Source organism: Etheostoma spectabile, chromosome 8 (genome assembly GCF_008692095.1).
Source record: "Etheostoma spectabile isolate EspeVRDwgs_2016 chromosome 8, UIUC_Espe_1.0, whole genome shotgun sequence".
Taxonomy (NCBI): domain Eukaryota; kingdom Metazoa; phylum Chordata; class Actinopteri; order Perciformes; family Percidae; genus Etheostoma; species Etheostoma spectabile.
In genome coordinates this window covers 9,343,437-9,487,615 of record NC_045740.1, presented here as the reverse complement: position 1 = coordinate 9,487,615, position 144,179 = coordinate 9,343,437, and the positions used below count along the sequence as shown (strand labels likewise).

The following is a 144,179-nucleotide window of genomic DNA, read 5'->3' as shown; positions in this document are numbered from 1 at the left end:
CTTTATATGCGCATACGGAAACATGTTGGCAGTGTTATTGTGTTTTACAACTGCCACTTTTTCCATTAGTGTCACAAGAAAATTAAGATTTCTAAAATAAAAATAAAAAGAAGGGACTGTCAACCGGTTTTAACTTGTAAGTCAGTGTGTCTGCCTTTCAGGATCTGATCAGTTTTGGATGACTTCAGTGCCTTCAGAGGTCAGCATTCCCAACAGTTAACACAGTGGCAGATGGCATCTCCATAAGATTTAGTAACACATGTCAACTGAGGCTCCCTTAAGGGAGTTACCCGGCCCATTTATAGCATCAACTTCATGAGCAATCTCATCTGTAACAACAGAGAGGTGACTACATCTTGCGCTCCTCATGTAAATGCAAGGTTCCATTTTTCTCTTAACTCTAATGGCAACTGTTATTTCTAGACTTTTTATATTTTACAGTATACATTAAGCGATGAATCGTTTGGACCATATGTATGAAAATATACACCATGCAACCATATTCGGCTGTGTACTCCAGGAACAGAGGATGTCTTGTTCTGTTTTACCACCAATACAAGTTTTGGCTTCTGTCCTTTACAAATGAGGACAAGTTAGCACAGAAGGGTAAAAGGAGATGAAGAAATATTTGTTTCATATTTCTTTTATACATATACAGTATGTAAAAACAATGAGTCAGTGGCAGGTAGTAGGACTATTCATGATTACAAGTTTGGTTTGCTTTAAGAAATTTCTTAAGCTTATGTTTATAGGTTGGGTAGATGATGCTCTCTGTTAATTTAATAGGAAGACTTTTCCAGTTGTGGGTGGCTCTGACTAAGGAGATTGTTTGCCCAAATTTGCTAGTCTGTATTGAACAACCCAGTCCCATTTGGTAGTTGCCCTTGTTGCCCTGCCTCTCCTGTCCTTCTGCATTCTGAACTGACTCAGTGTGGGAGGTACAACCCATGTGAAACCTTAAAGATGAGGCAAGCATCTGCAAAATGTTTAACTATTGAAATTAAATAAATTTGCACTATGTGGCAATGGTGCTAGCAATTGGTCTTTCGGTCAAGTCTTTCTGGTGTCTGTTTTTTTTTTAAACTTGAAACTTGAAACATTGCTTTCAGAGTTCTCAGGCTTGCTTCTGACAATCTTGTAAAACAGTATGCTATGCGGGAGAAGGTCATAGGATGCGCAAAGAGGCTGGTTTCCTCTGTTGTTATGGTCTTGTATGCCTACGATTAGCAAGGTTGAATTTGATGGTACTGGTCACCGTTTAAACATGCTTTTGCAAACAACCGATTAAAATCTTGAATAATTGAATTAAGAATTATGTTGGTGTACAGAGGGCATGTACAGCCTTAAATTACAGTCCTTTACATAATGATCTTCAGTAGATCATCCATGAATTGTTAACAATAACCACAGCAGTTTATTTACATTTGTGGTTGTTATCTGAACAACTATAATTAGTGTATAGTATAAGACTAATTCTAAACTAAACTAATTCAATGCCACTTTTACATTTAAAATTTCAACCAATCCCTGACTACAGTACAAATGTGGTTTGTTTTTGTTGGTTAATAATTAGTTGTTTAGGGTGCCCAGATAACTCAGTTGGTATGGCGGGAGCCCATATATAGAGGTTTACTCCTCAATGCAACGGGCTCGGTTTTGACTCCGACCTGCGGCCCTTTGTTGCATGTCATTCGCCCCTCTCTCACCCCTTTCATTTCTTCAGCTGTCCTGTCGATAAAGGCCTAAAAATGCCCCAAAAAAATATTTAAAAAAATAATAACAATAATAATTAGTCATTTATTACATTGAGGTGCATTGATTGGAAGCAAGTGACTCTGCACATGAGCCCAATCCACACACTTCAAGATGTAGTGTAGAGTCATAGGGGACTGTTTATTGACGGGGCTTTAAATGTTGAAGTTGATTTAATTGATCAGCCCCCAAGCTTGCGGGCAGAGGGTGCAGGGGAGCTGTAGGGCAGGGGAACTTAAGAGCCATTAGGCACAAGTGAGTGCACAATCGTTGATGTGAACAGATTATTGTGGCTGGTCAGGCCTTAAAGAACACTGATCGCAGTGATTATCTTTTCACCGGGAGCACTCAAAGTGCACTGACACTAGCAAAACATTTAAGCGATGTCCAGGATGAAGTGCAACTGGAGAGGGTTTCTCTCACCAGTACAGATCAATGTGCCACGGCCCTCAAGGGTAAGTGGCTTGCTGTTGACAGAAGGTCATCTTCATTTTCCTAAACTTATTAACCCGTGGGTTGTGATGCCTACTGCTGGAATGACAATACATGTGCCTGCTCAGTGTCACATCAATTATCTGCTTTTGTTTCTGCTACCAGGTAAGCTCCAAATGTTAAAATAATCTGTCATGTAACAGAAGTCTCATCGGTTAATATTGCATGTCCAATCAGTCATCAGCCTCCTGACTTTATTAAGATGGCCAACTCTTATCTACTCACTCTCTGTAAGGCAGTAGATAAGAATGTTACCTAAAGGCAAAAAATTAAGTGAGGACTTCTACAGTTGGCCATCCTTAAAGTAAGATAACTTTCACCACGGTCAAACACACACTATTGCAAGGTAAATCGAAACTACTATATGCTGATGCATGTAACGCATTGCGTTTTACTGCACCTATCTTTTTAAGTCCAGATGCTCTGATGGAAGGCACTGTGAGTTATTTCTGTAATGAAAAGCAGCTCTTTGTTTGCTGTGCTGTCAGACTTTTTGTTTATCGATACCCATAGCAAATTCTGTTTGAGTGACAGAACATTGCAAAATGCCAAAGTTACAGAGAGCTTTCAAGTGGAGGGAAATTGAGTATGCAAGACTGACACTGACTGATTTAGCAAATGTCAAGCAGTTATCTTGAGCAACAAGAGCCACAATCATAATCGGAGAGGCTCACTTTCAAGTAGCTGTTGAAAGAGGAGATGTTTCATCTACTCGCCTGTTCCGCTCAAGTCCATAATTCTGAAGATTTCTGCACTACTGTTTTCATAATGATAGATATAACCTTGATATTCCAGATTCCTTGAATCACATGACTGGGAAAAATATCTCCACAAACTTTGGATGCCGCTGAGAAAAATGAGCATGAAACCATTTTCTGTGTATTTGAGCTGTCACTGAGTTGTCAGAGTACAGTGATTCTGACAATTGATTCATGTGCAAATGTCTCCGCTCCCCGGATGGCAGTCAGAGTATATAAAACTCACTTTTCCCTCTGTGAGAATGACAGGATGCAGTGAGTCAAGACAACAAAGCTGTCACAAACAGCTGTCTGCACTGACAATTATCAGATTTATTTATTGACAACGATCGGGCAGAACCACTTCATGAAAAGCGTTGTCTGAAGACAGGGACATCCTCTCCTGTTAGACAGGATGGACAACTATGATAATACACTGCACACTTACACTGATAGGATGTTGTCAATCACCTCCTCTTTGAAAGGCTGCAGACTGATGGCTGAAAAATTCTTTGAGGCACTCGTTCATTACCTTTCACCATCCTTGAAGAGGAAAGAGCTCCCAGTCAAGTCAGCGTGAAGTACCAGATATTGAACTGGGTCACAGGAAAAATAATGAAAAATAGCCTCGATAATGAAGATCTACTGTGTTAAGCACATAATGATCAAAAGGCTAACACTATTACAGACCCAGGCTCACCTCAATGTCATACTGGCTCTCTGAGGACAGCTATATGTGCATCTCAAGAAACACAGGGTGTAGGCCACGGCCCTCGAGTAGCTTATGTACTTCTGGTCACAAATGCAGTGCCCTGCGGTTAATTTAATGATCTCTTTATCCAAAACCCCTCTGAAAGGCAAGAGTAATAATACTTGTAACCCTACTTGTTTGGCGGAGAGCAGGAACACATGTGACTTGGCTGTGGGGGACATGTTTTAATCCTTGGGGCCCTTATAGCACCAGAGGCAATGGCCCTTCATGTCTCATCATTTCTTTGCTGTGCCCCACCACTACCCATTAATTACATAAAGAGGTTGCACTGTTTGTTCACTGCCGTAAGTGTCAGACCTATCTGAAGAAGTTCATTTGTATTAGCGGATGCACACAGCATGCTCTGGCACACATCCTTATGGGATGGATGTATACTGAGGGGCCACCAGCTGATTTGGGTAACAAGGTTTTCCAAAGAGCAAATATTTGGATTTGAGGCGGCTTCCAAGTGGTGCTGATATCTAAAAAGAAAAGTATCTAATGAGTAGCATAGTACTAGGTGTTTGGGTTTGTGTGATGATGGCAAATTCTACTTTTCCAGATGTCAAACATTGTAATATATCCAATGCTTAATATTTGAAGCGAAAGATAGAACATGTACTGAATCCAAATGGCTGTTAACCATTGCTCCTTATTCCCTTTTGAAATTAATAATTTTTGAAGGGTTTAATCATGTTTTTGCTCATCAAAGTATCACTCCTACCTACCACTTGATAAATCATGTGTAGTACAAACACTTTCTAAAATTAGAGGTCAAATTATTAAAATTTTTGTCATCATACTCTGTTCCAGACTAAATACTGGTCAAACAAATGGGGAACAAAGACAGAGATGTGGGATTTATTTTCGTTATTCAAATCAGGGTATTGTCGACATGGCTGTTCTTCCCCTGAAAATTTTTTCCTACCGTAAGGAGTAATCATTACTGAAAATACAAGGAACATCCGCACATGGAGTCTAAACACAAAACAACTTCTGTTAAAAAATATCTATTCAAAAGCAGAAGAAAAAAATACATTGTTAGATAGCCCAACGTGTATTACACTACTGTCTTTACAGAGAGAAGACTGACTTGCATGAGCAAATGTCAGCCACAGGTATAATATCTGCCCCTCTGGATGTCATTTTGTCCATACACTATCTATCTTTAACTATTAAATGTTATGCTATCTCCTGCTCAGCTTAAGCGCACAGTTTTGTCTAAATGAGGAGGATACAGCTAATGCTTTGAAGCCCACATACAATCTGAACAGAAATTGTGCCTGTGGTCTGTATGTGGACCATTTTGTATCTGAATAATCTTGGGTGCTCTGAATGCTAATTTACAGTGTTGGAAGTCTAACTTACATTTTTAATGCATATTACTTGATCACAGGCAGCTGATCCATCCTTATTGTCAACCACATATTCATCTCCACTGTTCGGAATCTCTCTGTCCCAACATTCACAGCCTAATATGGAAAGACCTGCTGTCAAGGCAGAACTTGGACTTATCATTTTTAATTACATGAAAGTTCAGTGCAACTTTGTCCTGCAATTACCACTGCGACATAATAATCAAAGCACAGATTATACTAATAACAAAAAATCATATAAATTCTACCCGACCTAAAAACAGCAAAAGCATTTTTCTAACAGTCGCTTGACCAGAGAAGTTACAAACCCCAGGTAGATATTGACGATGTGTTTAACAGATGGAGACAGCTTGGAGCCCAAAATGCAGAGTTGGCTAATATCTTCCTTTAGGATCCTGACACAGTTACACGACGGCTGACCGTTGGCAGAAAAGGCATTCGGACTGACTGCCTCCCCGAGTTGGCCAAAAAAAATGCTGTAGCAAGTAGGCCATGCACTTGCTGAGTCTATCTTCATTTCAGATCGACAAAGGTCAGTTTAAAAAATTTTTGTCCGATTTTGAGAGACTCTAGTCACATTCATCCCAGATTGGTCATTTGAGTCCCACTGCCGGCAGCGCCCACCTTCCAACCTAGCATGTCAGGTCGGCCATAATGAAGGCCATTGACCCCTCCTATGGACAACGGCACGGAACACACCAAACAGACTCGAGTCACCTACCTCGCCAGACTGTCCAATGGCCGATAATCAGGTTAGTGTAGGGTGACCATATTTTGATTTCCAAAAAGAGGACAATCGGCTCGGCCTCGAAACACAAATTTAGACAGGGTTCTAAGAGGTTAAACATGCTTTAATGAGCCTCAGTGGTACAAAAATAACTTATGTAATAAATTAAAATATGTAACAACCTGTTACAAAATGATAGCTCTTTTCAAATAGATAAATATGAAATAATGTTCTAAAGATGAAAATTCTTATTCCTATTCTGTGTCAGCTTCAAAATCCAGCTTCAACCAAATATCACTTAAAACCTTTTCAATGTAATAAGATGAGGTTTTTCAGTGTCCATGTGAGCAAGATCTCCAGCACCTTTATTAGACACAAATGTGCTTGCTTTGCAGACGGTGAACACCGCCTCCCACTTGTCCCGACCGGGACGGTACGTAGAAAGTTTTTTTTGCTGTTCAACTGTACTTACGCTTTGAAATTTTGTGTGCAATGCTGCTCCGCTGTCTGATGATCTGCTCCCTGTATGTGAACGTCGCAGAGCCGCCTCTCGGGAATTACATCACGCAACAAAGTACCGTAGTAGTGTGTGCAAAGCACAAGTCAGTTAAAGTACATGCTTATGGTCCCATAAACCCACCAGACAGTATGTAAAAAGTGGACATATCCGGGCAAAAGAGGACGTTTGGTCCCCCTACGTTAGTGTGTCAGGGCCTTGGCAGGTAAGCATTAACTTCAGGCTAATTAATCACAGCTACAAAGGACAAGCCTTTCATGTCATTTCCACATTTGTGTATTCATGTTGAATTATATAGCTAGAGTATGAACAATTGTAGTATTAGCCGCCAAGCTAACCCTGCTAACGTTACCAGAGGACCAGGCAAGCGGGCCACCATGAGTACCATGGGGACCATGAGTTTGCAGTGTGTTTAGTAGTTGTTGCCGTAATTCTAAGCCAATAAAGTGTGTTCAGTCGGGTGAAGAGGGGGGCGAGGTAGTGTTGTTTTTAGCGGTTCCTACTGTAATTCTAGACCAAGGAAGTGTGTGTGAGCTCTGCTCAGGCAGAGCTCTGTAACCAACCTACACACCGACCTAAGAGAACTTGTATGACTGTCAATATAGCCTGCATCTAACGTTAGCTACTCTGCTATGCTGTGAAGAAATGTCTGGCTATGTGGGACTAGCAACATTGTTGTGAATGCTCTTTCAGCGTGCTTTGGAGAAGGGTCTGGCAAAGCGAGAGTATGGATGCTGCGGTCTCAGCCTGGCAACCTCCGTGAACTTCGAGTCTGAGGAGGAGGGGGCAGGAGACAACTTTCTCCAGTATTTTAAACTTGTACTGCAGTAACTATTTTTAAACACTAGCTGTCACTATTACATATTGCACCTTTAATGATGGTTCTGTCTCATTAAGCCAAGGCAGTGTGACATTGAGCCAGCATGCACAGTACTAGGATGCTGAAACTGAAGCTGCTAAACAGAATACAGCCATCTTTGACTTTTTGATTTACCTGTGCTTTTTATACTGTGACCTGTCCAAATGGCTTCCTTGAAAAAAGGCATATTGTTAAGAGTAGCATATCTGTTGTTTCTTTTCCTTTTGACATCATAGCAGGATGTTTTCAAGTATTCTCTGGACGGTTTGCATTTGAGGGTTACTTAGTCAGGATAAAGGATGTATTGCCAAGTCTGAGGACAAGATTCTCTCCCATGGGTGATTTTTTTTACTTATATGTAGATGAAAAGTACTACCAATATACACCTCCAGGACATTCAATAAGTGTACCTGTAGTCCACCTTTTTCATTCCAGACATTGTTTTTATTACTATGAATGTCAAACAGCACTGTAGTCCATACACTGAAGAAAGTTTGAAGTGGCAAAGAAAGGACTTAGTATATTTAATACATTGCACTTCAGTGACTTTCGTCTACAGCTATATGGATTAGTAAACAAATCATTCTCAAATTATGCCGGGATGGCTCATTTTCTTATTGAGTCCCAGGTGCCGCTATTTTAATCATTACCTAATTGTCTGGCTGCTCAATCGACAGCATAGAGACCTCCCACTCTGATTCTGCTGACTCTGGCAGGGCCTCCAAGATCTGGGTTAACCTTTCGATGTCCATTGACGCTCCACAGGCTGATGATGATTGATCGAGGTGGCCCTTGCTGTTAGATAATACCTAATCAGCGTTCAGAGTAATTTGTGTAAATGAGACCTCATTATTGATGGTAGGCAACTTTAAGAGCTTTCATGCACGCAGAATCTAAACAGGGATTGGATCAGCAATAAAACTTTGCTTTGTGCCTCCTGCATCTCCTGCTTGAGATTGAGGGCAGGCAGGCTGGTTGAACTGTTGAATGGCAAATAAGTGGGAGGAGATGAGTTGACAGAGTGCACATGGAGAATGAGAAATTAACTGCATACTATGATGTGGACCTACTAAAAGGCTATGATATGTTGAATAGGTTGACTATTGTTGGTATTTAATTTTGTCAATAACATTGCCATGCAAAACAATAATAAAAATATCCTCATCAGGCAAATATTTCTCCTACGTGCTGCCTGGAGTTTTCTTTTACATTTACATATTCCTCATCGTGAGACTTAGATTTGTTCCTTCTTATCTTAATTGAGCTATCTGTGATGAACCAAGGGAAAATTATTTTCTTCTCCATAAGACGGCTTACTCTCAGAAACTATTCCGTCAGCACCCTAGTGGAATAAGTCCAGGCAGGGTATTACAATGATAATAGAGTGTGTAGGTGCTTGACAAACCGCCCATGGTGGCGATTGTGAAAACTAACTATTATATTCAGCTCTTTACATATTTAAACTCTGGTGGAAATGACAGACAAAAGTTAGCTTCTGGACAGCGGTGCCCATGGATATTAAGCCTTCATTGGATGTACAGCATTATAATCATATACAGTACCAGCAATTAGTTTTTGATTTTAAAAAAGCATCTGTCCCATTATCTGGTTGATGTTGCTCTAAGTGTATCATTAGGTGCTGGTCATAGAAATATTTTAAAATCAAAGTGAGTGCTTCAGGTGCTGCTGTTTCTGAGATGTTGATGTTGGCGGATGAATGGTTGCCCCAAGGACATGGCCCAGTCCTGGCCCCTGTAGATGGAGCTCTGCCCCACCAGTCACAGCACAAGGCCTAGTCTCTAACATGACGACACCGGGCCTTGATGATGATTGATCATGTTGTTTTCTTCATTACTTTAAACCAAATCAGTGCTTGCTGTAATTTGAGTGATGATGGCTCATTATTGGCAATTGCAGAGTTTAAGGGCTTCTTTATTTTACCCCCACCAGTGGACCCTTTGGGATAGCATTAAAGGATCAATGATTTTCCTCTTTCAGCATACACATTGCTGGCTTTGAAATCCCCATTTCAACTGTGAAGTTCAAAAGAATGGCCTGTAGGATGGCTTTGTCATTTCAAGAACACGTAAAGGCACTGGTGGAACTGAAAATAGTATGAATCATGAAAATTAAACATAATTTGTTGCAGTTAAATGAAAGCGCAGAGGGCAATCTTCTCCTTGATGTCATCAATACATTATGAATGAGATATAATAGTGCAAACATACCAGAAGATAAAGATGCATTTCAATATATTTAAGGTAAAAGGGCACTAACCTAATATAAAAATACAGAATAACTGGTACAGGGCACTTTATTTCAGAGCCCTTAATGAGCAACTCATTAACCATACAACACTTCAATTATACTGATTACTGCAGCAGATGTACTTACTTCTAATAATTAAATTAACTATAGACTTGTTTACGATAATACAAAACATGGTTGAAACCTAATGTCATCATTTATGAAAATATAAGTACATTTTTAAAATCACTCTGAGCATATATGACATATATGTAGGGCCAGACAGATTATAGACTATATGCAATTATTACATTACTACTGAACATGCAGTACAGTACATTGTTGTATGTGTTTCTTATTGAAGCCAATAGTCACAATCATGCTCTGTTCTGGTTCATTATGTTTGCCTAAAGATATGACTGTAGGAATGAAAACTTGTTCACATCTCTGTGTATTTTAAGCTCCAGTTGGATGCTTATTAGCTTTGACACACATTTTACGTTGCTGGTAATCAGCTATTGATCCTGACCATACAGATGTGGCTGTGGAAGGCAAATAATCAAACAGCGCAGTTATTAAAAAGGATATGCGAAATATGAAATATGACAGTTTAATTAAAATAAATGTGCTAATTACAAAGCAACATGACATTGAGACAGACATTTAAATATCACCACTGTTGAGCTGCAGAAAAGACAAAAGATACATTACCATTTCTAAAGCTGAATTCTGCAGTTGAACACTCTGTCTATAGAAGCAGTGAAGTATAAAGGTATGTCTAAATGAAACATATATTCTTAGATGAGGGAACCAATGCAATCTGACCTTTGTAATAAATACAGTGCAAGTGTTTAACAAAACAATCACAACAAAGAGCATTTCCAATTTCACTCGATGCCAACAATCAATCATAGGTCCAAAGATGGGACATGGCAATAAAAGCACCTGCAAAACCATTAATGAGCCTTTCTAGTGCTAAGAGACACAGATGCTGAGAGAGAGCCAAGCAAGGGAATTGTAAAGAAAGGTCATGCCACAACTTTACACAGTCTGATCAGAATCAATACAAAATTTGGAGATAGAATATCAGCAGTCCTCCAGGTTTCAGTGGCAGATGGGGTGATTAATCATACTAACACTTTATTATTACTCCTATTACTCTTAAGGTCACAGCATATGTGCGCAGGACACTTTCAGGCCTTTGATAAACAAATATTAAAATAAAGTGTTGTGTGCACTAAACTATTTTCATGTCTTCTTTCTTTAAAGTGTGGCACTTCACTTTGATGCCACCGTAATGACCCTACTATCACACACTGTTATGAAATCTACTGAATAAAAGAATGCTGTGAGATACATGAAAGAATCCACAGCAGTGAAGTCTATAACAATTCTTGTTTGTAGCCTTGACAATGTTGATCCTGTGAGGCACTAATGCCCTGAATTAGAGCAGATGAATGGGCCACTCTGCTGGTCATGACAGGGTTTCACTAGCCATCTAGTCTTTCCCTTTTCATCTTATTCCCTTTGGTGAATCCCTGGTCCAAATGTTGTCCCCTTTCTTCTGGTCTCAATTTTTGTTCATCAAAAGAAAGGTGAACATATGTCCAAATCCTGTGGCCTCAACCACAACATACTGTGTCATTAGAGCTGAAATAGGAGGGTTTTGCTGCAAAAACACACACACACACGCTCAATCATATCATAATGGCGGGTAAAAACACAAAAATGTACAGCCGTGTTGAGAAGGTTCGCACACAGACCTACATGCACAAAAACACACACCCAGGGGACAAACACACACACAGACACACATGCACACGCACACGCACAAGAGGTATTTGATGTTCTCCCTGTTTGAAGCCAAATTCTTGTTATCACTCCTAGCTATATCCCGTGCTCCATTCCAAGGTTTTTGAGGAGAGTCCAGAGCTTTCATCTGAGAGCCATCGTCTATACAGAAGCCAACAGTATTAGAACTAGTGACATACTGTACTGACTGATGGTTAACATTCTCAAACCCTTCCTTTATATTACATACATGACAGGTACAACTAAAATACCAGGTAAGTGGAAACCACACACAGGCACTCAGGTACAAGACACACACTCACTCTCACAGGCACTTAAAGACCTATGCAAATCTGACTACCCCTGTCTTCAATTGTTAGCTATATTTAGCTTTTAGATGTCATATATCATCACTTTATTAAGTCTTTCTGCCCCCTACAGCGCACCTTAGCCAACAGCAGCCCTCTCCTCCACGCAATAACACCCACTCCTTGCATTTCTGTAGAGAACCACTTACAGAAAGAGTAGGTAGACATTAGCCATTAAGCCTGGTTGCAGCCATTTCCTGTCTCATATTAGCAAAAGCTTGGACTTTGAGCAGCAGGGACTTGAAGAGGGCGACGGTTGCAGTGGTATAAATAATCTGGGGTGTGGGAGTGGGCTTCCAGAATCTGAATGTTTTTCATTTTCACTTCAGTGAGGGGCCCTTTTGAAAGTTCTGTATTCAGACAACGTAGGAAAAGGAACTGCAAAATGACTAACCATACTTAGGGTAATGAGCTAGTCAGTGAGAGAATCAATAAAAGCAAGAATAAGATGACGTAATCAACAAATGATGTAAATTGGCCATTCTGTTTCTTCTGGAAGAAATAAAGAAACATCATTATTATTGGTATGGGTGTTGAGTCAACTCTGAGCACTATTTAAAGAGGAAAAAACTGTTTCAAAGACAGCTGATATATTTGGTAAGAAAGTGAAATATATTTAGCTTATAACCAGTTTTGGACAGAAACTAAATTTAAGCATTAATATTTATCTAACGTTTGAATTCAATCAGTAAACCTCACTGAATTAAACAGTATTAACACATAAAAAATACGGTGAATAGGGAATACAAATGGAATTTGGAATGGAAGTTTGCTAACACTGTTAATTCATGGGGAACGCATTTGTGCCATACAACTGCAAACAATGCCAAGTCTCTTTATGTCTCGCAGAGAAGGTTAATGTAAAACCAAACTCGAAAGTGAGACACAACTAAAATAATAGATTTCTCCATTTTGGACTCTCTGGCTCTCCATTCCCTCAAATAAGCGCTGTCAAGACACTGTGTGATTAGTAAACAGTGTTAATTTGTATTCAAGGTTAATGCTATGCAAATTGACTTCATCTTGGCAAGCAGATGTACTGATTGCAACGATTCTATTCAATTTTATTAATTTTGGTGTGAATTTTTTGCCGGGCCCTAAACTAAAGGCAGCAGTTTGCACCTCTCACTATGACAAGTTAGTTTTAGCTATTATCAAGCTCACAAGATGACAGAACATTTTTTTACAGTTTGAATTTGGAGAGGCCTGTATCCTCCCTTGAAGGCAAACCTTCCTAAACATGAAACATGTAGATTCCAATGCAAACAGTGGGATAAGGGTCAGATTCATGCCACCATTACTGTTTATGGATGAAAGTCAGGTTGAAAATCAGCAAATTGGTGCTTTAAAGCCTTCTGCTGACCTTTTTATATTACGTTAAGAAGAGCATACAGGAAGAGGTAGGAAGACCCAGAACTGTTTCCACACTATTCCTTTAAACACCAGCCAACATTGTGCAATAAGATCTATTAATATGGTAAATTTGCATCTCGTACAACACATAAATGACTCCTTTCTTACCTTTTGTATGCAGCCTATTAATGTGTGAATGATAAAATGGTTGAGATAGAAAAATAGAGTGTTAAAGGCAAAGAGAGAGAGATGACCGGGTGGGGGTTGAGGGTGCACTTAACTCTATTGTTTTAAAAATGTTCACTTCCTTTTTGAACACATATTTGATTTACTATTTGGCAGGATTTCAACGCACTTTTACCCTCCATTTTCAGCAGAGGAGGAGTTTAGTTGACACTCTTGATTCAGAACTCCACCAAAAGCTGAGGGGATCCCTGGGGAATCACTCATTCATTCAGCATTCCCATCAGCCCATTAGACTGGCCATCAGCCAACAGAACTGCTTCCTGTTTCTCTAAGACACCTTTTTCATCCTCAGTATAATTCAGTTGTTTGAGAAAATTCCAAAGGGGAGAGGTAGTAGATTACTTTAGCCTGAGGATTCTCATACATTTAACAAACTGAACAAAATATCAGGAGAATGGTGGTGCATTCATTCCTGCAATTCATCGCCTACTCAAAAGCAAGTGGATTGGATTGAGATTTGAATCTATGGCTGCAATGGAGTTGTTGTAAAAGTGCCTCAATATATGGTGTAGGTGAAAAAGTAAAGGGTCAACACGTGTAATTGGATTTCACAGATGCAACAATTTCCACTAACTGTTTCTTTGAAAACCTGAATACCGTGTGAGTGGATCACAAAGGAGACACTTTCTTTATGATATACAGAAATAATAGTAATGCTCATTATTGAAGATTTCTAGTAAATCACACACACATATAAATATTACCAGGTTTTACTAACAGGAAAAATTCTGACTCATTCTGCATGTATTCACATTTTACACTAGAAATAAATAGTGCATGGAACATTTACAAAACTAATTTTAGAAAGTTCTGCCAGAATGTATTTCACATGAAATTGATTTTGCAGTAGTAGTGTTATTCTGTCATGATACTAAATCGCGTACTTTATATCCTACATATGGAAACCCATGATTGTCATAACATGTATACACGCTGCACATTAGCCAAATTAAAGTATAGAGGGTGAAACCAGAGAAATAGAGTAGTGTTTTTTATACATGTAGGGCATAAATTATGTCCGATCGTGAGAGCTTGATGCCACCGTCGAACAGCTAGTCAATGGAGAGGGCAGGGAGAAGCAATGGAGCGAAGTAATGTGTAATCTTACTACTCAATGGGCTGTGCCCAGCAACGGGCCTCTGAATGCTGGAAGTGTCAGAGAGATAAATAGCAGAGTGTCCCCCTCGAAAAACATGATTAATACCCCGCCTGGTGACGCTGCTGAAGATGAAGTGGGAGCAGCTGGCTCAGGCAGCGTAGGCACGCAGGGAGAGGTGGGAGGGGGGACGGGAGCGAGCGCAGCGGAGCAGAGAGGGCAAAGAGTAGGACACACTGGCAGCTAGGGGAAAGGAAGGCAAGGCAAGGGCAATCTGGGCCACCATAGGCCCAGGGAAACCTACCTCCTTTCATCTCCCTGTGTATGCAGTTTTATTCCTTTTTCCCCTCTTTTTATCGTCATGGTTTAGCACTTCAGTAATCTTCAGCTACTCACTTACTGTATGTGCTGTTTGTACACATAAACACATGCAGAACTTCAATGACATCACATTGTTTCTGCATTGCCCCATGAAAGGTAAAGCCTTTGTCCTTTACTTATCTTACAGGAAATCAAGGCTACCAGGAAATTCATCTCAATTCAATTAAGTAGCCCAACAGTTCATAACCTTGCCATTTAAGGCAACTGGAATATAGACGGAAATGTCCCACTAATATATGGCGCTCAACCATTTCATAGGTGCTATTAACATGAGTGTTCACAGAGGTGGGAGCTGTATGTGGTGATGTACTGCAGAGCCGGCTGCACTTTATCAAAGCCCCCCTAAGTGCATTTTGCATTGTCAGAATTTTTTATAGATTTGTGACTACTCAAATATTAGCCTACACCTCTTAACTGTTACAGAACAGACAAAGTTTTGTCAGTCCCTTGCTGAGTATCAGTGGAAACAGTTGAAACTGTCAAAAGACAGTACAGAACACATGGACTTATTGGGTCTGTTCTGTTGTGTAAGTAAACATGTCGAGGGGTGGGCTACTTTTTCATGGTTCAGGGGCCCCAACCCTCCCCTCACACAATTAACTTTTCCAGTGTAATGAGATGATTGATATGCTGGAAGTGTGTGCTTTAAGGAGATATTAATCATTCCCTCTGGTAATTTTAATCATGCGTTCCATCATCCCCAGCTGCTGAGGATCACCTTCCTAGCAAACAAAGGGCGGCCACGCCACTTGCATAGTCATTCTGTTCTAGTTTAACTTTATTTTATGCTGGTTCCTCCCATCTGTTCGCACAAGCCTCCACAGCCCACGTTGCACGTTGACAAGCTGGGGAAGCAGTGTGTGGGTGGGTGATTGTATTGTGTGTGTTGTGTGTGTGTGTGTGTGTGTGTGTGTGTGTGTGTGTGTGTGTGTGTGTGTGTGTGTGTGTGTGTGCATGTTGTGTGTAACTTTAGAAACACAGGCATCTTTGAAATGGTAAATCTAATCCTCCAGGTCTGTGACCAGTTGGTACACCGCCACCAGTCACCTCCACTAACACGTACAGTATGCATACAAACAGCGCGCGCACACACACACACACACACCACACACACACACACACACACACACACACACAAACACAAACACACACACACATACAGAATTATTGTGACACGCATACTCTGGCGCGCACACACACACACATGCAGACATATACAACTACCATACACCCATGGTGTGGCAATTTGTCAGAGCAAAGCATAATTTGGCATTTGAACCAGTCACTATTATTGGAAGTATGAAAAAATGCTGGAGGGAAGATTTGTTTAGATGACACACAACTTGGAAACTCTTTCTCTCCCTTGACTGCCTTGAAAGTCAAAGAGACTTATATATTCCCAAAACACTGATTAGTTCATGTTGAGCGCCTCCATTGTGCTGTACTGTACCTCTGCGTTGTTGTTCCATGTTTTTACCCAAGGCTATGTAAGGTTTGGAAGGGTATTCCACAATCAAAGGCATTTCTCCTATGACTTTTATTCTTTTATGACTTTTATTTAGCTGCTACGTTGTCACAGTCAAGACCACATGGAAGCTTGTGGTGATCCAGTGGTGCTTTTTAAACACAAAACAGAACACCTCTGACAAAACAAAAGTAAAAGGTGCTCCTCTCTCAGTAGGACATATCTAAGCCAGGCATTAAAATATAAACCAGAGAATAGACTGATGCAGTAGCAGTTATAGTGATGTTAAACATGTTGTGGATGTCTTATTTCTGACTTTATAATTTCACCGACATGAGGTGGTAAACAAAACATAAAGGCACTCAGAAGGTTGTGCAAAAAAGTCTCAAACCAGCAACAGCTCAAAAGTTCCACTTGACAAGTGTCCTAACTGCACGCTTAATCATGTACAAAATTAATGACAACCAGCTGACAGATATTCCATCATCAATGCAGAAGTTTTTGAAAGTTATTGAAGGGGGCTTGTCTGGTTGTGCACAGATTAGCATTGCTTGCATGCGCTCAGAGGCCAATGCAAAGTAGATAGGTTAATCCCCAGGACGAGTTGATAGGACACATCCCTAAATGCTCTGAGCTCCGCTGCTTCTAAAACCCATTAATTGTGCCCAATATGAAAAAAGTAATTTAATTTTACATAAACTCCAGCCTCATCTGTTCTCTGAGGCACACTTCTGCAGAGTACACAAAGGTAATAGAGGTTTTCAGGGGCTATTCCCCACTTATTATCTAATAATGATGAATGAATACGCCAGAAAGTGACAGGTGTTTAGATGTTTTGTCGGTGGAAAGGCATCTATTTGCAACTTTCCTGGAAATCAGCTTTTGTTCACTTTGAGGATGTGTAGCAAACTTAAGTGCAGTCTGTTTGATAAAAAAAACAACAACAAAGGAAATACTTCAGATTTCTACCTCAAGACTAAACCACCCCAAGATATCTAAAGACTCTTGAGATATAGAGTTAGGCACGAAAAATATGAATCAGGTGATGGTGCCTGTTCAAAATGTTATGTGTGTTTTAAAACTCTGGACAAAACTGTGACCGCAGTGGTTGCTCAACATTTTTTACCAAAGTCTTACTCTGTATTCCCACTTTGTCAGGCCTTTTTTTCTGTCTAAACCTGGCACAAACGTAAGCCCATTTTATTCATGTGGGAATATAAAGTTTGACATGCTTTTAAGGAAACTCCGTAACAACGGGCTTAAAGGGGGGAGTCACCATGTGTGAAGATCAATACTAAAGATTTATGACGCCAAAATGTACAAGACGCTAATTATGTAAGACACCTCTAACCTAGCAGGTGTGCTTTCACAGGCCACAAAGCACCAGTATTATTACCAATGCAGTGTTTAGTTTTAAACAAGTGTGGTTTGTCAGTGCATTCCATAAACAATCCTCCATTCAAAAGCATTCCACATTATTATGACTTCTTGTGTATGACCAAATAGTGATAATAGAGTGAAGCACCTCATAGCAACGGTTTTGTGAAGGGAGCTTATAAAGAAAACATGACGACTGCTGGCTGGCCCTCATCATTTCCACCTTGCTTTACCCTGCTCCACTGCACGACTAAAAGACAATTAATCCTAATAATCAGGGCCTTCGCCGTCATTGCTCATTCTGGCAGGTCTCTTTTTCCATAGGGGCACAGAGGGAGTGCCCAAGCCATGGATCTCTGCTGCACAGATGAACCTCTTACAGATGTTGAGTGAGCAGCGCAGTTAATCGCTTAGCCATCTTGTGGCCTTCACACACGTACAAAAATGGAAAACTAAAGGTGGCATTTCATCACGTCATGTCTACCACTAAATGTGATACTGGTTGGACATGGTATGTATTTGGTTTGGTAATCTAAGAAATGTCAAACATACTGCAAAATAAGAAACGTAATAATAGAAAGCTAGCAATGTGGGCGTCTGTTAAAGCTTGCCGTAAGGCATCGGTCCAACGTGTTGGCACTGGTTATTTTAGCCTCAGTTAACAGGACATGTATATATATATATATATATATATATATATATATATTATATATATATATAACCTTTCTGCTGAGGCAACAAGTCATAAAATAAGCAGGATTGCATGCTGGCACTCTTGTTGCAAATGTGCACTCTTGTTGTCAGTGGTGTCAAAGCATAGAGACACTCTTTCATATCACAGCAGAAAGGCTGTGATGCAATGTTTGACTTATCAGCATGGGGACCTAATCTTCTCAAATTAGAGCCCAAATGTTTGGTGAGTGCTACAGGCCCAGTGTGTGGAAGCACAGGGAGTGCTATGACTGCCGCAGACAGGAGGCCCAGGCAAACAAGCAGATGCTAAGGGGCTGCTTTAGATGCGGAAGAAGAAAATCACCATCACAATGCAGCAATTACGGCAGTCTCAAATTCACTAAGCTGAAGCACAGTGTGTTCTCACAGCGTCTCAGCAGCACTCACAGTATCCCACACAACAAGCTCATTAGGCCAGCACATCCTCCCTCTGATTTAGGGTGGAGGAATTAATGCAACAGCACCTGGTCTCTTAGAGCCATCCATCCTGCCATATTCAGCCGGCCACGCTCAGGTTATGCATTATCTTCTTTAAAAGCGTGAAATGTTACCACCCCTGTTCAGTTTTAAGCTACACCTCTCTTTTTCCACAGTGCTATGTGAGGGGCAGGCATATTAATCACACTCACAGCCACTAATGCTAACAATCAGTCAACACAGTTGGCCAGGCTCTCCATCTCTGGTGACAGGGAGGTTTGTCCTGAGGCCTGCTGATTCGTCCTGCTATGGTTGCCTCTAGGACAAAATGTACAATACAGGCAGCCATTTCATCCAGCAATACCCCTACTTCACATAATTTTCTAAATTAGGGAAATGCTGAAAATGTACGATAATACGGCTTTCTAGAGTCTTGCTAACTGGAAACACAATATTAATTACATACAATAATAAATGTACAACTGAAACACAGAACATTCCAAGGACAGATACTGTACAGTTTGGGAAAACTAATTTGTGATTGGAGTGATTGTCTACAACATGGATACAACATATGTCACACAGTCAAGTTTTGATAAACTAACAGCTGGCTAGTTCAACTGAGAGGAAACTTCCTACTGAGCAAGACTGATCTCTCCCTGAGTGTCATTCGCCAGCAGCATGAGGCAGAACCAGCATGTTTGGATTCCTACTGTACAACAAGAATGTATCTCCTCTTGTCAACTTCAAGCTGACAAGTGTAACATTGACACAAATTAATACAAAACCGGCACAATTAATTTCATCCTGAGCTACATCTTACAAAAAAACAAATAAATTAACATGAAATTTTATGAATGTGCTGAGTGCAGTGATTTATGTGTGCGGGGTGAGTCCTTGTGCGTGGATGCACGTGTGTGTGCACAGTTGCTTATGCAAGTCTGGGGAGGCATGTTCTGTTTATTTTTTTTCCATTGCTTAAAAAAGGAATGCTAATTATTGGGCTTCAGGTAGCGTAAAATGTACAGCTGTGGCGACTGTCAGTGCTCGGTGGACTATTGAGCTGGTGTACCACTTGACAGTGGGTGGTGTCTCTCGCTTTCATCCCAAGAATCACCCAGTGGCATTGCCATCTTCTGCCAACGTCAATCAGCAGGTTGGTTTTAAAGCCCAAGAGAATAAAGCTATACCTGCCATTCTGTACTTAAACCCCTTGCTATCTGTAAAGCGATTAGCTTTAAAGTCACTGTAGGTTGAGTTATACTGATTCTAATTCATTCAGAGAGCATTGAGTTCTTCTACTAATTCAAGTTTTCTGTGTCCCAGAATATGCCTCTAGGTGTCAAGGATAGGTTAGAATCAGTTTGATCCTAAATTATTCAAATATTAAGGTTGAGCCTTAATGTTTGCATGTAAGATCCCCTCACCTTCACTGGTAATAGCCAGATGGCAGTAACAGTCTGTGCACAACACTTATAAGTGGGGTCTGCTAGCAACAGCTGCGTGCTATCATGTTCCACTGCTCTACACAACTATACCCCAAGTTGTTGCTATTTGTTAATAAAAAAATGTTCTTTAGTCCCCATTCCAATGTTGAGCCAGATTGCTAAATCTTGGGAACAAACTTTATAGACCAGCTTGACGTCGACTTTGATTACTTCATTTCTGAAGAATTACAGATGTTTGAGTCTTCACTCGAGGGGATTGCCGGTACATGCACTGACAGCATTTGGACCCATGTGCTGTCGCAAGGTAGAGTAAATATACGATCAGGGTAACATTAGAAAGATGTTTAAAGACGGGTATTTTATTAATAATTATCATAATAATCACTTGTAAGTTTATTTAGAGGAAACAAATCTGGCTTCCAATGATTGAAGATTGACATGGATTCTTCACTGATCACTTGATTGATGGATTAAAATTTGGGAAACATTATTAATATTATTTAAATATTGCCATCCCCTGCAGAACCTAAAACAGTTCAGCCAACATATATGAAAGTACTGATCCCTGAAGATTTTCCGTACGCCACCACACTACACGTGAACTCTTCTGATGACTTTGTGACCAGTGGTTTGGACACCTCTGCCGATAAGTTACATGATTCAAGTGCCTTGGTACAGAGTACGCTGCTGCTCACTTAATGTATAATACTAGTGATAGTCTGATCTGCACTAGCTGCACCGCTGCTGCTTTTTGATAATACACATTTGATGCTGTTTGATAAATACTGAAGTAAAGCTGAAGTCAACTGCTGAGAAAGTTACTCTCTGGCCTTCACTTTTGTTAAGAAAGGACTACCAACATGATGTAGCCTGCCACTGCCCTGGTGTCTGTGCCATGATTGTCTCCTGGAGGGATTCAATGGACTGAATACATAGTAAAAATTCCTCATCCATTGCCCCTTAGTATGATCACAGATGATCAGATCTGCTTTAAGGCTCCTGGCTCCTGTTTTTTTTTTTTCGAGGGAAAGAGTGATGTTGTTCACCATGGTATTCCCCAAATCAAGGATACATTGGCTCCCCTATTTGTCCCTGGCTCTGCTAGCTGTTAAAGAATTTGCACTGTAGCAGGTTGGAAAAACACACTTGCATGGTTCTAGCTACAATAGGAGTCAGGGGTGTTTGATTAAATGACCACCTTCCAGTGAAGGGACAAGGACAAATCTCTTGGACGCTCCACTGTCTCCAGAAAGAAGCATCAGTGTTGGCAAACGAGTGACTCCAGGGTCTAGAATCGTTGCTAGCTTGGTTAAAATGCTCTACATATTGGGGCGCCCTCTTCTATCACCTGGTTGAGCGTGTACAAGTACATACAAAAGCTCAGTCTTACTGCAGCGGCCTGGGGCTTTGAATCTGATCATTTCATGTCTCTGTCTTCTACAATAAAGGCCTTTGAGCTACTTTTAGATATTGAAGTGTCATGCTTGGCTCTCGTTGCACATTGGAGTGCATGGCTATTAGATGAGCACAGCCATGAGAATCTGTATATCAGATATCAGGTGCAAGTAAAGGAAAGTGGCTGAGGTCAGCATCAAAGCTCGCAACTTGCTGTGATTTCCAAAACAAGGACCACTACTATGATTTAGAGATGGTGAGGCTTGCTCTCTTGCTAACCTTCGTGGCTTATGGGTGAGGTGGCAGTTCATGGTAGGGCTATACTGCCACACACCTCATTACATAACCACCCTGCCACTACAGTTGTACTTCATTACCTGGTTGTTAATCTCTGAATAATGCCCATGAGACATTACAAAGAAGATTGTGATACTGGCATGGCAAAATGTTACTGGCTACCATTTTAAATTCGGCATGAGAAACCTGAACCCTCACATTGTGACAGTCAGAACACTTTTGCAGACGCTAACTTTCTTCCCAACTCTGTGATCAAGAGTTGAACAGAGTTGAAAAGGTTCATCCTAATATCCAGAGCATGAAAATACCAATGTGCAGTAATGCAAAGAGGAGTAAGTCTATTGAGCCCCATTAGTGGTTGCAGGCAATAATCATAAAACTGCAGTTACAATAGATAACTGTTGCTTCACAACATTAGAATACATTTGGCCATCACATAATGTCTGTCAATCATCTTATAAATACAGTAATCTCTTCAATCCTTTCTGTGGTGGTGAGGCGGTAAAGCTCATTCTCTGAATGCTCTCAACATGATGTCATGGTATTACTGTAAAATGCATTAAGTAAGTGTTGCACAGTTCTTTGTTTGTACAGTTCACAGTTCACTGCAGACATACATGCCATCAATCATATACTGTATAGTTGAGTTACGCTGAGTCACACTTGCTGAGTCAAAGTGCACAACAGGGAGATGTTAAGGGGAAAAAATAGGCTAAAAAAGGGAAAATGTAAAACATAGCATATGTAGTGGAGCAGGATTGAAATTCACTTGGCTGATTCCGTTGCCTCAGGGAGAGCTAACACTAAAATGCTCTTTGACCATGAAATGGCCCTGCCTGGTAATGGTGGTTAATGGCTGTATGGTGCTGAGGTGCAGAGGCTAGGCAGGAGGGAGACCTAACAGGGGCATCCTGCCTGCTCCACTAGGCCACATCCAATGAAGGCTAAGAGGAAGCTTGGGATAGTAATGTTTAGCTTGAAATTAGAAATGTCAGTGTGCTGTAGTCAGGAGACGCAATATGTGATCAGTAAATTTAGAGCATCAATAAAAAGATAGGATATTTGTTCAGTCAGAAAGTGAGAAACAACAAATAGTAGTGTTTTTTTCTACAATTAAGTAATTAAAAAGACATGGTGGAACAAAGCTGTATGACAGAAAAAAATATGAATTGTTTAGAATAAAAATGTGTGAAATTAAACATATACTTTGCATCCTGATGCACTGGTACAGAATAACATTCTTGGTTTGCTAAATGAGCCTTCCCATGTCTAAGACATCATGTAAATGCTCTCAAAACTACCATTACCAATAGCAGATTTACAATCATAACTGGTCCTTTTCTAGGTTGATTTGACTCATTTAAATACACTAAGCCACGTAAACAGCACATAATGTTCATTCATAATTCATAATGTGACCATGAATGATATCTACAGAAAAACTAGAGAAATGTATGTAATCATTGTTGTAACTTGAGTTCATGTAAAAACAAGTGTTCTATATACACATTATTTATAGTTATACATTTGCAAGAATAAAAAAAAACTACATTATTATGGACAGCTAACACTGACCCCAAACTTCTGTGCACACTATCAAATTAAGTTTGATTCAGTTGACCTTTTCAGATTAGTGTATATGTTTTACCCTTCGTCCTTTGACTCTTTGACTGTTGAACTACAGGTGACGCAACTCATTGCTTGGGTCCAGCTATGCTATGACTTGAAGTCCCTTTGAATGCTGACATATTGCCCTCATCACTGCACCAATGTGTCCTCCAGCTGGAATTCTGAAAGAGCAAAACCCAGGAGCAAGATGTGGGTATCAAGACCTCAACAAAGCAATGGCATATCATGGGCCTACCATGGGCAGATGGGGTTACTATTTGAAAGCCATCTGGCAATATAGCATGTGACAGTACAGATGTAATGCATGTATTTAAGCCTAAATGTGTCTCGCTCTAAAGGTCATTATTGAGAGACAAGACATTATACCACCAGATCTCGCAAGTAGCCTTGCCTTTGATGGATAGATGTTTGTTTTTTTAGATTTAAAGAAAAAGAAAATACACGAAACCCACATAGATTGGTAAAAGGGTTAAATAGAAACTCCAGTACAGTACCTCCTTTTGAAACATCTAATGATTTGACTTACTGTGGTATAAATTTTCAGCAATGATATCAATAACTGGGCAATAAAAAAAACTGCAATCATCTCGTTTTTTGTTGATATGATAAACTAATTAGCAAACAGTTGTCAATAAACCAGCAATAAATAAATCCAGCAATATATTCTGTATATACAGAGCAACATTAACTTTCAGTGGAATCATGTTTCTGCGGGCAATACACGTTTTGCGATTAGCTGCTAAATGCTCAAATATGTTCACCATTTGGTCGCTAAGCTAACTTGGTCTGTCTGCTGTGTGGTGCTGGGCAGGTACATTAAGCTTATTTGCTTTTCTGAAAGACACTAGAGCATCGTAGAGCACCCTGTGAGTTCAGCTCTACAACAGCCCCTTTCACGTGCAATCCATCCATTGTTGATGTAAAATTATTGATGATAGCTGTGTTGAAGAACCAATGAAATACTGCATTTATGCCTGATGAAATGAAAAAGTGTCATTGTTGTCTAAGGTATTATTTGTTGACATTTTACATTTAAACAGCCAAACAGATAATACCACTGTAGTATGTAAAAAAATGTCTTAAAATGTGTCCTTGAAACAAGGATGCTGGATTGGTTGGATTAATGTTAATGTGTTTTGGGATTTTAACCGACATTCAGCAATGCTACAAATCATTACAAAATGAAGAAGAAAAAAAAACATTAGAATACTCTGAAAATGGTAATTTCATTAACTTACAATTTTGGAAGCAAATGATTATTATAGAGTTACCAAACATGTAGAAGGACATGTTGTATGTTATAAACAGACACATTTTAAATAACAACATGAGTGCACAGACATATGTCCTAAATTAAGACGCATTAAGCCTGTAAAGCAAATCCAGCCTTAATCAGATTTGACGATGAGTCGTGAAAAGGAACCGAGTCATCAGCTTTGGTGTCGACAGGGAGGGAAGACGGAGACAACTGAGGGTTAAGCTGCAAACCTCTTCTGACAAACCTTGTCTGAGAAAGCTTTAGTGGACAAAATGACAAGTGAAATATGGGGTCAACTATCAGTCATTCATCAATGAACCCATCCTGTCATCATTTGAATTTTGAGCACTAGGCAATATTAACCTTCATAACCCTGAGTCGCATAGGACAGCTTGGCGATGCCTAAGACTGACAGGCACAGTATCAAAGTAACTGTTGGGTGTCACTGTTATAAACGCTTTCAGTCACATAAAGCCATGGACAAAATGGTACTAGCATGATGATAGGCACTTGAAGAGCTCTTCATAAAAGTCTTACCCTAACTGCTTTACAGTGAGGCTTTGGCAACTCTATGTGGACCCTTCAGACATAAAATTTAAGTGCTATTCTTTGTGAGGATATTTTAAAACAATTACTAACTTTTGCCTCATTCAGTGCTTGTCCTTTGTGCTCTAATAGATAGTTCTACCAAGTAAAGCTGCCACAGCTCAAGGCTGTTAAATCTTATGGTCATGATCATGATCAATGTATAGAGGGTACTTGTGTGACCTCTGCTGACCTAAAAGTTCACTGGTCTTAAGTTAGTCTGAGATCAAGTTGCATCCAGTGGGAGCTGGGTGATATCCACTTACTGCCCTTGCCTTGTGGGAAATGTGGTTGACACAAGGAACCGTGACTTCTAACAGTATGCGATATTAACGATGATAACAATGTGAATAATGTAAACAATAGCTTCATCACCTTCACTATCTCTGTAAAATAATAACTGTAGATAAGTCTGGCCACGCTGAAGTTTAAAATGGCAGCTCTCCTTTTCTGTATTTAGCTGGATTATATTCTCTGTTGGTAAATTACTCCCTTTGGAGAGAGAAATTAACCCAGATTTCCATATCAAAGCATTATGAATTATCCATTTCCCCTGCCCTCAAGTTCTGGTGAAAACAGAGTGGAAGGAGTCTGTAGAAGTAGCCTGCAGTGGAATGCAGGCCATACAGGGATCCTTTCTCACAGGAGCAACACTCTAACAGAGAGAATCAGCAGCTTTCTACTGAAGCAAAGAATGAGATCACTGGGCTTTTTGTGCAAGGTCAACTTCGAGGCAAGACACATCGTGTTTAAAATTCAGTCCTATCCTCACCGAGCACTTGAAACACACTGTGCCAGTTGGGAAACCTGCTTGCCATTATGCAAAGACGCGGCAGGCTTAAAGTAAATACGTAATCTTAATGAATGCTGAGATCTGTGGAGGTGGGAGTGGGGGGAGCCCAAGTCAAGTAGAGAAGGGTCAGAAACACAGGGTGAATAATCCTGTGTGTCAACAAGACACAACTAGCTCTCTCTGTTCCAATATGTAGCCATGTTAACAGTTAACAGAATTCAAAAGTATTCTGACATCTGACAGTGTTGTTCTATCGCAAAATATGCAAGAGACTCCAGAGAGCATCTTGTTGAATACCTGCTCTTATGTAAGGTTGGAGAAAAAAACTAATTCTAATTACTGATGGAGATAAGAGAAGTTTATGTGCTTCTAACAAAACAGTATTTAACTATTAAAGAGCCTGTTTACATTTGCTTATTTGTCTTATACATTGTGACCTATGTCATTGGCCCAATCTTGTCTCAGATGCATACATTTAAAACAAAAGGACAGCCATTAGATGACATGTCACACAATATAGGAGTCTTGTCCTGGCTCTGTGCCTGCTGGCTGTGTCCTTTGCTTTGCCCACTTTGCTCTGTGAGACTGCCAGGACATTGAGCCTGACACATCAGAACTGCTGCTCTCTTGGTGCCCTCTTTCATTCGCACCATCACAGAGTCAAAGCCTGCAGAGACGAAGCTGTCCAGAGACTGAGCCCTGCTGGGTTTGACTGGGCCAAGATCCGATCAAGCCTCGAGGAGAGGGTCATCCTCTTCCCTGACTTCTACTTGCTATGATCTCTGAACCGATTCTAAAAGGCCTCTGACTTGATTTGAGCAGACAGTCCCCCTTGAAAGCAGCCTTTGGTTTGGCTTCTGTTGCCTGGAACGGGACGAGCAGGGTCAGACTACACACAGGCAGGAGAAAGCTCAAGCAAAAGCAGTGTGAGGGGGGGGGGGGACAGAGCTGATAGCCATGCTCCAGGTGCAGATGGCGCACTGTTTTATGTGTGGCCTCAATGGATTATGTCAGCCAAGCTACTGGAGGCATATTATATGGGAAGATCACACAAAAACATTGTCAACCAAAATTCAAAGATTCATTAACAAAGGTCATCTCCATGACAGCAAGTGCCTAATACCATGGCCAAGACTCTTGAAGTCACCATGAGGATGAAAACAGGCTGGATTAAGAAGCCTTGAAGTTAGGATAGGAATTGCAATTTTACAATCTCACAAAAGGTTTGTACAGTATATTGTATTGCATCCATACGTGATTCTGTCGACAGTGTCATTTTAAGTAACAATTTTCGAATTGAATGCTTTACCCAAAGCACCCCAACATCACAACACAATTTAGGATTTATGATGCATATGCACATTTAAAAAAAAAAAGGAATGAAAGAGAGCACTTTGGATAAAATGGCACTTACTCTATGAACTAAGTCAGAATAGTTTATTCAAGGGTCCAATTATTAGCCAAGTAATAGTCTTACTTCTGCACATTGTGATGATATGATCAAGGCAGACACTGCCCCTAAGGAGCCAGGGCTGCAGCAACCCTGAAAACCAATAATGGTCAGAGGTCAGAAAAGGGGAACCAAAGATCCAAGTCTCATCCTATTGTGTGACATGTTTCCTTCGCCTGCTCGCCCCAAAGGCTTAGTGTCAGTGTTAACACTTCAAACACTCAATATCTTCACCAAACACAAAGGACACAACTGCTTGCCATCCACATCATTTCTTCCAGGAACAGAGATATGGATCCTTCCCAAAGGTCACTGCCAGCTGAAGTTTCAATGATTAAGCAAAGCTTTGTTGTTTGACTTTTTTCCAGTAGCAAAATCTACTTTTAGGTGCAAATTGAGTTTGTTCAATATTATGAAAATAAAATTGAAACCCATTTTATATGTCAACTTTAAATTCTAATGGGTTGTCATTTTTGTTGAATAAAACGACATAGATAAACTGTTTATAATTTAAAGGTGTATATTCGAAATCATATATCAATGAGGAAAAAATATGTTCAGTCAGATAAATTGCTTTTTTTTTTAAAACATAATGCATATCTGTAAGTAGTATTTTTGTTGCTTGCCAAATAGAATAATATTACCACAATGATTCAAATGGTGATAATACATAAACATGCAATGGAAATTTGAGAGGGTGACTGTAACACATGATCCTTACTGTAAGTTCATTTTTTATAGTACAAGCTTTCTTAGGAACTTTCCTTGTCCTGCCACTCTTGAACCCATGAATAATGTGCCTGCAAGCTATGCTGCCACTGAAGCTACTTCAACAGCATGCTCCCGAATCAGTCAAAAGACAGCATTGTTACCAGACAACTGAGTCCATCTTCTACTCTGTTACACATTTATGGAATCTTGCACCAGAACACAGACATTGTCGTTGGCTAATCTCACAAGACCGGGATCCCATTTCAAGCAGGCACGGGTGATTCAAGAATCATTCTGGTTAGCTTCCTGTTTTTAGCCTGCTGCTGTTATACTCTGGGTGTAACTCAAAGGGATCTCCAGTTTCCCTGGAATGTGTTTCTGCTGCTGAGGTGGTGATAAAACACCTTATTGTATGGGTCGCTGATTACTCACTGTACCCTGATGTGTGTGTGCTGATACCAATTTTAGCCAGCAACTAGAGGACTCTTCACATTTACAGTATCCTCCAATTTTTCATTTCTTTCACATTTCCTAGTACAACCACACACACACACACACACAAAATAAAGAAAAATCTGTGGCAGATAAATATATAATTGTTTGTTCAAGTGTGTTTTGCACAGTATGAGACCTTCCGATTGGTGCACCGAGTAGAATGCACTGCAGGCAGTCTCTTGAGGGAAGGTCTCATTTTCTGCCTCCTGCCGTGAAATATTCAGTCTGGCCTGAAATAATATGGGACTCGTTTCAAGGCTTAGCACTTTTCAAATATGCTGGCAATAATGGACAGGGCATCAAATGAAGCACAGCCTCTCCAAGCAAGGGGAGCAGAGGTTTTGAATCCACAGCCAGTTGAAGTGCTGTCTACATAGTGTGATTAGTTATTGGTGGGATGAGCCTGTGAATTCCTGCCAACATTGATTCAGTAATACTGTACAAGGTCCATTTGGTTTGGGAATATATAATACAGATTCATATCCCAATATTATTTTTAAATACCTAAGTTCGATACTGTAGAGTGCCAAATTATATTTCCATATTTCTCTAGCTGCTTTATGCATATCATCAAAGAATATAAATTTTATTCAGTCTTAAAAAGAAAAGAGAGGAAAATCAAGGGTGCACCATAAATGCACAGAGATGGAGTGCAGAAGAATGTTATAGAGGGGGCTTTGGTGAAAGGATTCAAGGATTTAACAATCCCACATCCTCTTAGACTATCCTTCATCTCTAATAATCAAGCTTGGCCACAGAATATCCCTCCGGATGGGAAAAAAAAAACATGTTGCCTGTCCGCCGCTCACTCATCTTTAGACTGCCAGTCTTGGGTCTTCCTCTTGAAGTCTTCTGTCACATTTATGGCTTCAAACACTAAGCACAGTCTTTTTTTAACTGACTGCCATGTCTTTAAAGCTAGATATCTTTTTTGTACTACATTAGCATGAGATGAAGGGCGGCGCGTCTGATGCAAAGGCAGCCCTGAGAAGGCTGGACCACAGCACTATGAACTTGTTTGTTGCTGTACACCAAAGGCCACCGAAACAAGCTAACCGGTTTCAGCTCAGGTGAAGTGTAATGTGTAAGTCCATAGTGTTCCTGCATATTAATTCATCGGCGCACCTAGTGCATCTTAAGATAAAACAAGTGCTTGAATTTGATGTATGGTTTAAAGACTAAAGTCAGATTTAGATTTAAATGTATACACCTACAGTGTGTTGGTGTGGGAAGGTATGTCATCTCAGCATACATACTCAATTAGGCCTATCTGTATTCTGATTAATCTCACAAAGGTAATAAACTCTAATAAAATTAAAAATCTAATAAAACTCTTGCCATCAGCATTAAACAGTAGTAGATTACAACAGTTTTTAAACTTAAGCTGGGTTAATATCAAGGATACCATGTAGGAGTGACTACTGATAAACCTATCTATCTATCTATCTATCTATCTATCTATCTATCTATCTATCTATCTATCTATACGAAATCACCTAAAGCAGTGTGGATACAAAAAAATGTGTCGAGTAGGCATACTGCACAGTAACAAATAGTATGTTTTTCGATAGCAATAACATGACCAACACATTTTTACTATCATGTGTGCGGTGTTATAATGTGACTACAAAAACAAGAAAGACAATAAAAACATACAAAAAAAAGTTTATAGTTTGACAACTTGAAAAAGAGTTTATTACTTGCATGCCCAGAAGGCTGCCGTGAGTGAAAGCTACAGAAGAAGAAGAAGAAGAAGAAGAAGAAGAAGAAGAAAGAAGAAGTAGAAGAAGCAGCAGCAGCAGCAGCTCCTGAAAGCGGAGCGTCCACTGAGCGGCGCCGCAGCCCGCAACTTCCATCAGCAGCCAGCCGGCGTTTCCTCCCTGCAACACGCTGCAGGCCAATCCGCTCCCTCACTCCGTGTTGGGTTACAATGACAAGGGCCCTGTCTGAACCACGACTTTTAGAAAGATAATATAACAGGTAGGTGCAAGCCACGGACCGTGTCACTATCGATAGACAAATTAAGCATTGAAAAACAAGACCCTGACCCAGAAATTCTCGCTTTAATCGGGTCACCCTGCTTGTTTTCAGCGCTGAGTGATAATGGCACCTCTCACTGTCCTCAGCATTTGAAGTCCCCTTACCGCAACCTGTAGCTTTTGGGGCAGTGAAAATTGTCCAGCTGGACGCCTTGTATTTTCCCCTATTGGTGCCTTTTGTATGTTTTGAGCCATGTACACCTGCCCGCTGATAGCTTTCCACGTTTTTTTTTGTTTTTTTTTAAAGCTAGTTGAAGGTCAGTTCTCCCTCTAATGAGCTGCTGTGAGGATTTGTATCAGCAGAGCTAAAACTAAGGATGTTGGAAAATGTGTATAGCGCAGTCCTAATTCCCCTGTAACTCTAATGTCAGTTAAATGAAAGTGTAGGATCCATTTAAAAAATCAAGAATGGACTAACTGCCTGTAAGTCACTTTCTTTTGTTTATTGGTGGGTGTTTGTATCAGCAACACTAGTAATGGCTTACCTTTTTAAACACTTAAGTGCAGAATTGACCACATCATTCTTACAATCTTGTTAACTCACACTATGCTGGGAACTAACACTACTGATTAAAGTCAAGTGAAAAGCTGCAGTCAAAGAAGGGTAAATCTCTGTTCTTTATGTTGCACATGGGGAAACTGCTTGAAAAGTCCAAGAAGGTTTGTCGGATGTCGAGTGAAATTCTGAGATGCAGGCTAAAATTTCTCTGAAATAGGCCAAACAGAGAGTCTTTTGCTTTTCCACTGAGAAAGCCCAATGCAAAGTGGGCCTACAGCCAACTGGGATGGATTCTGGGTGGAACCTAAACAGATGGGAAATGGTATAAAGGTGAATACAAGGTCAATCTGAGCTTCAGTGATAAAGCTGTGGGCACTGCTCTTAGCAGTGTTTTAAAAAGTTGACTTAAGAAAACAGATTGTGTGGTCAGAATAAACTCTTAAGACCATATTGGGCCCTTTTTTTTACCCCCCTCCCAACTTCTTTTGTGTAGATTGCCACAGGCGGAAGCAGCAGACACCAAATGGTCAAAAAATTGTTATCATTATGTTTGTCTGGAAATCAGCAGAATGGGGGTGTTGATTTCCAGCGGGTGGGTTTTCTTTGTCCCTTTTTGTTTTTTGCTCTAACCCAGATTTTCATGTTTAACAGGCCCACAGCTGATCCATTTCCCGGTACACAATTGAGACGGAGGAGGTTAAAGCACTCTGAACGCACGGGACCATATTGCAGGTAATTAATATGTCAGCTCAATGATGAACTTCGTCAATACATCTATCACCACACTTACTTGTAACTGGAGTAGCTCGTGGGATGCTGCAGAAAGCGCAGACTGAGAGTACATTTGTCCATTAGTAAACACTTCATAGTGTGTGTTGTGATTGGGGAGGTAGCGGGGCTCCTCTCTGTCCAGTTGCAGTCATTTTCGCCCGTCGCCTCCTCATCGTTGTAAAAACACTTGCTGGGGTTTGGTAGATTAACAGAGAGCCCCCTAATGGAGTAATTACACTGAGCCAAACATCTATTTTTCACCTGTGCTCTGCCATTATTCTCTGTCCCCTATCCACTCCATTGGAAGTCACTTACTCTCCTTACAATGAGTTATCATTGACTGCCATTTAGACGTTCTGGAGCAATTTGTCTTACTGAGGCCACGCGCTGGCCTCATTGCAAAGAACAATCATTCTCCCTCCAATATATAAAACATTCATGGGGAAAAGGAAGAGAAAATGCTCCACAAACAGATAGTAGAGAGTGGCTAATAGATACTTTAAAGGTGACAGATGAGGAAAATAATGTAGGAGATTACTGGAGCACGAACAAGTCTGCACAACCAGTACAAAAGCTTCAGGGACCATACCGCTAGAAAACAAAATCCCTCACAAGACAAATGTGTTAAATGGGTAGTATGGCAGCTATTGGTGGTGGTAATTGTTGTTGAAAACAAACTATAAGTCTCAATTTAAATTTAAAATATATTTGTTTTATTTTGCAATGGTCATTTTCCTATATTTGTCTTTTAATTTATTGTCATATTTAGTAAATGTTTAGCCATTCTAGTGTAATATATAGATCCAATTTGTTTTCTCTTTTTGGTTGGTTCTTTTTTCACTTTATACTTGTTATTGATTGACTTTAATTCCTAGACTTTCCACCCCTGTTTTTTTCAAGCTTTAGATCATGTGTTCCTATGTAGTATGTAAAGAAGAAACCTTTTTTTTTATCTCCTGGCTTGTAGGTCCCTGTCATTTTACCCAGTTACAGTTTGAATTTGCACCAAACTAATGGTGATAATACAGAGAAAATTACATTGAAGTTTGAAGGGATAGAAACTATATGCAAGGCTAGATTTCCCATTTTGTGAAGGCTGATACACAGTTCCTTTATTTTCTTTTGCCATTTAATACCTTCATTTGGCATAGTTGGGTCTTTGTCTGATAGATTATTCAACTATGAATCCATTTAATACAGCTCTTCTGAAGGCAAGCATCATTTGAGACAGTGGCTTGACTGCTGTGCACAGTCCAGCACACATCCCATTCAGTCTCCCCAGACAGGGTTAATCACGTTCGTAACTGAGTGTTTTGTTAGATTAGTCTCTCTCACTGCTTAACACAATGACAAACAACCATTATTCTTTTTCTTGCACTGATAATCGGGACAACTTAAACATTTCTTACTGGCACAAGTGAAACCATTAATCCTCAGTGATACTGCTGATAAGTGGTGACTTTGGAGTAATGGCCCTGTCACCTTTTTTTAAAAAGAGAGCGAACATTTGAACAATTAAAACAAGATGCCCATTATATTTTGTGCATCCCATTCCTTTGTTTCATCAGGAGGGATCCGTCAGTGCTAATAGACTAAATAAAGGAATTAGTTTTTGATGATCATGGATTTTAAGGAAGATTTCCTCCATACGTAAAAATAGTCAATTGAAATACTTACTGGCAAACTTGCTTATGTTGTTGTTATCTTGTTGTGATTCACCAGTCACACTGTATGACTTGCCCTGCACCCTTTGAATACCTTTTTTAATGTGGGCTAGAAACATAATAGCTGTTTAAATATTAGCTAACCACCAGTGCCATGAGGAAATATTCAACAACTTCACATAGTCTAATTGATATTCTTTCAATTTAATCGTCTTCACCATCATATGTGTCTATTTGTCATCATGGCTGTCTTCAGCACTAATCAGTTGTTGATAGCTTGCCAGAGGTGTTACACTATAACTGACAGGATGATAATAAACATACATAATTGAGTTTTTTGATTGATTATGATTTTAGATTACTTTCCCATTTTCCTTGAACGACTTCAGCTATATTGACATTAAGGAAAGAGATTTATTAATCACACTGTACATTTGGTCGGGTTATATTGTAAGCCTTATTGTCAATTTGGTAATAACTTTTAACACTGTTGGATTCACTCTAACTTAATGGATTTATTATTGAAATAAGACAAAAACATGTCTACTTAATTGCTCAAGACCGCTCAAGATGGGAAAATCTGTTGAGTTTGAATCATTTTTTTTTTTCCATGTTGCATCAAGCATACTGACTAAAACAGGACACTCGAGTCAAAGTAGAACTAATTAGCCAATTGAATTGATTCCCAGAGATAATAGATAACATCCAAACAGATGGTGAAGAACAACACCTCATTTAGTCTGGAATTATATAAAATTATTAGTTTAAAATTGAATTTTAAAAGGGTTTATCCAAACATTTAGCTGAAATTTATTGGAAATTGAAACATCTAAATAGGTGTAGGTTAGACTCACATACTTTTGTGTCTTTCTTGTTTTAGAAGAGGCTTTTCTGCTCATACAGTACAACTTAATAAAGAAATAGCAACATATATTTTGATTAGGAATGTTGAGGCTAGTTTTGGTGCCCATCACTGCTGAGGGTCATCTCGCTCAATCAGTAGAATCAGTTTTGAAAAAACTGCCTTAATTGTCCTGGATGTTGGTCATTGGTTGGAACCTTGAGTATTATAATAATGTTTTCATACTTCTCAACTTCCTGCTATACTATTTTTTTTATCCTCATCCTACGTGGCAAAATCACCATTCTTTGGCAGAGACACAGTCCCAGGCACTTGATACTTAGTATTTCTATGGCCGTAGCTCTGTTTTGATCAAAGGGTTTCAGGGGCCTAAGTTTCAAATCCTCCAAAGCCCATTTTGGCTACTCTTTGTTTAGCCCATTGGCATTCTGACCCCATGCTTCTCAGACTTTGAACTCAAAGCTTGGAAAAGCCGTATCGCTTCTTTAAACACATTATCAGTGGGCTAGGTTTTAAGAATATCACTAATCATCTTAAGGTTTTAGTGCAGTGTGGCAGTATCATTAAAGCCTCGGGGCCCATTTACTGGCATGGGCACAGTAAGAAATCTTCTGTGAAATATATGATAACTCAGTGGCAGCAAGTGTTTTGTAGGTTTATGCATTTCATATTAGAGCAGTTTAAATCTACACTGCTGTTGTAATTCACTTTAAAAGTGAAACTCTTTAAATGTACATCATGTTGCAGTACCAGGGTGGGTGCAGTTGTTGTGGAGAATATGGCACTTGAATGAAGTGTGATGTTTTTAATATCAGTTGGGGTGTGGCATGAATGCTTGTAGCATCCTCCATGCCCATGCTCCATCTTAATAAACGATGCCCAGTATTTATTTACTTTCCCTTCACTTATTTAGCTCAGAAGATTTAGCTGACTTTCATGTGTCATGTTAACTTTCTCCCGCACATCAGACAACTTGACTTCAAGTTTAATTTAACCTGTTAATGCTGCAGTTTAATAAATAATGTATGTACTACTGTCAAGATATTGGCATGGACTACATTCATTTTGAAAGGGTGATACAGCTCATGCATATTATACAACTATTATACAAAGTGGAAATATAAAAGGGATCAGATTTCTGGAGAACCTGCTTGGTGCCAAGTGTTATATTAATAATCAATGCTTACAAACATTTTAAACTATGTTGATCAGTCAAGCTGCTTGACTTTTTACTTTTGCATAATAACTTTCAAAATTTGTAGTTTCCTCTTAAACTGAATGAACACAGATGTTTTTGTCTCAGTACTAGTAATGTTGCCATTTTTTCTACAGAAACAACCCATAGTAGTGGTATTAAATATGAAAAAAACACACTAGTACAAATCATGCATAGAAATAGTAAGTTTAAAACTATTTGCAAGCAGTGTTAATTTTGACAGTGTTTTGTTTCATTATTTAAATGGTCATATGTTGTAATGTCCTATTGGTGAGCATGCTCTTTTTCTATACTACATAGTTGTAAATTGCATTGAGAATGCATTGTTTAGTTGCTAAAAAGACGGACCCATTAGGTATATCTCTTAACAGAATGAGCCCGGCCTACTTGAACAATTGACCGTACTGTAACCTCTTTCAGGTGCATCTGCTTCATCTTATTAAACATTATCCACTACTTGCAGTGCAACATCTAATATATGAGTGTACTGATAAATACATTATTCAAACTTAAAGCGTTATAGACGGTTCAAATAAAAATGTCTTGTGAGCACATAGGACTATCTCTCTTGAGAATGTGTGTGCAAATGTAATTGCATGCAAGTCTATTTGTGCCCCTTAGCTCCTCTCCCTCCTCAGCCCCCATGCTTAAGAGTTGGCACCTTGAATCACATTGTCTTCATCTGGAAATATTTCAGCTGCATTTCTACCACTCTAAAGGCTGATGAAGATAAAGGACAAGAAGGTAAAACACACCCTGTTGTGTGAATCCTAGAGAAGGCCTTGAACCCTGCCATTCATCCCTTTCACTTCATCAGCTGAGTCTAATTGCCAGAGAGGACAGGATACCCAGGGCCCAATTGTTCCTTATCCTCTTTGGAGCCTCTGAGGCATGAAAAGCGAAAGGCTTGCTTTTGATCTTTTTTTTGTTAGTTTTTTTTCTTCTTTTTTTCCTGTCATCCCCTACTATCCTTTCCCTCAGAGTGAGACACTCCTTTCACACTGTGCCCCCTCCTTCAACCACGCAAAATAATTATCAAGCTCTGCTTCATCAAATAATGGTAGATATTGGAGGTCATGATGGGGAGGGCCAGAGGTCTGCAGGGGTGGCCTTAGGACGTGGTGGAGCTCCCAACTCATCTTAGAGGCATGCTCCTTAGCTGTGGCTACCTTTTATATACCTTGACCCCGGTTTTCGTTTGTCTGTCCTAATGAGACCCTCTCATGCAGCCTATGCTATGGAAGTCTTTGCAATGGCAGGGTTAGGAGGCCAAAGTACAATGAGACAGGGCTGTGCTCAGACAAGGGCGCATCTGTGCTATCTTATTAAGCCTTGGAAAAGAGCTCATGCGTCTCAACGTCCCATAGGCGCTGAGAGCAGATCTATTGACACCTACTTGTCCTTTGCGGTCAACACCTTTCTGTGAAGAAGCAGGCACACCCAAGTTCTTGTTAAAAGTAATTCTTGGCAGAGTATTTAGCGAGGTAAAGTGCTTAACTCGGTTTGGGTGGCCATTTGGCGTAAGGATAAAGAATGCAGCTTTGTAATGATGAAAAATTCCTTGGAACTAGAGACATGACAAGAGATGTCAAAGATCAGTTCGTCAAAACCAAACAGTACACATAGTTAAAGAATGAAGGGCACCAAAGTCTCTCTTAATGTTTTATTTAAAAAAAAGTTAATATGTTGAAATGCATATTTTAGGTTATTGTTAATAATAATTTTTTCAGAAAGTATTTATAAAATGTTTTTTCTTTTAGCTTTGTTGCCCTTATTTATGGACTTGGCCATTATTCATACCCAGAAATATGCCTGAATTTGGAAGAGTAAAATGCAAATTGAAATCCCTGCTGATTTAAAAGAAGAAATCACTGTGTAAGAAGTAATGAGACCAAAGAGATCCCACCTAACCGTCTATCTAACTTGACAAAAGGGACAGCAGGATATACTATAAGTAGAGCAAAATGACATACAAAAACACAAGTAGGCAAACATAAACCTTTAAGCAATCATGTTAAGCATGTCTAACATCTGAGCACTGTGCGAGAACAAAGCAGGTCTCCTGTCAGCGCATCGATCCACTCCTAAAGGCACACACATTCATAGCTCTCTGATTGCTCCCTGCCTCTAACGCCTCTCTCCCCCGTGCCTCTAACTCTCTCTGCTCCGGCTCCTTTCTGAGAATGTGCTTATCGATCTGGCCGAGTCCGTTGGAGTTAACTCACTGATAAAACCTGACCAAGGGCTTCCAATGGCCTGAAAGAGTTTGGAGAGCTGGGAAGAAGGCAAAGATAATAAGAGAGAAAGAAAGTGGTCGCTAAAGTTGCAAAGCAACGTTTTGTCGTAATATTAAGTTAGTCAAGTTTAAATGTGCAGATATATAATGTGTTATTGTTTGGCCATGGAATTAGTTGTTTTACTGTACTGTATGCTACTTTGCAGGAAGATAATATACTTAAATATGAACCCTTATCTGATTTGAATCATAGTAACCTAGTGCTTTATAGTTCTTTCTTTGACATAAATAAATAAATTACATGTTTTAGGTTGTAGTCCAAACCATATACATCTTGGATGTACTATTTGGAATTGTTAATCATATATATTTATGCAAACTCTACTACCAAAAATTAGCCTTGATCATTCATGTATAATTTTACTTGAATTAGTTTGACATGCACTGTATGTACTATGTAGTGTATGTAATGTAGTGTTTGCAATCAAACTAGTGAAATATTGTGAATAACACGTCCATTGACTTGACTCGATGGGTTAAAATACCAGTTCCGTCTGAATTAGTGAGGATTCTTCTTCATTTTATTCTGCTGTAAGCCATCTGTGATACAATTGAATAGAAATAAGAACAAATAACAGAATTGTCTGTAATAAATAAAAAACAGTAACTGTTGTAATACTATTGCTGTGCAGTGTATTGTAGATATCAAACAATCAATAGTTCCTTATGATTCTTTTCAAGAAAGCATTCACAAAGATATGAAAAATCTGTTTCTTAAAAAAAAAAGTGACTCATGTTTTGTGTCAGAGTGTGTAATTGTGTCTCCTGAGTGTGATTACATTGTATGTCAGTTTGTGTATATTTTTGCAAGTGTGTTGTGCTGTCATGTTTGTAACATTCCATGTGGGAGGGTCTGTTGATAAGTAAGCCATCTGTAGTGTTCTGCCGAACGACATGTTGTAAAGCGAGATTTGAGAGTGTGGAGAGACTTGACTTGACAAATCTTGGCACATAATGAGACAGAAGGGAGTAAAGGCAGAAGTCTGTCCAGAGATAAACAATTAGATTTGTCCCTGAGGTAAAGGCCAGGCAATGCAAGGACTCTCAGACTAACAAAATCAATATGGCTTCCAGTAAGAACACTCAGGGGGTAGAGTGATGAAGAGGTTATCATTCATTTCTCAGATTAGGACACATACACAATGAGGTACAATACTGCTTCAAAAATCAATATGATCACTAACATGAAAGCTGCTTGTCAGTGATGTATACATGTGAAAGTATGCATTAATATTCAGCTATCTGTCAGACAAGATCAGCCTAATGAGACGTGATAACACAGATGAACAGGGACGCTGAACTGAGCCAGTAGAGCCAGTTTTCTTCAGCAGCTAGTTGTGATCTTTTAGGATCTTAAAGGAGACAGCATTTGGGAATGCAATTTTCACACCCTCAGATGAAACCATAATGGAGCATGAGCCATAGTGGAGTGGGCAGTCCCTTTGCGTTGCATCCCCCCCTTAGGTCCTGCCCAGACTTGAAGGTCTAATCTAACATCTCACCACTGTTCCCAGCAGGCCTCGCAAGGGTAGCACTGCCAGGGCAAGGAGGGTTGGACTGTTGGGCGGCGTCCTGTGTTGTGCTTGCGCCTGATTTAGAGAAGACAACAAAAAGAGAGGGTGAATGGTTTTTGGGTGGGAGTGTGGGGGGGGGGGCTATCACAACTTGTGTGTAACTGCTGTTAGACAGGGAAGGCTCCTCAGAGACACTGAGTCGCTGACCTTAAAGGTGTGAGCCTGAGTTGTGGCCAGCCTCTCGGCTCATCTCCATGGAGACAGGGTACGTGGCACCCCAGTGGGCTTGTCTCTGCTGTGGCCTGGAGCAGCACGAGCACTTGGGGATGTGGCCCTGCCATCACCTGGGCTCCAGGGGACCAGGAGCCACTGCTCCAGTGACCTTCAACAACCTGCCAGTCTGTCATCTTGGTTTGGGGAATAACAAGAAAAAAATCAGCTAGGAATTTGTGTAGATATATTGTTTACTGGGCCATTGTATCTTTGGAAGAGGCTTATTGTTCCAGTGGGAATTAAAAATTGAGAAGCAGACTTTTTACAACACTAACTCACTTAATATTCCAAACTTTTCTTTTGCCTATATTACCCTTTCATGTCAAGACAATATGGGGGATTTTAGACTATACTGCACTTGGATATCCTCTGAATGGTTAGACAATTAGAAACATTTGGCTGATGAAGGTAAAGGGGTAAAAGTAAATGAACATAAATAGATTGCAATATTATCTGATTCTTGTACTTAAGACTCATTCTTTCCTCAGCAATTGATAACATAATGGCATCACTGTTTGAACATGCCCTGACTCACCAATTTGGTCTACAGCATTTTTATTTGAAAAAAAAAAAAGTGTTTAATTCAAAACTGCTGCACCTGTTCAGACAGTACAGACAATAAGACAATATAGCTCCCCATCCCAAAATGCTAAAACAATATTAGGGCAACACGGTACCATGTCAAATGTGAAAAATAAATTAGTGTTTCCTGGGCTGCAACTAGTGATTATTTCAATCAATCTTTGATCTTTAAAATGTCAAAACAGTGAAAAAGCTTAATTTTACTAATTTAGGTTTTTTTATTTTAGGTTTTCTTGTTTTGATCGACCAACAGTCCTGGTAATATTCCATCGAATAGTTACTGACACATTTTCTGTCTAGCATCTAATTGACTAATGGTTACAGCTAAAGTGGACACCAAATGTTAAAAATGTTAATGTTTAAATCAACATCATTTAGAATTAATGCATTGTTGTGCATTGTATATCTGATTGTACTGTAAATCATAGGTTTGAAAAAGAAAAAAAAATGTTGGCTCATAAAATAACACAAAATTAAGAAGTGTGCTGTTTCAGTGGTGTGGACACTACAGAAGTAAGAAAATCAACATTAGATACTTAATCAGGAACATGAGAGTTATTCATGTATAATGCCATAGACTATTGTTGGTATCACTGTGATAAATTATTGCCAAATGGGATCTAAAATCTTCTGCATTAAAGTGTAAAGCAGCGCCATCCAAACCATTCCCTGGAGACACTTGTGTTGCATTATCTGACAAACCAATACAGGAGGTTCTGTGGAAAAATCTGTGCTTTCTTCCTTTCAGCCAAAAAGAGAGGGTTTTGAATGGAGTGGTGATTTTTTATGCAGAGCTGAGATGCGACACCTTCCAGACGGTGAGAGATGGCGAGCCCTAATAATACAGAGCTGTACAATGGTTCTGACAGGCGAGCAATAAAGCAATCAGGGTCCCAGGCATTCCAAATCTCTTTACCACCCACCCTCTAACAGACTGAGAGATGGGCTGCTGACCTGTGAGCTGTCAATCATGGGGGATACCTGCTGGAGCCTGATCAGGGAGAGCTGAGGGCAGCAGTCCATCAGATCTGTTTTCACACTCCAGACACTAACATTGCAAGCATAACCACAGACACAAAAAGCCCCACCGCCTCACTCTTAATTAGGAGATGTGGGTGCGTTGTTTGGGAGGGGGTCGGACTTGTTTGGTTTAAATGGGTATAAGAGTGTCTAAGATATAGGGGGATAGTAAGTGGAATCCCAGTGAGACCGAGAATAACCTTTTCCCTTGATTTAGGAATCAGGCATTGATTTGTCACGCTGTTTTGTACAAGCAAGAGCTCTTTCAGCTTTGCTTCTCAGTGTGTGTATGTGTGATACGTGTGTGTGATGGGTTGAGAGAGTGGGGGTGGGGGGGTGGGGGGTAAGGCTTGTTCATTAGCTGTCTGTATCCCATTCCAGCTAATAGATCACCATAATACTGTGGTTAGTTAATGGCTTTCTGGTGTTTCCTCTAGAGTCTTCCTGTCTGAGGGCTGACTGCTAAAACTCTTCCACTGTTTTCTCCTCCTTTTTCCAAGTGGGGAGTCTTGTGTTCTTCTGCCTAACTCAGACAATTGGCTTCAGCCAGTGGCCAAGGCTGTGAGCAGTCAGGCCACATGGACTCACATTAAAGAACTAAAAGTAACATCACAAAAAGCACGCTGATCTGACATTCTGTCTCACTGGTGACTGGAATCCTCCTGGTTCTCCACAATTAAAATGCCTAGTCTGTGACAGATTCTCTCAATGAAGAGAAATATCTTTGTGTTTTGTCCTATTTTAGACATATTTCATAAAATGTGACATTGAATGTTTACATAAATACACAATACATTAAGGTGAACATAAATAGAGACTGGGATATTTAGTAGATCATTAAATTCTTTGTCTTCTCTAAGATAGATAGAAGATATCAAACAAATGCAATGAAAATGACTTTACATGAAACACAGTAGACTATATTACAAAATGGTCTGTAAAATCGTCATTAGATGAGAAATCATGATGTGGTCCAGAGAAGATATCTCAACATTTACTGGCGAGATTGCCATGCAGTTTAGTATGGATTCTCCTAAATCAGTAAATACCATCGCAATCAGATTTTGTTTTTGTAATTTTTGGACAATTGTGGGCTCCCAGGAGGAACTTTTTCCATCTTGGACACTCTGTGAGCCTTCATCTAGCGCGCTCTCTCTCTCTCTCTCTCTCTCTCTTCCTGTCTGAGGGCTCGCTCTCTCTCTCTCTCTCTCTCACTCTCACTCTCACTCTCTCTCTGTGTGTGTCTATCTATCAGACTGAACTCTGGTTAAACTTTAAAACTAGGCAGCACTGATGGAACATTAACCAAGATTATGTTACTACATTGTGTTCTTACTCCCCTTAAAATGGTTTCAGAGAGATATTTTACTGCAATCTGTTGCTAAAATAAGAGAGTTTGTGAGCAGGGTGGTATGTAGTTTCCTGTATCCTGGAGGCTGAAAAAAGCATCAGCGCTGATCAAGTATCAAATACATAAACCAAGATGTTTTACAGTATTGCCTATTTCATACTTAAATTACTTACTTTTAAACTGTAAGACAAGTTTGTTGGCCACCATATTGATTCCGTTACATTTTCGTATTCTGTCACCCACTAGCAATAGTGTTCATTGGTGTGGCACAACTCATTCTGATAGCTGTAGGTTTTCTACCTTTTGGCGAAAGGGGATACCACAGCCCCTTTTTCTGTTTTCTCTGGCAGTGTAGCACCAATTAATTAATTAAAACTACACCAAAACTATTTAAATGCCTGCTAGTCCTTGTTGAGCTAAAACAAGTCTAAATATCTTCTATAAATTGTTGCTGGGGAAAACCAAACTTCAAACACAAATTAGTTACTTAAAATGTGTGTCCAGCTAGTAAATATCAAGTTTCAACTCTGTGCTTGATAAGCAGCATTGCTTGAGCTGTTCCACATACACAGTAAATGATTACTAATGCATCCCTCGCTAGCTGTGACTTATTGAGCAGTTTGCCTCAAACATTTCAAAATAGAAAAAACTTTTTTCTCGACGTTGCATATTGATATGTGTAAACCTTATCATTCAGTTAATGTCATGTGATGGAATCTCATTTTGTGATCAATCAGTTCCTAACTGAGGGTCTAAACAACAACCTCATTCATTAAATGGTCACAATGTGTGAAATATTGCAACTTCCATCTCACTGCTTGTACTACTGTCGGCTGTAAAATAAATTATTAAATCTGATTGCATCATGACATTTAGTTTCAGTCATGAGTTAGTTTTTCTAATATGGGACACTGAGTTCACTGTTGCTAGGCAACTGAACAAATAAGGATGTCGGCATTTCTTTTTTAAACGTGATTTTTCTTTTGTTTTCTGTATTTCAGCATAATGCTTTGTAATGACAAAACAACAAAAATAATTAACTTCCATCGACTCAGACATTGTTAAATGTGTTTAGTGTACATCATTACTCATGGAATAACAAAAATGTATCTTCAAAGTTATATTACAACAGCGGTCAGCTTGCTCAGTTAGTTGGCAACAAGATTCAGGCCAAAGCGTCAACAACTGAACTGGAGAGGGCAAAGCCTGACTTATTCTCAAATGCGTATTAGTCTGGAACTTAAGGGACGTTATCAACGGTACAGACCAAAATGTCTCTGCATGCATTGAATAAACTTACAACCAATCAGAGCAACAAAATGTAGAAGGAGCTTGCTACATTCACGAGACCTTGGGATGTTGATGTACGTTACTCAGCAACAAGTGAAAATAGGGTAAAGGTAACGTGACTAAAGTTAAAATGAATTAAACCTTTAGGTGAGGAACGAGAAGTGAATTACCTGTATGTGTGAAAACAGCTTTATCTCACACATCCGTTTTGTTGTTTGAGTCAAAACTAAATAAAGTTAAAGCTTGTTTTGAACAATTTCTTTGTCATTTGCAGATTGATTTCAGTTTGGGTGGGGGGGAAATCCATTTAAATCAAAAATTAGATTTTTTTTTTTTTGGCTAAGCAACGCATTCAAGTGGTATGGTAAGTGGGATGGTACATGGTCCATTTTGAAGCAGTAAAAACATGGCGGCAGGGTCACAAACTTTCTCAATTTACAACTAAACAAAACATATATATATATATATATACATACATACATACATACATACATACATACATACATACAGTAATGGAATCTTGATTGATATTTGATCAGCACCGCCCAGTTTGAGGGTTTGATCTGGGTTTCCTGAACCTGCTGAGTTGTGCTGGACAGAGAATGCCCGTTACGTTCTGTAACTGCGTTCAAGTAGGTATATGAAAATGTACTTGTGGTAGTGGATGGCTGGGTTTAGTAAAGGTTTAACTATTTATTTAAAGCATTAGCTTGTTTCCATCCACATGTTTTTATGCAAATTGAGTGGTCTCAAATTAAAAATTCCTTATGTAAACAGTAAAATTCGATTGAATATTAATTCAAAGTTTATAAATTTGGTCTAATCTGATTTTTTTTATTTTACTTTTTTTTTAATCTTGATTGGCTTATGCCATAAATGCTGATGGAAATGCTATTTGCCAAATAATAATTAATTGTGATTTAAGTTTTAGATCTTTTTATGGTTAAACAGACCTACCTGTACAGGTCAGAAGTGGTGAAGCCCGCACGCCCAATTAGCACTACCGGTAGTGCTGACGCAAATGTCACTTATCATGCAACGATCGTCTATCACAGCCTGTAGTAATACGATTGATAGCCAGTCCTTTCTATTGACAAAATTCCTGCAGCCTTCAGCAGGGGTCTAATCTAATCCCGTCTATTGCATCATACACCTGTAGCACAAAGTACGCTCTAAAGTTAGGAAGCAAGCGCATATAGGCCTATACTTTCTCATCATCCTTGTTCGTATGGGATTGCACATGGCGTAAACACACGGTGGTCTTGCTGACCCAAACGTTTTGCCTACCACTCTGTACTCTGCACATGTAGCCAGTTTGTAGAGCGCAATGGCGATACGCTTTGCGGTTGGAACTGGAGGGCCATGGCTTATCTGGGTCAAGAGACGGACCAATGAAATGACATAACAGGTCAAATTTCAAAATGCTTCAACCGAAGGGTTTCCATGAAGTGTCTCTAAACCACAATCTTCCAGAACGGTTTGGAGAGCTCTCGTACCCACACCACGGGCTGCCTTCGTTGTCGTTGGGCATTTACGTACATCTGCATCTGCATCATAGCAATGTGGTGATAGCGTCGTTGTTTTCTTATTATTACATATGTTGAGATCAGCTGGCACATTAGCACTATAGCACATTAGCATTATTAACCTCTGCATTTATTACTCATATGTGGGTAGATGGCACAATCTATTTTGTCTAGCAAAACTTTGTTTGCAAATGTTTTGCGATTAAGTGCAAAAATGAATGGAAACACCATAAAATGTGTAAAATCAATTTGATATACCAATTTGACAATAAAACAGCATGTGACATCATTATGGACAGGTCTTTATTTGCTTTTAAGTCATTGGATGGAAACACACTTTCATCGGTTTTATTTTTACTGAACTTCAGATAATTCAATTGACAAGTGGATGGAAACATTAACAGATAACTTAGAAAGAAATAACTAAATTATCTACAACTAAACAAATTAAAAGATAATACAGATACACTGTAATGGGTACAATCACATAGAAGAAGAAGAATGACAACAGACTTGGTTAGTAGCGATTAGCTCCGGTAGCTCCAGTTAGTTCATTATAAAGATCAGCTCGAGCGGAGGAGACTGCCGCGGGAGGGTGAACAACCAGGCTGATAGATGACGTTTTTGACAGCGGTGTGGCCTTGGTGGTTTTATGGTTTATCAGTACAGTTAATCCCACGGGATGCCACAACACTAAATGCAACGTGCTACTACCAGCCTCTGAGCCGGATGTAAATCGTTGTCACGCACGTGTGAATTCAAGGGGGAGTGGCTGGATACCTGGGCGGGTCTCAATCTACCTGGGCAGGGCGCCCAGGTACAATGGGAAACACTGATGTCTGATGCAAAGTTTTGTTAAGTTGGTAGTAAAACACCTATGCTTGATTGAGAAACACACCAAATACCAACATTTCATCTATAACTCAAACTATCCAAATTATGTGAGTATTTGTTAAATCTAAATAATTTGCTTATTATTACTGTGTTGTGATAACAATGTATTTTTAAGCAATGCATTCTTTCAGATATTCCATTGGGTTTTAGTATTTGTTTATTTAACTTAAAAAATTGGAGAATGAACCCATAAAGGAACTCTTAATACTACAGTTAATTTGAAAAATTCCAAAGCATCAGCATTTGAGATGCATAGTTTTCAATTGGCAGTGACAGTATGTTTTACATTTACTAGGGAAGCTATGCTTGTTGTTGGAAAGGGTTATTCTTTGAGGCACTGCTTTGGAAGATGATTTGTTTTTTGAGTTTACGTGTTTAAACATTTGCTAAGAACTTTAACAGTTTGAGACTTTCTTCCAAGTATGTGTTTGGGGAGGTGAATCTCGCTGACTGGTTTTATTGATAACCCTGAAATCTTGAAATCCGGCCCCGCTTTTTGCAAGCTTATGGGATAGCTGTCTTATGTGTGGAAAGGTAAACGTTCAATGATAGAAGATGAAAGGAGTACATTTCAGGGAGGATTTTAACCTCAACCATATTTGACATGAGTGATGAGTTTTGCAGAAGTCTTTACTTAAACTGTCCCTCAGTGATGCTGTGTAGATCCCCCCTGCATATGGGAAACTAACTCACTTCAGGGGCCAGCAGCCTGAAGTCTCCAGGCCAAAGAAAGGCTTGTTTTGTTCCTTCCAGATCTCTGATGTCATCCTTTACTAAGAACATGTAGGTGATCTATTGCAGCTGGATGAGCGGTCCATATGCATTTTACATTGCCCTTAGTTATTTTTGGGTCAGAGAGAAGCAGGGTTTACTGGACCATTCACAATCTGACATCACACTGAAGTCTGATTGAGACCGGATTTTTCTTCCCATGCTCCTGACCACAGACAGCATATGCCCAAAACACATCATGTCATTTTTATATCACGTTGTATAACTAAACTTAGATGTCTGTATTTAATGTTATAACCTGATGTCAAAAGCTTTGGTTTGGTTTGCTGCCAATGTAAATGGTTAATTACATGCATGTATTGGTCCCTACTTTTATGGCTAAGTCATTCAGATTTTCCTAGTTTATGCACACACTGTAGTTCACAACAGTAACTTTGCTAGACATCTACAGGCTAAAATGTGTTGGGGTATTTACAGTAATGTAATGAGCTGTAACTTTGACTGAAGCATTAAGTCAGATGTGAACAGGATTTCTCATATTTCAATTGGGAGCCATGGTGACCCCTGTGGAATCATACTGCGTTCCAATATTATTAATGTTCAGAAATAAGTATTGTGTGAGAGTGGAAAGAAAGTGTCATGCACATACTGGCTGCCATCTTGGTTAGGTCTGCGTGGATATTTTGTTCATTTTCCCATTTCTCAAGTTCAACATGAACACAAAGAAAAACAAACAAACCTAAAAGAACAGGAGGTTGTAATGGCTGAAAAAAGCAACTGCTGAGGCGTTGCTGGACCTTCAGACCTTTGTGACCAATGGCGTGTCATCCCTCACTTTGTCATGTTTAACTAAAACCAATCCCCATTTAAAGCAGCATCCATCAGTGTTAGTTGAGAACAATGACAGATTGCCTTTCTGTAGCACTCAAAGCATCTGGATCCTTTCTCTACTCCCCCTCTTTTATTTATGGTAAACAGCCTGAATAACAGCTGGGCAATGGGAATTTACAAGTTAATCAATTGTTTGTTAGGAGCCACAGCAATGCCCCATACCCAACCATCTGCGAGTTAATGTTCATTTACCATGCTAATTTTCCCATAGGCAACAGCATATCTATTGATTTCTTCTTGAGAGATTTATCCACACTTAGTATTATTAATACATAAAATGGCACCTATGTTGAAGATGTGGGAGTGTTCAATTTAGTGTGTTAGGAATAAAATGTTCAGCCTGCTGTGTAGACAACTGAAAAAGGAATTTAGCTGGTGTTGATGAACTGGCCAAAACAACTATAAGAGCAGTAACGCTGTTGTCCCATGCACATTTTTTTCTTCCAGGTGGATGTCCGGGAAGTCACATTAAGTTTCACGCACTGTTGATGCACCTTGTAAGCACTGTTTAACTTGGACACTGTGTTTCCTGTTAAAGTGAAGTTGCCTTTGACTCTCCTCCCAGGTGTTTGTGCCTGTGGCAGGGTCTTGGTCTTTTGTTCTCTCCTGCGCCCTCATCTGCACCACAAGATGACCTCAGACAGGTCCTTCACAAGTATCCCTCAACACACAGTCGGCAGTCAATGGCTCTCTTGTACAATGTCAGCACATACGCAAATTCAATCATCAGAAAAAGCTGGAAAATATTGTTTTTATTTGTATTTGACACATTTTTAAATATTGTTTTAAAAGAGCAGATATTTTTTTTTAATGTTTTTTTCCTAAATCTAACAAAATAGGCATAAAAAAAGAATACAAACATTAGAAAAAACCCAAGCATCTACCTCCAATCACTAGTGACTCACCTACCCTGGAATAAGCAACATTATTTAATGAGATGGCAAATATTGGTAATACTTATTGTTAATCTTACAATGAAATGTTTAGAAAACCCATAACTACACAATAGAACAGCAAAATCTTTAAAAACATGCAGATATTGGGAAAAATCTTTCTATTAAATCTACTTTATTTGGCCATGCTATCTTGGCAGCCTTGAACTAGTGTTAGGATAGGGCACCATTTACAACTGTGCTGTGAGCACTGGTATTCACCTTTTCCTATTTCCCGGCTGCAGCACAGAAACCACACGCTACTTTATTTATAATCCAACCAACCTCAGTGTGTAACTCTTGCCCCATACTCTTGCTCGCATCACACAGTGAGGTCACTTCCCTCTGCACCTCAACCACTGCTCTTGCATTCCAACATGGCTCTAGGACAGCAGCCCAGCAAAGCTCTATACTCCTCAAATCACAAAGAGATCAGAGCTGAGCTGGATGTGAGCCAGGATCCAGGCCCTCACAGCCCAGGCAGCTGGGGGCAGCCTATAATAAGTGGGAGACAATGAGAACTAGCACACATCCCACGCTTTGCATGTGATGTCGATTCAGAATTGAAATGAAATGGTTTTAATAGGTTTTTGTAGACTACACAAATTATGAAAAGATATAGCCACTGGTGGGGTTAGGTTATATACACATTAAGGGTAGATGTTTAACCTAAGTAAGAGAATATGTATTATTCAGTTCACTATAGTCAGTTTTGAAAGTGCAAAGCTGTAAAGGATGAAGGTTAATACAAACCACATGAAGGTATAAAAAGAGGTCTTCTAGAGCTTTTGATTTTGCTGAAACTTTGAAAAGTGCTGAACTATTCTTTTCTTATGAATTCCTAGGCCAGCGTACTTTTTTATGTGTTGCCTACACTTTTTAAAATCCAAAGTTAATTGCCCCGGACTGTAAAAACTGGGCAACTGAACAGTTTTTCCAACAGTCATCAAAACATGTATGTATAATGTTTTTTCTTTACATGGGGAAAACTAGACATATTAAAGGCATTCTGTTTTAATGAATAATAATGAAGAGTCCACTGTGATGTAGACGGCTGTGGTGCTTTAATGGTCCCTTGTAGCCTCTTAAGTCTCTGGTGATAAATCTCACACAGGCTCACTCGTATAACTAAAACCCAAACCTCATTCAACTTCACATCCATCAGTGTTTGGCTGAAAGCGATGACAAAGCACTTTCAATTACACCAGTAACTGACTCTGGAAACAGTTCATAGCAGGGTCCAGGCTCGAAGACTAGGGGAAACACACAAGGGGGAGGGCAGAATGGCTGGTGGGGCATCCGTTTGACTCGCTCCCAAATAATAAAAAGGGTGGTGTGACTGTGGGACACAAGGGATGCCGCCAGCGTCGCGAACCCAAGGACAATTCACCTATTTTGTGTGCTGTCACCCCTGTAGTCTGATTTATGGTTTGGACATCCTTCCTATGACCCATTCGTCCATCAACTCAGCACTATAAGGATACTCTGGTGATCAGAGGCTGAAGTATCAAAGCATCCTCAGTCAGGGCCCTTGTCTAGTACCAGAGGGGCTTGTGTTGCTGAATGGGGAGTGATGCAGTTGGGAGGGAGAGTGTTGCAGCAGTAGAGGAGTGCCATTCTTAACCCTGCACACCAGAGCTTTTTGAGAATCCATCAACTGTAAATGCTTCATTCTATAATGTTGGTGTTTTCTTTTCCATTTTTCATCCCAATTTGTAATTATATTATGTGGAGTGTGTGCTCTCTAAAAGTTAACATGGCAGTGTTTAATTGGAGTGATTTTACACATAATTGCATGATCCTCTCTACCACTTTTGGCTTCCACTTTATTTGAATAAGCGGGCTAATTTCGGAATCCATCCTCAAAATTAATCAGTAAGGCATATGTAATATTGAAGTTCAAAAATGAAATAATTGAGAAAATGTAAATGTGCTTTGAATAATAGGAGCCTTAATCATCAACAAAAACCGCAAAACGACGGTACCAGTCAGGGAAACATCTAATGCAACAGTAGATAAAGGATGATCAGTTTCCTCTCTTTGAAAATGCCTTTATTACATAAATAAAAACAGAGTCTGATCCTCCAGAGTGCCTGATCTTTAAAGCATCTCTGACTCCAACCCCCCTGATGAAAGGCCCACACTAACATCAGGAGTCCAGAGCCTTTACTCTCTAACTTCAGGCAATTATGACACAGAGGAGATCTTTGCCTTCTGCACTCAAAAAAAAAGAAAAAAGGCTTCCCTTTTTCCAAGCTTAGTTGTAAAAATAATCTTGCTCTTCTCAATTGCAGTCACCCCGTGCCCCTTGCAATAGCAGCAAGGATGTATCGGAACAAGCCATGGGGCAAAACAAATCACTTGTGATTTACAGAATTATAAAGATTTTAATAGCTGCAATGTTTCTCTCTCAGATTGGTCTTTATTTCCAGGAGTCAAAGTTTCCTGGGTGCCTTAGGCTTTTTAAAAGCAGTAATTGGCCAACAGAGAGACTTAGGATCTCCCTGAGTGATTGAGTGTATTTGTTGCTGTGAACTTGAGGGTATCACTCTAAAGATCACAGGTCCAGGTTGTGAGAGCCTGCAACTTATCAAGCACAATTCAGTTTGCAGCAGTCAGACTACTCTTCCATACAGTTTTGTTTAAAGTTTTTCTGTGGATCTTGATGTTTTTTTTTTTTTGTTTTTTTTGCTGATTAGTTATGTTTCCAAATAATCAGCATAAACTAAAGGGCTCTGGTTTGTGAACTCAAGACAGCCTTGAATTAATGCAGAATAATTGTTACGATGAAGAGCATGACCGTTCTTCTGGCATGTAAGAAAATGGTAAACAAAGTACATCTTTGAGAAATGACAATGAAGTGAAGTGTAATTGAAATACTCTTTGTTTTCACCCGGTAATGAATTAGCTCTCAACCCTTTACCATAAATAAACATTACATCCAGTTTAATTTATAACCGTGCAGAGGTAGCAAACACCAAAAATCAATTAAAGCTTAGCAGGACTGCGTACCAGGAGAACACCACTGTGCCTCACAATGAATAACAAGGCAACCAGAATGACAACAAACATAATAGTTAGAATTGTAATAACATGCACTCACTGCTTAACAACTCTTACTTCTTCTCATGACTGAAACTAAATAGCTATCTCTTAATTAAGCAACCTTCCTGCACCTCTCACCTGTAAACAGTTCAGGAGTTCACAATACAAACTATCTACATTATGCTGACAATTTATGAAATATATCAAAATTGATTAACTGACTTGTTTTTCTCATTGTGCAGACGAGTTATATACAGATTGCTTTTGCTTGTTGTACTAATTAATGGGACATCTATATTTATTTTGCACTCTTCAGCTATACCAGTACATTTTTACAAAACAACCCCAAAATGTTTAAATCATGTGCTTTCTAAATGTTAGAAAAACAAGCTTGGCAGTAGCTAAGCTATATTAAGGAAATCCACCAGGGAGGCATAATCGAGTTTGACTCTCTACCGGTGGTCTCCTTGTTAGTGTTGTGAGTGTCAGAACTGACAGTGCAGGTAGCTCAAATGCCACTTAAGGTTTTAGCTTCAGTGGCTTTTGGAAAGAAATGACCGTGACCTGTGTAGCTTGAGCCCACATCCCACACCCTTTTCAGCCTGACAGCTGCTCAATGGCAAGTGTCTGCCAGCATGCCGAGGGGAACGCTGCCAAGCAGCCGGAGATAGAGATGATTACCACATCCCTCTCTCCCTCTCAGCTTGCTCACTGAAAACTGATACCTACTAACAAACTGCTGTCAACATGTTAGCGAGGCAGAGAGAGTGAGAGCAGTATGTGCTGAGAGAGAAAAAGAGATGTGTGGGAGAGTCAAAGTGAGGAGTCCAAACAAGTTAAGATTAATGACATCGAAAGAAGTTTTTGTTCTGCTGTCTTCAGAGCTAACACTATAATGGCAGACTTGAAGAATGCAATCAACGCTATGAGGAAAGGCCCGTTAGGCAGGCACTCGAGGACAGAGTGACGATCAGATGACGAATGTCAGACAACGTAGTCACAAGGTCACTAGTTTTAAGCCTACTGTAGCTCATCATGCAAAATGATATGTGTCCATGTGCAGTCATCAATACAACTGAGAGAAATCATTTCTTGTGTGGAAGTTTTACTTGTTTTGCTGTCGCAAATATTTGTGCTTAGTGAATGCTACATTGCCAAGAGAAAGTTTTGACGGTGTTTTGCAGATATGCAAATCGCTTCAGACCTTTACTCCAGCCACTTAAAAACTTTGGTTTTCCTGCTGAGAAAAGAATGAATGCAGAGTTATAAATGTCATTGTTTTTTACTAAAACCCCCACAGCGCCACTTTAAAGTAGAAAAAAGGAAAAATCACAGCTGACATATATTTTTCTAATTGTTGCAGAGGGAGGATGGGAAGCAGCATGAAGTAGCATGAAGTAGCTTGAATTATCGGTAATTAGAATATTGCTGTGCTTAATTACAAAAGATTTTGATTGTCTGATTTTCAGCAGAAGGACTATTTTAGCTACTGTCTTAATACACATTTGTTTTTGAAGATTGGGAATGACAATTATGATAATGTGCTTCTCAGCGTGAAATATTTTTGTCAAAGACAGGAAAACAGGACATGTTAAGTAGACATAATGCATTTGCAGATTCTTTGGAAAATGCTAAATAAAGACATTGTAACAATCATTTTGTATTTTTTGTAATTTGAAATTAAAGGTATTTCATCCTAAGATTATTTAATTGCAATAATCCTTTTATTGGAAAATGTGACAGGATACACATGAGGATTTTAAAATATACATATTTAAAATGTCTGATCTAAATCAGCCAATGTTCAGTTCTTTATTAATCACCCCACCAGAATGTGGGTTAAAAATACTCCCAGTCAGGTATTCTTTTGCCTAGCTTGAGGTTATAGCTAAGGTAAAAGTTTATTGCTAATGCCAAAAGATTACTTTAAAAAAAAAAAAGTTAAACTTTTTTCAGAGCATCATGTGGATCAGCCTCATTCTAGAATTGGGCTCTGCAGAGGTCAGTGAGTTACTTCTCATTTGTTTCTTTCAGTCATGAAATGTCACAAAATTAAAAATGGAACTTTGTTGATCAACAAGATAAGTATTTCTCTAAAAATCAATTTTCGAGAAGAGACAATGGAAACAAATCTAAGTGCTAGTTTGAACCAACCCCACAAGGCTTCCAGGGAAACCACCAAGCCTAAGAAGCACTTTATTAGCCAGCAGGGGGGGGGTCAGGAGGACCAGCCCTATCATTGATTGAGGTTGGAGGATGCATCCACAGCTGCACTTTCTCTAAATTTCTAAGAGTAAATATGCACCTTTGAAGTGGGGGGTGCCTAGGAGCACTCCTCTGCACAGATTGTGTGGGTTTCTGTAGGGAGCTGTAGTTACGGGAAAGATCAATGGACAGGGCATTAGGGGGAAGAGTACACTACACTGTCCAGCCCTCCAGCTTACAGAACAACTCTGCAGCTCCTAGATGGCCAGTATTATTGAGCTCAAGGCAGTTTAATTCTCCATGCTGTTTTCTCAGACTGATAAAATGTTCAACCTTTCCAGCTGCAAAATGTAGTGGAGAAAAAGATGAAATATACTAGGAACTTTATATACAACTGGACTTTGGTTTATATTGCTCAGCTACCAGTTTTTCCTTCTTGACACACAACTTCTGTAGTACTAATGATCTTTAGATTTTTTTTTTTACAGTTTAAGAGAATGAATGCATTGTAAAATGCTTCCTGGGTGAGCACTTTTACTTTAGTCTCGTAGGTCATTTGGTTCCTGTTTACATAGTTTTGGACATTTTCGTAATACTGTTTTATATAGTGATAAGCATAAAGTTCTCCTAATTCAACAATTTATTTTGTTTCTGAAGATAAACATGTACATTTTTAAACTTAAAAAAAAAAAAAATCAAATAATATTTTTGACTGGAATACTATGCCTTCATAATTACTGACTGGAAAACTCCCCTGTCCACTTGTGAAAGCATGGAAAAACCCATATCCTGCTCATTGTGTGGCTGGATATGCGTACTTGTGGCAGGCTTTAAGTGCATTAGACTTGTGCTGAACACACATCTTCCATATTGTGGTTTGTAAAGACTATGGAGAAGCCTTTTGGGGTAGCCACACTTTCAGATGAGGCTTATCTGCTCATGGTTGGTACAGATTGATAAATGATCTTATATTTGAAAGCCTTTTGTATTCTACTTGTACCTTTTTTTATAACATGTCTGAATTAAATTGGTCCGGTACATTAAATGGTGTGCTGTCCCCGATATGAGAACGAGAGGACAAGATGTATCATCTCCGCAGAGTGTCAGAGTGTAGTGCCTCTGTGCTCCTAGGTGTCGCCAGGGTTTGGCTCTACCAGGCTCTGGAGATACAGCCAGAGAGAGTTAGCATTTACAACCCCTGTCACACTCCACAAAACACTGTCACTCAAGCACAGTCTGTGTGGCAGCTCTGGCATTAATGGAGACGTTGACATCTTCCGACAGAGTGTTTATCTAATACTAATGCTAAGCAACCAGAGCCAGTTGCCCCCACATGGAGCCATCAAACCCCGCCGCAGACCTCGTTGTCTGGCAATCGCACTAGTTTTCCCATTCATCCCTCAAGACTTATAGAATTCATAACAATGGCTTTGCTGCTGCTCTGTGTCATGTCGTTTTTTTTTTTATCATTCAGCTACAAATTTCTTGCCACAATCCACTAGACAGCCTTAAGACAACGTTGGATAATATTATGACACATTGCAGGAAGCATCACCTGTGTATGTATGCTGGCATGAATCTTCAGCTCTGGACCTCCAACAAAAGTTGTTTACATATTTCTGCTGCAGTGTTATTCTCAAACTTTTTTTTGCAGATTTTCTTTTCTATCCCCTCGTATACACACACACACACTACACTGTACGTGGCACTATCTTTGTGGGGACTCATCACTGACATAATGCATTCCCTAGCCCCTTACCGTAACCTTAACCGTCATAACCAAATGCCTAAACTTAACCCTTACCCTCACCCTAACCATAACATAATTCTAGCCCTAATCCTAAAACCAAGTCTTAACCCTCAAACAGCCCTTTAAAGTTGTGAGGTTCAGCATTTTGGCCCCACAAAGTTGTCGGGACCCCACAAGTATACTGAACTCCTGGTTTTTGGACCCCATGAATTAGTTAAACAAGAACACGCACGCACGCACGCACGCACGCGCACAACATAACATGCGCAAACACACACAGACTGGCCCTTAGAAAGAAAGACTGAAGTTTTGGTTCAGCATCAATTGTTTGTTAGCACTTTATGAAGACATCTTTAACAAATACATATTTTATAATTTATTCATATACATCATGTAAATAAAATGATCATACAATACTATATAGTATAAATTCTGTTAAAAGAAGACAAGTTGAAAATATTCAGTATAATAGCAAACCGTAGTTGTTTTGAGACTAAACATACTGTGCAGTATGCAATGCACAAAAGGGCCGTAAAAAAAATTCCCATATGTTACTATATGTATCAGACACTGATGATGGGTTCATGAAGTGTATGGAGCTATCTTTAGAGGATTGATTTCCCATACTGCCACGCAGTTGGCTGCATTTATATTCAATGCCTGTGGCTCTGTGACCCCTGGTTCTCCTTTGATGTGGCAGGCAGAAGCACAAACTAGGATGAGGCAGAGAGAGAGAAGGCTGAAGGATAGCAAAAGGTGAAACAGTCTACAATGGGAGGGGGAGAAGAGATATTTCTTGTGGAGCAGGTTTCTAGGAGGGATGAGAAGAGTGTAAAAAAGAATATGAGTTTGCAGGGAGCAGCAAAAACCAATGAAGCCATCATCTGACAGATCTGTGAGAGTTTGCACTGAGGCCGGGTTGGTGGTGGGTGGGCAGAAAGGAAGCTAGGCCGAGGGAAAAGGATCGCGTGATGGTGGGGGGTTGGGAGAGGGCATGACAGTGGCGCGAGCTGATAGAGACGTCAGCGCCGCTTCAGTAATCTCACGACGGCTGGCCGCAGCGAGGGGCCATCGTGGGGCCCACAAGAGCAGAGGCATGATAGAGCAGACCACCCCGACAACACTTGCAGGGGGCCGGGCAGTATGGACAAATCAAAGCGGGAAGAAGTAATTTTTGAGAAATTACAGAAATCTCCATGGAAATTAGCATGAAACACTTTCTAATCTCTTGCTTTTCACCATGGATGATAGGGGTCAGTGCCTCAAGTTCTCCAGCCATTGGTTTCTCTTTCTCTCTCGCCCCATCCCTAATTTCATTATTCCCTCTTGATTTTTTTTTTCTCCCTCATGCTTTTTATGTATACTAATTTTATAGCCCCTCCCTCCACTCATATTCTTCACCCATTCATTTTCTTGAAACCTTTACATTGACCACAATTAAACGTTTAGATTTCAAAGGCAAATCAAGGGAGAGCCAAGCCATGCCCTCATAGTGACACAGGATCAAGCTGTTGGGTGCTTTGGTGTCTCAGATGGGGCAAATGTTTGTCTTCTGCACCCTTCCTTTCGTTCTTGTGTCCGGCAAAGCTCAGAACACTGTTTAAATGAATGGGAGGATTGAGGTACCCCTAGTTGTGACCATGGGGTAACTGGTAATCAACTGCATTTACAGCAATACAATGACACCCTAAGCCATAATTCTTCTCATGACAATTGCTCATGATCTCAACAATACAGGACAAAATACACCTTAAGAAAATGGTTGTGGAACAGTATTGTAGACGTGCATACCAGAATTTTAAATTATTCTGCAGTTTTTTTTGGTCTTTTCATAAAATGTTTTGTTTTTAATTAGATTAGATTTGCATTGAGCCCTTGCATTATAAATTAGATCAACTTTTTTAAACAGTAAACAAGCCTAGGGTATATAGTATTTAGGAAACCTTTTTTCATGTTTAAATATATGACAAACTGCAGTGTAATTGAGTTTGGCCCCTTTATTTAAGGATTTTCTCTTACTTTTGTATTATTATTTATTGTCATTGTCAAGTAGAACATGTATTGTTAAGTCTACCAAATATAGCATACAGTAGGTTACAGAAAACCAACTTGTAGTTTCTTTTCCCCATTCAGCATCCTCCTTCATGGTCTTGGTCATATCATCAAACATAGTACTAAACAGAGCCGCTCCTGCTTCACTGACACAGTGAGTGAGACTTTTTTAGTGTGCTACATGTAAATTCTTTCTCTTTGCGTGTTCTCTTTACAGCCGGACAGAAAAATGTACTTATTTGGGTAAAATACAAAGAAAGAAAATCAATTCTGACAGGAGAAAAAGCCTAAAAAGTGTAATATAACATATTCTACCCTAAAACTGGATAATAAAGCCATACAATTTGTCAAATTCAGTATAAAAGAGTTATGTTTTCAGATTAATTATTATATAAATTATACATTTTAAAATGTTTTCCCAATCCTCTCCTTCATGATTGGGAGACAGCAAAGAGAACGAGTTGCCAGGAAATTCAATCGAGGCATATCCAAAAGAGACCAGGGTCTCTTGAAGCCTCAGTACAAACAAGAGCCAATGGAAAGAAATTGGGTCATCTTTCTGTCCTGTTGTATAAAAATATAGAAAAATAATTGCATTAATTCACCACAGTAATAATGTAGCTGAAGTTAACTAAACTGGTTTTGTAATTTTATCAAGTATTTCTATTTTTGTTTAAATTTATTGAAGGACATGGCCATATTCAGAAAATGTACTTCAGGTTCTCTTGTCATTTTCATCCTGACAAAGAATTTTTCCTAAACTTACAATGTCAAATCACTTCCACATATCTCTGCCTTATTAAATAAAGATGCACACAAATTCACTAAAAGGAACAGTAGACAAGAAAGAAATAATGGGCAATATGTCTGAAAGTTAAATAGTGGCATTTGATTAGCATTACATTGTATGCTGATTCACGGGGAATAGCTATAGAGTAAAGGTGGTGGGGACTTAATTAGAGTGCTTGCAGACTTGGCACATTGCAGTGACAAGCAGTAGAAATATGTGTAAGATATAGAAACCTTTCTAACCTCTAGTTAAACTCTCTCTTCCATTCTAACAGTTTGCCCTCTAATTAAGCTCCGAAGTTGGATTGTCTAGATTTTACTTTAAACTGTTCACATGCAATTTTGCTAATTGCAACCATAGAATATGATAGTATTGTCCAAAATCACAATCTATGGTCTACCATGTCAAAAAGACGTACCAGAAATGATCCACTATAAACAACATTAAAAAGTTACTCATTTTGTGAATGCACTGTAAAGATTAGGAAAACTCACAAAATATTTTATTTTTAAATTTAGGATAGATTTTAATTATCTGTATTTATTGTATAAACAAATTGTAGGTTTTATTTGAATGCAGAATCAGAAGTAAAAATGTTTACTAAAGTCTTATCCATTTTTTTTTTTCAACAGATCTACAAGCCATGGTGCTAATTGAACAAGGTTTTTATTTCTGTGACGCTACGGTTAATGTGTTCTCAACAAAAATAACAAGGATATACACATATGAAGCTTGAGACCTCATTTAACCTAGATGGTACAAACATTTGGCAGGGCCTGAGTGTACCTGCTCCTAGTTGCGGTTCTGCCAGTAATAGATAGATGGCACTGCATCCAAGGTAGAGCAAAAGGCCAGAGACTTTTCTCCACCATCTTTCAGGGTCTTACTCTCATTATCCATCCGAAAATTAACCTGTCAATTTATCAATCAACACCATCTTGAGTTTTGTGCCTCCTGTTTGGCGACTAGCATTGCAACGACGCAGACGCACTGATAACCAGGAGGTACGTGTTTGTTAGTGTAGTGAATGAGTGCATTATCACTTAAATGACTGCTATGAATCACAATTGCTGCCAGGCGGTTGATAAGAGGTAAATACACAAGCAATTTGATTTGAAAAAATATATCTGTTTATGTATTCTTTTATGTGTCAAGAAAATAAGGTCATGGCCATGCGGACAGTATATCGGCTTTGTTGCATACCGTTTGCTTTAAGTCCCATACAGTGTAAAGGCAGGTTGTATTGTAAAGACTGAATTCTCCAGTTTACCACCATTGCCACTGAAAAGACTTGGACAACATTTTAAGTTTAGTCTAAATGACGAGCTTACATCTAATTTAAGAATTGTAAATGTAAACAGTGTAATTATTCTATACCCACCTAAAAGACAAAGTAGCGATACAAAATTAAAATCTAAACAGAATATCAGAAATAATGATGGTATCCATAAGAGAAATTATTTTGTGGAAATAATAAAGATTATGATGATAATAATAAATGATAACTTCCAAGAATTGTTATTTTTTCACAATTATTACAGAATTTGTGAATTATTGTAACAGACTCCAGACAATTTGTAATTATGGCCACTTTGATCTTTCATTTATTATTTGAAGGACTGTTAGATTTTTTTATAATCTGAATGTGCTAAATCTAAATTTTATTAGTAATTTCCAAAAACAATATATTGATAAACAAAAGAAATAATACAGAATTGCAAGTGTAAATATCAATATTATAGTTCGAATGTGTTTCAAGGACATTGCACACATTGCCTAATACTTCTGTATTGACTTTGGAGTTAATGTTACATCTGCTCTTAGAAATATCTAAAAGGGAGGCGGATTGAAATATGTGTTTGCATGCTCAGCATGCTACAGATTTATAATAAGCACTGGGACATGTCTTTATCTCTAAATGGGTTATAATGTGATAAGCTAAACTAGACTCTCAAAAATCCCTACCAAGTGCAACCGCGGGTGGGGGACCTCCATTGCTTCAGTTCATTCTTCCTTTTTCCTGGTATTTTCTTCTTCTCTGTTCAGGTTATTAGCCGCTACATGACTGGATCGCCAGAAAATTGAAAGACGCAAACAGAACCAGATAGGGGTTGTGAATAGCGGGAGGGACTTTCCTTTTTCCAGTTGTTGTTATTTGCAAATGGCCTTATTGTGTAGAGGTGTCAGAGAGGAGGGGGCGATAGTGAGGAAAATGGAGGAGAGTATTTTAAAATGCTGACAAAAAGACAAGAGAAAAAGGAACACAACATCTGGTAATTTGTTTCAGCAAGCTTAGCCTAATGATGTAAGCAGATTACTTTCCAACAGAGTGGGAAAGGGGCATAGAGGGCTTTTTTTTCCTTCTTTTCTTTTTTTGTGCCCGTTATGGGTCTGCCCCATTAAAGACTGAGACAGAAGCCCCTGCCATATACACCATTAGTTCATATTGGTGACTCTATATATGCTCTTCCTGCATGCCATTTGATAATTCACATGCTCAAGAAGTAGATTTTTGATCAGATCAGAAAACCACACTTTAGCGCCTTAAATCTTAGATCCTCCTTGACTATCTGAGGTGGGATGTAAGCCACTCGATGCTGTGGGTGCCCCTGGCCCGATTGCTCTCTCTCCTCAGAGAGCAGAGATCAGCGGTATGCCGAGATTGAAAGGGAGGGCAGGAACCTGGTGTGATGAAGGACACTGGCTCCCTGTCAATGTGTGGAGGAGACTGGAGGATGAAACACACCATTAAGACCAATTTAGAGTGTTGCTCTAAATTTCAGCAGGACTGATCGATCCTGACAGGAGGGCATCGTACCGCCTGCCAGATCACTTAAACCACTGCCCCTTGTCTCACGTTGCTTAATGTCATGTCATTGGCTATCATTCCCAGTTGAACAGTGAGCTGCTGGATTTCTTTTCAATTACTACTTGTAGGATTACCTTTTATTTTTACACTTCAGTAATCAATGAGGATTTTTATAATAATGTCATAATGCAATCTCAGTATTGCATTTTGTCCTTTTTTCCTCTATTCGTAATCCAAAGTGAAATCCCCTGAGACTAGTTGTCCTGTTGGTTTATTGATTTCTTTTCCCCGTGCTCTGTGAACATTGGATAGAAACTTGAGAACCAAGGTACATAAAATACACTATACCTTACTCAAGGGTTTAACCATCAGACAGGTATTCACATGATAAAACAATAACAGATTATAATACCATTTATTTTTATGACTCTTTCCATGCGTAAATTCAGCTCAAAGTGCTTCACAGGGTAAAACAAGACAGATATCCTGAAATATGACAAAATAATGAAACACAAATGCTAAACCAATTTATAATAACTAAATGGTCTCAGTAACAAAGGAGGAATACAATGTTTTAAAATAAATGATGAAACTTATATTATACAACATAAATAACAAAGTGAGATAATAACAAATAACCCTAGAAAGATCAGTATGAATTCCAGTACCAGTTGCAATGTATTTTATCACATATTTCAGGAAATACGTTCTGCTGTATATAAATCTAAATTGTGTATGTGCAGAGTCCTAGCATACGCTGTGTATTATTATTGCAGTGCTACTATCTGCCGGCGCTGTGCTGACATTTTATATGCCATCTATTTATTAGTTGGGATGTTCATTGAGGCAGCTCAGGTTAAGTATCTTGCTCAGTGTCTGACTGGAGATATTGAACCTGCAGCCCTCTTGTACCAAGTTCAGTTCCCTAACCACAACCAGTTTGCCCCTTTGAAGGATGAGGTCTCAGGAAGAGTAGTGCTATGTATACCACACAGACAGTGATCTATTCCGTGTCTGATATCATGTTGCTCCATGTCACTGACTGATGTTACCTGCATCCCCCCGTGATGATTAGATCCATGACTGCGCCTACAGTTCCCTTATAAAATCAGTTCCTTTCTTTTAACCCACAGCACGCCGAATCTGCTATCAGAGAGAAAAGAGTGAGCGAGTGAATGAGTGAGGGAGAAAGAATAAGTGAAGTTGTTTTAAAGGGTGATATTGCTTCATTTTGTGCTGTCATTCCATACTTGACAAATGTTCCTCATCTGAGTTGGTGACATGTTCCACAGTATAAATGGGTTATGAGCTAGAATATAAGTTATGTAAGTCACAATGCTTTGAGACATCTGCTAAGCACATTCATATGTAATGGAACATAATGCAATAAAAATAATGGAGGCAACATAGAAGATTTATCTCCCATTATAACTATCCTTGCTCTCCTTTATTGCAACCTTCCTTCTGCGTCCTGCAAAGGAAAAATATTTTTTGAAAAGGGAGCGCTTTCCTTTGCTGCAAAATTCTTATTCTCACCATCAAGGGTCTGCACTCTTGGTAACCTTAAGAACATTAATAATTATTTCTTTGTGACGGTTTTTATAAGTAGTGTTTGCACACACAAAAAAGTAAAAAACATAGTGTTTCTCCAAGACTTTATTGCTTTTAAATTTAGGATAAAATATTCAACTTGGCAAGTAATTGAAAATGAGATTGTTTATGCTGTAAGAAATAGGGTTAAAATGATATTTAAACTAAACTTGAATCAATTAAAATGCAAGAAAAATATTAATTGGGTAGATTAGTGTACAAATATTAAGATATTGAGCCTGACATTTGATTTAGTCCATGATGAAGGGAATGAACTAATAGCCCATTGTACCTTTTAATGATTTGCATGGTGCATATCTTCAGGGGCTGTCTGTGCCACCAGCTGAGGCGTTAATACAAATATAGCAGATCATTTGTGAACTAACCTGTTTTTGAAGCGGCTTTCTCCAAAGGTGTGACAGGCAGGTGTGGTAACATGGTAGAAGTAATTAGGTATTTGCTGTTATTGAACCATCCTGAGAATTCAGATTTTTGAGGTGACACAACTTTTAAAATCAAAGTATTCTGACGTTGATCAGTTTTAATTATTTATAACCCATCTCAACCTCCATCCGACTTGTAAACATGCTATAAAATTAAGAGAACAAAGCATTATACAAAAGAACATCTTATTAAACAATCACATTAGCTTTAGCTGTTTTCTTTTAAAAATAAATAGTGGGGCAATTGATAAAGTCTAAGCTCCACCTTCACCGCCTCTCCATTTTGTAATCACAGGCAGTTTGGCAGCACAACGTAATTAGTTTGCACGCCAGATTTCCCATGAGTCCCAACCCAGCTCAAAGCCAATCCCTTCCTCATCAGCAGCCCAGAGACTAAACACCTACTTTATCTGGTTCCCCCAAGGCTGTCCATCCATGGGGAGTCAGGGTGCCCTCAAAAACATTGCCAGTGAGGGCTCCAATGCCTCAGGCTGATATGGGTGAAACTTCTGATGGCAGATGGCACAGGGAAGGAAAGGACCATATCTTGGAGGTAGAACTGCCAAACAAAAGTGGAACATCATATCCTAAAGCCTTATGTCCCAGGGCTGAGATTAAAGCATGAAATGTATGTTTAGGAGCCACAAATGTCTTCATTTCAAACACCAGAAATGATCAAAGTGTCTGATGTGTGGAGGCATGCTGCAGGGTATTTCATGTTTTCACCAGTTTACAGTAACCAAGGAAATGTTTTACAGCTTGTTCAAATGTCATCATTGATAAACAGGACTGCTGAAGTTGAGTGTCATTTATTACAGCAGCTATCTGTTGTAGAGTTAGTGGTATGCTCCTGTATATGCTTTGCCTTATGTAATAGGTGTATCAGTATCACACCAAGATCTCTACATCTTATAATCTTTGTGACCGATTGCTCTGTTTGAAAGAAATGGTGGAGGCCAGTTTTTTTCTGTATCTTATCCAGTTCACTGTTTTCATTGTATTTGTGCACACATCTGAATTACCTCTGCCAGTCAACAGCAAGAAGTGATCGGGCAATTTTTAATACCACTAGGCCCATCTGGGAGAAGGACCCTTTTCATTCGACATACTTGGCTGCTTGTCGCCTTACCATAATGGGCACGTTGAACGAGCTCTGAAGCAATAGCCAATTAAATGCCTTGAAGGGGATGCCTCGAGGCCCTGCATGAAAGGCTTCAGGTGTGAAATGCTTGTTTTTCAAGAGTGCTGCAAATGTTGGCTGCTTTCAAGTTTGCTATTGCCCTGCTGGCTTCCCCTTCCAGCCCACCCCAGCAGCCCTTCTCATGTGGAGGAGGGTAGAGGGTAGAGGTGATGGGCAAGAGAAGACCACTTAAGTACAATTTTCTATTCAGTGTTCCAAACCTATGCACTCTCATGTTTTTCACCACTGCCTCGTAACGGCGAACAGAGTTTCAGATGATGCAGACAATAGCTTTTTAGCGCACAATAGAGAGAAGAGGAGAAGCAGAAGGGCAGACAGGGGGAGATACGGATGAGACAGAAAGTCTGTGCGTAAATCCAAACCAGAGGCTGTGGTGGTTGGGTGATGGCTGGGGTTGGCTGGGAGGGGGCTTAAAAGGAGATGGATTGTTTGCTAATTTTTGTCATTTCTGACCACAACATGACAGGTTTAATGACTACTTTTATGCATTATTGAATACAACAGAAACTTGAAATGTGATTGTGAGAGAAGCTTCTGTTTTAGAAATTTGTTTTCAGCCCATCCACGGGTGGGAAGAGTGCTTATTTATAGTTCAAGTGTAAGAACAGGCTGCCTTGTCTTTGTGCAATAAAACATGTCTGAAGTAGTATATCCAGCCTGGATTGAAGTATTTATCCAAACTACTACATTTCTACTCTCAATTCTTACAACATGTATTTGAAAAACAGTCTTAGATCATTGGTGAGTAACATCAAAAGATGCCTGCAGGGACTGAGAGGAAAGAAATCCAGGGGATATTAATCTTATTAGGATCATACATCACTGTGGTGTCAGGTGAGGAGACAAATGAATGGGCGCCTGTTTATCTTAGCTAAGCTATGTGGTTTACCTAGCCATCGCTCCGGGCACATATTGCCACTAATAAATTGGTTAAGTCTGAGCAGAGTGATTGTAATGAAGTTAAGGGACTGAGCTCTCGCCACTACAGCCAGCCGTTCTTGCATCCTGCTTTTTATCTGTCTAGATTGGGAGAGCCCCTTCGATAAGATGAAGAGAGGAGAAATCAAAATAAATGGAGTCCATTAAAAGCAGCAATGCATCAACTGCTTGATAAAGTGATTAATAAACAGTCTGGGATTGTGATTGATTAAAGCATTTAATCAAACTGTTAAAAGCCCTATTGGCAATGGTGCATAAATGGTTTGCATGGTTTAAATGTTTAAAACGCTAGGCCTACATACAGTAACCATTGTTTTTTTTCTTTCTAACATTACAAACCTATGCTGATTTGAAACATTCAAAATCTTTTGTTGTAGGTTTAAAAAGCAGTGTTCTTCTCCTTTTTTTATAATAATTAATCAGAAGTGTGCCCTGATATGTAGACATTGTGGCTCCCTCAAATCTTGGCACAATTTTGTTCTCCCATTTAAACAAAAGAGCGGTGATTGACTTAAGTGGTAACATGGACTCATTAGAGATGTTTTAAATATGCCCGGGAACACTTGCATTAGACTTCCACTTAGTAATCAATGACTAAAATCACTTACAAATTCCAAGGTGGTGGATGAGTGGGCAGTGACAGGCTAGTAACGTTTGTGAGACTTAAATGTCATTCAGATTTGCTAATGCAAAGGGAAATACATAGAGCAGATTGACATTTTAAGCTCAGTAAGTTCAAACTTGATGTATAGCACATTAAGGTAGGAAATTACAGATGTTGTAATTATCAGAAATGAAGGACCTCATGTGCAAAAAGGTGTTGGGGTTAAAGTACTTGTACTTAGCTTTTAAGATTTGTAGCACAAGAAAAGATTGGCATGTGTCTGCAAATGACATGCTTTTATTAAAATGGGGGAGAGAGTCATGTTAAAATAAGAGGGGTGTTTATTCTGCCAGTTATTTTCTTAGTTGGAAATGATTGTTTCACATTTACTTCAAAAATTCACATGAATGCACTGAATCAATGTTTTTTTTATATATATATATATATATATATATATATATATATATATATATATATAATGTTTGTGTTGATATACAAGCTGAACTATTTGAAACATATTTGCCTATTTATAGACCTTAAACCTTTTTTCAATAATGGCCAACAAGTATACCAACAATGTGAAAAAGGTAACATACCAGAACTGGCTACAGGTGTGTACAGCAAGGGGACAAAATGGAGACTAAATAGCTGGTGGAAATCATGCACTCACAATTTAATGTGTTTTGAATCCAGCTCACAACATCTGTCAATGTAACTAAGTACATGAATGTATTGTAAGTTGAGGTGTTTGTAGTTACTACCTAACCGTATATAAAGTATTCAAATTAGCTTCATAATGAGATTTTTCGATAGCTGTTATGTTTTCCTGACTGCAGTTTTAAGTAACACTTTGAATGCAGGACTTTTAACACGTTGGTATTGCTACTTAGAAAGTTACTTCTTCCACCACTGAGTACCAGTACTTCAAATTGTCTCTTTCTCTAGTGGTCTTGACCGAGCCAATGATTTCACTGAAGCAAGGACATTTCCAGTTCTGCCAGGGCATTTTGGTACAGTAAAGCCACCATTGAATCTGCATTCCCATATCTGTGTCAACCTGAAGCATTTCTAAGAAGGCGCATGCCAGACATACAAATGCCCACAATGCAATGTTTTGTGCAAATGATAGCATTTATTTTTTTATCCTTTGTCTTGAAATGGCAATATACATTAGTAATAGTCTTTTAATTTGGATTTTTAGAGTATTTATCATTTGACACTTAATTTAAATTACCAGATACAGTGCATGCTATTTAATCTGAAGTCTCCTACAAATGAATAGAAGTCAAATGAATGACACATGAATGACTTGTTAATTATGCAAATGGGGTGCTGCAGGAACCTGGTAAGTTGCGGGAACTCTGTCATCTAAAAGGGTATGGTGAGTGTGATAATGTAGCGGCTTGGCACGGCTCTCTTGATGTAATGACAGGTCAATTTGACTGTCTTTATGCTCTGCACCCTGGTTCTTTTCTCTGGCTCTGGTGTGGCTGCCCCAGCCTCCTCCCCCACCCCCCTTTCTCGTGTCCCTTGGACTTTGATTTCTCCTTTGTTCCATTGCCTCCTCTACTGACACTTCCCAAGAATAAGAGATGCCACACAACCATGGCCCTTTCACACCACACCGATGACCTCTGTCTCTTCCATGCATGACCTCTCACCTAGAAGCTGACAGCTTGATTAATTGAAGAATGTTATGATTTATGAGTATCTTCTCAGCAGGATTAACAAGGCAACAGGTGGCACAACCAAACAGCTAGCAAGAACATTTCTTAGATGGGAGAAAACAATAGAGGATTATATTTAGAAACCATGTTTTGTCCAACAGTGACTGTCAATTTTGTGAAGCCATATATCATTTTGACTTTTTTGTCCACCACTGCAGTTAGGATATCTTCACACAGAGGTTTCTTTTGTGTCAAATTTGTCAGCCTTGTCAGACACACAGGGAGATGTCACATTCCAACAATGTGGTTAAGTAAAAAGCTTATCCAGTGTTCTTATTATCAACTCACAACATTTTCCCACCAACACTGCATTTCATTGGCTCTGTACCTGTACTCTGACAATACAGTTTAATCTAATTCAGTCCAAGTTCTGCCTTGGCCTATAAACAGAGAAAACTTAAAAATCTAGCAGAAGAACTTAGGTTGTTTTTCTGTAATACAAAGAAAACTTTCAAGATGAAGTATATACTGCATCTAGGAATGGCTCTTTGACTACATGTGAGTACTGATGACAGTGTGTTAATGCTTGACAGCAACGAGACTAGCATGTAAGAGGAAACGGTGTCAGTCGTGACACAGGGCCACGTCCAATTGTCTACCCAAAGCTTTGCGAGTTAACTCACCTGACAGTTTCCGAGATATGTCTTGTAGTCGAGACACTTAACTTCGTAATAGAAGTTGGTGGTCCAACTCAGGTGACAAGGGATGGGGGTGTTGAGGTCATATGAGACCTTCTCATCGACTAAGTCAGTCACAGAGAAAGGACCTTAGAGTGGGATAGCAGTCTCTTGACACAGTGTCACCAGCAGACTGTCCATCTGAGTGAAAGTGCATGGTAAGATGTGGCCTATTCTTTTGACATGGATTTGTTCTGACCTTGGCTTCAGGCTGTGACAACTGATGGATGATTGATGGTGCTGTTTCAGCAGTTTCAGTGGAAAAGCCTGGCACCTTGGAGAAAGCGTGTCTCTGACCCACAGTGACCTGGCTCTAACTTGTGTTGGGCAACAAAAGATGGTCAACTACTGTTTGTGCCTGTCATCATTCTCTTTCTAATTGGTGTCTAAAAAGTATTTGTTTTTCACAATAGCAATATGAAAGCAAACTGAAACAGTGGCTGTTTTACATTTCCAGATGCAGTTTACACTTACCAGTTGTGTACGACTTTATTGTTTTAAAATCCTGCTTGTTGCTATTAAGCTCACCAACTATTTTAATAAGGTCCATTTTTACACTTGTAATGCTGGAAAAACACCTGCATTGTAGGAAGTTGCAGTGGTTGAAAGCTACTGGGTAAAGAAATGTTGGAGAACTCTGTTTACAAAGAATTGCCATCAATTAAAAATTAATTATCTAAGAGTCAGCAAAGGTTAATTTTGGTCAAAAACCTTTCGATCTGGAGGAGCTGACCCCACCAGTGCTGGTCGCCGCACTTGTGTCTAGCTGTGATGACACATGCAGTGACCTGTGACATGGGCAGTGACAGCAGAGTAAACTGGGCCATGCTCCCCTGCCTCACCGCGCCGCCTGAAGAGCTTAGAGGGCTCCCAGCTCAGAGGAGCAGGTTGAAGCTCAGTGGTGCTCTCGTGTAACCAGCCCAGCTCATGATCAGTAGCTCCGTCCTCAACAAACACTCCTCAGTCCTGCCACCCACCTCTGTTGTCTCCTAGAGACAGTGCTGCCCACCGCTGGTTGCCCCATATGTTTGGGCTGCACACAAGGTGGTTTCTCGGATACTGTGGTTGCTAATTATAAATTTAATTTGCATTTTAATTAGAATGGTGGAAAATTAAAGCCTGCCAGCTGGAGAATTTCAAAACACTTTCTCTCCTCCCTCCCTTTTTCGTCTCTCTCTTCTCTCCTGGTTTAGACTGAGCATGACTCTGTCCTGCATTTATTTGTATGAGCACAGCAGTAGCACCTTGTCTTTGTGGATCAGTGTGTGGTGTCCCTTCTCAGCCATTCCTTCTTTGGAGTACTGTTTGCTAAGTTTCTATATGTGTGGCAATAACCTCCATGTTCACCAACCACATCTTTCCTAATGAAATAATTCATGGCTCATTTGACACCTCACTTAATGCAGTTAAGCTCATAAAACATATTGATATTTTATGGGAATTCTAATTAGTCACTGAATGTCTTCTTCTTCTGCGGTTTGATTGGTAAAACAAGGTCCAAATCCCCTCCATGGTGCTCAATTGACACACTTTACACATGCTGGGGAAGTAAGCGATCTGCATGTGTGGGCTGGTAATATTGTTCAGTTTTGGTTATTATTTTCCAATCTCCATAATTCGTCCTGTTCTCCATGTTGTTCCCCCATGGTCATTCTAATTCCCTCTCTCACCTCCCACGGGCGTCCTTGCTCAATAATTGTCATTAATTGATTGACAGCTCTGATAGACCCAACTAACCCCAGTTCTGCTCTCATGTCTATGTTTTAAATGAGAGCTTGTACATCCAGTGACCTTGTCTGCCCATCAGCTGTCAGCGAATGTGAAGCCAATCCAGAGAATGTCTCACCTTAGCAAAGTAGACCGTCCTAAATGATTGTAATTGGTTTGTGAATCCATCTTACATGGCGCTGTGTTGTGCATGGTAAAAGCTGCTTAAAGTTTAGTTTAAACTCTGTGTTGCATGTATATCTAAAGCATGCACTTGTCATAATCCCAATTATACTTCTCTCTTTTAATCTAATTTCTATCACAGCAGTTTGTGTTTTCATGTGCTTGAGGAAATGTTACCCAAGACTGCCATTAAACTGAAGAGAATTCAAAGATGGGCTTTAAATACTGGAAACCCATCACTGCAGGGCATCCTGTCATTGTGTAATTTCTCTAAATTCATGTCAAATTATGTAAATAAGAATGTAGTTATTTTTTAACAAAAAACACGTGCCCTGTTTCCTTTGATGGGAATCCCAAAAAATGCCACTCATAATCATGTGTATTAAAGCCACCAAACTGCATATTATCACGTTCCTGCTTATTTCCATTAATTGGTTTTTCTTGTGGTATTTGGCTTTAAAAGAATGTTCTAAGGTAAACATTAACACTTTTCCAGGAGTCAGCATCACCTTTTTGTGGCAGTTGAGCCACAGTTAATATATGCTCTATAATTTTTTTATCTCTACAATAATCCATGCATGTACTGTGTCCCAGGCACATGTAATGTCTGACATTCTTCCAGGTTGTTTTGGTTTGGGAGGCTGCCAGCCCCAGTTTTGCACCTCTTTGCAGGCCCAGTTTGATGTGGTGTGAATAACATTCAGACATACACACACGCCCTCATTAGCATTCATTCAGGGAAGCAATGCAGGACACCCTCTCTGCTCTGAGGGTGGCATTTGGCAAGGCCCAATACACCTGGCAAAAAGTTTCCCATCTTACTGCAGCCCATCATGTTCATCACATTTAGTTTTCTACAAAAACAGTCTTTGTTTAATCCAGATCATATTTTATAGAAGATTACTAGAAAGAACCCATTTATTTATATCATGAATGCAAAACTTGCATCGTTATACTGTCAAATTGCATCTAAGCGCCATTGACAATACAATTCATATCAAAGTCTTTGATGTGATGCAGTGGGGAAAATGTGTGTAAAGCTGCGATTAGACTACTGATTAAATTAAAAGAATGAAAGCACAAGAGAACAGTCCATTCAGTGACCCTTAGAAGTCTGGCATGCAGCAGCTTCTCCCTCTAAGGCATGGATCCATCAGCCTTAGTCTGGAGCAACAGTGGCTATGTGAAAAAAGGCTTGGCAGAAGGAAGGCAGGCAGGCATTCTCCAGATCTGAATCTGTGGACTGCTGTGTCTGTAACTGTGTTTAGCAATCCCTCTGTCTTCCCATATGAGACATATCCAATCTGCTACTTGATCTTTCGTGTTGTTGCTTAGATGTTGAAGCATCATTGATGGTAAAACTCTATGTTGACCTCAAAGTGATGTGAAAAACATGTTTTTAAAGGTGCCTCCATTAGCTTGTGGTGGTAAGCAACCCAGAGTAGCTCTTGCAGCTAATGTTTAAGTAAAGTCAGTAAAATAATTTTTTCAACACAGAGAAATCTAATGAATAATATTCATTTTGCTGAAAAAAAAATGTCCTTGCAACTGGCTATTGAAGACCCCCTTTAGGTTTGTCTTTGTCAATTGTCAAATATTTAAGTGTATGAAGTGGTGTGATGAGGACGTGCAGAGACAGATATTTGAAGGGATTTTAACTCATTTGAGCAATTACATGCTTAACTGGCCCAAGATAATCTGTCATCCAAAGCTTCTGTCTCGGGCTCTCCCTCTCTTTTCCGATCCTCCACTCTCTCATACCCTCCTACGTGGCACAAGAGAAGCTCAGAATAGTGGGATTTTGAGCACAAAAGCTTACCCTGAATAGAATGAAGGCCTCAGAGAAATTAATTGCTTCTAACAAACAGCATGACTGCTAGCATGTTTTGTGTCCCATTCTTATCAGCCTTCAGAGGTGGAGGGGTGGGCGACCGGTCTGGAAAGGGTGAATCTACAAACGAGGGAAGTGGGCTGCAGGAATTTGTTCTTACATTATTTGAATGTTATTTAAGGGTGGACAGCCGCAAAGGCTTAATGCAGTGTATTTGTATAGGTATGTGTCATTTAGAGCATATAATGTTCCCAGTTGTTGCATCTGAAAGGATCATTACAACTGAGTGAAGCAGTACAGGTGACGAGTACAAACTATTGAAATTTAAGACTTAAATGTGCAACTTAAATGAATACATACTGCTAATTATACAGTATATCCATAAAGTGTGCCTAAAATAGAAAAGGGCCTGTGCATAAATATGTGTTGAAAGTCGGTATTTTGACAAGACTGCATGATTTTCTTAAATCAAGGTTTAAACTTCAATTTTATTAACTGCCTCAGGGAAGAACCTTTTGTTTGCATGTTTTAGAATCACTTTAGCAAAAATATAGTTACAGCCATGGAAGATTATATATATATATATATATATATATATATATATCTAATAATATATAATATATATCTATATATATATATATATATATATATATATTATAATATAATATATATATATGATATAAAAGCCATGTTAATAGCCTTCAATAGCAAAAACAGCCTCTAAACCATAGACTTCCTATTATTTAAAAAAATATATATCTGTAGCAATTAATTAACTATATAGATTTGGAGAGCATTCAGGGAAGCATTAGCTAAGGCAGTTATGGGATTTGCTTTTGTGAGGGTGTGTGGCATATTCGCCCCAGTTCTGTTCTCTGCTTGCTCCCACTCCCACATGTCACCATTCTGTCTACCACCACCAGCATGGCATCTATCATCCACCACAGACGCCGTGGCACCCCACAAAAGGAGGCTGGAGCATGCACAAAGACATTTGCATTTTTGCATCTCATTATGGCTATAATTGCATGCCAGTGTAAGCAGCTCGCTCTCCATTATCTCTCGTAATTTTATCAGTGACGTTTGAAACGTGTGTTTAAATGTCAATTATTGACTACAAAAAAGGAGTGACCTTCTTGGAGTCATCTCTCTTTTCCTGTCTCCACCATACCCGGTTTACTCTTGCCTTCTCTCTCTCTCTCTCTCTCTCTCTCTCTCTCTCTCTCTCTCTCTCTCTCCTCTCTCCTTTTCTCTCTTGCTCTGTCTTTGGCCATGGTCTTATCTACTTCTTATGTCTTATTTAGGTTGTCTCACTGATATGCTAGATATATGTTGAAGAACTAAGCTTATCACATTTTATGACAAGAGTCAGTTGACATCCATGCTGTTAATAATGTTAATATACTCACTGTCAACAGCTTTTCTCAAGCTCTCATTAGAAGAACAGCTATGACAGGGGTGGGAATTACCAGATGCCTCACGATACGATATCATCACGCTTCTTATGTCACAACACGGTATTACTGTGATTTTAAACACATTGCAATATTCTGCGATATATTGCAATTTATTACCTTTTAACAACTTCAAATGTTTTTCCCAATTTCAAATTATGTCTCCAAAAGGAAACTTTGTCAACATCTATTGTATCTAAAAGATGAATTTCTCTTTGTTTGTCTCACTTCAATTTTATTGCTGCAAAATAGGATTGTCAAGCAGACAAACTGACCAACACATAAAGTAAAAGATTGATACTTGACGTCTGTGCATCGATATAGTATTGCCACAGGAAATATTGCAATACTTCCCCAAAACTCTGGATTTATTCCTCCCACCTCTACTATCATAAAGAAAACGTCCAAAACAATGACACATTGAACTTGCAACAATAAGTATTCTTGGTACTAGCTTTACTTGTATTTCATTCATAAAGGGGTATTTTAGCAGTAGACTTGATCCATGTACCACTACTTATTATATGAAAGTAATCAATTAAAGTGATGGGTTAAAACACCTTGTTTTGAATACTAATACTGTTCACATGTTTTGTGCTGAATATTTACAATATTTTAAATTATGCGCAATACTTATTATATGTGTCATATTTGCCATCCAGGGAATTCACCACGGTTTTCTATATATTGTTTTAGAATATCAAACGCAAATGAAGTACTGATTTTTAGGCCTTCTTTTGTCAAATATCCTGAAAATTTGTGCATATAGCTCAGGCACAAATGTATAGAACGTCTGGCACTGCCCTTGTTTATAATTAGAAAAATATCTTGTTATGATGACTAAATTCTTGTTTTAAAGATTTAGTTGATTTATTGTTATAGAAAAGTTATTTACGAGCAGTGTTGCCTCACACTACAATACTACAGAAATTGATGAGTGAAAGCATTGAAAGAACCGATAATGTGTAAATTCCTTTTAGGATTTAAAAAGTCTCTGTTAAGTAATAGAGAAGATATAATTTTTCTGCACACACTAATGTTCATGTTACTCTGTAGAGCTTTTGAACAAGAATTCCTAATCCATTAGAGCCCTTTGGGTTGTGATATTCAATGTTACACGTTGGACAGCATGTTCTCTCATCTGCCTAACCTTAAGCCGTCAGTGTAATTTCTGGAAACTTATTCCTCAATGGCTAAAGTCTCACAAAAATTGCATCTTATTATATTGAGAAAACGTACTTGTTAAAGGCAGCAACGCTTCTTGCTTTGATGACATATGCTTCCTAGTTAAAATGAGGTAACTTTTCCTCGTAACAAAATACAGTAAAAGTTTTTTTCCTTAGTTTCTCACATACTCTACAGTACAAATCACAAGTTAGTAGCATTGGTGTACTTCTAGTGCAGATATGGTATCAAGGAATACAGTTTCATATATTAAAAAATAATACCATGTAAAATGTGTTTTTGTTTTGAAAGATATTGTTTTCCTTGCAAATGTAATGATTCGAACAAATGCAGTTTTTTTCAAAACTTGATTTCCATCTAACATGTCCTAAATATATATTTTATTCAAAAGCTTTTGCAGAATGTAATTAATTTTGTTTTGTTTACATCTCTTTAATCTCCTCATAGGAAAGGTCAGCCTTTGTTTTTCACCTGAAAAATGAATAATAAATGAAGAGGTTCAACATCTTCATCTTCATTCAATTCTTATTTGAGTTGTAATTGATGAATGTAGACATTGAATGTCTTTAAATTCTCAACGCGAGAGGATATTCCACTTATTATAACATTATATAGCTTTTTCCACTGCATAGTGTTGCAGCAGAGTGAGGATGCATATAATGAGCTGACAACCAGAGGAACCACCATCTTTAAGAGTTTATCAAACTACTTGCACCTTCTAATTAAAGGAAGCACAACCCACCAGGATACATTTACATTTGATTTGATCTGGAGCAGTAAATCTCCCTATTAGCATCCTCCCTCCCATGTATATGGCAGTAATTGCAGTCTAACTCTGTTCCTGTTGTCCTTCTCCAGTTGAACACATTTAGCAAATGTACCTCGTACTGTAGGTTTTTATTGTGCCATACAGTCTGGGGAATCAAATAAATCACTTAGGTTATCTTATTAATTAAGTCAAAATAAACGTGCTAGAGCCAATTTATTCTTTCCAAATATCATGGATCTCCCACTACAACTAATGATATAGTCTGACATTTCATAGTCTTAACAAATAACAAATAAGTAATTCATTTAGATTTTTCCAATTAGAAATCATTTCTTGCAGCTGTAACATAGTATGTACTCATATGAATTTGCATTGTAAGTTTAGCAGAACTGGAGTCACACTTTTGTTGCGTTTTCTTTTGAAAATCCTATTAGAAGTCTTAATTGTGAACTATTTTTTTTAAATAAATCTTACCTAACTTTTTTTCCCTTTTATAACTACATTAAAGTACCATGCAGAAGTAGCCGCTAATTTTATAACAAGCTGAATAGTTATTGCCTAGTTTCATACTGCATTTGCATTTCTCGGAGAGGCTTTGTCACTTTCTTCCCTCATAATCACATTAGTAATTTAGCAAGTGTTCTCTCAGCAATAACCCAAAGCAGGCGATGAGACTTGGAGCAAGTGTATAACACAAGCATATGACAGTGCTGAACCTCAGTGCCCCTGCCCTCACCCACTCCTCAGGCCCTCAATGGAATAACACTTGATCCATAGCTCTTGAGTCTCTGTCCACGCCTTCTTTTTATGGCCTGTGGGCATGTGAAGACCCCGAGCCAGCCGCGCTTATCTGACCCTAACCTTGGCGTATGGTGACCTTGACCTGCACCTCACCCGTTTCTCATCCTCAGGGCTACATCTGTTCCTTTCCCTAGGACACCCAAGTAGTTGGTGATATTGAAACATCACCTTGGGGCTCCATTTGTTTTCTCTGGAGAGGTCAGTGAGAGGTTGTCATTAGGACTGAACTTGATCCTCTGCCTCCCCATAAATTGGTCCATCCGTGCGAGGGGTGAGCACACTGTAAATAATGAGCGTATAATGCTGAACATGAAACAGAATCTCAAAACTGACACTCTATACTTATCCTTCTTATATTATATAGATCCTTTTGTTCCCAGTCAAATGTGTTCATGGTACCAGAGTAAAACTAAAAAAACCACAAATGCATGTAGAGCAGAAATGTAGCTTCTACAGCAGACCGTATTTCTTGGTGAAACAAAAGGAGTATACATTTGCAATAGTTTTTGGAATGAATACTTAAACCTAACACAAAAAAAACATAAACATGCAGTTATCCTCGTTGTCATTTTCCCCATCAGGTAATTGTAGCCGCTTGAATTGTAACTCACCTGATATAAAGCATACATTGTGACAGCCTCACTATTGTTTTGGGTGCTGTCATTTCGACTCATTGGGTCCCTGGGTGATATCTTGATTGTGATGCCCTTTATTATTTTGCTTAGTGTTTCAGCAGTTCTGTGAATTGGCTGACCTTTTTATGAGTCTTACCTCTATTCTCTCCTGCAGAAACAAGCGTCCTTGCCACGCTGCTGTACCATGGAAGACAGAGTTGGTATTAATATTAATGAACATGCTCTGACAATGTCAGGTTTTAATGGATAATAAATTAAAGGATTCTCATCGATAATTAACTTTGTGTGGGCAATAAACATCACCCAAGCCAGGATAGCCAGATGCCGTCTTTTGTAAGCAATGATATTTTAATAAATCATAAGATGGATTGAAAATGGTTTATTCTTTCCTGTCATGCAGATCAAATTCATGCCACACACCGTAAAGGAAAGATGAGTTTGAGAAATTAGAGCATGAAGGAAGGCCACATAGCAGTATTGTGTTAGCTAAGTACGTGAAAATGTATTTTCCTTCTCTATCAGTCTCATGGTGTCATATCACACTGGAGTCAAGGGGGAGGCTAAAGGTTACAACTCTGAAACACGGCATTGATCCTAACACCTGACAGCATCTCTCTCTGTCTCTCTCTCTCTGTTGTTTTCTTGTCTCTTTTTGGTCTTTGTAATTATACGATAAGACCCATCATATTTTGCTTTTGTTACTCTTCTTTTCATTGTGATATAAAGCAAACCTAAACAAAATAACAATAACATGATTGGTACCTAGATGTATTGTATACCCATGGTGTTATCAAAGACAGTAGTTTAGGACAAATTATTCTCTTATCGTATTCTTTCTTTAACATAGGCCCAGACGTAATTCTGAAACCAAAGGTGTTGTTGAGCCCGGTGTGCTCTGCATATCATAAATCAGACCTAACTGACATGTTTTAAAGAGAATGAATATCCACCCACTCTCTGTGGAAGGGCCATGGTATTTGTATGGTCAATGTGACCTTTCTCCATACCCTCTCAGATTAGGTGTACGACAGAAAATTGCGCTCTTGCTGCAGTCCATAAATCATACCAGGCCATTTTTTCCTTTAAAGAGGTATGTAAATACCAGTGTACTAGCTAGGTAAACAACACTAACCCTGATACAAATGGCTTGAAAATTGAAGAAAAGCACCTTATTTTTCAGCTGAAATTGCTTTTGAAACCCAGTCCTGGCACATGGGATGAAGGAGCCATGAAATGATTTGTGCTGGGGGAATAGAAATGGGTTGATGATAACCACACTCGACACAGTTCCTGTGTTGGGTAGTTCTAGCAATGATCAAAGATATCATTGTTGCACATTATTTCCCCCCATGCAGACCCCAAATGCATCAGTATCTGAAGTGACATCCACCCCCATGCACTCAGAGTATATTATGTTTTAGGGGACAAAGGCCCTCCACCAAAGTACAGCGAGGTCCAAGCTTAACCAGGCAGTCCTTCTGCTGCCATGCAGGCCCTCAAATAACTTGTATTAAACCTTGGTTAAAACATTCAGTATGATTCCTTTGCCGCATGTAAAGACAATGTTTGCATTTAATGCAATTACTATGATTTGAATTAATATTCTATAATATAATGCATAAAATAGATCTTTTCTCTAAATAAAATAAAAGCCAACTGACCAATGTTTTCCAACTCTGGGAAGAAATTTCATCTTTTAAAGTGCTCATATTATGCTCATTTTCAGATTCATAATTGTATTTAGATGTATCAGAATAGATTTATGTGGTTTCATTTTCAGAAAACACCATATATTTGTTGTACTGCACATTGCTGCTGTTCCTCTTTTCACCCTGTGTGTTGAGCTCTCTGTTTTAGCTACAGAGTGAGACATCTCACTTCTGTACCATCTTTGTTGGGAGTCACTCATGGTCAGCAAGTACTGCTAGCTTGTCAGTTGCAGAGCATGAGGGAGTGCCATGCTAGCATCAAGGCGAGCATTATAACGTGTGTTACAAAGTGACCCACGTTTGTCACGGAAGTAAAGGCTGGACTACAATAAAGCTGTTTGGAGCAGTTTGTGAACAGTGTTTTCTCTAGAAGATGGTAAGTCCCTTTGAAGTGGACTTTGGGATTTTTCACTTTAACTATAATGTGCACAGGAAAGATACTGTATGTATAACACAATAAAGAAAAGGGAAAAAGCATAATAGGAGCACTTTAAATTAAATAGTCGCCATGTTGACCAAGTAAAATGAACCAGTCTGCTAAAAACTTTGGCTACACTGTGGCTGCCTTAAAAGCCAAAAACATGGCCATTGCAGAATGCAGTGTTTTGGCAACTCATCAACACCTGCAATTCTGCACAGTGAATCTCAAGGAGAGCTGCAGGGCACAACCCATGACAGCCAGAGGGACAGCTAATTCCCAACATCTGGTACAAGCTGGTGCTGTCCGTAGTATCGCCATCATCGTGGTATCGCTGTGGTGGACGCTGCTTGGCAGCTTGTGGCATCAGACTGTTGAAGAATCACCCCCATCGTGTTCTAAGCAGAATGGGCGGAGAGCAAACTGTTTCATTTCAGCACGGTGGACCATTGATGCCTGCTGTAGATCCCCTGTTATCTAATCAAACAGCACTGGTCAGTTATGATGCCAACTCCTAAATCCACAGCCGTCTGTAAAGCCGTGGGGGGAGATTAACCGCTACAGCGCCAATGTCCTACATTCAAAGACTTGCTCTTAAGATCTCTTCTCCTGGAAAGTACAGTTATCCATACAAGCATATACAGACAGACACACACACAGACACACAGCCTAAAGTAAGAGTCCTTCATGCTGTAATGGGGCTATCACAAAGACCACACAGCTTGCATTTTGGAAGAAGACTTGATGCTTTCTAAACCCTTTGTCTGAGGCCACTAGAATATCTCAAAAAGGTTTGAGCCTCAGCCGTCGTAGAGCATTGGAGGATGTGTTGTTTTGCCATGTAGGTGCTGCCTTGTGTTTAAGATCCCCCATTAGTAGAAGAGAATAGAAACTCACAAAGAAAGATGGTCAAAGACATTTATTGTCTCTTACAGTTTGCAGGAGCCCTAATAAGAACACGCTTTCTAGCGTTACCTTGCTATGTGGGTGAACTTCATTATAACCCAAGAAGCAGAAGCTCTCACATAGCCAGCAAAGAGCTGTGGGCACTTTTTTAATATTTATATCACAGTCTGGTGTGGCAGTAATGATATTAGGGAGCTAGTGGAAATTCTCCACCCAGCTGGACATGTTAATTGAGAAGCCACGTTTTAAAGGCAAAGTTCACATTTGTGCAGATGGTGGGACAATGCAAGATGTCAGACCTAGGTCAGTGTCATTTCCAAGCTATACCTTAATGGCAGCAATTTTTTCTCTCTTTTTTTCCCTCAAGTTTGACACATACTAGTCCCTGAGGTCCATATAGCAGTCTTTAGGGCTGGTCCCTGTACCTTAGTGCCCTTGAAGAGGACTATATTTTACAGTTTTTATAATGGCAACACTCTCTGTCCCACTTCCACTTTCAGGGTTAGCGTGTGCCATTGTGTGGCATGAATATGTGATTGTGTGAATGTGTTGGCCATAGAGGAAAAATATCATTATAAAATGAAACGTAATAATTTAAATGAATGCACACATGATATATTAAAGAAGCTGTCTCACCTTGATATCAATGAGCTTTGAAGGTGAAATACAATTTAAAAATAAGTTGAATTGAGATGCACATTTGTTATCAAAAACTGGTAATTGTTGTAGGTTACTGCCCTGGAGAACTGTACCTGAAAGTTATGGGACTTTGTACACGTCACATTTACAAGATATTATTTCACTAGAGCCAACTGCCTAAGGGCAGCCCAAACTGCCCATGTTTATCTTCTACAAATACTTGTAACCTCACTCAGGGACCTGCCCCTCTAAAGTATATGCATAATTGTGTGGGGTAATGTGGCTCTAAATCATTGGTATTTCTATGACTTCAGATAATGTTAGATTTAAAATAGATTATCCAGGCTAATTAAATAATAAAGTTATATTACACCAGTGCAAACAGTAAAAGGACAACAGTGCGTGCAGGCATTGGTGAAAGTCACACTGCTGGGAAGTCTAACAGATGGGTTTATCCTTAGTGAGATGGATACTGTCGCACCACACATCCACATCAAATTAGAGTACCCAGAGTGAGTCCTCCCCCCATTCTGACCATACACCGGAAAGCAGGTGTCTGCTTAATAATTTGGTCAAAGATCAGTGAGTTAAAGGTTGAGGCCAGGGGCAGAGAGGGCTAGGGTCATCCTGGTGGTATGGAGGTGGTGAGACATGATCTCCCCAAGTCTGGAACAGCCAAACCTCAAGGTCATCCATTAGTGCTCTGGCCCATTGGTGCTGGAAGACCCACAATAAATTTGCTGTGCACCCTTAACCCTTTTAATACTCACCATGACCCAGATGAGGAGATCAGCTCCCTTAGGGAGGGGCACATTACATTATTAGCACTGTGCATCCATTGACAGCTATTATATTCTAACAGTGTATTATGGGTGACTTCATACTGTAAATACTTCAACACAGATACTAGACAATAATGTGTGTTACAGTCATTCTTTGAAGATTTCTGTTTAGCTGTGAGTTCAGTTTATTTTAATCAGTTAAATTGCCTGAATAAGTCTGGTTCTGAGTCACGTTAATAATACTGAGTGAGATTGCATCTTTAATTTAAATTACTGCAAGATATTTTAATATCTAGAATCCCTCCCGTAGCCATCTGTGATCACTTTCATACGTGCCGATGATAGTGTCAATGTCTGCCCAAAAAATATTTTAGAGAACATCTGAGTTATGACTGATCATTATCTGGTCTTTCAAACAATGAACAACTTATCTGCCTTTTAATGCGATGCATTTTTCTATTCTTACAAGAAAAGGTGAGGCTGCAAGGAAGAAGGAGAATGAAATGTCAACAGTGTCAACCACTCCCTTTAAATAGGACTCTCCTATGATCCCTTACTACCATGCTCGGTCAAACCTTTCCAGGTGTCAAGACTGGGCGTCAGAAAAAGAAATTAAAGTGACATAGTGTTGACAGGAGGAAAAGACATTCCAGTTTTCACCCCTCTCAGGACAATGAGGGAGCCATCACCTCGGCTCAGACATAGGCACTAATGAATCAAGCAACACCTTAAGTTCTGTAGTGCAGGGGACTTTTGGCCCGGGCCACCCATATAGTGTCATTGATAATGGGATTCTGTATTGGACTGCTGTTGATTTGATGTCTACCGCAACCTCTCCCATGGCCTGCCATTTTGACACAGCTTAATTTTGCCCCTTGCTCATGAAGATATGCTGTTAGATGGTGTTGCACAAGTGTTAGGTCTTCATCTTTTCTGGTCATATCGCCCCTCTCAGAGCCTGAACACCTACAGTGTTTTATTAAGCAAAGACAGCATGGTTAAATTTAAAGTGTAATAATGCAGGTTTGGGCGGCAGCAGTGTGCTGAAATAAGGCAAAGTTTACTACATGGAATACACAGGGATGGAAAGAATACTATATTATACTCTCAGTACTAAGTACTGTTACTTTTGTAAAAATGTATTTGAAAGGTTGTACACATGTTTTTGACAGTGAAAGTTCCTAAGTGAATGCAGAAGTCATTGCTGGAGGATTCACCGTGAGCATTTTAGCTTTAAGCCAGACTCAGCATCCACCTGTTAGTTGCGTAACATTGTGGGGCTGTTTGATTTGGATCACTTTACGTGCTCGGCGGGTGGTGCATTGTATCAGCGAATTACAGTACAGTACTTTTAAGTACATTTAACCTTTTTTCTTCTTTTTTTTACCTATGCCAAGATAAAATAATGTTATCCATAACCCATAATAATGTAATCCTTCTTTGTTGGTGCATTTTTTGTACTGTTCACAAACACAACTAGGCCAAAACGCACCTGTAATGTTTAGCCCCACGGTGGAAGGAGGAGACATGGAATCAGGAGTTCTTCACCTGGTGCTTTGATTTATTTCTTCATCAGTCACATGGAAGTACAGTATTGCAAGGGTGACTTATTGCAAAAATATATATAAATTAAAAAAAACACGAAAACAAAATACTAACTATTCAAATTATCATCACAAACTGATTTTAAACAAGATAAAGGCTATATTAGGCCCTGACTATTGGGCTCTATTACCTGCACCCTTCCAGGTCAAGGCTGTTCTTCCCAGAGGAGCCTCTGTCTTCTTTCTTTATACCTGAAGCCCCTCCTACAAGACAAACAAAAGTTGATTGGAAATAAATCAAACACCATTATGCTAATTCAGCATTCCCAAACATTTCTGGCTACATTAATACACCATATTACAACTAAAATATAAAAAATTAAATGTTGCGCTGAACAAGCTTCTCAAAACAGAGAACTCTAGGCACTCCTTTACACCCATCTGTACTGGCTGACACTTGGACCATTCCAGGTCTTCCCCTCTATAAATTACTCCAGACTCTGTCACTTCAACCTAGATCCCTGCTTGAAGATGAGAACAGGTGAATGAAACCTTGGGTAAATCCACTAACCTAAAATAAACGACTTAAAATTAACTGTGTATGTATTGTATTTATCCAACCACGATTTCTAGTCTTTCGACTAGTACTTAAATGAACTGAAATAAAATGACAAGCCATGTGTTCATTGATACAAGTCCACAAGCTAATGATAATACTCATCCTATGCTACTGCTCATATTAAGGTTAGCTTTGCACGATAAGACATGCTAACACCGGCTTAAATGAAGGCATGGGGTAGCCCCATGACAGCATCCATGGCATGGGGGTGGCAGTAGCTCAGTCCGTAGGGAATTGGAACCGGAGGGTCGCTTCAAGTCCCCATACGGACCAAAGTATGGTGGACTGGTAGCTTGAGAGGCACCAGTTCACCTCCTGGGCACTGCCAAGGTGTTCATTAGCAAGGCACCGGACCGAACCCCCAACTGCTCGCGGCGCCTTTCCATGGGCAGCCCCCTCACTCATCTCTCACTTATCTCTCTGACATCTCTCCATTAGTGCATGTATAGGTACAGAGCATGTGTGTGTGTAATTCAGGCCTGTGTGTAATAACAACAGAGTGTAAATTGCAATTTCCCTTGTGGGATTAATAAAGTATACATTATTACATTATTATTACATGATTTTGTCACTGAACATATCAACATGTATCTTTTACAGAAGTCTCACGTCTCTGGACATGTAGCTCTGTCCTCCTGCAGCTACAGATACGCCAGCAGATTCTTCTCTGCTACAGCTGCTGACTGGGCAACTTTTTTGTTACTTTTTGACATGGTTTATCTTGTCTTGTCACTTTTGTTTTAATGGATGTGACTTGAAATATATTGAAGTACAAATAAAAAATACTTAAAGTAAAATTACAGAATAAAACAACTTTGTTACAGTAACTTTAAGTAAATGTAAATTTGTATTCCAAAAATGGGAATACAAATATAGTAGTTAGCAAAATTATTCATTGTCTACACTTCTTGTCCAGTATTATTAGAATTTACTGATGATTCAAAATGCTCTTAAACAGTGTATTCTAAGGATTTGGGAGACTTTTTGAGCTCTGGCTTCATACTTGCATTTACCATATGATGCCAACTAGTTTATCCTATAAGCTAATACTGTAAGCTAACCTGACTAACATTGGTGTAATGCCTGTAAGAGTTATTAACTGGCACACTGCCTATCTAGGTGGAACCTTTCTGTAATGATGTTCTACATGTTCCAAGATGTAGACTGTAATTAGACTATTTTACACTAATAGTGTTGTTAAAAAAAGTTTGAAAAAAGTAGTTTTCTAAAGAGCTTCCAATACTAAAGGGTTGGTGCTGAATACGTGTACAATTACACTCTTAATAGTAATAATTTGTTCTGTAACGTTTTATTATTATTTATTTATTTGCAGGCAATAACATAAATAATTGGTAGGACATGGTAATAGTGGAATTTGGGGAACATTGCTTGGACATAGATGCACATAAGTAGTAATTAGACAGATTTATTGTAGGTAGTAGAAAATTCCTGTAGTATTATTGTTGATATATATTGCTGTGGTTCCCCAGCACAGGGTGTTAGTTAGAGTGAATTTCAAGTCATAAGAAAGTGTGGGTAACAGTAGTTCATGCACCTTTTTCTTAGATGAAGTGTGATGAATATAGCGCAGCATTATACTGAATAAGAAAATGGTCACTGGATAAAAAAGTCTTATTGACTTTCTCACTCTCAGAAGATTTTCTGTATATTCACCCTCTCTTACATGTCTCCACTTTTTCATCTCAAGCTGTCTCTTCCCCCCCCCCCCCCAACAGACACACACCACGTACCCCCAACATCCCCTCACGTGCAAGGCTGTTGGCTCCATTGTGTGACCTGTTCTTACACTGTTCCATCTCCACATCACGCATCCAGCCTTTCACAGCAGCAATTCACCAGCAACAATCACACACTCACGCCTCAAAAAAGGACCTCTTGCTCCCTTTGCCAACCAATTAAGAGCCATCTGGGCTCAGATACAGTAAAAAGCTATTACAAAATCATAACCGTTTTCATGATATGTTTTTGATGTGGAGACTCAAATGTTTAAAAAAATCAGTTTGTTTCCATATGTCATCCTTTAAAATAAATTATCCTTAAGCAACGATAGTGTGCTTATCAATATTTTGTTTAGTTTTGAGCCAGTGAAGGGCACAACACAGTTTAAAAACATGACAGAGCCAGTCATTGCTTTTGTAGCTGCCATGCAAGTGTGTGATTCCCGATGAACTTGAGGTCATAGATTCCCAGTGGCTGCATAGGGCAGGGAATGGAGAGCAGCAGGGTTCAAGCCTTGGGTCATTGGAGCTTCAGAAGTGGCCAGCCAGCTTTGTCCCAGAAGGGATGATAGTGACAGATTCACTGGTGTTTTCTCAAGGTCCACTGAACCCTACAGCAAAGACTCCAACTTAGAGCCTGTAGAAAGATGGAGCACTCTTCTCATCTCCAGTTCACAGAACTCAGAGAGAGAGGCCATCTAGACGGGCTTCAGGATGCCTTGAGATACACGAAATCCAGCCTCAACCTCCTGGTGGCACTGCAAAACCTCCTTTCAATCTTTTACTTATAATCTGCAGTACACATTAGGCCTCTGACATGCACCGTAATGGTTCATTTCCCCATTGTAGGGAAGTGTTGAACCATTGTGTTGTCAAGTAGGCTTTATAAGGCAAAAAGATATGAATAGAAACTCCACCTTGTCTTTTTTTCTTTTCAATCTAACTAAGTTAAAAGGCTTACTTACCCTTAATCAAAATGGCAAGCCCACTGGCATGGTATGTCCCAGCTGTGGCCCTGGCACAGCATTTCCCTTCTCTTCATACATTGTTCTGGGCAGCACATCCAAGAGCTCTTGCTGTGTTATGTACTTAACGGAGGTCAGAGTTGTCATTATCTGGGTCTTGTTGGCACTAAGGCCTCCTCTGATGATAGAACTGCCTTTCAGACCTTCAGCTTTTAGCACTCCCTAAGAGCTAACCCCTGTGAAGATCAGGCAATGACCACCTGCAAACCTAGCCCAGGGCTGGGACTGTGTTTAAAGGAGTTAAACACAGGAGTATGCTTTATGACTTCCTGTAACATGTGTGCTGCTTGCCCTGATATGGTGTGATCTTTTTTTTCTGTCGTTTTTTGTTTGTGGTGGATTAGTAAAGTTTATACAGTATATACAGACAGGAGACAGTTGTTACTTAGGTGGCCAAAAATGACTACAGACCAGAGCCCTGTCATCTAAGAACAAGTCAAAAGTCTGGATTCCAGCTTAGTGACAAAGTCAGAACACATTGCAGGTGCATTATATTCTGTGTTATTTTCTATCGTATTGCAATTATAAAGCTTGCACAACATTGGTACATATTTGAAAATTGATCCTAAGAAGGATTTCGGCGTGGATTGAAGGAAAAAAACACAACAGGAGATGAGTGTTCATAAAGGCCCAGGTTTTACTTCTTAATCTAAGCACGGCCGTCCACATTGTAGATAAAACTTTCTGATTCATGTCAGCCCCATGGTGTTACTCTGTTAGGAATTATTTTTCAGAATATATTGCATTTTGAAAACACATATCTCCCCCTTGCTTCTCTTGCTCTCCCTCTATGTTTCTCTCTGTGTCTTACAAACAAACAAACACACACACACACAACACACACTGCAACATGCACACAACCAGACATGCTCTACCCCTCTTAAAACTGGTTCTCATCCCAATAGCAATTTTGTCAGAAGTTGACAATGTCTTGATTTAGTTGTCTGGCTGTTCCGGACAGTTTTCCCTGCTGCGCTAATGTGAACAGGACATCCTGCTGGGCACCAAAGAATACCACTTCACGGCAGCCGCATAGCTGGCAGCTTTTATTTATGGCGCTACCGAAATGAATGGGTATTAGTGTCCAAACATTTCACCATGCTCCTGCAGCCACACACAAAAGCCACTGATTTCCAGCAAATCTGCACTTATTTTATTCAAGAAGACTAAAGCTAGGCAGGGGGAGAGAGAGCGACAGACAGAGAGAGAGAGAGAAAACATTTATAATGACTTAAAAGACCTCAAAAGAAGAATAGGAATTGCGGTTGAAAAGGATTTACCAGACAGAAATCGGAAAGAAAAAAGTGGCCCCTCCATTTCACTGCATTTTTGTAAGAGTTGAAAATAGAAAATATCTGTATCCCTAAAATGACTCAACTTAAGTGCTTATGTTCACAAAAACTGCATTTCCTTCACAATCACCCAGTTTTCAGTTGCTCTGTTTTGACCAGCAGTACAAAGCATTGTGTTTAATAGAACTGTACCAGGAAGGAAAAAGTAATTTTATCATTTCTAAAATTGTTGATTTATTTTAAAGTGACTTCAAAAATCACTCTTGCTACCATTTTGCAATACAGGCTGCCTACTGTCTTGTTAACCTATGAATTTTAAGTGGACAGTTCGCATTAGATAGCAGTAGCACTGCTGACTCCTCTTGGCTTTTCTGTAGGGAGCAGGCTGAGGCAAAGTGGTCTCCTGGCCCGGCGCTGCTCTTTGCCTGGTTTCTGTGTCCAGGACCTCATCAGTACAGAGTCCGCCTGTCCTCGTGTCCCTGCCACTCACCTCCCTGCTCTTCATCTGTCATTCCTGCCCTTCTGCAAACACACTCCACTGACATTTTGAAAAACTCTGGCATTCACCCTCAATATGGATTTTTGTTGATTATAGCTTTCTGTCTGTGAAGATTGCACGTATTATTGACTTTGCAATCCCATGACTATTTGCACAGCTTTTTCCTTCTCTCTGCATCTTGCTGAAGTCCAGCAATAATATCCCTACTGGTTTCTCATAACCTCTTTTCATTACCCTTTCTTTTTTCATATATATAAATTTTTAATATATATATATTTTTTAACATATTTTACTAATCCCCTCTGGCCACAACCCTTTCCTTATGCCACCAGAGATCAGAGTTTCTGCAAAGCTTCGGTCACTGATGTCATTTAGATTGGGATCTGATACACTAGATGTCCATTGGTTAAATGCCCCTGGCCCGAACTCCCTATTGTCCCCTAATTCCAAGCGGCAGCTCTGTTTCACTTGCTGCATAATAGCCCATAGGTTGAAGTTCTGATGCTTTTGCTTTGAATTTACATCTTTCACAGGCTCCAGTCTATTGTTCTGAGCTGAAGCTTCTTTTTTTTCCTTCTTTTATTTCTAGCGAACTTCATTGCCTGCAGGCAGCATGGCTGCTTGTGCAGTAGCTCTACTGACAGTCTCCCACATTCATGCATCTTTTGGAGGGTCAGAGGAGAGCAACTTGACTTAACAGGTCAACGTAAGTGGGCTCCGCCCTTCTCCAGGTGGATGCCATGAAGCCCTCCATTAGGAGCTGACCTCCACGTTGCACTGGTCTGGCCCCAGCCAGGGTATCACATGGCTGTGCCTGAGACAGGCTGCTCATTAAACCCCACTGCCCATAGCAGGATTAGGCCTTTTCATGGTTTATCCTCTACTCTGACAACTGACAATGGACGAGGATAGCTGCTTCAAATGGAGTGTGCATATGAATCATGGAATTATAATTGCTCTTTCATGATGAGAATATTAGAAAATCTATCCACATGCACAATGCAAAGAATTAATTGGGGTCTGTTTTCAAGGGCACATTTCTACACTATATGAGCACAAGAAGACGGGAAGGGTGGTAATGAGGCATACTTTATACAGCACAGCATCATTTCCCAGCACCTGTACACACACACACATACACTCACACTCTCTCTCTCTCGCTCTCTCTCTCTCCCTGATACCTTCTGCCTGTAACCTTTACCCACCATAATACTTTTACTCAAAGTTTCACTGCACCTAATACACAATGGAGTGTTTACTTGTGTTGTGATGTTTTCAAAAAGCACCCCTATTAACAGTAGTGCTCCGTTTCCCATGACCCAGCGGTAGCTTCCTAAGGGTCTGCGGGTTCTGGAGGGCTGTAGCTCGGGCGCTGAGTAGAAAACTAAGATGACACTACTTCTTGAGCTGTGTGGGAGGGAGAAAGCTGGTGATGATCTGCAGCACCAAGCCCCAGTCATGCTTACTATTTATACCACAACTTGGTCTGTTTTTATTCATATTTAATGTAGTATAATGGCATGAAAGAGTTATTTCTTTCATGGTGGATGTCAGGTTACAGCTGGCTCTCAAGTTGCACCGCTTAGTACAAGTTGGGGCATGGGGCGGCTTTTCTGGATTCAAAGCATCAAAAGTCCCCTTGAGATATATTTCCCAATCATCTGTAGTAGTGCTGTTAAACCATTACAATATGTAATCGCGATTAATCGCATTATTGTCATAGTTAACTCGCAATTAATCGCAATTAAATCACACATTTTTACCTATTTTAAATGTTCCTTGATTCCTTTTTGTCCCATAATTGTTTTTTTCTCATTTCAATGCTCTTATCAACATGGAAAAGTGGATCGGCTTGCTTTGTGCAAATGTTTTTTTATTGAAAACAACATTGGCATAAAGCCTAGTGTAGTGCTCAATTTCACACGTAACATTCACACTTGGAGCAACACAATGTAACACTGCCCAGCTATAAAAGGGTGAAAAACATACTTTGACGAGGGGGCGGAGAATTTGCATCGGCTGTGTGCTTGGCCATCAAGTGGGATTTCAGACTGGACTTGCTGCGATGATAGCTCAGTTCACAATGAAAAAACACAGATCTCCTTGGTCTTGTCAATGGAATCATTTGGCAACTTTTAAAAAGTAAACTTTCCATTCAGAATCTTATTGGCATCCATTTCGCCGTCTTGCGTTCACCATCCACTCAAACGGGGTTTGCTTTAGTGGAAAAAAAAACGTGACACGCCAGACGCAATCCCCGTCTCTGGGTGAAAGTCCAATGTTTTACTCATCCACCACCCCAACCAATCTCCCTACGCGGATGTTTGCCCATTCATACTACTCGCTACAGCGTAAATTCCCCTGCTATCACAAGGTAATGTAACTCATTGGAGGCCAAACGCCGTTTATAACCACGCTAAAATGCGAATATGCGTCTTGATAACATGCCAATAATGGCCTACGAATTGACGTGTCATACATACCCCATTTAATGAGATCAGTCTGTATAACGGGGGAAAAAAGTAAAAAAGTAAAAAAAAAAAAAAAAAATCATTACCTAATTAAAAGTGTGAACAACATCATCGTCATTTACATACAGTATGTAGTGAAGCTTTTTCACACTCATCCGTAGTAAATGCAATGTGATACGGTCCAAGTATATTTGAAAGGTGTTAATGAACTGCTGGTTTTAAACTCTTTTCTATTTCAAATTATTCCCCTATCAATAACTACCTGTTTTTGTAGTTTTCCATTTATAGTAGCAGCTGTGTAACTGAGGGATTGTTCATTGAAAAGTTTATTTTTTGGAAATATATAAAGTATGTCACGTGTGCATCATAGTTTTGAACTTTTCCAACTGATATGATGCTTTCACAAAAAGTATAAATACATTTTCTTAGTTGTAATTTTACAGTATTTAGCTGATTTGACATTAGCCAAGACTCAATCTTACTCATTTAAATTGTAATGACTGCATGGTGAACAGAAAAAAAGTACAGGAAATGATTTGTTAGTTTTGTGAGCAACAGAACATTTTTTTTGGAGAGCTGTCAAAAACAGAAAGAAGCTAGAGAAAAGAAGAACTGAAAGTCTGTTAGCAACGCAATTAAACTCTGGTAATGAGGTCAGACATCAGATCCAGTGCAAGTGATATCATTACACAGCTTGATCGGATGGGCCGCTCCAGCTGCCATGCTCTTGCTGTGGGATTAGACTCACTGTCCTGAGGGCTGCACTTTTACTAGGCTGACCCCTGCCTGCCACTGGGGCACCAACCACCCCTGGGCTCCTGGGGGCTTTGGCTGCCAGTGGCACCAACAGGACTGCGGAGAAGTGAACTGTGCGGCCACGTGGGATGACAGGACTCGCCACTCCATTAGGAAGCACAGAGACAGACAGGCACCAGCACACAATCCACCCTGTGTTGCCAACTAAGAATTACTGGGTTCTTCTATTTCAGTCAGCTCATTTGTAAAAACCAACGAACAATGACAAGGTGATAAAAGGACATTGTATCAGTGATTAGAGTGCTGCGGTTGAACCTATTGATGGTTCAGATATGGCTAAACAAATAAAACCCAACTTTATGCTGTTTTTATAGAAAATTAATCTTTTCTGTTTAGTTAAAGTTGTGGTTCAAACAAGATTGAAATAATGAAACATACAGATTGGTAGCAGTCTAATTTTCTTCCCCCATTGTCTAAAGCCTCGTTTGCAAAGTCCCTAGCAGGAGTCGGCTTAATTTGTCTTTTCTTATTTGGTCTGCTTGTGTGTTTTGTGCTGTTCTCTTTTTGTCTCCCATGATTACTTTGAGGATATCGTTATGACATTCAGCAGCAACAATAATTCTTCTGTTCTAATTCATTTCAATTAGTAGGGGATGGTAATTCAAACTGACGGCCAAAAGCCACCCTCCTTTCCCCTTTTTTCCCCTTTTCTGTCTTTTAGTCCACAACAAGGGACTCCAAGCAAAGAGGACAATACCAGTCGGAGCCAGTACTTTGATAATTAGTTATTGATTGAGAACAATGCCGTGGCATACACTGTCGTATTAGCTAGACGCCAGTAGGTCGCGACACCAAGAGCAGCCATCAAGAAACGAGGGCCAAAACATGCCTGACTCCCCTAATAAGATATTCCTTCATGTTTTTCTCTTTCATTTCCCTCCTCTTTTTCCTTCCTCAGGCATGTTAGTGTTCGGGCTACATGGGGTCAAAAGTATTAATGCTTGTGCACAAATGAGCGTCTGATGAAGGAGAATTTAATTAGAGAATGCCCACTCAAGCTTCTCATACCCCACTGCCCTGTTTTTCTTTCTTTTTGTTGTTTGTAGGAAAAGTGTCCAAAAAACAGATGAAAGAAAAACAGCATTTAAAAACATTGGGAACTCTCCTGCACTGTTGGCATTGTTTTCCTAATATACAGAAATAGTGGTTGCCAAATGAAACATGCATGCACATATTGTGAAGCAGTGTTACATATTAAATATTAACTTATTCATGAAGCGTATGTTTGTATGATTTATATTTCATAACAATAGTCTATTGAGTTGGTCTAATCTTGGCCAGCATTTAAACAGAAACATTTAAGGCAATCTGGCTATTCTTTTACACACATGATTGATCTGAACTGTGAGTATCACATTCTCTCTGACAACCTGGTTGTCTGGAGTGAAAAAAAGACGCATTTCAACACACATATTGATGCTTCCAGTGGCTGATGCGTGTCAGAGATGGTGTCGTTTGGTTAAAGTTTGGCTTTTAACCAAACTGTGTTTACATATAGTACAACATATTTAAATAATAGGTAAGTCTCCTTGCTAAAGAGGGATATCTCAGGTTTGGCATCAGTGTGAAATAAGCTCCCTAACTCACTTCACCTGATCCGTGGCCTGTAAAGATGCACCTGGCATTAAACAGACAGGGCAGGAGCGTCAACTGAACAATGGAGGACTGTCAGGACCGACAGCAGGCCACGGCTCTACCATCACTGCTCTGACAGGGAGGGCCTCAGAGGGTAAACTGCTTTGCTGGAACTAATTAAACAGATGAAGTTATGACATGAATATGCAGATGTTGTTTACATTTTACCATATGGTATTATTTCAGGTAATAACGCACAGGAAAGGCTTCCCACTCATTAATGTGAAAGGATGGAGTGAAAACACTGTCTATCAAGAGACACTCGGAGTGTGTTTGGAAATATGATCAGACTGACACTCGGGTGTTGAAATCTATTTCAAGCCACTCAATTAACATACATGTTGATAGCTATTACATTTTGATTTAAATTATTAGCATACTGGGTGTTTGACGGATTGTTCCTTATTGAAAGTCAAATTTATTCTTCAAATCTACCTAAATGTATCAAATTTCTTCTAATTAAAAGTATAAAATTAATTATCACATTTAGCAGTGTCTTGTTACCTAGTATGACAATATTTTACTCTAGCTAATCCACAGCCTCGTATTGGCATGCAAATACAATAGAGCAACTAATGCAGCTGAAACATTTTTCAGAGCTGCTGTCGGTTCCTACACCTGCCATGAAGCCAGTTTAATTCGCAATGCACAACCTGCATTTAACTCAACTTCTAAATTTTTTTTTTAAATAGTAGTAGTACAACTGTCTGAGTTCTTTTCCCCCAGTTTTTTGTGCTGCCTTACCATTCCCCCAGAGCGGGTGCTGAGAGGTTAAGAGGAAAAGGGCCGATGGAGTCGCGTTTAGTAAGAAGTGTGGGATCACGGGGGCCAGCTGGTGGGGTGATGGGGAGCGTAATTGTGCCCGCTGTGTGGATAGGGTAGGGGGGTGAAAGGATGGGGTGAGAAGCCCTGGAAAAAAGGAGGGGAGGGGACACCTCAATTACCTGTGCTCCCTCTGACCCCTCTCTCCCTCTGTCTCTCCACGGACAGACGCACTGTCTGAGAGGCGGGGCGCGTTTCCACAGGCAGATGCACATCCCCCTCCTTTGTTCAAGATAGCATTCGCTCCTTCTCCTGAGCTGCAGAAACTTAATTGCAACAATCTCCTCTCTAATGCGATTCTTTTTATTTGTCACTGTCGAAACATTGGAATTTTCTGTTTGAAAAAATATATATCAAAGCATTTTTGTTGTTATTGTGTATTTATGTTTGATCATGGAACTTGGTCAGGCAATATTAGATTAAAGATGTACAACAAAATAAAAAGCACACTTACCTGAACTGAGCAGTTCTCTCAAACACAGTCAGCAGGTTACATGCAGCTGTCATAGTTTATTTTGGAGCTCCTGCTTGGGCTAATACAGTAAGTGACAGAGACTGGTGTAAAATCAATACTTCACAGGAGTGTGATGTCTTAATAAACTCTCTGTGTTGTTCAGACAGGAAAGCAGACATGTACGAGAAGGACTACAGCGCAGGCCATTGTGAAGCTGTCAAGTCTAGCCCTCAAAAGCAGATGAAGCTGTCAGATTATTAATATATTTATACTGACAGGCCCCAAGTCCACCCCTAAAACCCTCCCCTCTTTCAGTGTCTCTCAAAAAATATGCTCAGCTTCAAAGACAGAGGCCACAGGGTTGGATGCAAGGTCAAAGGCCAAATACATTTTGAAAGCAAATTCTCTTCCTTTTGCAACCTGTTTTTATTGCTGTCGCTCCCCTTCTCTGTGGCGACCATTCAGCTGAAACTTAGGCTGAATTGGCAGCAGCTTTCAAAGCGCTTGGCAGCCTGGTGATCCTCAGGAGCTCTCAGCTGACATCTCTCTGGGCTTGTCTATGCTCAGGGGTCAGCGCAAGCCCTGACTCCCAGGACCCACTCACTCAGCCGCTACCATGAGTCAGTCCCGCAGACTGAAATTAAAATGTGAAAAGCTGTGCGACTGAAGGCATTCCTCGCCCCCCATGGCATTCTCCTTTCTCTGTGACAGCCCCTCTGAGACTGCTTTTTCTTTCATGTTTCTTTTTTCCCTTTTGATTATTTAACAACATGCGAACAGAGCTGTCAAGGAGAGACATGCTTGATCGACAGAGCAAGGGAGTGTCTTAGTCAACATGGGGTTAAATTTGATTTTCTGCATGTTCAGTACGCTAGTCTCGAGCCAGTTATAGCCTCGGCTTGATGTTTTTTGATGGATCAATTATCCATTATAACATGTTCCGAAGCCAAACACAACGGCAACTATGACACCTGTCACAATCTTCTATTAGGGTAAGGAAATTGAAATAATTTAATGACAGCTAATTTAGTCTTTGTTTTGAATCTCATTATGGCTGCAATAATTGTGTTCTTAAAAAAACTGAAAGTGAAATATGACTGTGCACTCAAAGTAAAGTACCCCGACTAGAGCTATTAATTTAATATCTCTCAACGAAAACAGAATTGGATAAATTTCCCTTTATCAGATTCAGACAAACACAAGTTTGAAAGGACTATGAGATCTTGGAGATTTTTCGCCTACTTTAAAATCCAGTTTAGATTATGTTGAAATCTGAGATAACGTAGAAAATAGAGGCTAGAAAAACACAGCCTAAATAAACACTTATACCAAGAAATGCTGATAGTGAACATAATTTAAGAATCAAGTAAAAAATACAACATAATTTATTGTCCATTTTAAAAAAATATATATATATATATTATATATATATATATATATATATATATATATATATATATAAAAATATATATTGTTGTGCAATATAAAACAGTTCAATCTGTATAACCGAGAGGTTATTTTGAAACCCTCCCCCTAGCTGTCTGAAACGTTATTGAGAATTTACAATTATCACCACATCATATTTAGGATCGGGACACCTAATAAGTCAAAGATATTACTTGGGACAAAAGCGCAGAGAGCTGAATAGATGTGATATGCTTGTCAATAACACGTATGTGAGAAAGCTGCGTGGGAGCGTCTTATCGGTACATGTGTGCATATACTTGAATTTGCAAGTAAAGAGCCTTATTGGGATTACCCATGGTACATTCTAGTTGGTATCATAAAGAGAAAGAGGGACTAGATGTGTCTCCCTTTTTTTAGGGATTCGGTAAGCTCTCTGTCAATGGTTTGGAGTTGAATTGCTCTGGATAGCTCCCCTCATTCCATGGAATGATCTCAGACCTAATTTACTGGGCAGCTCAGGATCCAAAGCATACAAGGCTCTCCTCTGCATAGAATGTGTGAAATAGATAGAGCAGCCATCCCTCAGATGTGCTGAAGTAATCTTCAGGCAGAGCTGGTCCAGCAGGCCTCACCCCTAAAGGGATTGATGCAGTGTCAAAACCTTTGGCTCAGGGGTCATCCTCTCTTCTTGCCTCCCCAATCTGACAAAAGCTGAATTTCTTTCCCTCTCTATTCGTTTCTCTTTTTTCTTCTATTGAATTCATCAGCGAGGGAAGCATGAGATGTGAGATGTGAATGAAACATTTTCATTAGAAGGGAGGAGAATCCCCGGTCAGAGACAAGGCCAGAGCCGATCTGAGCCAATGACATCCCCACCAATTCTATCCCTTTTTTTTTGTCCTGCTTACTTACTTTCCCCAGCTGTCATTCTCTGCGGTATGTGGCAAGCTGATTGAAATCAGCACTGTGTCAAGGCCGTCATATCTCAGAAAGACATAAAACATGCAGAAACATCAATAAGCAACAGGCCGCTGACAGCTCTCAGGCACCGATGGCGGCAAGGAGAGATGTGGGGAAGGTTAGGACTCTGGGGGGATGCTGTGCAGTTGAAGTGTCTTCTTCAGGCTTCACTGAGACCCAGGGAAGACAAGATAAAGTCTATCAGGTTATCGCCTAGTTCAAGTTGCTTCTCGGACAGCAATGCCACTGGGACGCTGGATGTCAGAAGATCTGTGCATGTGTGTGCGAGCTTGTGTGTGTACAGTAAGCGTGTGCTCTGTGTATTCTGCTCATCCAGGTGTTCAGTATGTGGGGGAAAGAACTGACAGAGACGTTGCTACTAAATGCAAACCTAGTTTGAATTTACCTGATTAATGTAATGAATTCACAGCATGATAAACATTGGCTCATACACTAAATGTAATCCATGTGGTGTGCTCAAGCTATAAAATTAACATTTTGAAATATATTTCTTGATTATTGTATTTGTAAAATACCTAAAAAAATATTTTGCACTACCTTATTTTAAACAAGGGTTTTCTGTTTGTTTTTGTCATATGTGCTCGTAAAATAAGATTGATAATGTAGTAGGTATACCTGATATTGAAGGGCAAGAGATGCTTTGGGATTTTCATTGTGTATTTAATTCACTAATGGGAGGTAAAGGTGATAGTCTGTTAGATCACAGCCTGACACTGCCTCTTACCACTACTAATTAGGCAAGTTTTTAGCCCAGAAAAACTGCTGAATCTCTTGTTTCTTGTGCATGATGATGGTCATCACGGTGGCCAAACCTCCCTGTTTAGAATTATGATATGGGACAAATAATCAGCTTTACAGGGTCCTGACTTTGACAAGGTAGATGTACCAGTAATTAGCATGACACAGAAGTCAGTGAATGGAACAGAGTTTTGGCTGAAGTTGGAAATATCGCCAAAGTTGAAGCCTATTATTTTTGCATTGATGGGTTAACGTTGTGGACAGGCTCCCATCTACATATCAAGTGTGTGTCCCATTATTTTATGTTTCTCTCTGCTGACAGCGTCTCACAGCACTCCTCCATGTTCTCCTCCATCTGCCTCCTGTCCATTGATCAGCCTTCCAGGGCATCAGTCTGTTTAACATCTGCTACAAGTTCCAGCAGCTCAGGTAACTATCTAGCTGCTCTACACCGCCTATTGATCTTCATGTCCACCTGCAGGAACATCTGTTTCAGCATGTCGTTTGTCAACGCAACCAGCTACCTTGTTTCGCTTCACATCTTGTCCACTTTCACTCACTCTCACAAAGAGAATTTACTCCTAAATGCTTGTTAAATTGGTCTTTGCATTGTTCTAATAATGAATTCTAAATTAGTCACTCATAGTTATTGCATCTTGTCAAATAGTGGGCGTAGTACTTGTACTGATAAATTAATCTGTAAAGATAAATATTAATTTCCCATTACATCTAAATGCAACTTTCAAATTGTCTAACCTATATTTAATTACAAATTAGTTTCTTTGGAGACACTGCCTAATCCACTGAACCCATAAACTTTAGTTATTGCACTCAAAACTATCTATTGCTCTATTATCTATTACAATCTATTATTTATATTATATTCATATTGATTAAATATTAGTCTTATTTTGTGTTATAAATCTAAATAATTGCAAATTGTTATATTTGCAGACAATAAAAACAACAGGCACAAAGTAAACCAAATAACAATATGTTATTTGAATAAATTAGATCATTTCTTTCTCACATCAAGAAAATGTGCTGTAAATTATATTTAAAAATTAGCAGTAGTTCAGTGGTTTACAGTAGGCTACGTATTATTTGAAGACAACAGTACATTCTATTTATTGCTTTTAATATTATTCTGGGCAGAAAGTGAGAGAGTCATGGGCTAAGGAGAGCTTGCATCTTCAAATTTGTCTCCGTCACAGGCTTCCAGAGCTCGGAGGAACTGCTGCTGCACGGTTTAATTTGCTCTTTTGTAATGATGGGGCGTAGGTTAGTTAATTTCAATTTTTGATTTCAAAAGCTATCAAATACAGCTCAGATGAGAAATCAATTTTCCCAGCTGCCCTGGCTTTGTGGTGAAAAGAACCAACGCCATTGGTGAACAACCCGTCACATGACCGAGTCAGGGATTAGTTCAGTAGGCCCATGTTGCCACCACCTCAATTACAGGCTGCCTCTTGTCATTTACCTCTATAAAATCTCATTCTCAGACTAAACTCATATTTAATTCATGAAGGCCTGCACGAGAGTAATTGTAATATAGATTGTTGTAGAAAATTTAATCAAATTTAGACCGCAACTTTTTTGTTTTGTACAGCAACGGCATATGACTGTCATTTGCTGTAATTTGGGATAAACAACAATGGTACAGTGACTGTCTAATGTTGGACTGATAAAAAGAAATGTACTAAAAAGGATCAAATCAAAGCCAATTGTGCAACTTCATCAAACAGCAAGATGTAGAATTTTTTTTAACAAAATGATACTTTTCAAAAAATGAACTAATAATTTTAATTGGAATGTAAGTCTCCTATGTCATGTTGTAGACAATGATTATCAACTGCACTGATAGAACTGTTGTTTGATGAGTCGTCTGTAAGGGTGGCTCTGGGCAGTTCCACTGACAATTAGCACTCACCTAAATAAATCCTGTTCTGTGTGAGTGTATAAGTCTCTTTGATTCACAGTTGATAGTCCTAACCAGCGTTAAAATGGTCAAATATCAATACTTTATAACCTATCATATACTGTATCAATAAATCGGGTATAGTTTGTTTAAGCTTAGATTTAACACTATAAACATAGATTTGCTGAATGAGTACAATAAAAACTGTTTTTCTTTAAAATAATTTTCCTTTTTGATACATGTGACTTGTGTTGAAACTACACAAAGCTCAGAGCATTTTGTGCTTTGCGTGCAAGCATATTTTGCATTCTTATGAAGACTTTGTTTTGGAAATTTGAATCCATTCCAACATTTTCCTCTCTCAAACAAAACCTCTTCCTTTTGCTCAACACAAATTGACAATTTGTTGAGTAATCAAAGAATCTCCTTTTTCATATGGATCAGTTCATGGAACAAAAAGTAGAGCAGAGGCAATTTCTGGACATATCAGTTGATTATATCCATTTGACAGTTGCGTTATTCTATGTGGTTTCCATGACAACTGTTTGGGTGAGGCCTCCAATAAAACCAACCTCAGCTGTCATCTCTTCACCTAAAAGCTTTGTAATTGCTCTCATTTGCATACTACAATTAAGTGTGTTAGCTCACAGCAAGAACAATCAACCTCCACTAAAGACTGGGGATAGTATAATTATTATATCAGTGGATTTGTATAAAACATTACTGACAAGCCTTTGTTTGACGTCGGCATTGTACAATCGGGCTAGTTTTACCACTCATTTTCACAAATATACATATTTCCCAGACCATGATGGATGGGTACAGCATAGGCATGCTGGTTAAAATGTTATGATTATCATTTTCAATCAGAGTTTCAATGTCACCTTATGATCACATAAAAGTGTCCATTTTATTCCAGATATTATCTTTTAGGTCCCAGTCTGGTGGTCAATACACTGAAAGATATTTTCATCTATTTTTGAAAGGAGGCTTTTTGACTTAGCGGTGCACTTGACTAGCTAGAAACAGAATGATTTGCAGTAGTGGGAGACAGTTTGAACTGCTGATTGAATGGAAAGGTTATGTGCATTGAGCTCTGAGCATTGTTTCTCTGTCCCTCAGATGCGCAGACACTGTAATGAAGAGCTCTTGAACTCACAGTCAGAGAAGCTGTGACAGGAGTTCAGGAGGATGCCTCTGCTGGACATGCAATACACACCGGTACACACACACACACACACACACACACACTCAGAGACAGCAACAAACAGCTAATAGAGAAATCAAAATGAAGCTTTCATTCATACGTTGTTTCACAAATCACTAGCTTTTCATTTAAAGTGTCCAATGTCCAATCTTCTTGCTTATATTGCAAAAATATAAAAAAATCTACATCTGTGCATCTGTTCTTTTTTTTTCCTAATTTAATTTATTTTTGAGCACTGCTTTGACTGACAAACTAAATATGAGAAGCATCTTTACAGAGGCATAACTCAAGTTTGTGAACTATGAAAGCAGCCGTATTTTCAGCCTTTCGAGCTTTATTATCAACCTTGTGATACTGCAGCACATCTTTGGGCAGGTGCATTTTATTTAGAGTTTTTGCCTTCAGGCCCTGAATTGAAATGGAAGACCAAATGGCAAGTGCACCATTCCTAGCTCTCTGCAGCCTCCCAACACAAACTGGTCAAGCAGAAATGAGACCTGCATCAATTTTAATTTGTATTTATCCTGCTGATGACCCGCTCCTTTCACTCTGTGTTGGAGGCACAAATTACACCCATCATAACTCTGATTCAAGCGGCCCACGGTGTGCTATCAGAAAATGAGCATGGTTATATACCACCGGCGGGTTCAAGGTGTCACAACACAATTATACAATCATGCAACCTGACGAGCTCTGACTGGTCGCTGTTGTATGACAACTAAGCTGGAGGGCCACGCTGTCTGTCACATCCAGGCGGGTAAGATAAGTTCACAGAAAAGTAGACCGTGCCTCAGTGTCTGCTTCTCTCTAAATCAGTTGAATATCACACAGCTGCTACAGTCTGGGTTGATTTCTTTTGGGAATGTATAAAGACCCAGATCTGAACTTATCTTTGACTTGTCAGGTTTTTATTCGGCACAGCAAATTGAGCCTACAGAATTTGTAAAAAAAAAAAGAAAAAAAACGTAAATCAAAGTTATATACCATTGGCTGCCTATGTATCATTAATAGAATTAAGTCATCGATGACAAAAGTTTAAAACCTTTTACATACTGCAGTGCTGTGCAGCAGCTCACTGTGACTTTCAACCCTAATCCTTGTGTCTCATAAAACTTGGACCAAAAAAATGAAGGGAAGCTCCCCTGCCTGGATCCCCAGTGTGCTCTCAGTGTCAAGCCATTATGCTGTGTGAAATGAGGTGCCACTCATGAGTTATAATGCTGCACATCTATAGATGCAATGGTAAAATATAGCCCTTCAATTCTCAGTCCTCTGTTGGAGTTGGGAAAATAATTCTGTTCTGATAGAGGTCCATCCTGCAATATCCCAATTCAAAATCACAAAGACTTGAAGAGGGCTGTTGGATAAATTCAAAATAATCCACTTCAGGATAGCTGCAAGATTAATGGAAAAATGTGTGCGTTTGCTCGTGTGTCTATGTGCACGGGCAAACGTGTGTGTGTCTGTGTGAGAATGCAGACTGATGAATAAAATAAATCAAAAAACCCAAAACTTTTACATACTGCATGATGATATTACTAATAAGATTATCAACCTTGGGGATGAAAGAAAATGACACACGGAGGAATAAGAAAAATGACAGCAATGTTTGCTCTCCCAAACGGAAGAAAATACCCAAAATGTTCCTTTAAAGCCAACAGAGACGTTGGATATAAGCTTTTAGAAAATCTATTTGTGGGGTAAAGTACGTTCATTGTGTCCAATTTGAAAGCACGTCAATAGAACACACATGCCTCTATAGCCAGTTGTTACAGAAGTACAATCAATGAAACTTCTTCTGGACTACTGCTATACTAGGCACATAACAAAGCTAGCAGCAGTCTGATCTCCTGAATTTTTTACCCAGAGGTACTGTAGATGTAACAATGATAAGGAAATAAAGCTAATAAGTGTCACTTTGATATGACAACAAATTATACATGGTTCTATCAGATCTCATTTCCATTCCACAACACAGAGACAGAGAATACCCTGAAGCATGGCTGTTAATGGGAGCCTCTATCAGCCATCGTGGAAAGCCTGCCTCATTACTCACTCCAACACAACTGTGCCCAGGGTGGTCGATTTCCCCAACGGACACTGGTTCACAGACCAGAGACGCACTGTGAGGCATATGACTTGTTTTTCAATGTGCAGGGCACAGATGCCGTCATGCTGCAAGTGTGTGAAATTGTTTTATCATGAAATTCATTTAAGCAAAAACATTTCAGGATCCAGAAAAAATAGGGATAGGAATTTCTTTAATGGTTTATTTTGTTTCTAACTCTGAAATTATTGGGTTGATACATTTACAGTTTATACTTGTCTAAGCTACAGACAATTGCCCTACGTAGCTGTAACCAGCTACCACTCATCTTCGTTTTCATTATACGTCTGATGCTGTACAACCTGATTGTTATTCAGAGAGAAATTTCCATTCTGGAGGGTGCCAAATACTCACATAACCTTCTATCCCTTCCAACCTGTGCAATGAATATTTTAAAACCTTAATGTACATTGGCCATCTGAATTTTTAGCCTGAGTTTTTCCTTTGTCCATATAATCTCTAGGACCCTTTCCTAGAATTGTGGTTGTTACTGTGAAAGCTATCACTCGGGTTATTTTGCTAAACAATTTGCAATCACCACTGCTCTTTAATTTTACTCTTTCAACCCCTGTTTCTAGCTTCCCTGACAAAGTCAATAGGGGGCATCCCTCATCTGTCAAAAACAAACATTGGAACACTTCTCGTGCTGTTTTCTTCTTTTCCCACTCCCTCTCTTTGTGCAGTTGCTCTTGCTGCCTGTTAGACATACTGTATAATCTCAGTTCGTCACTCAGTGCAGATGATGAGATTATTAGTCGGTTTGCTTGGTGACTCTAATCAGCATAAGCAAGTAAGAGCAGTCAAAACATATAAGGGAGAAAGTCCTGGAGAAGTAGCTGACCCTCTGGTGACTCTCTCACCCAGAGGGGTGGCAGCAGCGCTTGCTGTGTGTGTTTCAGTGCAATCTGTGGAGCAGATGGCTGGAGTCCTGGGCCGAGAGCAGCAGGTCTCAGCCTGCATGTCACCAGGATGATGTGAGCTGGCTCCCTCCGAGCTTTAGTTAATACCTTCCTGTCTTACAGACTTGTTAAGGGTCTGTGCAAAACTCACCGACTCTATACAAAAGAGCAATTCTCTCTCTCTCTCCTCTCTCTCTCTCTCTCTCTCTCCTCTCTCTCTCTCTCTCTCTCTCTCTCTCTCTCCTCTCTGTCTTGTCTTTCCTGGGTGGTTTTTTTAACATTTTATTTATTTATTTATATATATTTTTTTTTTTTGGTGGTATTATTTAGACACACCAGTATCTATAGAATTTTGGAGTGGTGTAAATGTATATCTAAGTATTGTTATATATTATAATCTAGTCATGTGTACATGTAATTGAGAACTGTTTATGGATAAACTACCCAAATTATGTTTTTAGGCTAATTAAATACTTTGCTACGCGATCAACATCATAAAAAAAAATTATATCAAAATCTAATACTGCTACACAACAGTCCTACTTATTAATTTCCAACATTCACTACAATGACCTAATACATCCAGTCATATGAAAGTGATTGATTAATATGAAACCTATTAAAGATGTAAAGCCATTTGAATTGCCTGCATAACATACACTCAAACTGCAATGCCAGGGAGTAATTATGGACATTAGTGTTTCTCTATTATAAGGTAATGTGCCTGACTAAGTGATTTTACATTGACTTTGATTGCAAAGTTTCTGGTTATGATGAAATCGTTAAAGCAAAATTCCGGGCAAGGTAAATAAACATTTGCTTGACTTTTGTTACTCCCTCTCTCCCTCTGCCACTTAGGCTTTAATCTTGGTTACTGGCAGGTAGAGCGGGCTAGGCCATGCCTTATGAGGTGCAAGTGTATGCTGCCTCTCCTGCTCTCTCTCCATCTCTCTCTCCTCATATTATATAAAGAGTGGCAGCAGGCAGAGTGACAGACTGCCCCAAGAGATGACACCTGTCACTGAGGGGAGTGCTGCTAATCTACAAGCCTCATTTTGTTTGAACTCTTTGTCACCTTGCCGTCAAATCCTCATCTTCTCAGTCACTGCCAGCTTCCCTCCCCTCTGCTTCTCTGCTCGCTTTGCTTTGCCCAATCTATCCACAATACCTCCACCATCACCACACACACAGCACACTCCTCCAGACAAACCACTGTTCTTTGCTGTATCATATTACTGCCTATACAATTTTATTAAGTAAATGCGTATTGTACATGCTTGAATTTTTTGTCTTTTTTATTTTGTATAATTTATAAATAGATACACAATAAGTACTCTTTGAAAAAAAAAGTGAAACATTGACAGCTCAATGTCTTTTTCACGTGTAAAATTGCTTATGTTCCCTTAGCGTATCAGAAGATGATGTGTCCTTGTTCCAATGTTTTTATTTTCTGAACATAGCTCCAGTCATTCATATTGAGATTTATCTAAGTTAAAGTGATCTGAATAGAAATGCAGTCTGGAGTGGCCCAGTCTCTATGGAGCAGCACGCTCCACCCCCTGGCCAAATATCTATATTGTCCACTTCTACAGACTGCGCTTTGTAATTATAATATAATTCATTATGTCTATGCTGCATGTGTCACAAAGGAGGAGTCCTGCCCAAAATCCTCCTGCGCTGTTCAGGCTCACCGAACACATTCTTGTTCCCATTTTAAAGCCTGCGGCTTGGAAATACCCTCTCACACCCCCATAAACAATAGATTTTCCTATTTTGCTTAATTGAGATATCACCCGCAAATCTGACAGCTCACACCAGTCCCTTACTCCGACTAAGGGAAAATCTATATAGTGACAGGAAGCAGAACGGAAAGAGAGCAAAATAAGATTAAATAACAAAGAATATAATGTTATTATTATTCAATATTATAAAAGTAATCTTCACAATAATAAGAATACTCTTTGTCGTTAATATGCCTCATTAGATATCTCTCAGAATGTAGAAACCCTCACTATAAAAATTATGAAATCATTCATGTAGAAGCTGTGGTAAACATCCATGTTAATGAGTTTTACCTCTTTTTTAAGATAAATTATGGCGGCAAAAAGAAAAAGAAAACCCATGATATAATCCAAGTTGCTGCAGAGGCATCAGCCAACTTCTTTAAATGCCTCCATTAAGTGGAATTATCTTTCCCAGACACATTTGGTATGAATGCATCCAAAAATCCCCATTTCATTTGGATTGCATGGGGTTTAATTTAATCCTTTTGCTTATTAAAAAATATAAGATGCAGCATCTTTAACAATAGAAAGGCTGGGCCGCATCGAACACAATGGCTAAGGTTAAATTAAAGGTTGTGTATACCCTTTGCTGTATTAGAAGAACATTTATATTCAAATAAAAGCATGAAACCCTGGTTCATATTGCAAAGTGATGTGCAATTGTGCATTTGTATGCACAAAGGAAAACTGCAATGCAGTTTGTTTTCTGATCTAAAAACCAAACAGTTTTTCGCCGTTTTTCATTTGGCAGTTGCTTGAAAATTGTGTGAGCAATAATTTACTCCTATCCAATTACTTAATGACTTTGTAAGCCGTACTACTTACTACAATATCTAGTACTTCACTTACATACAAAAAACTATACTGCGGAAAATATTGTCTTAATTCTTCACTCATTTTCTCACTATGTGATTGTTAACTGAGAACATAACCAGACAACAGCACACAGCTACAGTAATGTTAACAATTGCAATGTATTTATTTATCATTTTTAATTCAGTAGAATTAGAGCCTGATGTGTGTGAAAAGTGTTCCCTGATAGTTGAGGAAGTTGGAAATCAGAAAGCAGAATCTTTATTTGCAATTCTGTCTCCTAAACAATTAACGAAACTTAATTCTCAAGAGAAACGTATTTTCTAGCAACCGAAGAGCCTGAATGGTCACTTTTTTAACAAGTGGTTAACTACTTCTACTTCTACATGGTTAGGTTTAGAAAAAGTTGATGTTTTGGGTTAAAATATGTTTTATGTTTGTTACATACATAATGTAAGTCAAGTATGTTTTGATCATGACGTAGATAAGTACGTTACATTAACAATTACGAACAGCGGTCTCCTAGGAGAAAGTAGTTAGTTTGACCCATCCATCCGCACCAAATTCCTTCCTATACGGACTTTGATTAGAAATGTATTTGTGATATCTCAAAGACAAACGTAACCTGAGACTATATATGGTTTCTTCAAAAATGAATTTTGTTGTATTGAAACACAATTTTTTAGGAGACGGGGCTACTATTTGAACTGCTACTTATCAATTCATGACAATTTCTGCTGAACAACCACTTTTTAGGGCCAAGAATATCTTTAACATGTTGTATAAGACTTATTAGTTGTTACTTTATTATATGTACAGTATACTTCCTAGCTTTACAAAATAAAATATACAAATTTAAGACCTTGAATTCAATGTAATCAACATTTATTTTATTCAGTTCAACACATTTCTGATAGTAATATAGAAAATATCAGTCAATATTAATCATGGTTAACAAATGCAATCTGTGACTTTTAACAGTCGTTCTCATATTGTTTAACAGGATTAAGGAGCTAGTTAGTTAGCTAACCAGCAATTCATCTTCAGCCTATCACTAGTAACCATAAAACATGTTGTGGCATTGACGCAACTTTTGTTGCTCAGCTTCTTCCTTACTCTGTTCAGCTATATGATGCCATGAATGATAACAAAGATCCTCACATCCTAAAGGATAATAGTCTTTCTTATTTGCAGACTGATTAAGTACCAGCAGAGTAAATAAGAGGGGAAAGTATCTTGATTAGCTTAAACCAGTTTACTGACATAAGACATGACACATTTCACAAAAAATAGTGTAGGTAATTTAGTAGGTAAAATAGGTAATTTTATTTCAACCATAGCCTTTGGAAGCTTCTGCCATACTGCAGCACCATGGACACAGAAATGTCAGTTGCAAACATACACAGACTGTAATATAGCAAACTTTTTTAAATACAAAAGTCATTGCGTAAAATCTTATGAACCTGTTTCTGAAGCTGTACCAAAAACTATGTTATCTTAAATGTGTCTAAAATATTTTTTGACCCATAGTGCCACTGTCAATGAAAATGTTCTGATTTTGTAGCTAATATGACTAGTTTTTTTATGTGAAACAGCAGATTTTATTCAGAAACTTCACATTGTCAACATGAGTTTAACAGTACATGACAACATATAAACAAAATAGCTGTTCCTGTTACTGCATGGCTGATCAACTTTAGATCCAAATAATCACACATTAGTACCTTGCGAACAGTAAAGAATTACAGATTCACACATTAAATTCTTACCAGTCCAGAAAACCTCCATTTTAGCCTAGAGAGGCACTACCTTGTGATGCATTCTTTCCCATCCCCCTGTCTTTGTGTCTGGGGAAAGTCACGTGTCTGTTGTGAAACAAATAATTTCATTGGCTATATTCAGAGCATGTCTATGAAGAGCACAGCAGCTTGTCTTGGGAGTCAAGAACTAGGTACAATGTCTTCAGCGTTGGGATGGCCAACACAAATGGGCTGGCGCACCTATCCAATTAACACCCAGCCTGCCAATCCCTGTCAGGTCACACGCTTACTCCCATGGCATGCTCTACCTGTCTCTGCTGCTCTAAACACATGCCCGGCTCCAATATAGAATTAATGCCGCTTTTCACCTGGTCATGCTGACATGCCATAGATTAGACTGGTGCAGCATGGAGATATGCCAGCCACTCCAAATGAGGGCACCTGGGGGTTAAGATTTCAAATGCAGTGTGGCTATTGTTTTGCCACTCCTTTAATATTAATTAAACTCTAAGGTGAAAATGTTCTTTACCAAACTACTGCTTAATTCCTCCACAAGTGAACACCTGATAAGAGATTGTATTTAATGACCACCTGGATGTTGCAACTTATCACACCAGTTAAGACCTTAATAATACCAAAAAGCTCCTGGGGCTAAGTGGTTCTTTTGTATACAATTTCTTAGATATATGTATTTTTATACAATACAACAAAGGCAAATATTTATTCTTTTCTGTTATTTCTGCTCTAATCCCTATAAAAAATAATAACGATTAGTATTCTGCCAGAGAAACTCCACATTTTATTCTGTAATATTTCTCGGAGATCATGACAGCACATCATCTGTGGATTCATTTGTGTTTGCATAAATAGTCCAGCCATGTTGATTTCAGGAGGGTGAGTTTAAGATAAGTTAGTCGTACCCATACTGTGTTTCTTATTTTATACTGCAGGTTCGTGTTAGCAGATGCAGCTATTGTTTGTTGCAGCTTGCAAGACATCTGTTAGATGTGCAGTAGTTGCACCCTGAAGATAATAGAATTTAAGTTTAAAGACATTATCTTAAAGTTTTTCATTTAAATTTCTGTTATGTCGCTATTTATTTACAAATAGGGTAAAGAAAACAAAACGTAGACTTTCAAGACTGTAACTTTGATAAATACAGCTGGCAAACAGCATTTCTGTTGGCAAAATAAAAGTACACAAAGCAAAGTATACTGCAAACAGGTACATGTAAAGCCCAGACAATGGCCCACTAAAAGTGTGTGTCTCTGCCAGGTGTTAGCCCTCTTTAATGTTGAACTAACAACACATCATAATCTGTTTTTCCAATCAGGACCCGCTTTCTCCTTCATAACCGTCTCACTCATCTCATTGAAAGAATGAAATCTTTGACACTTTGCTGTATTGGAAGTGTCAGCAACTTTTACTGAGATATTCTATCAAATATACTATCGACCGTTTCGGCAATGTGACATTTGTTAATGTGATTTGTAATGTTTGATTTGCTTGAAAAAGTTCAGTGTGAACTTTTTTAAATAAAAAATGCAACTTGCAACCCAAATCTACTAAACTATAGCTGCAAACTTGCCCGTAGTGTGCAGTTACACAATTAATTGGATGATGTTTACACCTTAAAATATACAATACATAAAAGCGGATAACCAGGTTAAGTTCCTCAGTACAGTACTTGTTGGTTGTGTGAGTTTCAACAAACACACTTGGCCAAAATTACAGCGGGAGGCTGGTGAGGGATCATGTCTTTGTGTCAACGTATTGGTAAGGGTGACTTCAGGGGTGGTGAGATTGGAAAATAATGTTTAATCATTTGACTGTCCAAAATTTGGGATTTTTTCATGAAAATACAAACTTTTCTATTTAACTAATAGGTTTTTTATTAATGTGTGTGTGTGTTTGTGTTTTGTGTGTTTTGGGGTGTTGGGTGGGGTGGGGTGTTGGGTGTGTGTGGTGTGTGTGTGTGTGTGTTGGGTGTTGTGTGTGTGTGGGTTTGGGGGTGTGTGTGTGGTGTTGTGGGTGTTGTGTGTGTGGGTGTGGGGTTCCCAAAAACAACCCCAAAAACAAGTACCCTTTCAATTTACCGAGAGGTTCAAAGGGTTTCTATCCATATCTTAGGGTTCCCGTATTGCTAATTCAACCGATTATGTGTTGCGTTAGATTTTATTTTTCAACAGACATATTCAGCTGAAGGATATTGGTAAACTGAATCAGGACACTCTGCCGATGATTACAGTGCCAGATTCTACCACCAGGACATTTTCTGTGGGGAAACTCACAACATGTTGCTTGCAAAGATCATTTTTACACAACCCACTCACCAGACAGACCGCTGATATTGGACAATTTCTCAAAAACACAGATTACGTTCCGTGACAACATTTGTTTACCGCCAAAGTTTTTAATTATTCTGTCAATATCTGCTCATGATAAATACAGTATGGTTAAAGTTTGGTTAGGTTTAGGCAACTAAAGCTTGGTTAAGGTTATGGAAAGACAGTGGTCTTGGCAAATAAACTCTATGGTTAAGGTTCGGCAACAAAAGCACAGTTAGGGTCGTCATTTAAACTCTTTTGGCCCTATCTTGCACCTGGCGCAGCGCGTAAAACCGACAAAGTTGTCAACTTCCGGTCCAGCGCCCAAGTTGTTTAAATAGCAAATGCACCTGCGCCTATCAGTGCGCCCATGGGCGCGTTGATCTTACAGGGAGGTGTGTTCAGGTGCATTCTTGCCGCAGAAGCTGCATTCTTGGCAGCGGATATTGAATAGTGCCATTGACCAACAAAAACCTAGTCTAAAGTCAGTAACGCAGCATTTCAATGTTATTTTTAACAGCGCATTAGTAATTTTCACTTAGGCCTGTGCACAGTGTGCACACTATGCTTGTTACACACACAGGGACACACAGCAGCACACAAACATGCAAAAAATTATAAATAGTTTGAAACATTATTATATGATCTGCTCGCGCGCTTTCACTTCACGCGTGAGCAGATCAGTTTCTTTTCCTAAAAATCACATACAATTTGACCATTAAAAAAAGGATCTTCCATTTCTCATAAACCAACATTTAGACCGTGGAGTTTAAAATGCAGTATCATCAGGTTTCCTATATCCACCAAATAGGATTATGTTGCAGTTTAGATGAAACTATGAAAACAGATATAAATCCAACTACTGTTTATGAATGCCTTGTACTTGTACATGTGTAATGACAATAAAGTTATCTATCTATCTATCTATCTATCTATCTATCTATCTATTCTATCTATGAATAAAATGCTGGAGAATTAGCCATATAAGCCTTAAAGGGGCTGTATTCAAAATATAGCGCTGACAGATCGTTCGCCGATACGTGAAATTTCTTCTTTTTTTCAGGCTACATGCAGTACCACGCACGTGCGCCTGGACCGGCTATCAAAGCAAAGAACAGAGAAGCTCAGAATCAGAACACACAAAGAGTGAGTGTGACTTCCTTCTCTGCTTAGGTATTTCTCTACTATATCTTTACATAGAAAACATTTTTTTTGTTCTTTAACAACCCAAAAAATTTGAAAGTCCAGCCTAAACCCCGAAAACAAACCCCCCGTTTGGGAAGCAACTAAAGCGCCCACAATTAAGGTTTTTTGTTAGGCAACGAATTTCGTAAACGGGGGAAATTTTGCGGGGAGCAAAAGAGGGCCAAATTAAAGGGTGCTAAATTCGGGAAAGGAGGTTTGGTTGGGGAGGTAGAGAGTCGAACAAACACAGGACGTGTTACTACGTTCTAAAAATGGTTTCTTTTTCGAAAAGCTCGGTTTGGGGAAATAGAAAGGGCAATGTTACGGGCCCCCGATTTAAAAAGCCAAAGTATGGGCCTTTTTAGAGTAATGAGAGGGGTCTTTTGGGAGACTTTTGGGAAAAGACAAATTGTTTGGAAATTTTTGTTAAAACCCCCCCAAACTAAAACAAAACTATAAAAAGTATTTGGTTTTTTTTAATTTGGGGGTGGGCAGTTGTATCAAGGGGGTTTTTCCCCTGTTTGGGGGGGGGGTTTTGAAACTTTGTTTTTATTAACGTCATTTTTTTAAAAATTGGGAAAAAAAAATTTCCCCAATCCCCTCCCCCTAAAAAAAACCTATTGGGGAAAGAATGGTAGAATTTATAATGACCCCTGTATGCATGTGAAAATTTAATATTTCCCTTTTAAACCCGGGTTTTTTTTCCTCTGCAAGGAGCAAAAGGGAAAAATCATTTGGCCAGGTTTTTCCAGGGATACCCTTTTGGGTATCTTGGGGGGTTACAAAACCTTAACCAAGCAAAAAGGGGGTAAACAATTTTCCAGGGGGGTAAATTTTATGTGAAAGGGTACACCACCTCAGTGGATCCCAAGGGGGTATTAACTAACAGTTCGGATTCCCTTTGGGCTCCGCAAAAAGAGCCCCTTTTTTTCATTTTAAGTCAATGGCAAAATTGCCCGGGGGATGTGAAGCTTTTTGAGGGCCCCAACCCAGCAGCTTTGGGTTTGGAAAGGTTGCCGCTTGTCTGCCCCTGCATGAATTTGCAGACTTTACCTTTTAGGGGGAGGGTGGAAAGGGTTTTTGGTTTTTGCAGTATGGGGCTTAAATTTTATTAAGGAGGAAAGGAGGGGCAGTTTTTCGGCGTTTTAAGGAAATTTCCCGGTGATTTGTATTTCTGTGCCCTCCCCCTTTTTTTTTAAATGCAATAGACCCTCTAATACACACCCCTAAAATGAGCCAAAACAGGACCCTGCGGTTGCATGGGTTCACATGCACCACCAAGGGAAAAAGCAGCTGAATTAAGCCATCACTGAACAACTGGGCTTGTGGCATTGCTGTCTTTTCCAGGGAGCTTCACCATTTCACTATAGTCCTATACACTCAAGAAGTATTAAAAATATTCTGCTCATACTGTGATTTACAATATTTAATAGCAAAAAAATTCATGCATGGAATGCTTAATATTCGTCTTTAAGATAATTCCTCATTTAAAAAGAAATACAATGAAAACCATTGTTAAATTATCTTAATGTGGTGCATCAAAATTAAACAACCTACCTGTTTTAACTTTTATCATTAAAAAGTAAAAGTAATTTAATTCCTTGACAGTATTCACACTAGGACTCTGTGATGTATATATAATTGAATGGACACAATCCCTGGAACTGTTACTTGTTTTAATTAAACCATAAATTTGAAAGGTAGAAATGAAGTGGGTTGAATAACAAAAGAAAATATTATGTCAAAGTCAGATAAGTGGTTTTATTTTTCACTGCAAGCTAAAGCTAAACTACAAAGTACAAGAACTGAATCCTGTCCTACTTCACTTGCTTTGATAGTGGACCACCATGTTATAAATAATGTATTAAAGGATTTACAACGCAGAGAAAGAGAGCTGCTTTCAGGAGAATGAAAGTTCCTTTACTAGTGCATGAAAACATGTTAACTCTTTGCAGTCCAGACCCAATCTGTGTTATAAAAGACTTCATATATTTTCTTTTGTATTGTCCAGGTTAAGAGAGTGTTTGATTTCCTTTTTACAGTTTGTGGTAGCTTATTTCTTCTGCCAAAAGGTGTTTGAGGCCTACTGGGACCACTTAAAAGTTTATGCAGAGCACTAGCCAAGTTGGACAAAAAAGCCTTGAAGTATACACACACTGGCCCCTTTCTCAGAACCTCTCAGCTCTGGCTAGGGGGAGTGTTGTTGGTTTATGAGAGGGAAAATAGCCCCAGCCTTCTGCAAAAGTGAAATGGGATTAAGGCCTTTGTTCGACCCACAATGGTGAGGGGAATTAGCAATAGTTGTAGGCACTTAGAAGAGCTCTCACACAGAAGCTTATCCCAGATTTTGCACAATAATCATTTGAATATCAACAGTGTTTTGCAACTACAGCGCTAATGTATAAACCCTCTCTCTTTTAGATATCAAAATCCCCAAAAGGATTTTTTTACCAATGGCCACATCACAAATATTTGCGCTCTTTATGAAGAATCATATTTTTGAGAATAATTTTGCTTTGTGTAGCAGAAAACCTAAATGGCATTTTAAAAGTGGAGAGGATAAGTTTAAGGTTTGGGACAAAAGTTTTTAACACTTATATGAGTTGAGATAGAAGCTTGTTGACTTAAAATGTAAATAAATCATGTAAGTGATATCCACTAAACCTGATGCTAACCAAATATGACTGATTTATTGCAGTTTCTTACGAATTTCCAGCATTACTACCCTATTTTATGCAACACTTTATAGCAAAATTCAAAATAATTTGCACTATCATGTACATTTTTTAGTAAACTTTCCATTTATTGAGGATTAATTGTTGACTTTCTATTCAAAACAACAACAAAAAGAAACTGCTTTAGAAGGAGATTAATTGTCTAATATTAAAAAGCAAACATTTAGCAGTGCAACATGATGTATAATTTAAAGTGTAGGTTGTATAACAAAAAAACATAAATGTACACGCACACTACTTTTCCTGATTTAGTGTGAGCATTATATAAAATAGTGTTTTGATCATAATACTCTGTTTGACTGCAAACTTATCTGGGATCAGACGGATCCACTGACAAGCATAACTCTCACAGAGGAGGAAACATTCAGAGCTTCTGTCTCAGTTGAGTCTCACAAGACTGGCCTCAAGAAGTGTGATGGCCTCAGCATTTTTGCCCACACAGTGAAAACGTATTGTCCAAATCACAAAACATTGAGTGAGATCAGCAGACTTGTCAAGAGGCCCTGGCTTGAATATGAATGATGAGAGAAAAGCAGGGTGGTCCTATAGCTGTTTTGGTGTTAGGCAGGTGAAAATAAGCTCAACTGTCCCCGCCAGCTGCCCATCGCTAAATCAGAAATTGGAGAACAGAGAGTTTACCAAATTAAAAAAAAAAGCCTTTTCATGTAAATTAACACCAGAAACACGCCGAAATCATCTGCAGACATTGATGTAATTGTCAAAATGTATTGAATTTCTCTGGCACAGATTGATTACAATATTAAAAGCCTCAATATGTTATCATAACACCATCTTTCTCAAATTTCATACTTTAGATAAACTGCAAGTACTCATACTGAAATTTAAAATAAAAAAAGGCTGAAGATGGTTGAAGTGAAGCTGTATATGTATTTTCTGTCAAAATGAAGAAATTAAGACATAACACCTCCTTTTCCTTCCTGTCCTTAATACATGCACGCACGCTAGTTCAATTCACTCGAGTGTCTGCATAGTTTCTGCATTCAACTGGATACAATGATGCACAAGATGAATAACGTTATCTCTGCAGATGAATGGGATGTTGCTGGTGGGAGGGAACAGGGAGGTTCCCTATACGCCTGAACTGAAAAGAGCTCAGCTTTGAGGGCCAGTGCTGCAAGGGTCAGGGCCCAGCTGCTTTTAGGAGTGAAAGGGACACCAGCGGGCTGGACTGACTCAAGAAACCTAACAAAACCAATCGTGTCAAATAAAGACATCCCAGATTGGACACTGACAGCTCCCTTCCTGAAGTTGCTGAACACACTTCACACATTCAAACTTTTCTCTGGTTTGTATCTTGTGTCACAGTCCGAGTCCCATTTCACTTGTTAAGAGTCTAATATATAAACTTTATTTTGTTTTTGCTATTTTTGCTTGATTTGGTTTTGGTTTTGGGGTCTGAAATCAACATTTCTACACAGGTAGGATATATTTTTTAATCATTTCATGGTGCCAGGATTCTATGTTAAACTTAAACATGGTACTCCGATAATTATTGTCATAGGGAACCTTAGAACCATCTTAGTGTCAAATTCATCTTTGTTTTTAAGTTATCTGTTAGTCACATTTGATCTCTTAAAGATTTGTTCACCACAAAGATTTGATTTTGGATTCAGACCATTATTAGATGAATTATGATGGTTCTTCCCATATTTGACAATGTGTGATGTGGTGAAACGTGGTTTGTTGATTTTTTTTTCTTACTTTGAAATTGCTGTGTTAGTGGTGGCTATTTGACTGCCATTTGAAAAAATATATATTAGGCCCTCCCTCATTTCAAAGGGTGCAGAAATTGACTAAGTTTGAATCTGTGGGGGGTAAGTGGGATAATAATCAGGCCACATTATAAGGAGCTGATGGTTCATTTTCCCTGTCAGCAGTAGCAGAGCTTTGCCCAAAAATGTGCCGACCTGTGCAGATGGGGTTCAAAGCCAATTTCCATGTTAGAAACTCCACACGGTTCAGAAATCCCTCTGACTGACTCTTGTTGATCAGAGTATGTGACAAGCCTGTCTTTTAAAACAGGTCTGCTCATGGAAGTAGACGTACAACAAACAGCTTGGCCAGGTTTGAGTGTAGTAATAGTGTTGTTTTCATGCATAGCCAGAGGCAATGACATAAAGACAAAAGATATCTCTGGAGTCTGCTGTCAAAATGGAAAATATGGCCTATTGTATGTGTCATACAGTAATTACACTAACTGTAAAAAGTAGTCCTTTCCATTTTTTTTTTGTTCTACTCTCTTTCATCAAATGCATGTCAGGTGTCGTTACAAAGCTTTAATTCTTGCCAGAAAATCACTTCAACCATTCATCATCAGCTCATATTTAAATTTTCCTTCAGGCTGTTTTTTGTGTGCCTATGTGCTGAGTCTACTCAGAGATGGAAAATCTGTGAGAAGAATAAAGTGATCACTGGAATGGCGGGAAATTGTTTGAGTTATGAGATGAACCAATTTGTTTTTTTTAAGGAGAAAAATACATCTGCCGAGTATCATCCTCTGTGTCCGGAGGACCGCAGTGTTTAAGTCACTCTTTATCTTGCTGTTGACTGCTGCCTGAATGCTGTGTGTTTGCACGCATGCACGGACATTACTTGCCATGTGCAATGTGCAGGGAGGGAACATTTTACTTGTAAGTTCTGCACATAATTACCATGTCCCAGAATTGTTTTTTTTCTTTTGGGTGAGGCCATTTATCTTAATTGCAATCACATATACTTCAAGAAGAGAGGCAACTGGAGAACAGTCTCATTTTTAGACTTTGTTCTTTGTTCACTGTTATCACACGACTCTGTGTAATGGTGTCTGCGCTATAAGCTGCTAGCCTGCTCCACTGTGCTGGATATATTATATCCATTGAAATGCCTGCTGGCTGCAGAGTATTAAGTATGGTGAAAACACAATCTTGGTGAGGTCTGTGCGACTAACAATAGATAGAGGCATGATGACTTATTAAACACAGCCAACCGGCAGCATGGCTTTTCTCATTACCTTTTCAATTCCCAGCCTATAAAGCCTATGGGTCTGGTGACAAAACTCTTGCCATGTAATTCTCTCTCAGGCTGCTTTCATCAGCCGATTTCGTGGAGAAATATGAAGCTGATTTTATCGTACTCTATAAATTCACAAAAGGCCCTCAAGTTGCCCCCATGGAAGACATACCTCATCTCAGCGATGTGCCACCACTATTGCTGATCCCAAGCATTTGATAACAGTACCTTTCCTTTTTTCAATGATTTGACAGGCATCAGACATGAGCCCTATAGACGCAGCATTTTTTAATACACTTTTCTTTGCTTGTTTACACCAACCTCCTCAGATGAAAGAACATATCTATCATCTCTTTCTCTCTCAATAAGTGATATATATTAAAACCTACAGCAGCTTTCCAATTATTTCAATTGTGCACCATTGCTGCACACAAAAAGGTTTTGCAGTTGTCAAAATAGTGAACACTTTAATTCTATAGCTTCAAGTTCATTTGTTTTTCATAGACTTTTAAAATCTTGGCCATCATGTCTTTTTCTTTTTGTCAACACACATATACATCACATCCAGAGTGCTCCAAAAGGTATTAATTATTAATAGGTAATAATAACTCACAGCCATCAAGTCATTTGTAAATAACAAAATGACACATAACACAAACTACAAATTAGTTATTGGTGAACCAGAAGGGAATAAGCAGTAATAAGACAGTTGCTGTCATATATTGTTTAGTTTCATGTTTTTGAATTTGCTTGTGTTTTACCCAGTTGTGTTCACTTTCCTCTCATCTAACTCTCTCATGTGGTTTCTGGCATATTTGCTGTATCCTGGCATACAGCAGGGATTGTTTCCTTTGAAATGTTTTGACTATGGTGTCATTTAAAAAAAACTTTCATCATGCATGGGTACCTAATCAATTGAAATGCAGCTGCCTTAGCCCCAAGCTTGAGTGTAACTTAGACCAGCTTTCATCAGCTCAGCCCTTTTTAAAAATAGAAATCCTGCTATGATGAAATTGTTAGTTTGAAACTGATCTTCAGCTTCTCCACCACAAGTGTTGTAACTGTATTTAAAGTGAGAGCGCTGTAAACAAAAAATGCTATAGGTAGTTTTTATTTATACAATTTTACACAATGATGAGCATTATTGAGGACTTGATTGTCATGATGGTTAAACTGAGTGGAGATGTTTGTGGTTTATAAATTTTCTGTATATAAACAGTAATGCTCCATGTGACAGTCTGGTTTTGATCAGTGCATCTTGGGGTAACATCCCCCCCTCCTGCCTCCCTTCAATCCTAATTAGATTTCATACATTATAATGTTTGATATTGCCTCAAGGCCTATCAAAACATTTCTGCAAATATTCCCGACTATTAACTCTTTGTGGGCCCGCGTTACATAATTATTTCATATTTGCTATCTTCACCTCCATAGGGAAAATATTATCTGCAATAATCATTGTCATCATCATGATTCTCTTCGTGGTCTGTTGGCTCCAAATAAGTAATTTAGTTGTAAAGCAGCTTCATTTATTTTGCCTATTCATTTTTCATCCTATCATATATCTAAATACAAATCTTCATTTTATAACTGACAGCTTATTACCTCTGAGCACATGCTGATAAATTTAATTCCAATGAGTTAGCTTCCATTTTCGGATCCCATTATCCACTAATGTGGCTGCAGCGTGAGGGAGGAGGAAACTTACAGCACAAGAACTCAGGAAATAAAATATGTCTTTACATAAATATCAAGGATTTTAGTTTATTTATATTATTTTTATCATTATTATTATATTGTTATTATGATTATGTGTTCTATTTGCCATGTATTTTTAATGTATTAAGAACATTAAGTAATACATTCTGGACATATTTTAAAATCAATAGTAACTAAAATTTAGATTTTAGTTTGAGAGCATTTATTTTACAGGTTTTAAACAAAACGCTGTAATTTGGAAGAAAAAAAAGAAAGAAATTGGAAGAGGAAAGTTTTTTTTCTCAACCAAATTGCAGCAGTGCAGTCCCTAATTGAAGCAGAGTGTGAAGTGAGACTTTTAGTGATGAGAGTTTTTTTTGGTTTGCATGTCAGTCCATTCAGAAATGTAGGTCCCTTTATAAGCATATACCTTCTAAGAGTGCAGCATTATGCCACAGTTGGGTCTATTTTGGCGAAGTAAGGAAGTAAGTAAACATTTATTATTAGCTTTGATGTTGGCCTGAATAGCACTCAATTAACAATGTGGCTAATGAGCCCATTAAGGATGAAAGTGTTCTCAACAGGTATGAGAGGATACTGCTGTTTTTGGAGTCTCAGTTCTCAGCATTGAATGCTGCATGAATAACGGTGCTCTTTCTCAATCGCTTCAAAGGCCAAACCTCTACAGCCCAGGGAGCAGAGTTAAATAAAGGTTTGCTTGCAATTGGAAAAAATATATAGGTAGATAAATATTTTAAGCATAACATATTTCTGAACAACAAATATCCTGTAAAAGTAGATCAGCAGTAAGTCATGCTAATATTGTGAATAAATAAAATATCCAAACATCTTTTGATGAAAAGTAAATTGACATTAAAATGCCTCGTAAACCACGAGAGAGCCCCAAAATCAATGTGTGTTTTTGAAATTTTACTAATTTTGCTTTAATTACTTTTTAGTTAAAGTAAATATGAGCTTGCCTCGGTCTAATAGTAATTACTCTGCAGTATAAATAGGGCTTGTCTGTCGCAAAGAAAGAAATCCGAAAGAAAGCCAGACTGTGAGGCTTTCTGCTGCCCCAGCGTTTCCTCTGAAGGACTTCCCACTGAAATGCACTGATAGCCTCACGCGTGGATTATTTCCATATTATTTGCTGCTGGATTCCAAAAGTTCTTGTTAACTAGCAACAACAATTCTATTATACTGACTGTCTTGTTTGTTTTATAGCCTGGAAGCTTTTTCTTTCAATCTCTTTTTTTTTTTACTAAATGAATAAAAAAAAAAAAAGATTGATAAATAATAATTACCCCAGTTCAACAGTAAAAATGTGACCCTACATAAATGTTGTGGCAGCATTGTGAGATGTTATTTAATATGCATGTGATGGGGGACAATCTTTTTATTCTCTGCTGTCAAGCAATAACAAACTCCTTCTGCTAAATATTTAAATCAGTTTGTATTTATACGCAGGTGGAAATTATTTCTAAAAGAACAAAAAGATAGAAACAGTGCAGAAAAAGGGCAAAAAAATGGTCACTGTATCCCAAAAAATGACAATAAGTAAAGCAAATGATATAACAGTATGTTGAATGAACTTATCTATTTGTAAAACCTGCTTGTCTGCAGAAGTTTTAGAATGTTATCAGTAGTTTCAGCTCAAGAATAGCTTGAGGTGTTTTGAGTGTAAATCCGTCTAAAGCTGCCAGCACTGACATACACAGCATATGCTAAATACAGATAAGAGTATTTTTAATAGATCTGCAAAAAGTCTCCCCACATAGCTCAATGGATGTGCTTTGAATGTAGTTGATAAGTTGGCTTAAGCTGAATGCTGTATCCCAATGCAACATTGTGCTACTGGGTGAGCCCATCACAAACTAGCCTTCCAGTAAAGACCACTTCCAGGGGAGGGATTATAGAAAAGCCTTCGAGATCAGCTTCATGTCTTACCAGAGTTTCTGATTATAAATAGTGCTATGTTACAGGAAAAAACTAGGCATTGCCAAGGATCATATGGTAAAAAATATCGTTAAGCCATTTATTTACCTACAATGTCAAACTAAAAAGAAGTAGTGGTGTGAGGGACATTTTTCTAAATTTCCTTTTTTTTTTTTAACAAAACATTTTGTTCTCTTTAACTCAAAATGACTCTAGTTTTGTTCACAATATGTAATACAATTAAGGATAAATGTAATTTGAAACTGCTAAAAGAATCCAGCAGAAATAAGTTTCATATTACTGCTATCATTCTCGCATAGTTCCTATGTGGTCAAACTCCCGTTCTAATTTATGTCCGCACTCCAAGTTGGCTGAACTCTGGCCACGCACTTTGCCTCTTTGTATTTTAAATGTGAGAAGGGGATTCTGTTTCCTCCAGTGGTTTTTCTATACAACAATGTGTTTCTTCTAAGTCTAATACAAGTTCAAAATTAAACTCTGAAATGATGAAATTATCCAAAGTTTACCATGGAAACAACAGAAACTTTTAAAGATAGATGGATGGATGGATGGATAGATGGATAGATAGATGTCTAAGTGTGGACTGAGCTGAAGGGGGGGGGGAGACGGTAAGCCTCTTTTATGCTTCCAAGCCACTTAAAGAGCTGAAGCACCAGCTACTGTTGCTACACTGTGAGTGAAGAAAACAAGTAATTTGTTTGCTGCAAAATGGCTTCTTTCTCAAATTCTAAATATGCCATGAGCTGTGGCTCACAGTGCTCTGACAGTTTGTTTGTATTGAAATGTATTTGTTTGTATTGAAATGTATATTTTTTTAAAGTTGGGTTCACTTTCAATTCAGTTTGCATGACTTAAAAACGTTACAGTAATACTCGATAATATAAAATAAACTCACACAGTGTGGTTTGTTTTGATTTTAAGTCAGTATTTCTTTTTACTTTAAAACTTCAGTCAAGAATTAAACGGCTATTATTGCAATAAAATAATCTTTCTCTTTTTATTTCTAAATAATGAACATCAGAGTAAATGTTTGTTCAAGCTACATTTTTATTGGCTTGACTTGTGTAGCAAAAAAGAAATAGAATCTAAGATTGTATTTTATTCAGTAATATGGAAATGTCCTCAGTTCTCTTCTATATGTCATGAGGGCATCTCTTCTCTGCCTTCTTAATAAGGTAGTTCTGCAGGCCTCTACTGTAATATATTTCACCAATAAAGCAATTCCAAAGCCAGCCTGGCCTTTTGACCACCACTGAGAACGTGGAAAGCAGCAGGCCGCCTTTGCTAACTAGGCTTACTCTCTAATATTAGATACCTGTCCCCTGCCTTTTCAGAGGGGGGCTTAGCAGTTGATATTTTCATTTGGTCCTGCCAAGATGCGACACCCCCGCTTTAATCTTGTGTTTGACGTTAAGCGCTCTGTTCATGAAAAGTCTCGGTGAACTTCAACCTTAGGGTGGTGCTGTCATACAAAAATAATGTGGTGGGGGAGTGAAACTGGCTGGTCTATCCTTGACCTCGCCCATTGGCCTGCCAAAGTCTTTCCCCTGCCCTTCTTAATCAGGTGGGTCCCTTCCCTTTTAGAGTAGGAAGATAGTATATTCTCAGCATCCAGCTGCGTTCTTTATACTAACTGGCACAGATGTCCACGGATAAGGAAGCAGAAACAATTGTGATGGAAGAAAGCAATGTTGCTTTTTTTAAAGAAAATCCTCAGAAGTCCATAAAGAAAACTGGATTATTGAACATTTAGAAATGTAAAATCAAGAAATACATTTAAAAAAAGAATGCATGCTTCTCTTTGATACTTAAATGTCCACATTAATGAAACTCTCTTTGACATAATTCATTAACAAGGCTATCCAGTGTTTGAAAAAAGAATACTGTCAAGATTAATGGTCTGAATTGAAAGCAGAGTTCACTCTGCAAAGCACACATACATTTTAAAAATGCTTGCAAATATCAGAAAAAAAACAAAGTAGGAGTAGTGTAATGAATTTCTTAAGATGGGTAACTACCCCTTCATCCAGCTGCAGGTATTGCGCTCTGCTTCCATGTTAGCATTTATCGTGATGTTGAGGACAAACAAGCCACTTCTCTGCAATCGTTAAGATGAGTTTCCCTACTGATTGATGTGTGGAATCAATTGCTCCCCATAGCATCCATGTCAGTCTATTACCACACAGCCTGGTAATGATAGGCTGTTCTCCACAAGATTATAGAGCTCTGCTCCACAAAGCAACAAAGACTAGCTTCCCTGTGTCTGACCTGGTCTGCTATAATTGAGAATAGCTTCAATTTTACTGTGTATGTAAACAGAAAAAAACGATGTTGATGGAAGGATATCTTTATTATATTTAAAATATGTTTAGTTTTTGCGCTGTAATGCAATGAATTATTAATATGATTGATTTGCTGAATAAAAAAAATGACTTTATAGCTCTGTGAGCCTATATAATATGTATGTATTCACAATTTTACCTTCAAGAGTTTAACTGGAAACTTATAAACATTTTACTAAGAGATTGTTATACTTGCATCAATGATTAACAAAACCTATTCCGACAGTCAGGATCGTATTCAAAGCACATCTCTGATCAGAAATGAAGTCAGAGTCCACACTTTCCAATACAAACATATTTGAAGTCATCAAAACAACAGGTGTTTTCTCCTTGAAATACCCCTCTGTGTAACTGTCCTTTTTTGTCATGTGAATGCACCACAGCTCTCTTACTGCCAAGTTGACTACCATCCAACCAAGTAAGTGCCAGCAGCATTGCAACTCATTTAGTTTGTGGCCCAGAGATGTACCACACAGCCCTGACACTCATTACACATGATCAAAGATGGGTTCTTCAACAGTTTGATTACATATTTCAGCTTGAATACAATCAACATGCATGTGTTCCTCTGAAATGACTAATTTAATAGACTTATAAGTTTTGGTATCGTTTAATACAGTTGGCATTTTTTTCAGGTTGACCTCAATCTTAGGAGTAGGACTACAGTATGTGCTGCATTTAATTACCTACAGTGGAATTTGATTATCAGAAAATATGGTGCATATCAAGTGATTTCCTGCCCTAAGTAATATTCTATATAGTTAAGAGTTGGAAAAAGATAGCTTGGTAACTACAAAAGGCACAAGCTAATGAGACTGGTTAGTGATTCAAATTTATGGAAATTTTATTAATTTCAGACACCTATCTTTTATCTGTACCATTTAGTGGTGAAGTAATTAAAACCAACAATGACAGTCCCAGCAGTGGAAAAAGCAAACAAGATCAAAGAAAGCGGAGCAGTCATGAGAAAGTCCCGTATATTCTGAACTGGGCCTGGCCGTGGGCAACAAGGCCTCATTAAAGTCAGGCTGTGTTGATCATCTATTAACCTGCTTTGTGTTGCATTTGATTTTAAACTTGCACAAACACCACTTTAAGGTGTATGCATAATGTTTGGCTGGAGGTGACCAAGTCGCATCCTAGGTGCTGCCTTCTGCCATGGAGGAACAACCTTTGATTGGTTGATTAGAAAGGACAACTTATTGTGGATTTAACTGGCCTTAGTGCATAATGAATAATACTTGTCTAAAACCATCATCAAGACCACAATCTGATGTGGATATTATTATTTTTCTCAAAAACTATGTATAAAATGTGTAAACAGGAGGAAAAGTAACTTTTTTCTGTTCTAGTTAGCTAATTTTGCTCATCGCTACTTCAATTAAGTGAAAATAAAAGCAAAGGATGTTTGGACTAAATTAAATTGTTATAACAATTTAAGAACTGCATTGCCGTTGTGAGTCGAGTGGGAAAAGAATGCAAATATGATGTTACATTTTGGATATTTAAGTGTTTAGCAAAGTTTTAATTTGTCTAATGTAATTAAGGGCATTGTTCTTATAAAGCAGCATGAACTGCTTTTTGCAACAGCATAGCAAATATCACAATTTCTTTTGCATTGTTTCTATGACGTGTTTCTAATTAGTTAAAACATGATTTTTAACCAAATAATGAATAATGATCCTCCTGTGTTAAAGTATTTAAAAAAGAACAAATAAATATTTGGGAATGAAAAAAATGTAACTATGAGCTGAGAGTTCAGTGAGGGTTTGACAATGTCCAAATGAACCACTGATCACACTAAGTTGTTAATAATTGAGTCAAAGTGAATTTAAGATTACCACTCAAAGCAGAGGAATAGATCACATAAAGAAATCTTGCTGCTGAAAAAGAACTAGCTGAGACCCTACGCTACATGGACAACAAATCGATGGCCAGTCTTAACTTTTATTATAAGCACTGGAGGTCATATTTAAAATGAGAGATTAGCTGCTCATCACAATATTGGTGGATTATCAACTACCTGCAATGAAAGCAACCCCTGGCTCTGGGTCGATAAGAGTTTGACTGCATTTCGAATTAATTTTCCTCAGCTTAGAGAGCCGGACTCCTATCTTGTTATTGATCACAGCGTTAATCCATAACCAAGCTCATCCTTTCCCCACGGAACAGGAAAATATAAAGCGATCACTGTGGAGGACTCTTGACTGCGTATATAAAAACTGTAACAGACTTAGAAGTGATTAGAGTTAATTATTTAAGAATATGTTCCCAGACTGTTGTCTCACATGTCAGTTCATTTTGTATTGATCTGTATTTGTTTGTTGTTGTTGTTTTTTTACAATTTTATACCAACATTTATTCTGCTCAGTATTCCTTTGCTCTGGGTTGTGTTTATACATGACGATTGATTGATTTCCCTGACAGCAGGAACACTTCACACCTCAGCTGCTTTCTCTGTTTGTCTTTTCCAACAGAGGGACCTCCACAGTGGATGAAATTTAGCCCCGACCTCTGACCTTTTGGGTTCAGCGTTTGTCTCCAGTCCAATGACCACAAACAACTCCTGGATTGCTGTAAATGTCAGTGCAGAGGTGTCTCCGCCCTCTCCCCTGTGAACCATAGGGCTGCACTCAACCTGCACTAATAGGACACTTTCATGAGAGCTCCATTATCAGTTATGCTGTATTTCATAACTCATATTTCCTCCTTATGATGCCTCTATAAATTGTCATCAACTGTAAACGACTGTCATCAAACAAACAGCAATGAGGGTCTGTGTTGTAACTTTCTTTTTTTCAGCTCCCTTAAATCTTAAATTTGGCAGTTTAAGGCCAGTCATATAATGCTAAAATAGGAATATTTGAAATGATTGACATCATTAGGAAATGTAGGATTTTAGATGCAAAAAAAAAATATTGCATAAAGAGTGCAGGATGGAAAAAAACCCATTTAGCACACACAAATCAGCTGGTAGCATACAGTATATCATAAGGCCCAGTTATATTGAATTGTAATTCATGTTCTGAAGACACTGGTTGTAATGCACCCATTTTAAAGCACATTGGTTTGCCCTTCCCCCACACATAAAGACACACGCTCCCTTTCTCTCCTCTCCGGGCCTCCCGAGGTTGGTGTCTCTGCGTTAGGACTCTATTGTTGCCTACTGCTGGATAATGCCCTTATTAATTGTACCTCTTTGTAAAGTGTCAGCTGTAGCCTCAGATTGAGATGGATGGATCTCTGGAGTCTGCTCTCTGGCCCTCCACAGACGCTCTATCTCTGCATAGCACACAGATGCAGCAGTGAGTGCCGCCACACCATGACTAAAAGCTGAGATAAAACAGGTATGTTTTGATTATTCCACCAATAAAAAAGAAACCTGTTTCCAAACTGAAAAACACATTTCTGTCATTGCTAAGGTGAGCTAGCATGTGATGTGTCTTAATTATCTGAATATCTGAGCATACACTCTATAGCAGTGATGAAATATCTTTTTTTATTGATTATTTTAGTGTGTTGCCGAAATACTGGTTAATTAGGTGGATTGAAGCCTCCGTGAGATCAACAGCATTAACATCAAATCCTTTCCTTCTCATTAAAGGAAACAGAGTCAATTTAATTAATGCATATTAATCCCCACTGATGCTCATTTTAGCTTTAAAAAAGATGGCAGTGGGAGCTTCACATTCATCCTTTTAAAAACAAAATATTGCAGGTTTGATCACTCTCTGAAACAACATATAGAATAGCATGATAGCATTCGTTATAATCTTTAGATCCATTATCTAAATTGAATGTAAGGGCATTACCTGTACGCATGATGACCAGTTTTGGGGGGTTTATTTATTGATGGTAGTTGGTTTCAGGCAATAATTCAATAATTAGTTTAATTTTCATGCAGTGTAATCATATAAATAATAAAAATTCTCAGAGATATTATGGCTTACAGTTCTTGTGTCTAAAATAAAATTTCCAGCCTTATGTAATTGGGAACATACAGTATACTATATAAGTATAGAATGTAATACATTCACCTTAATGGGAAAAATACAAGCGTAACGTTTAATATAATACACCAATATCAAGATAATGCTGCGATATTAATATTAATTTTGTCCATATCACACCCCCCCAGCAACTCTTCCACTGATATTGACTGGCTTCATTTCTTGTTTAAAAAGCTGTTTGAAAGCTCTCTTAACACAGCTTTATGAATGTCAGTGGATGCCACTTTAACCAACCCAGTCATGATCAGACAGCTAACCAGGGTTGTTGAAGTTAGAATAATGACTTGATCTAAGCCCCTCTGACAACGTGTTAGAGTAAGTTCCCAGAACAAACCAGCTACAGCACACTTTTCATAGACATGCGCTTTTGGGATGTTCAAGGTATTTACTGATCACAGTTTTTAAAGAAAAGTGAAAATAAAGCAATATAATTGTCTTGATTTCCTTTCTCACTTTGTATAATCACACTGTAGTAGTAGTTCCAATCTAGTGATTATTTCAGTTTCTGTCTTAATGCAGAACGAGACATCTGCTTTTCCTGCCACTACTATTTAGTGCTTTTGAGCAAGGCAACTCATGCCCACACAGCTTCAATTAAGTTGCCTTTATGCTATCCTACTTCTGAGCAAGCCTTCAGTATTTATGTTCCAAACAATGCAGTTAAAGTAAAAAACAAACTTTTTGCTTTTAACATGGCATTTTTTCTAATTGTATCCCCATATTTGAGAAGCTAACAGAACTCAAGTTTAAACAAATTGTACAACTCTGTGTCCTTAGAATGAACACATTTCTTAACATAATGTTATTCTTTTAAATCCCTCTATCCACAGCTCTTTTCTGAAACAATACAATAACCGCACTGGCAGGAGGAGAATGAAGTAGGAAGAAAGAAAAAAAGCGCAGACCAGAAAATGGAGATCCACTCCCTTCAGATCCCATTTAGAGAGGCCCTGGCCATTTTTAAAGTGTCAATTGTTTTTGTCTCTTGAAGTGTAGATGGAATGTTTGAATTCCAGTATTAACTGTAGTGCCTGCTGAGTTAAATTATGGTCCCTGGGCTGTGGGGTGGGAGTAATCAATAAGAATACACGAGGCAGTGTGTAATGTGTCTGCTCCTAGCAGCAGGGACACTGTCCCCCTTACCCTGTCCCCCAGCAGGTTAGATAAATATGATACTGAAACAGGGCACACTGGATTATATGATATCAATGTAGAATCAGGGAAGTGCTATTACACTCCCCTAGCCCACTGTGAGTACTATTGACAAGGTTGGCTTTGAACACGCTAGTGCATTGCTCTCTCTCTTCTCTCTCTCTCTCTCTCTCTCTTTCTCTCTCTCTCCTCTCTCTCTCTCTCTCCTTCTCCTCCTCTCTCTCTCTCTCTCTCTCTCTCATTCTCTCTCCTCTCTCTCTTCTGTCTGCATAATATGAAGAACCCCGGGAGGAAAGGGATCTATATTTCACGTAGCTTTGATTAAAATGGCTATTTTATGCCCATGCCTTGAAGTTGTGTTTCTTGTAGCCACAAGTTAATCTGTGAAGGGCATGCTGTGAACATAATTTTTACATTTCCAGGTGCTTCTTTGCATAAAGAGCCAATAACATAATGTAAAATCAATATACAATTGATTTGATTTTTAACGCTCTGCGACATAATGCTCGTAACATTTTCCCATTGATAACTAGATCTTTTTTCTTTCTTGCATTGACCCCGACAAATGTCCAACCAATTGACCAGTGCGCCGATGTTGTTGTTTGGCTGTATACTAGTTGCTCGTACAGTAACCTCATATCACTGATCTACTCAGGCTATTGATTAAGTCTCCCTCCTCAGTGGTGAAAGGATCAAACCTGGAATGCCTAAAAGGCCATTATCAGCATCCACTTCAGATAACCTGCCACAACCTGATACAGCCCCTTTCACAGGTCATAACCTCGCTGGCCTCTCCAGCCATCTACCCCCCCCCCCCCCCCCCCCCCCCCCCCCAAAACCATCATTATCATTCTTGTGTTAAATGACATACAGGTCAAGAAAACTGCACCGTGTTGATGTCTCACATGTGAATAATCCATGCACTTCCTGCTAAATGTCATGCTTCTGGTTTATCAAGGAGATTTTAACATATAGACAAATAACAGTTTATAATAGACAATTTACAATGTCTTCTGATTAAATTTAATATACTGTTTGGTGTTGAATTTTTATACACATGGCCACACACGTCAACTCCTAAATAAGATTACAGTTTTCAGATCATTCTTTTTAGGAAAAAAAAACACATTCATAGCAGACAGACAAATTCAATTAAAGGTTTATTGCAGCAACCCCCAGTCTTCATTTGTATATTTCATTCAGACATTTAGTCATTCCTTTTATAACTAAGTAACTAAGTGTGCTGGGGTCTGGATTTATTGCACTGGTACACTTTCTAAAGTGCATTTTGTCTATCGAAGAGGAATTTAGATATTAAAGCATCTTTTTAGGCCAGGTATTAGTGATATAGCGGTTGCTTTCACACAAAAGATTTGGCAAAAGCTTATTTACATAAGGTCAGAGTCAAGCTCCTGATGGAAGTTGTGCAGCATCCCTGTCTCTTAGCAACACTCTTTCTCTCTTGGTGTCTATGTTGAATTGACTGGTCCTTGGCACTCATCTTTCACCAAGAAAATTCATAATGAAATGCCGCCCAACAACCTGCATCTATCACTGAGAGACACTCCGCACTTCACATGGGTTGCAATACTTTTACACTGGAATTAATAAATCTGCATTGTTGAATGGCACAGCGGAGGAGAATGTCACCGCTATGTGTTCGCTCTTGCTCAGATTTACAGCGACTTTGGTTTTAGGGGGGGATAAACATGTTTATCAAGAAGTGTGCCAAGATTAGAAGCAAATTAGCAGGTAATTGGAGACACCTGCAAAACAAAGGGGAGGATGGAGAGGTGGTAGTGTGGAGAGTGATAAAGGAAGAGATTGGCCTTCTGGGCTGGCCTCCACCCATTTCTTGGTGGGGGAGGCATTTAAAAAGAGGGGATTTGGTATGTTGAGAAAATGACTTTTGTCCTCTTCCATGGTGACAGCATCCAGATGCTGCCAAGAGGTGTTAATAGAGGGTCAAATTTTGGACAATAGTACCCATCACTGCTTTCACAACTGCATCCATCCTCCAAGCTGAATGCTTTCTCTGGTTAAAAGAAGTGATGTGCTCCAATTAATGTTTTTTGGCAAAAGCAGTCAGCCATTAACTATACTATAATTATCACTCTGCTCATTTCTTGGTCACCTAGGTCACATGTGGTCTTTGCACAGCACATTTAAACTTTCTATGACATGTTAAATTCATACACATTTATCGCCCGACGTATTTACATCCTTGGCCTTTTTTCATTGCAAATGTCTTCTTCGTCTTCTTATTCTTCTTATACGTCGTGCTCGTCCAAATCATGGCAGGTGCTGGGCAGACATTAAACCTGCTGTTTTCTGTTTCCAAGTGCGTCGCTTTTCACGACTCATTTCAGGCAGATTCTGGCTCTGAGGAACTCTCCCTGTGCACTGGGAATTATTTCAGTTCTCCCTGCTGTTGCACCCAGATACACATTAAACTGGCTCATGTCACTGCGATACTGAAAATGGAACAAATAATAATAATGTCTTTATATTATTTTGAATTATAATTTCAATAATTGCATTAGTATAATTATTATTGTACTGTTATTGTTATTATTATTATCGAATTATATTTAGCCTATAGTAAAATTCAAGTTTTTTTAAATATAAATTGGTTGTGTTAGGCTAAGATCTGTTAGATTCCGGTTGCAGGCTTCTTAATGTGATTAAAAATAATAATAAATTCATGCATTTAAAAAAACGGTTTCGGTGCTACAATGAAGCTGTTACATCTTGACAAATGATTTACGTGGTGGCCATGTGCGCAAGCTGATCACATCTCTAAACTGTGACACCTCCGGATTGTGATTATAACCAATAGGTAACTACTAAGAACTAAATGAGGAAGTGGTGTCTAAATGTATTCATTTTTGCCTGCATATAGTTTAAAAAAAAAAAATCTTTGAATGATATCATCATCCACTGCGATAATTTCCTTTCTCTCAGTATATGAACGGATCGATTTGTATTTATTTATTTCTGTATATATGTATTTATATTTCTCATGATGTTGAAACGGAACTTTTCCAAACACACATGCTTTGCAGCCCTGTATCCAACAGCATAGTCTCCCAGGTGAACACGCAGGGTTCCCTCCTCTCAGCTGTTTTCCGCTGCCAGAGGTCGTCCACTCCTGTCGCGCGGCGTTAGTGACTTCAAAATAACCAAACCACTAATTGTCACCCTTTAATAGCGACTTAATTTGATCTCTCGGGCTCGTGCAAAGCTGTGTAAAATTCGTCCCAAGATAAAGTGTTGTAAATAACAAACCTTTTGAAGCTTATTGATTGATGCTGAAGAGAGAGAGAGAGCGAGGGAAATCACCTGCCTCTGTCCATCTCGGGATCATGAACACACCAAGTAGGTCTAATTTCTGAGACATTCAGCTGGGATATGCCTCAATTGGTACTGAGATCAGAGGCTGTGATTGTCTATTGGTTTAGATTGGGTTGCTCAGTGCAATTCTGGGAACTTTTATTGCAATCCACAGATTGTAATGATGGAGAGCCCTCGATGTGGCAGCACTGATTACATCAGCCAGCTTCTGTCTACCTTACGTCTCAGGTATTTATTCGTTCTGTGCGCAGTCCACAAATAGCTACAGACTCCATACGTCTCTGTCATTGTTCCTTTAGGGACGGACCCTCCATTACAGACGGTAAGATTAACAATATGACAGTTTTTATTCCGCTCATTTATTCATTCCTTTAATTATCTTAGTGCTTACAGTTTTTTACGATTGCTATGACAATTTTTTCAGTACTTTTAACAATTTTCCTAAATTCTTAACACACACCTACAACACACAACTGGCAAAAAAAAATGGTTAACTTTATGCTCAAAATCACACATTGTAAACTAAACTTCAACACTAATTTTCAAAATACAATATATGCACCATGTCTACCAAAACACTGCAAACATGTCTCAAAATCCCATAATTCTTCCAAAAATACTAACACATGTTCTCCTCCAACAGGAACATTTAGTCAGTCATAGCCCAATTTCATAAAAACACTAATATCAGGTGAAATAATAAACTGCATTATTTTACATTTGTCAGGTTTGCCCTCCTACAATAGATAATAGGATTTTGTATTGACCATATATTGTGTTTTACACTGCAGTTTCTCTTAAAGCCTCTCTACATTTTTGTTTTGTTGTGTTTAATACATTTAGTTTCTTTTGTTGCAGAAATTCAATTAAATCCGGAGAGACTTCGTTGTAGATATGCAAAGATTTATTGTACATGATAAGAAATGTATAAAGTCTTCGGGAATTAGACTCCATCGTTAAACATATTTTGAAGGGGTAGAGAAGCCAGACATATTCCCCCCGATGGAGCCTAAAGACACTGGTGATGGTGGAGAAGGAACCCGGAGAGCGACCGAAGGAGCTGTCTTCCGGAAAGGGACTCAGGTTGCCGTGGCTGGTGAAGCCCGGAGGTGGAAGGGGCGGAGGAGGGTTGCACGTTTGCCTGCGAAGACAGCTGATAGCAAGGAGAGAAGACTTTTAAAGCAGGATGTCATGCTGTGGTAGGATCATGAATTTCGTGGCCAATTCTGGTTGGTTAACTGAAAAGTGAACGCATTTAAACAGCTGAATATTTTAAGGGTGCGATGATGGTGATTGAAGTTCATTTAGAAGTCTTCCTGAAGGAATTTGCGCTGAGCTCCATTACAAAAATGAATGACCCATCTCAGAGTAGCTTTAGAGAATGTAAGGTTCACAGTAAGGAAAAAGGAAACAATGACACAACTGTCCTGGTACTCGTCTTCCTCTCCCTCGTGCAGGAATTCTTCTTACTTTCTTTGTGTTCATCTGTTCATCTTGTGTATTGTATTGTTCCTTTTCCGCACAAAATCAGACCAAATAGGTCTTCTTTTACTGTATTTACTACTCTAACATATCAGTATCAACAAGGAATGTGACTTTGGTTACTGTAATTGCTGTCAAAGTACAACACTCACTTATTGTAACACATAAAGAATTCTGTAAAAACTGATGATCATGCGATTGACAGAACCTCAACAACTGAGTGTGTTTCCTAGATGGGAATAAGTTGTGATTGATCTAGTTACATAACTTCAATCAGCTGTTTCTCTCATTTCCAGTAACAATGGAATTAAAATGCAGGGAATATATTTGTGTTTCAATGTACAATATGAACAGCTGTTTTCTTTGACTTTAGCCTAAGTTTAGAACATGATGTGATCATGATGTTATCAGTTCTGACATACAGTGACAAAAGAAGTTCAAGCATTTTAAATGTGTGTTAACTGTAAGCATTTTGTGTCAAAGTAACAAGAAATGTGTTCATTGTATAGCCTACACAGACAGATGTTGTGCTAACTGTATTAAGAGTTTAGGAAAGTTTTTAAAAGTATTGAAAAAATTGTCATGGCAATCGTAAAAAACTGTATTTAGAAAACAGGCAAAGTAGGCGTTAAAATGTGTCCGGATGTTTACATTATGTGTTAAAGTGCATGTCTCGTTTCCTATTGGCTGCTGTAGAGCTTTGTAATTAGAGGAATACCAAGTAGTCTACCCTTTTTTTCTAAAGAGCAGGAGGCTCTTTCACCAACATGTTTTTATGCAAAATTACAAGTTGGGGAATATCATTTACCTCCTTTACTTTAGTAAAAAAAAAAAAAAAAAAGCAGTACTTCACATAGAAAAGGCATCGAAAATGTCATCATAGAATGTACGTATTATTAGCAAAATGTACTTAAAGTATCAAAAGTACTCATAATTAAGAAAAAGACCCTTGTGAATGTTATATTACCATAGTCCTTATTATGCAATTGGATTATTATTATTATTTCTAATGCATTCATGTATGTATGTGGATTATTCACCTATGAAGTAACTAATAAATGCATTGCTAAAAGTACAACATATCTCTCTGAAAATCTAATGGAAGTTAGCATGTACATATGCACAATACTTGAGTAGGTATACTTAGTTACATTCCACCACAGTTTAATATAGTCAATCTCATGTTACACTGTCATTTTACATCACAGTGCCAACACACCAAATCTAATCTTTTATTCTTTCTGTTTACATTAGTGTTTTATTACATAAAATTATGTACATAAAGTATCAAAAGCAAAAGTAGCTTACGTATCATGGAGAATGGCCCCATGGGGAGTGTTACATTACTGCATCAGATTATTATATTATTGTATTATTATTATTGATACATTGACATTGATACAGAATTTCATTTTGTAGTTGGCTGAGGCAACGCTGACTGCACACTGTTGCATCGTTTAATCTAAAACAATGCATATTACATGTATACAAACATGTTTTGTGTGTTAAATGTACATCTGCAAGTAGTTCAAAAATAAATGCGGTGAAATAAATGTAAAAAGTATATTAATATGATATACATGTACCTCAAAATTTCACCTAAATACAGTAGCTGAGTAAATGTACTTAGTTACTTTCCACCACTGCAGCTGACAATAAATCACACTCATGTGCCTGCAGGCTGTGATCACTATCAGCATGTGCTTTCCAGCATGTTCTTATGAGAACCATCTCTGTGACATATGGAGATGCTTCCTCCCACAGCCACACCTGACTGATCCTCTCCTCTCTCTGCACAGATGATATCACACAGCTAACTGCGACAAGATTCCCAAATGGCTCTCCTTTACAGTGAAACATGTCATCTGACCATGTCACCCAGCCAAACCCAAATATTGTGCATTGTTGGTAAAGAGAGGTCAGGCAACTTGTGAGTCGTGTATTTCAGGTTGTGTTCTCTAATTAAGTATTCATGAAGCAGCAGTGAGAGCAAAGTATAGGTTTACACGACATTGGTGGTTCCGCCGGCATCACCCCCCCACCCCCCCAACCCCCCACCCTCCCATGTGTAATGCTCGGCTTTCCCCCCGCCGGCAGACAGGCCATCATTCCTAGTGTACTTCCAGCAATGATATCAAAAAGGTTTTTTTGGTCAAGCCAAAGAGAGGTCATTCTAATAATACCCAGGGTCAGTAGTGGGAGCCAGCGAGTCTCCCAGTCATTATTCATTTGTTCACAGAGTTAATGACAGTTGCAGGGGGACAAGAACTTGGAGCCAGTAGCCATGTGATGTCACCAACACATGCCAAAGGATTAGGAGGGCAGGCAGGGGACATGAAGTGTGGATTATACAGGAGACTAAAACACCAACAACAACCTTTACTGCTCCATCACCCAACTCTCCTTGTTTGCTGCTGGAGTTATGACAAAAAGCCACACAGCGATATCACTGAATTATGACAAGTAGCTGACAGTGTTTTTACTCATTCATGTCCATCATGCCCAAGCTGAATGTTCTTTTGAGAGATATTTAACATTTTTAATGCCCTAGGTTTGATGAGAGAACATCTTATTATTTTTTTTAAACCAAAATAATTATTCATTTGCAGTCTTAATATAAATTACTGTAATATTGTGGTTGTTTTCATGGTGGGAGGTGATGCAGCAATTTCAATTTCTTTCATTTACAACCTTTTTTGTTCATTTATTTATTCAGTGTTTTACAAATTACACTATTTCATAGTCGCCACATTGTGTGCGACGCCGTATGGAGCACAGTAACAACACTGGCTGAAAAACTGGAGACCGTGGCTTTCACACAGAGAGACTGAACAATGAACACACCTTATTCAGTGACTGGGAAGAGGCAGCACACTGAACAATGAACCCCTCCCTCCTGTCTAGCACCATGTCTGATAATGACCACATCCGCCACCACTGATAGCACTCTTCTTTTATGACCTACATGAGCATAAATACGACTCAGATAAAACATTTCCAGAGGGATATTGAGAATATGATCAGCTGTGCATGTGTAGCCACATCATGTTTTCATAATTGTATATGAAAAAAAGCCACATGTTGTACGTACCTGCTGGTCACTTGAACCATGAAGTGAAACGCACCTAAAAACGCTCCATGTGTTTTGTCTAAATACCATTTAAAAACTCGTAAAGCAACAGTTGCTCTCTTGTTCTTTCAGTTACATCTGCTGAATAATTAGAAAGAAAATAACATGCAATTTGACAAAGCATGCTGCAGGAATCCACCAATTTGGCCTTTGTCTCAGCACCTAACATGCAGATACAGTAGATTCCCTGTTTGAGCATAAGGTCAGAGTATAAATATGAACTGCATTTTGCATTACTTTCAGATGAGTGAAGCTGTCAGACCAATAATATGGGCTTTCAGTCCTACTTTCTGCCACTTATCCCCCATTCTAGGACCAAGGGTCATGTGAAAATTGAAAGTGACAGTCAAACCAGCATGTTGAACTGGCTGATTGGACTAAGCTGTCACGGCCCAGATCAGAGCTCTTTAACACCAGGTCTATCAGAGGTCTTTCTGTTCAGGACAGTGGATCCCAATACAGGCCAGAGATTGATGCAATGGGCTCCTATGAAACAACACATGCAATTAACATTTTAGTAAGTTTGGAAAAAAAACTTTAAGGAAAACTAATAACAGCAAAAAAGAAGCTTCAGAGATCACTGAGGGACTTTTCTTTCAGACAGGATTCAGCTCTCATTTCCAGTTTCAGATGAATGAAGTCCAGTGGTTTTCCTTTGTGGTCGTTTGAATGAAATTGTTTGTATCACCTGTTTTGCAGATGATTTAATGAGCGCGTGATGCTGTCACATGAAAGAATTTTTACTTCATCGAACGCATTCCCTGTCAATTTATATTTTGTTTCATATGCAGTATTGCATGAAGCTCAGTCAAAAGCAATCAGCTCGCCCTCATCCATTCAGATGATAATAAATCACGTCATTATCACTTTTACTTAGGTCCATCTTTGAAACAGAGGGAGAATGAAGTATTTTTGTCAGGTGGAAGAATAACTTATGATCCTTTTATGTCCTGCTGAGAACCCTTGAAAAATAATAATACACCACAGCAGAAGCACATGAACAATGAACAACTGAAAGGCACCAAGTGTTATAAATCTGATGGGATTTGCATATTTTGCCTACCCAGCAAGAAGCCAGCAAAAGAAATCACATGGCATATGAAAAAAAGAAGCGGTTCGAAAACACACTCAGAAGTTAGGGTTCACATTATGAAGGATATGTTTCTCCAGAACTCACTTATGATTGAATATGTGAGGGTTTTAAGATAAAAGCTTCTTGAAGAAAATATCTTTTTTTTTATTGTCGTATCTGAAAGACTCAACGTCAAGGAAATTATCAATCAAATAATCAGTCATAATGTGCTTATTTGACCTTTGTTACTTTTCTGTTTGGGAATAATAGTTTCTCTTTAGTTCACTCCTCTCTTCTTTCAACTTCAACAGATTGACTTTATTACGCTGTTCAAAACATGCTTCAAGAGCCAAATACACTGAAACCTTGGCTGTCAAATAACGTTAGTCCTTGCTGAGGGAGCACTGTCAGACAAGTTAGAAATTAAAGTGTCCAATTGTGTCTCTTATACTATGGTGGGAGTTTTAAGATTAGGTTAAGGATTATGTTGTTGATGTGTGTTTATCCGAAAAACATGTCAAATGTTGTCTGTGTATTGATGTGAATCATGTTGGTAGTAAGTATATTATCATTGCTGTAACATCACGTGCAGGACAAAGCCAGAAATACTTAAAAGGCTGATGAGAATCATGTTAGTTTAGGGTTTTCCCTAAAAGTTGTGTAATGACAAAGTTGAAGCCTATGTGGGGGGGAGGACATTATAAAATAAAAATGTACATTTCCCAACAGCCTTAAGATGCTGTGTGTGTGTGTGTGTGTGTGTGTGTGTGTGTGTGTGTGTGTGTGTGTGTGTGTGTGTGTGTGGTGTGTGTGTGGTGTGTGTGTGTGTAAACACATTTCTGCTGCTTTAGGTTCAAGTCAGTAACCAGTTCATGATTTTTTTATTTAATTTTCAACATGCAGCTCAAAAACTTGATCTAATTGTATCCTTAAATTAAATTGTGGGTATTAGATTTTCTCTATTATTCCCTTCTGACAACTCAAGTCAACAAATAAATATAAAATACTCCTAGTGATAACGTCCCCACTCATGTTCCTTCCTCTACTGCTTTATTGTGAAGTTGCAATAAAGCTTCACAATCATATATTTGATTCAAATAAGACCCAGACTCAGCAAGTGATCACGACAAAATATCAACCGAGCTGCAGCAAGACATCCTGTTTGGCTCAGGCATCAGAAAAGGATCTAAAGTTGCTCAGCAAAGTGACCAAAGCTAGTGGAAAATGATATCCTAAAAATAATTAATAATGAAGTGTTTAACGGTCTTAATTTAAATCATAATTTATGTTTTTGTGCCCAAACTGTGCCAAAATTATTCACAAGTGTCCGATGCTGTGAAAGAGGTTACACGTTTAAACTATAAAGGTTGTCCAACAGCAACAAACTGAATCCTTTGAAGAGACATGAAACACTTCAGTGTTGTTTTCCTTTACTCATTTCTGTCGACACAGCAAATTAGAGGAGAGAAAGACAGACAGACAGACAGACAGACAGACAGACAGACAGACAGACATTAGAGACACTGTTGCTTTAATTGTGTGATACATGTTTTAATGTAAGAACAAGAAGTTGGGCTCTCCTCCTTCCTCTAAGGAATCAGGTAAAAAGGCTCGTCTCCTGCCTTCCAAAACACACTCGTACCGTGTCCATCCCAACATCACAATTCTCCAACCCATGTTCTCCCTTTTTTTCTGATTCCACTGATCTGAGCTTGAAATGCGAAGACAGCAAAGCACTAAGCCTTCAAACGTGTGATTTTTTCAAAAGATCTCTAGAAGCAATCTCTGCCTGACTGACCCCTGACAGCTGCAGATCTCTTCATTTCTCTCTCCGCTGGCACTTCATTTGGTAGAAAAGCTCGGAGATTCACACCTCTGTCAGGCAGCACAAGTGTTTATTATGTGCATACACACAGAACACCTCATATAGTGCATACCTCAAAGGCATGCAGTATGCAGTCTTTTAACAAACATCCTGGAAATTCTGAAGAAAACCACCATATACGTACGTTACAGTAATTTACGTCACTTCCCCCCCCCATGTTTATTGCACAAAAATCGAATTTCTTGCTAAACTTAAAGTAAGTAAATATGACTTGTGTTTATATTCTTTCCAGAGCCACGCAGTCAAGAAACTGAGTGGGATCCATGAAATATGTTTCCTTAATACCAGCGATGAACCTGAACTGTGTCCCCTGGCTTATCTGCTCCTCAGTGCAGACACATCAAGTAAAATGGGGTTGACTTCCTCCTCATGTTTGCATTTCTTCTTTTTTTATTATTACACAGTCAGAAGCAAAATATTTTACACCACTACAACTCTAGAATCCACGGAGGGTGTCTAGAAAATAAAAAAAAGATCTAAATGTGCATAATTGTATGATAACAAAACAGATAATCTGCAAAAAATACATGCATACTGTAAGTAGCAGTTACATTTAAATACACTCTCTCATTGTGTTAGATTATAAATATTCACACCACAACCAAATTACCTGAACAATAGAATGTATTCTTAAGTGCAGTTTGTCTTGGTTTTATTGTGGCAGCTTTTCCTCCGTCACTCGGAGTGCAGGCTTTTCCAGTGCCTCCCTCTCTGGAAATGAGACTGCAGGCTCTATCATTAGATCGGATGGCAAGTCTTTATGCAAAGTGTTTTGCATAATTACATACCAAAGCCAGAATAGCCACCCTCAAATTTTATGGGTCACAAAGCATCAACAATTGCCGCATTATTGTCCACCAAAGTCCAGCCCCACCGATGACAAGGAACGAAAAAAAGAAGAAGAAGAGAAAAAGAAGAGAGAAAGAACTCCTCTGCCTAATCTAAGCTTGGGAGATGAAATTTTCATTCCAATAATAAAGTAAAGAAGCTTATTCCCAAACTGACAACTTGTTTACACATAGTTGTAAAGGTCCGAGGACTGGCCAAGGCTTCAGGGAGCTTGATCACCGAGTCCACATTACGAAGTGGCTCCAGGAAACTCCTTCCCTCTCCTAACCCTCTGTACACAAGTTCTATTAAGAAAATGAAAAGTTTGTAATAAAATACCTTCTTCACGTGATTTTGTTCATTTTATTACATTAAAGTATTTATATTGTGGCAAACCCAATAGTAGTTGTACAGTTGGGAGTGTATGTAATACCGAGTGGTCATAGTAATTTACCAAATATTGTTAATTATTATTAAATCTGTTATACTAAATGTAACGTGCCTGCAGGAGATTCATTTTAGCATCCTTCAGTTCAGATGTTCAGGTTAAAAATCCTTATCACCTTGGTTAATTGAACCAGTTCAGTTGAGTTTGGAGCTTTAATTTATAATGCATTTTGCTGTAGTGAAAGTAATAAAATTAAAACAATTAGCTGTCAGTCAAATACAACCGCTTATATTAATTGCATTACCACTTTTGAAGACTATGCAGAAGAGTTAAGCATCCAATAAAAAGCAAATTAAAAACGAAAACTACACCAGAATTACCTTGTTTTATTTTCAGTAATGTAAGCAAAAAAAAATTGATTGTATCAAAAGGGATTAATATCAGTATTAGGAATTAAGAACAACATCGTGCTGATTTTACATTTTTGTTTGATGAGAGAATAACCGTCCTTAGCAAGCCGTTGTCACGATCACCTCCAACAAAGAGAACAGGGTCACAGATGAAATCAGAAACCACATTTCCTCATAAAGAAATAAGTGAATTAAAGGAGTATTAGAAACTGGTGACAGCAGAACATGGTGTTAGCTGTACAGCTTGAAAAAAAGTTGTGATAATATGGAAACTACTGGGGAAAATGTGTCCGATATTTCAAAGCTTTTAGCGCATACTCGTATTAGTAAATATACAGAGTGTTCGATGGTCTAAAAACAAATCTATGAGACGTGTAAAATAATATTCGATACATGAGACAGAGACCCATGTGACAGATCAGACTGTTACAAAATAATTATCAAGAGCATGTGATTTATAGAATGAAAATACCCTTGATGATGCCGGCTCTGGAGACATCAGTTCATGAAGGTATGTTGAGCTGATTGTTCAACACATGAACTAACTGAACTCTATCTCCACTGTCCTTTGTCACTTTTGTGTTTTATCTGTTAATTTCATTTTCCATTTTCAATGAATTTATCAATAAGTGATAGAATAGGCCTTGGTCATCATCTAAAATAAATGCCACAATGTCAATTCAAATTGTCACTAAAACAGGTGAAATTCACAACTCAAACAGTCTCAAAGCCTCATCGCACTGCCACGGCATGTTTTTTTTTTATTTTTATATATATTTTTACTTTTTTTGATGGCGCCATGTCCCAGTAAAACAAAAGGAAGAAAGAGAGAAATCTAGTTAGACATGTAACACATAATAGCCAGTCGGGGCACCGGAGCACAGCTGAGGTTAAACGTGCAGAACAGCGCCATCTCGCTGCTGCGGCAGATATTCCTGCACCTTCCGTCTGCTGACTGAGACCCTCCGTGAAGATTTGTCCTCTCATAAGGTTGACCGATTTCTGTGTGCACAGCCAGCTATGACAACAGCCTGCATGCTGCTGTCTTTTGGCGTCCACCAGTTATATGTGTTATCGCTGTTCATTAGTGCAAGGGGGTCCCGGAGCGGTCCCGGGACCTGCGGGGATCAGTGAGATGAGAAGGGAGGGGGGTTGCAGCGCGTCCTCAGCAACTTGAGCAATACTGTCATTTCACTGTAATCTAATTCAACAATATGATCACATAGGCTATACACTAGTTCCCAATCTGAGGTCCCGGGACGCTCGTGGGTCACCGAGGGAGATAAACAGGGTCCTCCAGAAATCAGAGAACTCGTTTAATTTCTCTTGTGGGTCCTGATTGGTTTGCAGTTGTGCATTTACAGGATGTAATCATTTGGTGATCCTGGATTTCAGCTTCTCGGCTGTAGTCTGTTTATGGACAGTCTGTACAAAACCCCATCAAGCCACAGAAAGTGCAGATGTGGGTCCCTGTGACAAAAAAAAGCTTATCAAGCAGGTAGGACATGCAGCGCGTTTCTACGCGGGAGCTCGTGAATTGGGAGCGAAAGAATCCGAACAGAACATGAGAAGAGTTGTTCACACACAATTGTCTTAAAATGAACGTTAGGTCAGCTTGAACATGGGGGGGGGGAATCTATTTTCAACATTATGGGGACTGTTTTCGCAACAAGCGAAACATCTGAAGGGGGAAACACAGAAAGGAGTAACACAATCCAGCATAACCGGAGCTGTGGAGATTCCCTTGAAAATATGAGTGGGTGGTAGATAGATGTAAGGTCAACAATAAATGTATTCCATATTTTTTACTTGAACTTTATTTAAACATGTTATATACAACGCGACATGAAGAATCTTTTTTTCCAAATCAAATCTGATCAAGGCAGCAAATGTCCACTTCTACATTAATTACAGACAGTAGAAAAAAACGCAACTATATTATGCGTAAAAACTCGGTCTTGGGCGTACAGAAGTTGAGCTGAACTGTTCGCAGGCCTTTGTATTTCCGTGTTTTAATACGTCTGCTGTTCGCTCAGAGTTCCCTGTGAGATGCTCAGAAAGCTCCGTTCTGCAGAAATGACAGGCGCACCTCCTGTGCCATGTCAATGAACAACGAAACAACAATCCGCCACAAGAAAGTAAATAAATTAAACCTCACGAGACTCTGATTTCTAATGATGAGACTTAACTTGTTTGCCATACTAAAAAATACCCGCATCAAATTGTAGCCTACATGAGGAGTTTTCTAATGATTATTAGGAAAAGTTAAAATTAATTTGATCTGCCGTTTTTCACCTGTGGAATATGTGAACGTGTAGGCTGTTGCTCATTGTGTTAGAGCTGCAAATGATGATGATAATAATAACAGGGATGGTGATGGTGATGGTGATGAAGACTGGACGAGAGATAACGCTCAGGGTGTGAGTTTTTTGTTTTGTTTAAGCACCTTCAGTCTTCCACCAGCATCGACCAGAATTACGCCAAATTAATTTCACAGTTTGAGGGAGCTTTGCCGAGTGCGTGTTTGAAGTTTCGGTAAAACACACACACACACGCACCCCCACACACAATGAGAATGAGCAGTTACAGGGAAGAAAACAGGAAACATCTCCATCAGCGGTGCGGTGAGTGCAGAGCCGTGAGCGGAGGGACACAAGCGAAGAAAGGCAGGCCTGCCCGCCTAATTAATGCAAAATTGATTACACATTTAGCACTTATTTGGGCAATGTATGCGG

General features: G+C 38.9%; 2 long non-coding RNA genes across 5 annotated transcripts; one reads left to right on the top strand and one right to left on the bottom strand.

Moving 5' to 3' along the window:
- The first annotated feature begins 30,545 nt into the window (after nucleotides 1-30,545).
- LOC116694475 (uncharacterized) lies at nucleotides 30,546-128,096 on the top strand. Of its 4 annotated transcripts, XR_004333178.1 has the most exons (7): nucleotides 30,546-30,725; nucleotides 31,935-32,015; nucleotides 41,254-41,279; nucleotides 48,731-48,809; nucleotides 98,313-98,419; nucleotides 101,031-101,129; nucleotides 126,211-128,096. It is a non-coding gene; the product is annotated as an uncharacterized LOC116694475 (long non-coding RNA). The 4 variants fall into 4 exon arrangements; XR_004333177.1 differs by lacking the exon at nucleotides 41,254-41,279; XR_004333179.1 differs by lacking the exons at nucleotides 41,254-41,279; nucleotides 98,313-98,419.
- LOC116694476 (uncharacterized) lies at nucleotides 44,172-54,168 on the bottom strand. Its single transcript, XR_004333181.1, has 3 exons — nucleotides 54,157-54,168; nucleotides 49,158-49,163; nucleotides 44,172-44,348 (listed from the first exon to the last, which is right to left on the bottom strand). It is a non-coding gene; the product is annotated as an uncharacterized LOC116694476 (long non-coding RNA).
- Nucleotides 128,097-144,179: the final 16,083 nt, after the last annotated feature.